Raw genomic sequence first — 119,420 nt, forward strand, 5'->3', positions numbered from 1 at the left:
TGCCAAAGTAATTTCTTAAATGTGAAAACTATGTTTTCAGATACCGGTATTTGACGATAATTTAGAACAAACGAAACCCATATCAACCAAAATGATTACTAACGTTACATTTGGAAAATAATTTCGTGTGAAACTGTAGATGGGTGAACCCGACCATAAACAAATGATTAACAAATTGATAAACAAGACAGGAAAACAGGAAATGAGGAATATTGTTATGGGATATATTTAGTCCCCTACCGGTTTTCACCGGAGAAGACTATAGCTTTCCTCTGCGTCCGTCAGTCCGTCCGTCTGCCAGTCCGTCCGTCTGTCTGTCCCACTTCAGTTTTCCACACTTTTTTTTCTTAATGCGTTTGAAAGTTCTTCAGGAAAGAGTTATCGTTCCTAAGTCCCAAGCCCCAAACACCTTGGAGACTTTTCATTTCTGAGTTGATGAAAATTTCATAAATATCATGTTGGAATCATAAATACATACATTTTTCATTATAGGCCTATATAAGTGAATATATTCGCTTTAATACTAAACTAAGTTGCATAAATAAAGGGGAAAATTCACTGATAGGATTTATGTATCCCAACCTGAGAGAAATTCAAAGCCACCTTTCCATCCCCTTAAGGTGGTAAGGAACATCTGTCGATATTAATGTGGATTAAAGTATATTATAATTGAAATACTTTCACCGGTTAAGAATTGTCTTTCACCGTATTCAACCAAAAAATACGTTTTAGAAAATTTTGGAAAGTTAAAAATTTCATTGTCCTCAACGGGATTCGAACGCATGACCTACAGGTTTGTAGTGAACCCACTAATCCACTGCGCTACGCTGTAAGATGTCGCTAATGAGAAAGAAACTTTTTTTAAAAACTGTACTTGATTTTTATTGTTTATTTTGATAAATAATAAGATACAACTTGAAGGTGTCGCATACCACATTACTTGTAAATAATGAATTTTCCACTTAAATTAAATCTATTCATTTAACAAATTTTTCAAAAGAGCGGTCTCCATACAATTCGCCTTAGTTTAAATCAGCCAGTACCGGAATTGCATGCTTCCACATTTACTATTTTGCGTACTGCGTCATCAAAAAGTGGTGTATAAAGCCATCCTAATATCATCTATATGTGAACAATCTCGAATTTGCTGATATCTTTATAGTAAAAGCACGAGAAAACTTCCATGTTTTTATTGATGTCTACTCTTTTAAAAATGTTCAGATTGAAAAACTTAAATCCTTTAATTGTAAATTTAATTACGTTGCAGAACTATTTTATGTTTGTTAAGCTGGTTCGAAATCTTCTGTCAATTCACAACACCATACAAACATTTGTACATCCTTTTTTTCCGAAAGATATTTATAATGTTTTGATCGATAAATATATTGTTTTATTTTTATATCGATTTGGACAGTATTTTCCTTAAAATTATAATTACACCTTTATTTTGTTTTTTTTAGAAAGGAAAACATTGCTTTAAACTCATGCTTTCAATACTATTGCACCGATCAAACAAGTGTTGTTTGTGCAAGTAAATTTGATTAAAGTAGCGTCATTGTGCAGAAATCAATAAATCATAGGCCACTTCATAAAAATTTTTGTGTTCCTCTTAACCATGCCTAAAATTAAATTGATAGGTAAGGTAATCATATTTGTTCTTCTATGTTCCAAATAAATTAATCAAACTTAAGATTTACAACAGATGTATTGATTTTATAAGGAAAAAAATATATTGGGTGTAATCCTTAGGGGGTTGTTGATTTAAAACAGGAATTGTCTATTGTACAGAATTAATAGATATTTAACAGAATTACTTGAAAATGAATAGTGTTTGTCCTTTAACCACGCTTATAAAGTGTACAAGTTTGATAAACTTACATGTTTTTTTGAAACATTTGAAAACATGGGCTTTCTTTGAAATTTGCTTAAAAGGCTGACACGGACACACATACATACACAAACACAGCAGAGATGCTTTATTCCATTCGTAACAAGTTGCGCCACGGGACATTTAGCTATTATACGCCCATTTACGTACATTCACGTTGCATACTATAGAGTCTGTCATGTTGGTTTTTGATAACTAGACAAACCTGTTCAACGTCCGTGCTTGCACTTCGGAAGGCCTCGGGAACCAAGGTTCAACATGGTTCAAATAGCGTACATTGCGAAATATGTAACTTGACTTACGTTAAGAATGCAAAATTAGTGTACTTTAAAATGATTCATCCAAGATAATTGAATAATTATTTTACAGTATACATGACAGAATATTCATGTGACTGAATAGAAGTCTGTATCTAAAAAAATGCTTCAAAGTATGAAATTTAAAATGTATACCTGTCATCGAAACTTAAATAATTATAGATATATTCTATAATAAATCAATTATTTAACATCTTTTGAGATTGTAAATGATCGTATTTGTTTACATAAATCCCTCAGAATATAACGATAAAATCAAGAAATATCGAATTTTTATTTTAAATTTCCCGCATTTCTGAGAGCTGCCATTGAACTATAATCTGTTGACGTTACATCGTCCATTCAGATTTGATATGTTAACATAGCATCAGCATTAGCTTATTATGACATTAAGTCTAAAAATAAGTTGTTGAAAATAAGAATCTCTATCTGCTTGACATTTTGCCTTTGGCTTTTCGCTAAATCACAAATCAATGACAAACATACGAAAGACGAATAGGGCCACTTAAAAAAATATTTTTATCTCGTAATTATGAGAAAAGATCTCGTTATTACGAGTTAATTATCTCGTTACTACGAGAAAAGATCTCGTTATTACGAAATAATTTTCTCGTTATTACGAGAAAAGATCTCGTAATTACGAGATAATTAACTCATAATAACGAGATCTTTTCTCGTAATTACGAGATAAAAATATTTTTTTATGTGGCCCTATAAGTCTTTCGTACAAACAGCATGTTTGTTCGCTTGACGAATACATTTTGCGCGATTATACTGCAGTAGTGTTAAGGTTCTGATACAGAGGAGCTCTACATCACATCAGCCTCCAGTAATAGCGATTTCTCTAACGAGCAAAAACGTTTAATAGTGTATTTTATCTTCAAAACAGTATGACCAAATGTTATTAACCAATTTAAAATTATTAATTCAAATTTAAATGTTTCATGACATTCCCTCTTCTTTAACAAATTATTTGCGAGTCTGATTTAATGCGTATATAGTGAAATTCGGTAAATGCCTGAAAATATATATATATTTAACCCTAAGTCTGATTAAATCAGACCATTAAATATTCTTTTATTTTTGATTTTTGTGACAGTCAGAATTAAAGAAGCTTGAGAAGATTTGTTTTTAATCCGACTTATAATCCCCGTTGATATGATTAACAATCATGTTAAAGATATCGACCCTTTAAAGTCTGAGGTAAAAGGGTCAAAGCTATTAGTGATACAACGTTAATCGAGGTAAAACGCAATATCCAGTTTGTTATAAAACTCCCGCAATTAGAGGTATCCCCTGCACGTGTCATAATATAATAAGTAGGGTCTTAGAGTCGCGGTTGAATCTCAAATAACCTTAAGGCGTTCACATTTCCGTTAAAAGCACATGCGTATGGACAAGTATAGATCTTTATTAAAGGATATCAACTTGAACATGTATTTATATTCGCGTCATTATTTTGTTCTTAATATCAAGTTGTTCTCTTTTCATACTTGACTAGATGTGTTCAGGAGCTGACGACTAAGACAATTATGGATAACCTTAATACAGATACTGGAGAAACTTCGGACGCTGGGTATGATAATAAATACTTCTGTGATAGATTGTATGATCATCGTTATCGTTGTTACATAAGTAGAGTGTGTGTAAAAATATGCAAACTGTATTTTCCTGATAAAACAAGTTGGAAATGTAAAACCTCTCGCAATACAAAGCTTATCTAAGCCAGGACAGGAACAGATCTGATTTAAAACTCGAATCATTGATGAATATGTGGAAACATACAATCATGATGGGAAATGAAGGCTTTGATTTGATTTAATAAAAAACTAATGGTTGAAGGTAAGGATTTGAATAAAAAAGTTAACATCCTGCCGCCAAAATGAAAAGAAAGAAACGAAACAAAGAAAAAAGGACCTGAATAGGTTTTTTTGCTTACATTAGCCATTCTGACCCAACAATCATTGCGTTATATTGAGAATCAACATGTTCGACACCTTATTTACTATATCAGATATATTCCTTTATATTGTGAAGGTCAGCAAGGGGTGTCTGCTATAATTTCTATTTCAATAACTTTGGTTTATTTTCCTCAACTACATATTGCAACACGTACATGTGGTAGGTTGTTTTGCGTATTTTTTTTAAAAGTATTGTATTTTTATACACACAAACCATTTTGAATGATTTCTTATCATAACATTTAATGAACTTATGGTATAGTCGTTCATTGAAGTACATGCTAATAAATTGTAAACTGTATGTGCCTAACGAATTTATTTTACAGAGAAGAAACTGAGAAAAGGCTCTCAAGGTATATAGAAAATGTATTCCATTTAGTCGAAGACGATAAGTTCTGGTCAAAGTTCGGATGTATCCTTGAGAAAACGTATCCTGGGATAAAAGAAATTTTAAGGGACAGGATAAAAGACCTCGAAAAACTTGACTGTGGTATAGTTGTGGCAGGTATTGTAAATGATTAAAATATGTATAATTAAAAGTGTAAAAATGTTAATAATATATATATATATATATATATATATATATATATATATATATATATATATATCTATATCTATATCTATATATATATATAGTTAAAGGTCTTATGCAAGAAAATAACCTATCTAACTGAACTTTTAACTATTATAATTTTTTCTCTTTCACTATTGATAGGCTAAAAGAATAGTTAATCAATTACCTTAATAAATGCTATATAGTAACAAAGTGGAATATATATTTTGTGCAAGACCTTGAGTGATGTTGACTCAACGAGCAGACTTGTTACACATGTTCTTTGTTTCTACACTAATTAAGGTCTTCCGTTTCCAACGGAAGACCTTTCTATTATTGTGCGGGTTAAGATTATTAGGGTCTTCCGTTTTCAACGGAAGACCCTCTTGTTATTCTTCGGTTTCTTTTTAGGGTTTTCCGTTTTTCAACGGAAAACCCTTCTGTTATTCTACTGTTTCTTATTATTATTTTTTTTTTTTTCCCGCAAATTTTGTGCACGAGATTTCTCGAACATTTTTTGTCTGATTGCTATGAAACTTTCAGGGTATGTAGATGATATTAATATCTCTAGACGTTTTTTTCAAAATTTTAAAATTTACTTCCGGTTATGAGTTATTGCCCTTTAATTGAAAATTGGGGGGTCTTTTGTCCAGAGTTGATCTCGGGAACTACAGATGATAGATTCATGAAATTTGGCGAAATTGTCGGTAACATTTTATAATTTTGCTGGCATGAAAATTTTGGTAATTTCTCTGTTAGTTTTTGAGCTATTTGTCGCCAAAGTTTAAGATTTTTTCGGGGCTGAAATTTTGTTGCTTTTTGTATTATAACCTTTAAACTAAAAATATTTTGTTTATACATATAGAACAAAAGTTGTTTAGAATAACGGGAGCTTTCATTTAAAATTAAGAAAAAAGGGCTGGCCCCTATAATTAGGGGTCAGCAGCTCATACACGTATTTTTCTGATAGCAAAAATCGTTATCATCTTATGAAAAAAAATTAATTCTGTTATTGTTAATATATTAAATAATGTCATTTGGTATCAAATTAAACAAGTTCTGTGCTATATTTTTTTTCAAATTTCATAAAACAAATATGTGAGAATCGTACATGAACGAGTTAATATGTCTACATAAACACACAAGCGAACAAATGCCACATTAAGGCCCAGGAATTTACTGCATTACGTTGTGTTGCGTCTTAGATAAATTGTTGTGATTCAATTTCATTTTTTTTCATCTATATCATTTATGAATTCAATGAACACACATTATTTAAACGTTCTATGTGCAACTATTTGTCGGGGCGCCCCTGTTTGTAACCCCCGCGCGCGCGCCGAATGTAAACAATAACGAACGGCATTGTAGAAAAGAGAGCCGTAATGCAGAAGAGAAGTTGTGTATTCTTTCGGTGTACACATGCATTTTCAATTTACTGTGAAACATATGAACGTGCACAGGGAACAATACTACATATTTGTTTAAGGAGGATATTTTTCTCGTGTGAATCGTTTACGAGGAAATTCTGACAGCCACACTTCTGTCGACGATCAGCCGTTGATAAGCTACGAGTAATAAAGGAGAAAAGATGGACATTAAAGTGTGTGATTTATGTGGATGTTACTGAAGAAGGTGAGGCTTTTTCTCCTTTTAAAGTTTCTTGTTAACTGGTTAAAGTTTAGTATATAGTATAGATGTACATGTAAGTACGTGCACACGATATTTTTGTTATGGTGTGGGTGTTTGTTTACTAACGTGTAATTTTTACATGTTTCATGGATGTTTAGACTCGCTCGAGGTTCATGGGGGACTGGAAAGGGTAACTGAATTTATCTATTTAAAAAAATAACAGATTGTGAATTTTCAACTCAAAATTCAAAGCAGGGTCTAATTAGAAACATATCATATATTCTGGTGCAGAAGACTCCAAATGTAGTCATGAATACCCTGTAGACATAACTTCAAGTAAATAAAATTGTATACTTCAGACTTCAGAGTTAAAACATGACTTTAATATCTTTATGATGCCGATCATTGTATCATTAAAGAGGTTTAGCAGACCAACGGGTACCCGGTACATGTACTTGTACATGTAGGTTACAAGTTAGAACTATGCCTACCATTCTACCAGTTCACATAATTTTTCTTGTTTAGCAGTTATGATGTGTACTTAAATTGTCCTTGTTAATGTTTTAAATGTAATTTTTTATTCTCTTTTTTTTAATCTGACTACTGGCAGTACTGGCGTGCGAGCAGTTCTCGCCGAGGACCATTTCTTGCTGGTGCCCTGTTACATCATATTTTCGTATATAATTTTATGTGTTCATAAAATGACGTAACAATGCACTGGTGAGAAATGGTACTCGGCAAGAACTGATTGCACGCCAATATTGATTAATTACAGACAAAAACTGAAGGTTGCGAGTGTTATTTTTTATTGAACAACATTGTTTAAAATAATTCTTAATATGTGACGATCAGACAGGTTTGAATACCAGTGCCAGATAGCTCAGTTGGTAGAGCACCTGACTAGAGATTCAGGGGGCCCAGGTTCAAATCCCGGTTTGGTCCTTCATTATTTCTCCCATCCTGTTACAATATTGGTGTTGTGACCAACCCCTGGAACTAACAGGTTAACTCGATCCTGCCAGGGATGATCTTCGAGGGTGAAGATCATTTAAGGGGGAGGAATGTGACGGTCAGACTGGTTTGAATACCGGTGCCAGATACATGTAGCTCAGTTGGTAGAGCACTTGACTAGAGATTCAGAGGGCCAGGTTCGAATCCCACTTTGTTCCGTCGTTATTTCTCCCATCTTTTACATATACATGTATATCAGATATATGACAGATGATTAAGAGTCATCACATGTTTTGCAAGATGCAATAAGTGTTAAAAACCTTTACTTTACAACAGAATACATTTAAGTGAATATTTATGTTCCTTGTAATTATTTGGTTTGGTTTTCTTGACAGTGTCGCATATACAATTTACCCGCTCCTAAAACACAAACTTTCTTTTTGTGGATTCAGCTTACCACTGATTGGCTGCTGTTGCAGCAGACAAATAAGATATGCATGCACAAAACACAATGAACTTTTCAGAGAATGAGTTGAGTTTATTTAAACTGTTGGAATTTGGGTATTTTTTTTTAAATGTATACTTGTGACAAAACATATATGTGGTACATACAGCTGTAGCTTTATGAAGAAAATTTTGGTTAGACCATATATACCTATCATGCAAGTAAATGATATTTACAAAAAACTTGCAATTTATGGCGTAGAAATATACACTAGTTTTATAAAGATTGACATACATGTAATGTACCACATTCTGTGAAAAATAATCTATTAAAAATTCTTCATTAAGTTTACTCATACATGTTTTATGCTTATTACACGTAGTATTGTTTTTAAAACATGTAATTTATAAGAAAATAAACAAAAACCCTCGCTAAATTTATTTGCAAAAAAAAAAAAACACACAGTAGAATTGATAAAAAATGGTATACCAGAAGCTAATACCAGTACATGTACTTTGACGCTGTTCGGTGGGTAATATTCGTTTGTAATTTACGAATTGAAATATTGACTGTTGCACTACAAGTACGGTAATAAACTCTCTCTCTCTCTCTCAAACTCTCTCTCTTTCTCAATTTGATAAGTGTTTATACCTATGAAAATTTTTTAATATTATATTATGACTTGATATGCAAATTTTTGATCTTGTACTGCCTAAATGTTATGTCATGTATTGGGATATGTCATACTTATTACACTGCATGGTCAGTGTATTTTTTACAGAAATACTATGCATATGTTAATGTAAACACAGCTATTACTAGTACATGTATGTAAACACAGCTAATTATTTTTTTTATTTATTTCAGCTCAAAACGGACTCTTGTTACCACATGGCTTTTACCGGTACCTGTTGATTCTTGTGGGTCAGCTCCTGAGATTAACCTGTCACCTCTATCCACATGCGTATTCCTTGTGTTCTACAGACTATTTACCGGTAATTCAAATTAAATCCGATAATGCATGAACAATAATGGAACTTGAAGAAAGCATCATGCCATGTTGTGGTTTGTGTTTGATAAGAAATTATGAAAACAAAATTAAGGCTGTTTAAAGAAATTCATAATTGCTGTGAAAATTTGTTTTTCAATAAAAGTATACAATTATGTTTCCTTTATTTTTTTATTTCATAAAGATATTTAGATGTGTTTACATAATTGAACCCCCCCCCCCTCTATTTAATTGTCTGCATTAAGATTACATGTAGGATATGTAAATGTACATTTGACTTTGAAATAACATCTGCTATGATAATTACTTTTGAAATGAACAAGAAACAACCTATTTCTACCTTTCTAAGGTATATATGCATAAAAAAGTAGAAAAACATGTCAAATTTGAACATTTTTCATTGAAATCAACTCTGTCTCCAGCTACCTGGGTGTGTTTGAATTTAATTCTAATTTAAGGCAGATGTCTAACTTGTAGGTTGTAACTTACTGTTTTAGCATGGTTAGAAGGAGACTAGAAATCAGAATAGATTAGATATTCACTAAATATGATTGTTAGCTTACTTTTTTCATGAAAACAAGATATCACAAGCAGGACAGCTGTCTATTTGTTAATTAAAATGGTACAAATCATACAATAAACAAATAAAGATCAAATTTTAGAATCATTGATGATTGTTTTCAAATATGTGTGAGAAATTACTCAAGGAAATTGCCACACGTTTCATAAAATTAGGTAAAACATTTCAAACCATGACATCTATGAAAATCAAAAGATTGGGGGGTGGGGGGTATACATGTAAGGGTATTTCTAAGTGATGTGAAGCTTTTATCATGATTATATCATGTAGGCATATGTTGTATTGATTAAGGTTTCTTTTTAAAGGTGGTATAACAAAAGTTGACCTCTAAAAGGTCAGGTAAAGATGTTTTACTATGGAGAACCCTGTAAATCTGTGTTTACTAAAGGAAATTGGAAATGGTGGGTTCACTTAAATGGCCATATTTTCATTAAACCTCAATGGAATTGGCAATATGTGGTATTCTTTTTCTCAGAATTGCATTAGCTTTCTTATTCTAAGACAAACCGTCTTTTCATAAAAATGTTAGTGTACTAAGTTAAAGGTACAAGGAACAGTTTCGGATAAAGTACCGTCAAAATTTTTTGTAAAATTGAGAGTGACTGTACTTGAAGGTTTATCATTGTTGCGTAGATTCATGAAATGAATTTTAATGATTATCAATAGTTAGAGGGATGTCTCTTGTTGGAATTGGTAAGCAATATTAAGGCCCCTAATTTTAAGTACATGAGAAGCAGAAATAAATTGTGAAACTTGCGGCTATGACAGATATGTTGACTTTACAGTGAAATTGAAGGTTACAAACGGGAGGTTATATAACATGAAATGTAGGTGGATGGGATATTATATGCCTATTTAGTATTTACTGGGTATGAGGACAATAGCAAGTTTATTGTCCCCCAAGACAGCAAATATTTAATGAGGCAAAGCCAAGGGAAATAGTTGCTGTGGAATGGGACAATAAACTTGCTATTGTCCGAATAGTCAGTTAATTGGTATTTCATTATACAGAAGAAAACTTTATTTGTCAGCGATGCAGAATTTCTTGATGATAAACAAATTAGAGTTAAATCAAACTTTGTATTTAATGCGGCGATCTTATTAGGTCAGAGGTGTTCTGAGTTTAAGGTGATATGGGACACTTCCATGTTGTGACATATTGTTTATCGAAATAAACAAAATAAAGTGTAATTATATAAGTACATGTAGTTTCTTTTCAAAAATGGTCACCTAACTCCTTAGCACAGTGGGTTAGAGGGTTTACTAGGAACCTGTAAGTCATGAGTTCGAATCCCGCTGGGGTTTTTACAATTTTTACCTTTTCAAATATTTTTAAAAGCTATTTTTTGGTTAAATATTGTAAAATTTGAAAATTCTAAACCGGTGAAAAGTTTTCAATTATATAGTACTTTAATCCATATTAATATCGACAGATGTCCCATACCACCTTAAAAAGGAGGGAAATCAAATTCTGCTGATGAATGGTTTTGATGACTATTCACCATGGGCAGATAGCATAGATACTATTTTGAATTAGATAAAAAGGCATGTTTATGTGGGCGCCTTCTAGTGATCAATTTGTCCGTCTGTCCATCCGAGATGGCTTGACAGGAGCATAGCTTCTCTCCCCTTGGCCCAATCTGGCTCATACCTCATCCACAGGGTTGCTTTGGTTGAAGGATGTGCAGTGACCTTGAACCATGTTTTTAGGTATAAGGTTAAGGTCATAGCAGAATTATATAATATAAAATCCTTGTCTGGGGCATATCTTTTTTCCCTTTGGTCCAATCTGGCTAATACTCGCAGAGTGTCTCTGGTTAAACGATGTGCAGTGACCTTGCATGAAATTTCTAGGTAACGGGTGAAGATCATATCGGATCGTGCAAAAATCCTTTTTTGAGAGCATATATAATTTCTACTAACCCCTATTTGGCTCTGACTTCACATAAGCAGAGCTTTTGAGTAAAGGGTAAAAGGGTGTGTAGTGACCTTGAACCTATTTTCAGTGAAAAGAAACTGTGAAGGTCATACCAGAATTATATTTTTAAAAATCCTTGTCCGGAGTATATCTTCTCTCCCTTTGCTCCATTCAGCCTCATACTTCACCCACATGATGCCTTTGTTCAAAATATATGCAATGACCTCGAATGATATTTGTAGATGAAGAGTCAAGGTCATATCAGATCACACAAAAATCCATATTATAAGAGCATAGATATACCCTCCTTTTAGCCCCTATTTGGCTAATGTTTTACCTTTACAGAGTTTATTGGTTAATGGCGTGCAGTGACCTTGAACCAAGTCTGTCAATGTGAAGGTCATAGCAGATCTTTTTAAAATTAGTTTTAGATAGTAGATTATTTTTCAAATATTCTTAATCTTGGTCAGATTGAACAAAAATGCATGTATGTTAGGGGGAATGAAATTGAATTAAAAGTTCTATGCCAGCTGGAAAAATTTCAAGTTATAGGTCAAGGTCAAAGCAGAATTCTCTGAAATAACATAAGTGGGGCCCTTTGAAATGTTCACCATTTCAATGTTGTCTGGTTCATAGTAATTTTACATAGAAAATATTCACAGAAGTACAGTAAAGTAAACTTTACATCGATAAGTTTCTGACAATTAATGACGCAACGAGCACACAGTACGAAAGGTCAACCTTTTGAAAAGCAGTGAAGAGGAAAAATTGCTCAGAATTATGTTTTAAACAAAATTGATTTTTTACATAAATTTTAATTTTGCATTCTGGGTTAAGAAAAAAGATGTTAGTTCAAGGTAAAGTAAACTTGTACTTAAAATGAAGTCAAATTTGTTAAGTCGTACTTAAACACATTGTTTTTTTGTTAAGTCGTTCTTGAAATGGTTAAGGGTTTTTGGTTAAGTCGTACTTAAAAACATTCGGATCATGTTAAGTTGTACCAAGAATCATTCGATTTTTTTTTTTTTTATCTTTTTGTACTTACGTTTCTTTGTTACTAGATTAAGAACTCTGCTTCTTAGACGTACTTCTAGCGTTGCTTTCGACATTAGCGGAAAACCCACTCGTTGCTTTGCAACGAGCTTTGCTCTAGTTATTATTATTTTTTTTCTTTTTCTTTTTTTTCTGACTCCTTTTCGGCTTCATAACTCAAAAAGTTTTCAACTTATTTAAAGGAAACTTTCAGGGATTATGTGCAATTATAATGCCTCAAAGATGTTAAAGTTTCCATAACAACGTCACATCCGTTTTGACGTTACGTCATTTTTAAACTTAAAAAAAAGTCATTTTGTCCACGACATTTATCAAAAACGCTTTAAGATAGAGTCTTGAAATTTTCTGTAGTAGTGAATTTGGCAATTTACATGTGCAATAAGGCTGGAAATAAAAATCCGTCACTTCCGGTCGAAACCGGAAGTAAAACAAATTTTTCGAAAAAATAAATTTTCTGATCAAATCAAAAATGAATATGTGTTTTATAAAGCTTATCAAGCTGAATCTAACACTGAAATCCGTTTTAAAATCGGACAATGCATTAAAGAGATATCGGGGTTTAAAAATTGATTTTTCCGGAAATTTTGTTTCCGCGTCCTTGGTTTTAAAAATAGCGTAATGTTCAAAGTGAAATTAACTCGTACCAAAAATAATTGCTCAGTCGTACTTAAACACATTCAGATTTTTTTTGTCAAGTCGTTCTTGAAATCAGAAAGGTTTTTATTAAGTCGTACATAAAATCATTCGGATTTTGTTAAGTCGTACCAGGAATAATTCGATTTTTTCATCTTTTTATTTTAGTTACTCTTGTTATTGGTTCAAGAGCTCTGCTTCTTACAGGAACTTCCAGCTTTACTTCTGACATTAACGGAAGACCCACTCGTTGCTTTGCAACGAGCTTTGCTCTAGTTCTTATTTTTCTTTTTTTTTTTTTCTTCCTAGACGCGAACTTTGAGGCTTCATATCGTGCTCATTTCTGAACGGTTTTTGCTCAAATTTTCAGGGCTAATGGACTTTACAAAACACTATCTTCATCAGTTTATAAAAGTTAGAATTCCCTTTCCGTTAACGAGTTATTCCCCTTTTAAAAAATTTTGGGGCCTTTGGTTTCCAGACAAAGGCTCCGAGACTATGAAAGCAGGGAATGGGAATCCAACGAATTTGAATAACAAAGACATTGAAGTTGTATACATCGGTTTTTGTTTTTTGATTACGTTCCTTATTTAGGAAAAGGTAGGGGGTTAAAAAACAGGATTCGGAAGAGTGCGAAAATTTAGTCATATTTTCCTTTGTATCTTTTAAACAAAAAATAATTTGTTAAAACATGTAGAATAAAAGTTGTGCAGAATATCAAGGGCTCTCATTTGACACCAATAAAAAAGGGCTGGCCCCTTAAATTAAGGACCAATGGCCCCTAAAAGTTTTTGCTTAATAACTCAAAAACGGTTAGGATTTTGATATGGCTGTCGCTGGAAAAGTTGTTTGTTGGGATCTCATAAAGGTCGTTACAATGTTATTGTGAAAGTGATTTGTGTAGTATGAGTGTAACAAGCTTTACATGTTAACATGTACCTGTTTTCATTTGACAAGTTAACGAAAGTCTTTGCGCGTACAACTGGCATAAAGTTACTGAAGAAAGTATGCTGGTTTATACAAACGGCATTAATTCATAAGAATTTTTTTTTTTTAGAATACGTGCTTTTTTCTTAGGAGTTTAAGTCATTGTTGTTAAGTTTTTATAATGCACAATCCTTAAAAACGGGATTTGGAAAACAAATCATTGTTAACTTTTTCTTTTCTAGTAAACCACAAAATATGGAATTAAAAACATCTATATATGCATTACATTTTAGTTATAAACTCCATGCATTTAAAATCTACCTTGAATCAGAGCTGTGTGTGTGTACCATTACGTAAGCTCTCCCTCGCCAGCGGCCGAGAAAATCGGTCACCATGGTCGCGGCTGGACTACCTAGCGGTCAGCGGTTATCTAATACACGAGAGTTGCGTCTCTCATATATGTGTTTATTTATCCGCAAACTCAGGAATTGTTTTCGTTTTGATTACACATATTTATGGATTAAACGATTGGGTGTCAATTAAGAAATCGTTCAGTTAATTAATAAAAGCAATGGCATTCTCAATCTAAAGCAATAATAGACATAGATCAATTGTGGGTTTTAAGTTTAAAATAAACAACTTCTATTTGATAGAGTAAGGTCATTATACTGCAATCTTTTCAAAGCTTCCTGGGTTATGAGCTGTGCGGGTCTGTGCGTTGTACCTTTACGTAATCTATCGTTCGCCCACGGCCGAGGATCTCAGCCACGGCTGCACTACATAGCGGTTATTTAATACACAAGATTCGCACACCGAGACGCACACTTCCATGCATATGAACGTGTTTGAGTAAATATAGCCGTAAATACAAGAACTGTTTTAATTTTATGTTATAAAAGTTTGTCCATTTTGTATTTAATTAAATTTGAGTGTAAATGAATATTAATGAACGATATTACTCCAAATCGGAAACATCGTCAGACATAAATTATTGGTTGGTTTGTTTATGTAAAATATTTTATAAACTGTTCAAATAATGTTTTAAATCAACAATAACAACAACAACAACAACCCCCCCCCCCACCCCCAAATATTAAACATTTAAATGATGATTATCCATCGCACATGGCTGAGGAGATCCGGCGCGAGTGGACAAGTGATCCGCGGTCGGTTCGTGATCTTCTACATGTACCTTATCACGCGTTCATGTTTCATATTTTGCACGGATTATAATGTTTTCAACTATTATATTGGTTTAAGATGAAAAGATAAATTTATTTTACTTGTACAGTTGATTAAGCATTGATGTATACGAGAGCGTACAAGGTGGTTTAAAAATCAAATCAAATTATAATCAATGTTTGCGGTATGTGCTAGCACGATAAAAGAATGTCCAGAGTTGAGGCATTCGATGAATATTTAAAAGAATATTCACATGAGTTTTAAACAACTTTGGATTAGATTCTATCGGTCACATATTAATCACTTCTGTAGTTTTTCTACATGTATACGTTTCATTGTGGAAGCGAACTCATTGCTGCCCCCCCCCCCCCGCCCTCCTCCCGGCCCGCTGACAGGAGCTCGCGCTGGTATTTTTTTTTTTTTTGATTGGCGAAACGATATCAAGATCTGTCGAAAATCATTTTTAGTGGCTTCTTCTTATGTGTAACATTTTGTTTCACTTTCCCACCCGTTTGTTCAAATGTTACCGTAACTCAATAGTCAATACCAAAAATAAAATCCGTACGATTACAAATTGAAATCGGTTTTTCAGTATTCGGCGGGATTTGATTTTTCTTCTAACATTAGTATTTTTATTGGTTTTAGAGGTAACGATGTAAAAATACAAACAGTAAATAAATCTGATATTATTAACATTCATAATGTTGAAAAATATTTAAAATTAAATTAGTCACATTCGTTAGGAAACAATGTTATACAAACAACCGATAATTTTTTTTCTATGTCGTATCATTCGCGTAAATAAATATGTCCTTTACATACTCGTGTACCTCAGAAAAAATTCAAATGATTAAACAAAAAAGAAAGTTGTAATAACTATTTCGGATTTTTTTTCAAAGTAATTTAACATTGTATTGAAAAGAACAAGAAATAAAAATGATTTAAATTTTTGACTCAATCTTCGTATTTATTACCGGCGCTCCTTACATGTATAACAGCGTACAGTGTATAGATTATCATGATCTATTTGAATTAAGTACCATACGTAAAGATTCCCATAATAATTAATTGCATGACTGTGTACATTGTAGGCAAATCCCTGTGCGTTAATTACTTTTAAGACCTCTTGTTTTCCGTCAACAGTGGTTTAAATAATCAAAATGATTACTTGTAAAAATATCTATAATCGGGATTCCAAAGAACTTACTTCCCGCAATTCATAGAAATGATCAGTATGTTAATTCCATGTTTACATTTAATTTTGTTCAAATAATTAATAAATTTACTATCATTTAAATTGTGTGCTTCATCAAATGCTGATTCCGAATACCTTGAAGTTATAAATTTTCCATTGGCTATTGACAAAAAAGAGACGCTTGACCATCCAATGAAAACAAATACACAGAGTTTGATTGACAGGTTCAGCCAGGTGCAGGTGTCACCCGATGTCCGATGTTATGTGTGCCGCTTGCGCAAAGCCGAATGGTCTCAGTAAGAGTTATCGATGTCAATAAATAAAAAAAAATACATGCTTATCAAACCATGCTCGTGTAATTTAAAGTTGATTACGGCTTGTTCCAACAGAAATCATGTTTTGCTAACCGTATTTAATATTTTTTTAATATAGCGAATTTTAATATTGTACAGTCATTTTACCGGTAACGAATCAGCATGCGGTTTCGTCGTGCATGCAACTATTATTATCGGAATTACAAATGTTTTTATTTTTTGTTTAAATCGCGTTTCTTTGTCCTTCTAAATTGTAGTATAAAACCTATTATAACTGTAGTATAAAATATAAAGGATGAATTACGGAGACAGTAATTTCAACACCCCCTCCATTTTCCTAGTTTCGAATTCGTTTCCCAGTATCGAATTAAGCGCCCTTTATCACTTCTGGCCGAATATTTTGAGGCGAATTAATTTCCAAAATATACTAGAGGTACATGTTAATGGACTGATAAATGAAGAAGGAAAACAATTGTGGGAATATGTCATTTAAACAAATAACGTGATCGTTATTTTCATCATACCGTTTTCCCGTCGAATTGAAACCGGACTTGAACAGTTTTCATTTGCGTTACTTTACAATATTGAATTTTCATAAAAACACTTTATAATAGTAATTGATGATAAGTAGTTGCCATTTTCCTTTGTTTTTCCCGTATATCTATCAATATATGCAGCCAAATAATACTTCTGTCGCAAAGAACCGAAACTATATAGGAAAACTACACGTGGTTCTATTTGAAGTCGTAATTTCATTCAAAGCTCCATTATAATTTGATATGATGCATTATCTTTTTAAATGAATTATATTTACTAATTATCCACTTAATAGGGATCAATAACAAACTTATTTTCATCGTAAGGCTTAATTGTTTTAACACTTTCGTTTTTCTTCCTTTAACCTTCCGGCAGCTCATATGTGGGTCACATTTTTAATTTGTAAACAATTCGGTAAATAATCGTACAAATGGCAAACAACTTCAAACACTGATAGAATATTTATTTCTGTTTTATAATTACCTAGCTAGGATTTTTTAAAACCTCAACTTCGTCTTCAACCAATAATTTTTCTAAAAATTATTCGATATTGGCAAATATTCGTTACCGGTAAAACGACTGTACATATACCAGTACTGAAACATCGTATAAAAACGTTATATATACATGTACTCTGTAACTAGTCGTCTTTTAATACATATACCTTTCTTTTGTTTGTTAAAAATAAATTAAATTTTGTAAAATGATAAGTATATCATTTCTTCTAGATTTTTTTTCATGAAAATACCTACAAAAGAGTTTTGCCAATCACAAACAGTTTAAAGTACATGTAATGTAAAACACGGGCGCCATTTTGAAACAAATTGTCAGAGAGTTCCGAATAAAATCTGATGAACGTTTCACATGGTTCTCGCACGCTTTGCTCGAAACGATTTACACGCTTTGACCGAAACTCTGCACGCTTTGTCCGAAACGCTAAACGGTTTACACGAAACGCTTCACGATTCACACGAAACGCTAAACGGTTAACACGAAACGTTTCTCGCACGTAAGTCGCACGCTTTTTTGGTGTAGTAGTACGTTTCAGGGTCTAAATTTTGTCAGCACGCAACAATTCTTAATTGCACATTGTCTTCATAAATTTAGAAATATTTAAATAAAGAAGTTATCTTAGAGTAAAGGTTACGTGTTTTGTAAACGGGCTCGGTTTAAAAAAAAAACCACAATTCCTGACATGACACATGAGTACATACTGTTTATAACAATGCTTGCTATTCTCTGAAAATGTAACTCACCATTAAATATCTCATTTTTTAAATAATGTTTGTTACGATTACATAAACTTTGTGCGACAAATAGTTTTCCTAAAACATTTTCTTTTTCAAAACACGTTTTATATGCAGGCTTTCAATCACAGCACGTTTTTTAACAAAAGCAGAACTGAAAGTTAAGTAATTATAATCGTTTGACACCATATCACATATATTTTCAACTCACAGCAACAACGGAAGACCTACTCGTGGCTTTGCCACGAGCTCTGCTCTAGTAATATGTATACTTCTGTGAAGTATCAATTTACAGAGAAAATGTCCTCATTGATTTTCATTCAGGCGAAAGGTTTAAAGTCAACAATTAAAGCTAGCATTGTTTATAAAGCGATATTTGCTTGCAAAATCGACCTTTCGAGAGAAGCTTTTGTTTTATTCAAGAAATGCATTTAATTCCGACGTACGTTACAGGATTTAACATAGCTTAAAGCATTTTATGCTAAGCGGTTTAAAAGAACCCAGTTATGTTATACTCGCAAACGCAGATATTAAATTAATGATTTATCATTTAATTTTCTATAACTAAATATTAAACCAACTATTTTACAAGATGACTCTTTATAACATTTAACATAATGTCAGGCAAATTCACACACGCGTCCTATTGTGGCGTAGGCAAGTAATGTTATACAATATATCAAAACGTTATTATCCAATCAATGGAGGCGTTACAAAACAAGATTGAAAGTATCAAACAATATCAACGGAAAATAACTAACATAACTAACATAACTTGTTGTGGGAAAATTAAAAAAAGGTATGCAACTCTATCAGAATCGTTGTGAGAATATTTCTTATTTTTTCTGTATCTTATAAAAAAAACCCAAAAAAACCCAGTGAAATATTCACGGCGCAGAGTATTTGCTAGTTTTGCACTTTTCAACCTTCAATTTCCCAGTTGAGTTATTGATTTACCTTACACAATCCAATTTTTAAAATTACATTAACATCAACAACTTGGTACATGTAATGTGTAAAATATATATTAAATTCAAAATTTTTAGTTTTTAGAATGCAAGAGATTGTTAAAGGGAACCATCAGAAACCTGTGTTGACCTAAAAAAAAATAAAAGGAGTAAAAAAATTATTTTTATTCAACTAGGAAAATGTAACATTAGTTTAAATTACAGGCGAAACAAGCTGTGGAAAAAGCTCTCTAATCAATAAACTTATAGGAAGTGACACTCTACCTGGGGATGTCTTAGAAACAACAACTAAAATATATAGGATAAAATACTCCGACACAATTAAAGTGCAGACATTTAAACATGGATGTACGGAAGCCATCGATCATCCTTGTAACAGTTTAGAAGAATTGCACGCAGTGCTTGAAGAGTTAGAGGACGATGACAAAAGAGATAATACAATTTGTCAAGTAGATGTTTACATGCCATTCTCAAAAATACAGGTAAAACGACAAATATGTTAAAGAAATACTCTAATCATTCATTTAGTATTCATTTTGTTATACATCGTGTGTTTAATCAATGGGATATTCTCATTTCAGAGAGGAAATGTTGTCTTTGTTGATACTCCAGGGATTGGCGATTCTGAAGACTTTAAACAAATATTGGAAGAATATATTCCCAAAGCTGTTGCCTTCATCTTTATCGTTGATGTGAATAGAGCAGGAGGTTTACAAAAGGACAGGGTATTAAATATAGATGAAAAACTGAGACGAGAAATAAACTTTACTAGGATCTAGTTTTTTAAAAAAAAATATTAATTTGAATTAAATACCGGTAGCATCAAAAACTAGTTAAAAGTCATTCTGGTTTATATTATGCCTTATTATTATCAAAAGATTAAGTGTAAGACGCGTCCTCGTACATATGCCAGTAATGTGATGCTTTCTTTTGTAATATATTTTATGTAACGAAAAAAAAAACCCTAAACAAAACAAATATTCCATCTTGGTACCAATCAATTTTCCAGAGACTATTTATTAAACTCTTATGTATATACTATATTGATTAATGCATGAATTATCATTAATGATTTAAATTAAATTCTATTTTGGTTTTTTTGTTTCATTAATGTACTCATGGATAATAAAATGGAAATATATGTCAATTAAGAATTTGTATTCATTTTTCAGTTGCTACCAATATTCTCGACAATAAAATCAATCGCTGGAGAAATGAAGTGTTTTGACTTTGAAGATACCTTATTTGTAAGAAACAAGTGGGACTCTATAGATGCTGACCACAAGAAAAAAGAAAAGATTAAAATTAAACTAAATAAACGGATCAAAGAAGAATGGCCTTGGGTGAAAGAAAACCATATCTTCGATACATGTCTAAAAAAGGTCAGAGTTCATGCAAAATTATTTGAGCAGTAATCAACCTCTAAGAGGAAGAGACAGCTTCTACATAAAATGATTCAACAATTACATTTTCTTTAGTTAGACTAGGTTATGGTTTATTTAAATCACGATCCATTCTTATCTTTGTGTTAACAAAATGTAGTTACCTAAATTGCTAATGATTCAATTGCAGTGTTATGTAGAAACGGAATATGGGTTTTATATTATTCTTGGGAATATGAATTATCTGAGTTTTAATGGGTTTTTTTTATATATATATTATTACTCTCTTTCCGTTGATGCGTAAATATTGTTAGATATTGATAACTCTAAGTTATTACATATTATATCGAATAAACAAATTATAATTAATTAGTCATAGAATTATAAATCTTTGGGAAAGGACTGTTTTAATATATAATATATATCTTATGATATCGTTATATAATTATAAAAAAAATTCACAAAAAGAAATATGCATGAAACTTGCTCTAGAAGACTATAGATTTCTTCAGAAGTTTTGTTTTTTGGGTCATAATATTTATATACAATTGAAAAACTGCATGTTTTATAACCCCCTATCAAAAAGTGTTATTTTTCTTTTTATTGCTGGTTTATGTAGGTAAAGAAAACGATGCACAACTAAAAGAATCAAAACATATGCATCTAAAACAAACTGAACTTGATCAAGATTCATGAAATAGGATCAGAATTTTCTTTTTGAGAATGCAGATAGATAATAAAAATAAACCCCTACCCTCACAAAAAATCTCAATTCATTGAATATCAGCTTACTCTTTTAACGTCATAATAATAACAATTACTAACAATTTCACATCACCCAAAGATTTTGTTTTCCACTTTTAAAATTAGTTCTCTGTTGTACACTTTTTACTGTATAATTGTGTTACTTAGTTAAAGTAAGAACAATAAGACAATTTCCTGCCTTTAAAGATTTAAAATTGGCAACTTTTGAGCGATAATAAAATATTGCGGTAAAAAAAAAACCATGTGTAATACTTCTTTTATATATATTGTGTTTATGTCAAAAATTAATTCCAAAAATAAAAAAAAACAATAGTTGAACTTACGAATTCAGTGTATACAGCGTATAAATTAAAGCAAAGCAAAAAATGTGATTTATAACAAAGGTTCGTTAATCCTTATTCATTTTTTTAAATTTCTGCAATTATATATATATATATATATATATATATATATATATATATATATATATATATATATATATATATATATATATATATATATATATATATATATCATAATTTGCACAAAACATTGTCTATCACAGGATCAATAATATGAAATCATTGAAACGTAATGAAAAAATTTATGGGTATCATTTAAACAATGTCTAATTCAAAAACCAGATCTTTAAAACATTTAATATTCTTATCGGATTTCAGGACTTAACTAATGTTGTGGACATTATTGAATACAAATCTCAGTTTCAAAAATTGGAAGATTCAATCCAGGATCTTATCAAAAGGAAGGAAAATATTCGAATTCAAACTCATGGAAAGTAAGTATCGACAATTGTATTTATTGACTAAGAAGTGTTAATAATCTAAAAAAAAATGCAATCACTAAATTTAATCGCATATACTATAAGGATGGTGTGTACAATAGGTTGTACTTGTATTGTTTTAGATTCAAAACTTGACCTGAAACATTTTAAATTAAAAATTTGAATATAACAAATCAATAATTGCAAAATATGTTACAGAAACATATGCTGGTCTATTTTAAGAAAAGCGTTTACTTAATATTTATATCAGTTATTTAAAGAGTGTGATTGAAGACATTATCACGATACTCTCCGACGGCCAGGATAACATAAAAAGGGAAAAGGAAGCAAACGATACTTCATATGCACACTTTCTTGAAAAACGCAACAGAAATAGAGAGTCAATCAACCTTGTGAGTATTAATAACTATGTCCACATAATGTAAATCAAATAAGGAAATAAACACAATAAAACGTAATTCTGTTTTTCAGAATGTTATTGAGTTTTATTGTGTTTTTTGCAGTCTAAATGCGAAGTATTTAAAATTAAACCCTTGTACTATGAAAGCGGCCAGAAAAACTATATGTCCTTGCCATTTGTACCCGATTGGCGATTTCTTATACACCGACCTCAGTTTTTGATTTAATATTGTCGTTGTCAGTTTAATTGTTTGTAAAAAGCTTACCATTAGAAAACAAAATATGATTTAAGGTTTTTAAACTGCACAGTTCTTTTTTTTTTTACAAAACGATTATCGAAAGATCATGACTTTCATTTATTTTTTCTAGTCCTTTATAAAAATTTAATATTTCTTTCCATTTTATTCAGATGGAAAATAATGAAGACAAAATAGTCATGGACATATTGACACATCTCGTCGACGATCTTTACAACTACATCAATTCCGAAGAGTTTTCAGATCAAATATTAATAGGAGAACCAAATTTAAGTACTTTTTCAAAAACCCGAATTGAAGGCGAAATTCAGAGTCGAATGGCAGACGCTGTCACAGCATGGCTTGATACAAACGTACCTCAAGTTGTTGATTCCGTATTTCATAAAATTATTCCGAGAAATGCTGATAGTCATGAGGAGATGATTAATGTATTTGAAAACCTTGCGGTGGTTTCTACATTCTGTAACGATGGAAGCATTGGATTGCAGGAAGCTGTTTTAACTGCAGCAAGCGGTTTTGCTTGGGCTGGTTACTCGGCTGCTTTCGTTGGTCCACTCTTACCTGGTGTACTAACAGGACTTGGATTGTGCAAGGCAGTATCAGTTGGAATAAAATATGTTTCTAACATCTTACCCGAAACGGATGCAATTATAAAACTTTCCTTTGAAACACGCGTGGAATCGATGGATAAAGAATCACTGAAAGCATTGTTTGTTCAACACTATGACAAACATCTGCGTAAATTTTATCGAATCATTTTTAGAGAACATATACCTGCTGTAGAAAGCAATTTGTCTTATGCTTTGGAAGAGATGAGAAAAGATGCCGATAGGCTGGATACAGAGCATAATAATATCATAGAAATGTCACTAAGCATGGCTGAATTTCACGAAGACGTAGCAAAATTGCTTGAGTCAATAGACACAAAAAAGGTTTGAGGTATGAATGGTTCGAACTACATAATAGAAAAAAAGTCATCTATAAGAACATTTATGCATTTTGTTTCCAATGGTACCACAGGTAACTTTTGATGGCCTTCCATGTTTGAAATAAGGAGGAAGTAATTGGCAATTAATTAATTTTTTTTTTAGTTTAGGAGTTGCTGTGTGATTATAAATTTGGAACGACGTCAGAGCATACAATAGATACAGCATATATACGATGCTGAAGCAACTAATCTTCAGGCCATTCAAACACTAACCGCAATACGTCTTTAACATAGAAAAATAAGCAGCACTGCTCAACGGTTTTCCATAGCTTAGAACTACAACCTATAGTTCAAGATGAATAATAATTTGTACAATGTGATATTTAGAATACTTTTGTTTGTTTTACCGGAGATAGTTATATGCAGAACTAATATGTAAATGAACGAAACTTTTATATTATGCAGTTAAGGGTGTTGTGTTTACACTGTATTGCAAATATATGTAATAGGAGTAATATTTTCATATATATTTATTTAGTCAAATACCTTAAATTGTAATTACAAACTATTTTCCAAAAGAGTTATCTCTCTTTTTTATTGAGTAGCTGTAGATCGATATCTAAAAATATAAGAATTTTCCGATCAAATGATTTAAACAATAGTATAACGTATTAACCCAGAAAGTACATCTGGTAATATTGTATTTTACACTGATTTTGATATAGTGTTTACCGCAGCGAGTGTCTTTATTTTTGTAAGTGCCTAATCTGATAGAATTTGTACATATACCATACATCCATGTGTAAGTTTTAAGTAACAAGTAACAATGTTATCTATAGTTATAAAGCATTTACATCTGTAATACAGTTTTAAAAACTAATGGTTTGAAAAGTGTCACTGCTATGTGTAAAAAAAATGAATTGAGATATTTTAATGCATATGAGAAACAAACAGTTTGGCGAAGGTGAAAAATGGATACAATCTTAGCATATTTTGCTTGAAATTGAGGTAGAAAATGTGTACTATTGTGAATTATGCTGAATGAAACCTTCCAATGTATCAGGTTTTGTGTAAACTGATCTTAAAATTTAATTATGTACCTAATTTTGAAAATTGCGCAAAATGTTTTACATCATTTCAAATAAACGGAAAATTAATATGAACCCCAACAAAAACTATCGAAGGATTTTTCAAAATGTTGTTTTATTAAATGTCATTAATCACTTGCGCCAATGCAATTTATATAGATCATGTTACAGTACGCATGTCATGTGATTAGGAAGTAAATATGATGTAACGAAAATGCATTAAATATAGTGTTGGATATCGTTGTTGATATATGCATTAAAGATTTATAGCAATTCGCCCGGTGAAAGTTTTTTTAAAAATTTAAATAGTGCTGTTTTTCGATACAATTTCAGCTTTAAATTAAACACCTGTTACGTATCTGCGTAATTTTTACTGAACCTTTTGCGCCATAAAAGATAAACTCAAGTGTACACGGTCATCTAATGCTTAATGCATCTGAAATATCGAAACCGAAAACGCTGTGTTTATTTTTTCATCATTAGAACAACATTCATTTAATTACATACTTTTGAAATGATAAATCGTATAAGACCCTAAAATGATACCTAAATGTTGTTGTTTTTTTTTATTTATATGAAATCTACGATATTCTTATATTGCCTTATTATAAAGAGCTATCTAGTAAAAATTCTAAATTGCCCAATATTATTTCAGAGGTATATAAGAAGAATAAGATATGATAAAACCGAAATACGGTAGACATTAAAATCATGCACAGTTAACTTCATTAACATATTACCATATAAAACAAATTGAACGGGTTGAAAATTCAGAACATATTCAAAGCAAAAAATCAAAATTTCTTCGGCAAACAACTTTGCTTAGGCCCCCTATTAGACTTCTGTGTAGATTAAATTAAATTGAATCTTCGTGTAGAAATAAGGAAGTTTTGTAAAGGCTCTTGATTTCAATCGTTAAAATGTGATAAGAGCACTAATTAAAATTCACTATCACATTCGATAATTTGTAGCTTGATCAATAATATCTCACACTTTTTAACGGTAACCCTGTTAGAATATGAACAATGAAACACCTTCAATACAGCTCATGACTAGCTTGTTCCGCGGATAGTTTAAATAAAAAAATGAGCAAGATAAAATATATTTGGTAATCATCAACAATTTTAATTGACCGTAAATTTATTTTACAAGTTCTTGAAAATTCCTTGATGACCAAGGTCACCTGTTCTCGTTTGTTTCAGCATAATACTATGAGGCTCTATGAGTTTAAGCGTGTTCAATAAGTAAATTATTTATCTTGTATTTATAAAAAAAATCTTTTTTAACAGATACCAATATTGTTACTAGGGAGTTTATTTTATTATTTCGTTTGTTTAAATATAAATACTTATAATAAATCATTTTAGGTTTTAAAAAGTTGCAAATTGATCAATTAATGGTTACATACGTCAACACAAAAAATATTTCTAATTGAAAAAAAAACCCAAACAGATTAGAAATCATTTAAATGTTACCAATTATCAAATTTTATTCATTGCTTGAAGCATTGAACACCTTGTAAATGAAACTCAAATTATTTATAACAATGCATTGTAACATTTTTATACATAGTATTTTTACAATAATCTTTTCATAAACCATTTATTAAACATATTTACTTGAAAACAATTAATAGGTTTGTAATTTTTCCAACGTGTTGAAAATATAAAGAAAAAAACATAGGGGGGCTCAGGAAGCAAATAAAATCTAAATTACATGTCATTTCAAGAAAAAATAAATCTAAGTTATTATATATTGCTTGTAATATTAAAGCAACATAAAGTTAATTGAACACAAATTAAACAAACACTAACCGCAATACGTCTTTAACATAGAAAAATAAGCAGCACTTCTCAACGGTTTTCAATAGCTTAGAACAACAACCTATAGTTCAAGATGAATAATAATTTGTACAATGTAATATTTAGAATACCTTTTGTTTGTTTTACCGGAGATAGTTATGTGCAGAACTAATATGTAAATGGACGAAACTTTTATATAATGCAGTTAAGGGTGTTGTGTTTACACTTTATTGCAAAAATATGTAATAGGAGTAATATTTTCATATATATTTATATAGTCAAATACCTAAAATTGTAATTACAAACTATTTTTCAAAAGAGTTATCTCTCTTTTTTATTGAGTAGCTGTAGATCGATATCTAAAAATATAAGAATTTTCCGATCACATGATTTAAACAATAGTATAACGTATTTACCCAGAAAGTACATCTGGTAATTTTGTATTTTACACTGATTTTGATATAGTGTTTACCGCAGCGAGTGTCTTTTTTTTTGTAAGTGCCTAATTTGATAGAATTTGTACATATACCATACATCCATGTGTAAGTTTTAAGAAACAAGTAACAATGTTATCTATAGTTATAAAGCATTTATATATTTTTAAGGTTTATTTTATTATTTCGTTTGTTTAAATATAAATACTTATAATAAATCATTTTAGGTTTTAAAAAGTTGCAAATTGATCAATTAATGGTTACATACGTCAACACAAAAACTATTTCTAATTGAAAAAAAACCCCAAACAGATTAGAAATCATTTTAATGTTACCAATTATCAAATCTTATTCATTGCTTGAAGCATTGAACACCTTGTAAATGAAACTCAAATTATTTATAACAATGCAGTGTAACATTTTTATACATATTATTTTTACAATAATCTTTTCATAAACCATTTATTAAAAAAACATTTACTGAAAAACAATTAATAGGTTTGTAATTTTTCCAACGTGTTGAAAAGATAAAGAAAAAAATGTAGGGGAGCTAAAGAAGCATATAAAATCTAAATTACATGTAATTCCAAGAAAAAATAAATCTTAGCTATTATCTATTGCTTGTAATATTAAAGCAACGTAAAGTTAACTGAACACAAATAAAGAAAAATACCAGGTACATAATTTTACACAATAATGACCTCCTGACTTAAAGTGCAATGTCGTGTAAATGTTATCAAAAACATTGTAAACAGATTCAAAATGTATACATACGAGTCAAGACTAAAATAGTTATACGGGATTTAAACACGCAACATTATACAAACATGTCATTTTTGCTACTTATTATTTATTAAGAAAAAACTTTGTATGATTAAAATATTGTTCTTTGTAATGTTGATAGTGCTTTTACCTTAATTCATTTGTGATCATTTATTTAATAAACATCCCAAGCCTTGGAAAATTGTTCAATCCAATCAAGTTGCATGAAAAGAATTGGCAGATATTGGAATTTGTTAGCGACAAAGATAATTTTCCCTTGGTGATTTACTTGGAATGGTGAATTCCGTGTTCAAATTAATTTTCTTGGCTCTACAAGTAGACTCTTTTAATGAATAAATTTTCAAAATCCAGTTTGAACATTTATTTGCGAATTGCTTTCAAAGTAATGACTATCTATCCATTAGTATTGACAAGTTAAAATCGAATTGTAGGCAGATATAAATGTAATGAAGATAAAAGTATGTGGACCAAATACCGATAATAATCGAACTTATCTATCATTCATCCCTTTTGACTTGATGTATTGTACGTTGTCAGTTGTTAAAGTGGCTCAGCGTTTCAGAGGTAGAATACCCTAAAACTTGTATATTTGAGTATTATAGGTAGATATATAAAAAATACTTACATTATCTTGCAAAATGGTAAGATTTGGTCTCGAGGATACCAATATCAACAAATGAAGTAATAATACTTCAAATATTTCGATCTGAAAAATTATAAACAAGATGACATTGACCTGCTGCTTTCTGTGTTTGGTATTTCTATGTTTGGGTTTTTCGCATGCTGTTGTTCACGGTGAGAGGTATCGTGGTCCCGTTGTCAAGTTGTTTGAGACCATCGGACCACAGCAGTGTGTCCGGGAATGTAGACACAGACCCAAACTATGTCGTGGGGTCAACTACCGGAATCAGGAACTGCTTTGTGAACTCGTGTCAGCCATCAACGAAACGGAACCAAATTCTGACTACGTTAGGATTGAACTCGGTCAGGTAAGGACTCATTTGTTCAATTTAACTCGTTAACCAATCAAACAACAATGATATATATTACATGTTTCTTGTTTACAAAATATACTTGAACGCAATAAAGAAAACGTCCTGAAGATGTTAGGCTACGTGTTATGACGATCTTGTGATATGATTAAAGATTACAATGTGACGGTTGTGAGATTTAAAAGCTTGTATAGTTTATCGGTGACTTGATTAAAAAGGTTATAGGAAAGTAAATAGACATTAAAATTACATTAAAGTTTTCAAAAGAATATGTCGGAACTATTTAAACTAGCAATATTGCTATACCTAGCGTAAATTTCTCAATGATAAAAATACGACCACATATTTTCATTTGAAATGATAAGTGTTCATTTCAAAATGAATTTTTAGATAAATAATGTGCATGAATATGGTGTCCTTTTTTCAAAACATTGTGATTTTAATGCATTACAGGTATAACAGGTTCGCAATCCCCAAGTTAATTATCCTATATTTAATTCTAATACTGTAAACCAACATTTATTCGCGGCGACTTTATTTCGCGATTTACTTCCAATAAACTGGTTTGCGACGACTAATGTTCGCGAGAAAGCCTTATCCAGACCCATATTTTGTTGTAACAACCATACGATAAAAACTGGTTCACGGCGAGAAATATTAAAAAAATGCGAAAATTTTTCGCACGCGAATAGAAGCTGGTTTAGAGTAATTCGCAACCCTTTTGCGTTAAACTCCGTACGTTCTGAGATTTTTTTTATTGTCTTCAGGAAATTGTTAACACTGAATGCCTGTCTTGTTCCATCGACGAGCTCTGTGTTATGTTATCCAGTAAACAATTCCATTGTATCAAAGGTTAGTGTATATTGTTTAAGATGATTTGCAATGTCGTCAGGTAACCTTACACATGAAAGGACTGCGAACGAAAGCATTGTTAAGCCGCCTAACTAAACGTTATTTTTTGAAAATTGTCTTATTAGCGTAATTTGTTTTTAAAGTAATGAGAACATTTACGTAAATTTAATTAAATATAAATGACTTGGTCAAACGAAGTAAGATATAAGTTTGTATTTGGGGTTAAAATAGCTCATTTCATAATAAAAAATCACGGAAAACGGAAATGTGAAACAAAAATTCATTTTGGTATATATGGGTTTATTGTTTCACGGGAGGGGGTTGGTGGTTGGGACATATGTCTTTAGACCGAAATAAATTCCAAAAAAAAAGAATTTTGCTTTGTAAATCTTTGAAAAATAATTAAAAATATGAATTAAAATGAAATTTAACACGTAAAGATGTGATTATTAAGTTTTTATGCACATATCGGCCGCTGAATAATATTTTCCCCACTCATAGAGACAAAATTCAATGAATTTTTGTTTAGATACCCCCGTTAGCAAAACTTTTGTTTTAAAATTATAAATTTGACTACAAATTTTATTTTGATATAAATCAATTAGGATTTGATCATACTTTTTTGTAGATAAATTTGTTTTTGAATATCTGACATGAAAAAAAGTTGGCGGGAAACGGGTATTAGCGTTCACAGTTCTTCCAGTCATATTTTTCTGTTATTTATATACTTTGACTACTTTTAGAGGGTAATGCAGCAACAGGTCCAAAAGACTGCACCTATATATATAACTCTAACACCCAATCCCCCAGTGGACATTATCAAGTATGGCTGCCAAACTTAGGTCACGTGACAGTTTACTGTGATATGGTGACAGATGGTGGGGGATGGACGGTAGTATTTTTTGTATTAAACGAACATTTATGGTTGACAATTACTCAGATTATAATTTTATATGCTAGAATTATAATTATCAAAGAGTATAGCAATATATTGAGCTAACCTACATGAAAGAAGATGTATTCCCTTACATAAAACACCTGTTTCCTACCAGGTTTTCCAAAGGCGCCACGATGGGTCCCAGGATTTTAACCGAACATGGATAGAATACAAGAACGGTTTTGGAAATATGTCATTGGAGTTTTGGCTTGGTATATGCTTTCTTGCTTTCGTCAAAAGTATCGAAGACCGTTGATTATAATTCAATTGATGATTGATTGCTTAAGGCTAAATGTATCTTAATGGAAAAATATTAAGTATTTTGTCAAATATCGGTGACAATGACTTTATGATTGAATGAATCCAATAGCAACCCGATTTATACAAACCTAAAATTGGTTGGGGCATTTAACAAAGAGCGCATTATTACTAGAATTAATGATTCATTTCATAATATTTCAGGTAACGAAAAACTCCACTACCTTCTATCTCAAGGGACGAATGAGATGCGAATGGATATGAAAGACTTCACCAACGAAAAACGTTACGTCAAGTACAGCAGTTTTAACGTTGGAAACGAATTCAGCAATTACACCGTGACCTTATCGGGGTTCTCTGGGGATGTAGGTGAGATCTACAAATTTCAAAGAATTGTTCAGAGTACCACTCTTATTATAAATGCAAATGAGTTTAACTGTATAAAATTTCTAATTTCTAATTTACTACTGATAATTTGAGCAAATGATTTTTCTAGGAGTTGTATCTTTGCAATCATATCTTTGTTTTGATTAAGAAATGTGGTCTGTAGCGTCTAGTATACAATTCATTGCACTGATAAAAACAGAAATTTACTAAATCAATTTTCATTTAAAATGTTGAATGCTTAGCGGATATTTACTTTTTTAATGTTTCTTAAACAAGTCGACATAGTAATTGTGATTTAGTACATGATGTTTATCGTTCCTTATAATTTACATTTTATTGTACTGATGTTAATACGTTTTTTTTTTGTAGATGACTGTTTCACAGGGACTGCAATGCCAATTAACAACATGATGTTCACGACGCAGGATCGGGACAATGACATGTTCGCCGAGAACTGTGCGGACCTCTCTGCGTCTGGATGGTGGCACAACAACTGCAACTGTGCCAACCCTAACGGTCTCTACCTGTCCGGGGAGACAGCTTTGCACGATAAAGGGATAATTTACGGACCGTGGCTGGGTTTCTCTTATTCATTGAAGTTCACTGAGTTAAAGGTTAGACGGTTGGTCTAGAGGTCTATATCACCCATACACACAGTAAAAAATTAATAGAGATAAAGGTTACACGTGATCCGTGGTCTCTGCGTGGGAGGGGAATCCACAATACCTTGGTTTCATTAATATTCACGGATATTAATTTTTGTAGATAAAGTGAAAATTACAGTCTCAAGGATACGTAAATACATGGCTAATGACCATATCAATACGAAATGTTAATAGAAATTGCACTTCAATGAACATAAGTTTAATGGATCAACTTTTCAATGAAATCCACTAAAACTTGTATTCCACGAATACTGATAAAACCACAGTATCTAGTGAAGGAATTAATGAGTTAAAGGTTAGCCGGGTGATCTATTGTGTCACACATTAAAACAAAGGACACTTGACATGTCATTTTTGGACGTAAAAAATGATTGTTTTTATGATTCTAATTGTGATTTATAAACTTGTTGCAGATAGATACATATACGTTGTGTAATGGAATAAGACAATGGAATTATGGTGTCTTTTACGCATATCCTCTTTGTCAGTATTTTCACTTACAACTTCATAATAAAAGTTGAATAAGCAAATAATCGGAGTTTTAAAAGTACCTACCATGAAAAGGGCACGAGTTTTAATGGTAAAAGAAAAAAATGCATTTTCATCTGAACAAACATTTGAAGATAGAGATATATGTTTTGTTAATATCATAATACAAATAAGAATTTCTACTATCATTTTCAATTTCTGTATAAGAAGGACAAGTACGATTCGAGTGCGAATCACTTTGTGTAGCTTGTCATTTTTATGAAGTCGTGGGTTCTATGTAATACTTAACTTTTGTTTTGTGATTTTATTCAAAATTGATATAAAAAGTAATGTTTTGAATTGACATTTAGTGACCATATTACATTTTTCAAGTTAAATGCTAAAATGGCGCCAATGACAACAACGATTTCTGCTATTGTTAATAATATTTGAGAAAAAAACTCCTTAAAGCGTTCATATGTAAGGTATCAATCAAATATTTTCAATTTTTAAATATATTTGATAATAAATGCAGACAAACCACAGGCTTAATAGTTTAATTAGAGTATGACTAATTCATTTAATCCATATATATACTGCTACGTATCCCCTTAGAGAAAAAAAACTTTAATGTAATATCTGGATACACAAGAAGATCACATTTCTTTAATATGTTAATAGAATTAAAGGAAACAACAATTTCTTGTGGCAGACATACAAAATTTAAAAGAAAGGTGAATATTTGGCGTATTAGCAACACACTTCCATAGTAAAGGTAAGAAATACACACTTTTCGAAACGAACCTAGTAATTCGTGATGGTAAACATATTAAATTGCATTTATGCAAATTATAACATTAATGTTCAGATGTCATTTAATTTGTTACTTGTACAGTGGTTATAATTTACTTATAAGATACTTTTGTTTTATCCGTATTGTGTTTTTGCCTTTGTATAAGTCTGAGCAATGGGAGTTATCTTTTCATCTGTAAATTTAGTAATGGCTGGCCCGGGGCACAAGGACAGTTTTTTTAACATAATATTTGTCTATTTAGAGGAATCAATTAAGGGTTTCTAACGAGTGCATTTTTTATGATTTCCATAATGATTTTGATGATAATCAAATATCAGTCAAAAGTTTCAGGCTGGACTTTGTGTTACATCAGGATCACTACTTGCCAATTACATTTGGTAAAAGCGTATATCTGATTACCATCTTAAGCGACCCCCTCCCTCTACAACGCCTATCATTTTACAATTGTGAGTGGTGAACCCTCATTTAAGAGAAAGGGACTTTTTTTTATAGTCTGTTATCTACATGCAGGGTTGCGAACTTAAGATAACCGTGATAAAGGCAGCCATGGGCGATCTCTAAAAAGTTGCATAATCCAGTGCTACAGCATGTATATAGACGGAGAGCCAGATGGCTCTTAATGCATCTTATTATGTTCATCTTATGTCATATTCTATCTTCACTGTATTTCAATGTCATGTAATAAAGTATTTCAATGAAATTGGCATGTGTACAAATTACTTTTGTATGATATTTTTCCAGTAGATTTGATCAAAAACTATTTTCTGTTTTAAACTAACTGGAAATTGATCAAGTTTTAGGTTGTTAGGATAATACGCATAATGAATAAAATGATTGCATCTATTTGAATAAACAATTAGAATTTCAATTACGTTTTACAGGCGAAACATGTAAATTAATAGAATTAAACATAAAGACGTAAGATACAACCTTGCATAACACTGCGCAAGTTAAATAGCAATGCTATACTCGTTTTGAAACAGTTCTCGAAGTAAACTGTAGGAAATCATCAACTAGCTTGAGAGAATATACAATCATAGTCGTACGTATATATAGATATATAAATGTCACGGGGTCGTTATTCCTCGTACAAAATAAATAAATAAAAAGGTGGTCCAGTTTCCAACATTACTTTATTATGGTGAATAATAATGATGATGAGAATGTGACCTGAACTGAAAACATTCATACAATTGACGCATACAATATAGGTAAGATCTGGTGCCATGGAGGAGTGAGCATCCTCTGCTGACTGGGCACAACAACGAAAAAGTCCGGAGACAATTAGGTCATTAAAAATGGTCTAACAAAGTGTGAATAACGTCAGTCAGCATGCAACCCAGTGGAAGATTTTATCTGCCGACACGGTCTGTGTAGTACCGACTATTGAACCGACCGTTGAACTAAAGAAAAGGTGACTTTAAACGAGACTGTTAATTGTCCTGATTTATCAACTTATTTGTCAAAAATTTGTCAAAATCTATCAAAACTTCTTTTGTCTTTGATCTTAACAAACTTATAAGCAAGGATCATAAAAGAGTTTCTTAAAAAATATTAATTTAAAAAAATGTCGTATTAATGTCCATTTTTTGTTTAATTATTAAATATATAATTAATAATATAAATATATCAAAAATTCGTTGGTAATTCAACATAGCTATAACGCAACGGACTTATCATTAAATCTTCTTTTAATTTGCTCACTAGCTCAAAGATAGAAATATCTGAGAATGGTTCTTTTCCTCCGGAGAATATTTCCCACATCAAAACTCCATAACTCCAAACATCGGACAACGAGGTGTAGGTGTCTATATCAAAGGGAAAAATCCCGAAGTTATTAAAGAATTGGAAGAATGTGCTTTACATGACAATACCTATAAAAAGAACACATTAAGCTTGTTCATCAAAAAGTTTTGTTCACTGAAAATCATCTCACGAACAATCAATAACAGTTAAAGCAGAATCGTGTTAATATTCATATCAGGAAATATATTTAATTGTAAACATTGATGATATTATAATACTTTTTCAAGAGTTTTATTTTGCCTGTTTCAAATGCTGTATTTCATATAATACAAACATATTGTAGATCAAAGTGTAATGAGTGTAGAAGTAATTTCATTCAGATCACGAATTAATTTGTTAACGTTAATTGGAGACTTCAAAATTAACACAAAATAAACGTATTTAGATTCTATTTCATAACACTTATTTTCGATAATTAGGTAAGTTCCAAATGTGTCAACATTCATTAAGTCGTCAAGTACAATAATATGAAATGAGTAAACCACTTTATTTGGTGTTCCTCACTTACCATTTAATAAAACTTCTGGCGCCGACCATTTCCATGGAATTGGTTTGTTTTTGTCTGACATTGTGTGAACCACTTTATCGCGAGATAATCCAAAGTCAGATACTTTAACTACTAATCCATTCCCAACCAAGCAATTTCTTGCCGCCAACTCTCTATTAAAAAGACAAATAATTTAAAGATTGACTAGTAAATCAAATGTTCAGATTATTATCTTTAAGGTAATATATTTATACATCTATGATATAATTGAACGATGAAGACTGTCCGAAACTTTCTTACACATAAAAAAGGTAAAATGTCAATTGAATTTGGACGTCAAATTTAAAGTTATGACGCATTTTGAGGTCTTTAATCGTGTTTTAAACATCATTAAACAGGTCATAAATCATCAACATAATATAATGATTGATGAATAATTAACGCTTTTGGTTTTGTGTTTTTTATTGGCATTTCATTTATATAATTTGCATGGTATGATAATGACGTTGCTGTAAATGAAAATTGACAATGACAATATGGCAACCATCTCAAAAATCCATAAAACGAAATATAAATTCAAAGCAGAGCAACACGGTTTTCTAAAAAGATGGAGGTAGGATTAGGTTCCTGGGGGGAGTGAGCATCCTCTCTTGACCGGTCACACCCGCCGTGTGCTCTTTTTCGTATTAAAAAAAGTCCGTAGACAATTAGGTGATTAATTATGGTCAATCAATTAGTATGGAAAACATTAGTCAGCATGCGACCCAGTGGAAGATTGTATTTGTTGACAAGGTCGTTGTATCGACCATAGAACGTACGAAGAGATGACTTCAAACAAGACTGTTGATAGTCTTGTTTTATCAACTTTTTTGTGAGTACCTTGCCTTGCCTTAGAAACTGTTCGTACGAAGAACATGCCCTTGTGTATCGAATTAACTTAGAGACAAAAACACCATATGCAGGTGATGAAGAAATATTGTTATAGATATAAATACGTGACTAACGCTGAGTAAAAAAAAAATATAGTCATCGCGTTGAAAATAAAGTTATATTGTTAGTTTACCATCAATGTCAATTTCCAGTAAAATATCTAAATATGAAACATATGACCCAAACTACGTGGTATCTTTTTTTCAAGTTCACTGGGGTATATCGAATCGACGTAAATATGGAAATCACAATTGTTAATTGATAATACGTCGTCGAAATACCTGAATGTTGAGTTAAAGGCCACAGCGAGTGTGTATTTTTTCACGTACAAGTTTTTGAATAACTTTTGCTTTATAAAAATACAAAACAGTCTGCTAACAATGAGGCACAATTGGTACCCATGGGAATGTCAACAGATTGTTAGAAGACCTGATTTCCAAAATCTGCATATGTGTTGTCTATCAACTCAAACATCTTTTTAATGTCAACTTCAGAGTATGAGTTTTGAGACATGATGACGCATCTTTTACTAGTAGTATCTCTGTTAATCTTATTTAATTGGCAGCTACAATTTTATATCTAATATTTTAATTTTTACATTGGTAGTCTCTCTTACTTGTGAACACAATTTTTGCTTTCAAGATAAGCCATTCCAGAAGCTATATCATCACACATTTTTATCAGCTGTTGACTTGTGAAGGGTTTTTGTTGCTTCTTGAGATGGTTTAGCAAGTCACCCCCTTAATGAAGAATGTCAGTATTCATGAATTGCATTTTGAACATTTAGCTTTCAATTTTTATAACCTTTTCCATGTGTTATGATAAAAAAAAATCAAATTTTATGATTTACTCTACTTTAAATGTAAATTAAACACAGTAAGCACTAAAAATTACTACTGTTGTTGTTGTCTTATTGACTCAGGAAAACCTTTTCCGTACCCTCCACAAATTCCATGACGATCAAAACAGGTTGCCGTTGAGCGGCGATACCGATGAGCCGTACGATGTTGGGGTGGGCGTACTGCTTAAGGATCCGCCCCTCTGTCAACAGAGTCTTCGTTTGCTCTTGTGTAAACGTTTCTTTACAAGTTTTGACAGCTACAGCATTTCCCATAGGTTTGTAAATTCCTTTGTTTACGTCACCAAAATAGCCCTAAAAAACCCAGATTCTTTTATCGAAATAAAAATTGAAACAATAGCAAACATTCTACTTAGACTACCTTAACGAAAACATATGGGCATGTTAAATACAGTACTTCATAAAATTTTAATGTGTTTTCTCGAATAGAGTTTAGTATCTCATGACCACTAAATGAATATGATTATTTGGTAATAGACACATGTCATCTTTACCTTAATCTTCTGAAATTTTGATGCAAAAGAGCTTAAGTTATAAAAGTAGCGAAGTCTGCATACGTGTACATCTTATATTGTAGCTTAAACCAAACTTACGATAAATATAAAGCTACTTATTAAAAACTATTGATATTTAAAGGATTTGTGACACAATTTTTATTAACTTTATATATCCTATAAATATCTCTGATAAATCAGTTTCTGTCTGTAATTAATGTAACACTGGTCAGGTTTTACTGCATTCACTGATAACACAGAGATAAATGCAGCCTGCTGAGTCCAGCAGCTAGCGTTAATGAGCTCTGGCCATGACGTCAGAGGTTCGCCAGCACTCTCCCCACTGTTATCAAACATCACTCTCCTCTCTGTTATCAAACACACAGCAAATCATTCAAGCAAGTTTAAAATAATGGAAACACTGGAAGATGAAATTCCAAACGTTGATCTTTCTGATGCTGAAAACATTAGACCGTATCAGTTTGAACCTTTGGCTAACACTAGTGAAACTCCAAGAAGTGCTACACCAGACAATGATAGTTCTGATGTAGAGGACTTTCAGGATAGACAAGTCAATACTAATTGGTAAGTTAATTATTCTGATTTTCATTAGTTTTAATCCAGATAGAAAATTGTAATTATGACAACAATTTATAGAAAATCACATAATATATAAAACAAGATTTTATTTTCTAATTGTAGGTGTGAATGTGGCATTTGCATTTCCATGGCAACTCAACAAGAGTGCATTTGTTGTCAGGAAATAGCAGCAATTAGTGCAGAAGTTGAGGCAGGGGCCCACCTATGCATAACAGAAAGTCCAATATTTACAGACAATTTTCTAAATCGACATGTTTTACACGTTTCAATGTATGAATATTTACAAAATGTGGGACCAATCGATGACAATCAACCATCTCACCAGTAAGTTCTGTGAATTTATAAATTTTTGAAAATATATGTACATTGACATTAAAAAATCGTGCACCAAAACACCCAGTTTCTATATGTCTTACATTCAATGTTTTTTGTTTCCAGGGTATACAGACATCTTGCCTATAGACGGTTTGTCAGGTGGATTTGGCACTTCTTAGGAAAAAGCAACAGAAAAATATTACCTGCATGTGTGGTATCCAAAATAAGAGAGACATTTCCATCAGAACAATATTGTGGTTTTAGATATGCCAGATGAAAAGCAAACAGAAAAGGCACATCTCACACAATCAGTCCTATAATTAATAAATAGTTATACATTTCATCTTGTTTGTATAATGTAGTTTTTTATAGTGTTCATAATTTATCTTCTTGCATATCTTGATGAATGCCTGCGAATTAAAGCTGCCTTCTCGAAATGTTCAAAATTCGGAGTGAGTGGCACTGGAACATCTTCATTTAGGACAGAAATATCCAGTGCAGCTGATCTATATGATGGGCACTCTGAACTTCTCCGTTCATGAACAGCTTGTTTAATTATTGTCACATAGTCTAAAAAATGAAAAAAATATGCAATAAACAAACATATAGATATTTATAATACATGTATAGTATTCTAAAAAGTACATGTAAATACTGATTTACATACTAAATGTTGGAGGTGTTTTCTTTGGTTTGACGACTGCCTCTAATCCCCTTTTTGCTTTCGGATAAGATATTCCATACTGCAATTCACCAGATTTGGAAGTTGCCTGCTGTCTTCCACTATTTTCATTAAAATGCAGAGCTGCAACACTCAATCTTAAGAGAAAAAAAAATTTGCATGATATACATTGTATTTGCAACTGTATAGAATTATCATGCAATGTTAATGTATTTTGGTGAATACCTTGCATACATGGCCGGGTAGTAGAAATGAATGCTCTTTGGTGCATAGTGATTCACCACGGAGTGGAACATTTCAAGGCTGTAGGTTTGGTGAGCAGGTGAAAGTTTGGCAATGTCCTTTACAAGGAAAGGGCTCAAAATGATTTCTTTCATCCGCTTGTAGGGGACCGAATCTGAAGTTGAAAAAAATTATGTTAAATCTTGAATGCAACAAGTATAAATTATTTGATTTTACCGAACTGATTTTGAAAACATTACCTTCTTTAATCCATAGTCTTTCATCATTGATTGGAGCATGCTCACATCTAGGGTACTTCCAGGAGTGGTTGTCATGTTTGTTGGCAATGTGGTTGACAACAGATGCCCACTTAGCTTGCTTCAGTTCACCATCATCTTCACTTGATGAAGCTGTCCAGTGGCAATGGTTAGCAATAGACTTAATCCAAGGTCGTATTTGCTTACCGCTGACCTTTTTTGATGCTGTTTCAAGTTTCTTAGATACACCTTAGTAAAGTATAAAAGTAGAAGCTGGTTATTTAAATAGAAATTTAATGAAAATCTCAATATATTTAGAAATGCATTAACCTGAATTACCTTTTGCAATGTGCCAGACATCAAAGTAATGATTTTTCTCTGCATGACAGTCTTTCATGTACTTTTTGACCATGGAATGGCGATCAGTGACTAGTGTTTTGATGTTCACATGATCTTTTAAAAATCCCATAGCTCTTTTCAAACCTGCAAGTTCCATGTGGGATGATCCTTTGACTTCATTACTCTGCAAAAAAAAACCCCATAAAGTATATGATACAAAGTATATTTAAGAAAATTGTTTCCATCTAAGAAAATGATTGTAAATGTGCATAACTTTGGTAAAATGCCATCTGAATGTTTTACCTGAACAAGCTGAAAATCTAGAATTTTGTTCCTTTCCAGATCCATGATTGTATATGTCCCATATTTAGCAGAGTATCCGGGTGAGTCGCACCTAGCATCTCCACCTACAACAACATCTTGGCTTGGTCCATCCTTTATTTCTGTTAACAACTGGGACTGTTCAAAATCCCAGGTTTTCGTCGCAGAAGGTACAACATAATATGCCTGTAGTCTGTTGTATGTTCTAGCAGTGAACATCTGCAAGTTCATGTTCTTGAATACTTGCAATACTTTGGTAGCATTGCAGCCACTAGTCAGTATGACAGTAGCTGTGAAAAGATTGGACCAAGGCAAAGTGTTGTGGCATGGTTGACTACTCCAAGTAAATTCGTGCCCATTTAAACATTTTGAAGATGTGTAAATGAATGTCCCTCTAAAAAACTTGATAACAGGTGTACATTCTGCACTACAGTAGCGACATACAGACAACAATTCAGCTAGTGCAGTTTCACTGACTAAGAACTGCTTCTCATCCATGGGTGCTGTATCCTGTCTTAACTTGTAAGTCGCCGTCTGAACTTCCCCTTCACCATCCTCGTCATCATCAACTTCAAGGTCAGAGTCATTTGGAAGATAAAGCTCGTCTGAATCTTCCTCTTCTTCCTCAGTTGAATCTTCATCATTATCTTCAAGTTCATCACTTGGAATATCTTCCATAACTTGGTGTGACAATGATGAAATCGATTGAACTTGGGTTATTGTGTCATCTGTCTGGGTACCAAATGATCTCTGCTTTACTTTCAATGAAACTATTCGCTCGTCTGTCTGATTGGACCTTGTGCGTTGAGGAGGGTGAATATCAACCTGAACTTTTTTGTTTCTAGTTTCTTTGGAGGGCTCTGTGGAAAGGTTTTCAGGGATACTTATATTTTCCAAAGAATCATCAAATGGGAGTGACAAACTTTCATTCAAAGCTTCATTTAGAACCTGTATCAGTATTTAAAACAAAGCTTCAGTTGCACATATTAACTGTCATCTATGCTTACCAAAAGCATATTGAGAGACTTGAAATATAGTAATAAAGAATATGAATAAATACTGTAATACAGAAAAACAAATTTTTCTATAGTGTAAATTTTACTTTAAAAAACTTACCTCTGCTCGCTGCCGTTTTGCATATGCTCCTCGCACTTTACTAGGTTTTTCTGAATTGCCTTGTTCTTCTTCAAACAAAAGGGGTATATCTGGCACAGCATCAGGTTTTAAACGTTTCCTAAAGCTGTACTCTAGGCCTAGAGTACTCACAATCTCAGGATCCTGATCATAACACTTGTTTGAAAAGTGTACTGAGCACAGTCTATGTCCATCTCCAGGTGTAAAATCCTTCCTTCTGCAGTAATAAATCCACTGCTTCCTCAAATTAGAATCTTTTGGAAAGTGGAAAAAACTAAGTCCACTACCCTTTCCTGCCTTGTTGTTGCAACCAAATGCAGCACAGTTGACCATTATACATTAAAAACGTGTGTAACCTCTATATCTCAATTGTAAACAAAGAACTGATGCTGATAACTGGGACGAACCTCTGACGTAGAGCCTCTTTATCAGTTCAGAATTATGCATATTCTGACCAGCTGTCTTATCAGCACTACACCGCGGGATATACAAACAGCTTAATAGAAATGCTTGGTTATCTCTTTTTTTATCAGATCCATTAGCATTTTTTACAGGAAAATAAAAGATTAACAAAATTGTGTCACAAATCCTTTAACATCCATACTTTATAGAATAGTGTGTTTTTTATCACTTCTTTAAAATTTGTTTTTCCGAATGTGTCGACATCAGACCCACTTGATATTTAAGACTGATATGTGACTTAGAAGTAGCCTATTACATAACATAATTTTAAGATGGTTTAATGAATATGCATATAGTGCTACAAAGATCTTGAGCGAAGGACGGAAGCAATGTATGGTCATTGTTTGTAAATTTCATCAGAATAAAATGTATATGTTATGCAAAGACCTCAATTCCTTTGAAAAATAATTATACATATTGTAGGGCAAATAGAATCATGCAAGTTTATCAATTTATAACCTAAAATATTAGCATGCACTAATTAAAAAGAACCCATTACTACAAAACGACAACCTTTCCAAGCTTTCTATCTAAGATAATGTCGTCATTTTGTAGAAGCCATTTTTCTCTGAAAATAGGATTCTTCAGCACCATGTCAGAGTTATCTAACCATGGCCTCCCAGAGAGACAATACTGGTTTACCATCTCAAGAAAAGAATTATCGTCGTCAATCTGAATAAAATTTTGTCACAGAAGAAATGGTGAAGGTATGTATTGTTATCATAAAAGGCTGATACATATTATTTGCATCATGTATTTTCTATTAAACACTTTTCATCAAAGAATATAAATCTCATATTATAAAACATGATTAATGATCATTTCATTATATATACCGTTTTACGAAAATGTCTCAGAATAACACGTACGTCACTGTTATTAAAAATGAAGTGAACATGACGCTTGAAGAAGGTAGACAGGACAAAACGTGGTTCATTCGTATCTGGATCCTTGCTTTTACGAACCAAGAAGTCTCCATCTTCAATCAACAAACGTTCGGCCTCCACTCGTGGTAACAAACCGTGGAACCACTCCTGCTCTTCTACTCCAAGATCCCACTTTTTTCCAACATTTTCATACGCACTACCCCTCTAACGAGAGACATTGTAACACATTAATAATATAAGGATTTGTTTATTACCAGAAACAAGTTCTGTTGAAAATTAGCATAATTTTCGAGAAATTCCATCATTATGTGCGTTTTTATGTAATCTGGAGCAATTTCAAGAAAGGATTTCTCCAATTTTTATTTGAAGTAGAAGTTTTCAATATCAAATGATACGTTTGTATTTGGTACCAAAAAAACACATACCATCATCCAAATACACAAGTATGAAGCAATCTGCGTATTTATTAAAACATATTTAAAAGTTTAATCGTATATGCATATTGTATGAATTTTTATCAGGCATCACTTTAAAAAGTTTCTTACTCTTTCACTCCGTTGTTCAGCATACAAATTATAAATGCATAATCTTACCGTTGTATAAAAGCTATCTAGAACATTATTTCATCGGAATAAATATTTTATGTTGTTAACTAACTTGTTAAAATTATTACCATTTTATTTCTATGTGAGTTACTTGTTGACAGTTTTAACGATGCCTCCTCAACAACATTTACAATTTCTGTTTCATCATAACTAATTTTCTTGATATATTCATTACTCTCTGTGTCATCGGTCGCCATATCTATGTAGCTGAAACATGTATTCTTGTATTCACTCTCTTGTTTGTCAGTCGACTGGGTACTCTTCTAATAATGCCTCTGGTATTGGACTGGTTTGAATGTAGCTCTATCATCGCCGTTAACTGACAATTTCTGTGTTCATTTCGAAAGTGGTGTAGTCTTTGAAGTAAGTTCAATTCATTTTTTTTTCGAGATGATATCTATTATGTTAAAGAATAATGCTTTATTAATGCACTGTTGAATGCTGTGCTGATCGCTATTTTGAAGGTATTTTTGATAAAATGGACGGCTCCAACATAATATGAATATGCACAAGTCGCCGTCTCCTCGCAAAGCAAACAAGAACCGGTAATATACAATGATAAAAATAATTGATTAACGATTGTTATTTTTCTTTCATGGTATAAGTAATTATATATTGCTTTCATTTAGCATATTGGATATTATAATTGATAAGTCAATGATTCAACACATAGTTTAGCAATTTATAATTACTAAACATCATCACTATGAAATAAAAAAAATACATATGAATGTACATGTATAGCTTTAAAACGTGGTCAACATGATTTTGATTTGAAGAAACTGCAAATTTGTTTTAAAAGAATAATACTCATTCATTCTTAACAATTTGCAAATATATATTATAGACCAAATCTCTAACCTAGGGGTATTACTATAAGAGCTAAGATTTTGCTGGCTTTCATATATTTGCACATAATTCTTACATGTTTGGTAGAGGCGGTCTCGTGAGACTTTGACGTAGATTTAAAGCTTGCAACAATTTCTAACTAATGGTTTGATATAAAAGAGGAATTAAAAGAGATCAATAATTACATAAAAATACCTCGTAGACATTCATTTAATGACAAACATGCATCAGGCATAGTCTTAAAACAATATTTAAAATATTTTCAAATATTAAAATGAAATGATATGTTTTTAATCACGTGTTCTTCACATGCAGAGATTTTTGTTGCTTACTACATTTTAGGAGCAATTGAATTTTCCAGATACAAATTTATGCTGGTAAGTTGAGTCGAGGAGAGTGTATTATATTGCCAAACACAAAACAGAGGTAATACAGTAGCCTATCGTAATCACATTTATTCATTTTCTCTCAGACGTTTCAAAATTCTCGATAATTTATGCACCCATGGTATCTTTATGGTTATCGAGTTGGAATTTCTTTCTATTCTTTTTTTATGCATTTGCGATTTTCAAATTTTGATTAAGCGTGGGGAAAAACAACAGAAAAAAATACACGTACGGTGGATGAAGAATTAGCATGATTTACCACCTAAATGACTCTCAATGATTATTGTACAGGATTTAAAAATAATCAATGAGCTTTAAGTGGATGAAGAATTAGCTTAATTTACCACCTTAATGACTCTTAATGGATATTGTACAATATTTAAATATAATCAATGAGCTTTGAAAACAAGGCTACATTATTTCAAGTAGTTTTGTACATGTATATGCCTGCTACACACTTATTATAGTGCATAACAAATAGGTCTATGATATTACACCTGTAAACGATTGTACAGACTTTTAAACCACTTACTCAAGGAGAAAGGTCTTGCTATAAAAGAAAACCACTGGGTGGTCTATTGTTACATTTCGGAGATATGTCAAATGCACGATGAATTTTTCAATAATGCCAACATAGCAGTGTTGGCCGACATCAAGTCTACAATGTGTTAAAATTGCTTTATCATAACAATGAACTTAGCATCCCCATATATTCTGTTTACATTGTCGACATTGTCGATATTGCAATATTGACAAAATTGAGTCAATAAAATGTTCATAACGTGTGCCTTCTTCCTTATTTAAAACACCAACATCGCAGTGTTGAAACACTTCATGTCAACAATGTGTAAACCTATGAAATTCTTTTGAATCATTGACTGAAGTAAATAAGAACCGAAATTACCGAGAACCGTTTACATTTCAGGTGGTGATCCATTTGGTGACAAATTTAAAATTCTTTTTTAAGATAGACGTCAAAATCTGGTATCTACATACAAAGAAATATGAATTTCTATATCAAATTTAAAAAAATTAAACAAATCATTTGCAGGAAATAAAAATCAAGAGATTGTTTTGTACATAACTACATAAAAAATGATTATTTTACATTTTAAGAGCTGTACTATAAAAGTCCTAAATTTGTTAAATTACTTCAACATTACAAAAACAAAAAAACAAAAGTAAACTAAAATGCAGTAAAAGTTAAAATCACGCAGAGATGAATTATTTTACTTACCAATTTAAACCAAGGGGATGTTCGTGTTGAAAATTCAAAACATATTGAGAACAAAGAAATGACAACAAATGCATATAAGCTTCACAAAGAAATAAAGATGATTCGTGAAGGGTCTGTGGATTTCAATCGTTAAAATGAGATAAGAACACTACTTAAATATTTTTACATCTTTACAATCGAACATTTATAACCTTATCAATAAATATTTCAAGATTCTTTTACTCAAGGCAATATAAAACTCGTGTATACTTGATTGCTATTTACTAGAGGTAGTTTGTCATTTATGTATCTAGGATCGCTAAGATAAAAATCACAAACGCCACACACAGGCGGTTTATCTTTCTTAACTCAGATAAAGCCCGAATAGTTTATTAAACAACTGGTAGATTTATAAAATATTTTTTTAACAGAATACATTGTATCATCTTGAAACTTAACCGACTGTCGATTTGTTCAACACATGAAAGACAACTCGGTTGCTTCGTAGGGTAGTTGCTCTTATTTTTTTTTTTCATCTATTTCATTCTTTCTATTTTCTAACTTAATTTGTTCCCAAAAAAATGCTTAAGAGAGCTCATTTGAGATTTCTAGATCCATATCATTTAATGGCTTTAATGTTTGTTTGTTTTTGTTTTTGCTTTTGTTTTTTTCGGGGTTTTTTTTTTTTGTTAAAAATATCGCTTTCTTTTCTTGCTTGTAAAATAATATTTTCATTCTTTTGTCCAGATTAGAAAACCTACAACAGCTTTTTTGGAATATAGGAACAATACGCGCGCGAAAAATGATGATCCATTTCACAATGCTTAAGGGGATCATATTGAATCCCGTTAAATCTTTGAAATTCTTTGTCCTATTATCCTAAAATTTTCCTTAAATTTTATCACATATCATATCGAAATGTCACGTGGCACAAAATATGGTTTATTGATAATGTACCTGATCTGAACATACTTTTCTGTTAATTTATCAAATAAGACTTTGTTCTAAACGAAAATCAACACTTTCAATCTAAAATGCGCTTTTACCTTTAAAAAAACTAAGTGTTTGTAGATTTGATCACATTTCATCACAATTTACATATGTACATGTATAATCAACGGATTACTTACAACGTTAGTTTATTTGGTAAATAGACAATACAACAGACTCGAATTTAGAATTCAGTAATAACATTCTATTCTACAAAAAGTATGGACTTGTGGTTTTAAGCTATGTCCATGACACGATGTTGTATCGATATTGATGATATCGACAATATTGTATCGATATCAATTCACTTATTTCGATCCTATAGAACAAAAAAACATATACGTTCTTATCATTTTATACACTGTGTTGATGTATCATCGAAATCTTTTCACCATTATAAAACACCATAATTGTGAATACTTTAGTTTGCCTATTTCATTGTTAAGACATCTTCTATTTATAGTAACAACGTTATGTCGATATCGTCTATACGCAGTACAGTTAAGGCGGCCAATAAAAATATCGGCAATTTTTTGTGTTGAAATCACGTATACTTTAGTTTAACTGGCATGTCCTTTTTAAAATCAATAACATATACTTAAATGCAACATTTTTCTAAAGTATACATATAACAGTACAATGTTTTATGTTCATAGTGGTCACGTGATATGGCAGTCGCATGGTATAAGCAAATGTATTTGTGGGTTTGAGGTCATTTAAAAAATTCAATATTGCAAGGGCATAATCATGTCAAAATTGACAAGTGAATAATAAAATAACTTGATGTTATATCGTAGATTTTGAAAAACGGTGCGAACTTTATAAGATAAGATTATTTGTTAGTAGAAACCGTAATTTATACTGCTTATGTTGAATAATTTTGAAGGTCACAGTGTTGATTTCATTAAAAAAATATTAATTTGTAAGTTTTTACAAGGATCGTAGAAGTTTTTTAGTTACATTGCATATTTGAAATTTACATGTAAAAGTTTGTCAGGATCAGGTAAGTGTATGCCCTTGCAATTAAGAGATTTACTTAGGTACTCAGCTTAAAGATATACGATATTTTATACAAAACCGAGGTTGCTTCTTAATACGATGCATACTTTTAACAAAATGAAAATAAGACTATATAGGTAGCATTCTACTAATAATAATGTTAAACAAAATATCCATTTATAATTTTCCGTTCATCTATGACATTTATTTTTCTTCGCTCTAAAACTGCATGAGAGCCTTCAACGACTTAACTTAATGCGTCATTTTGAAGCATATGACGTCATATTTTGTAGTACAGCGAGAACGACATCTCGCTTATTTTTCAGTGTGTACGATATAACGGACATCAAAATTGTAAGTAATAGCATTTGTTGTTTTCAATTAAAAGATTAGTATAAGTTAGTTTTGCTAATAAATAGATAAATAAGTACTTTCGAAGTTTGTAATATACTGTGATGTCATAATGCACATTTTCCGTACTTTTTGCCTGAACGGAGTTTATTGACAGCCTTAACTGTGCTGCGTATTAATTTACATATGTACATAAATAAAGTTTCTATATCTACCGTTAATGTCGTCAATGTTGACGATATCGAATCTAAATCAATTTTCCTATATCAATAGATGAAACTCATGATAAAGATGAAGATAAAAGTCGATATCGTCGATTTTGACCATATCAATTTGTATATATTTTCAAATAAAAAAGTCCATCACCCACTGAGAAATCGTCGATATGAACGATATTGTATCGGTATCAATTTGTAAAACAATGTAGAAAAAAAAAAAAGCTGTCCATATCTATCATCGATATTTTTCTTTGTCCACAACTAAAGTTGTCCATATTTGTTGTCGATATAGACGATTTTGTATCAATATCGATTCGCGCATGTGCACAACGTTACTTTGGAAAACTGTACCAGGCTTATCGTAAGTTTTTTTTACGATATAGACGATTGCGTCAATATCATTTTACGATCGTTAAATACTATCATTTAGACGTTCTTCTCAATGTTATTGTCTTATCGTTACGTCGATATATCATTTCAAATCACCAAAACCCACAACCTAGGGGTCATATTATATTATAAGATATATATTTTGGCAGCAGCCTGCACATTGTTTTGACATGTTAACTAGAGGCGATCGCTAACAATTTGAAGTAGATTCTTAAACTCACAGCAGTTTTTATCTAAAGGGTCCATTTGAAAGAGGTCAATACTCCATAAAAATGCATTTATCATCATTTTAAAAGGAGTGTCAACACCTAAATGTAAAAACAATAACCACGCGAAAGTAAACATTTCCTTCGAACAGGTGTTCTACACATATTATAGTGATACTTGACGCTGGCGTTTTTATATTAATATTCAAATTTGTACGGTAAAATTGTAGGCTAATAAGTTGATTCCCAGAGGCTGTGTTATATCGCTCAACACAAAAAAGGTAAAAAAGTAATATTGCAAAATCATAATTATTCATAGTCATTAAAGCGATTCAAAAATGCTCAGAAATGCATAAATGCAGGATTCACAAGACGTTTATAGCTTTTTTTGTTTTATTCTAGTTTTTAAGTGACCCTCAATAAACATTGTAGAAGTTTTTAATGTGTTCAATGAGCTTTAGATATCTAAGCTACGTGAATTTCAAGTAGTTTTGTATAAGCTAACTCTATACTTATAATGGTGTATCATAAATATGTCTAGGATCTTACGGCTGCTCCAAATTTCAATTGCACTTACTCAGGGGTTACATTTCGGATGAACGGGAATTTCCAAGATAACCTGATTCACACATGATCATTTTTCCCTCGTGAAAATTCACAGAACGAATACAGATTTCCTACGATTTTCCTAGATTTCCAATGGGAAATAATGACATTTATACCTCGCACAATTTTTCAACGTTATCATTCGAGTACCTTCATTTCTTTACCAAAGGAAAATCCCCGTATTTTTGGCCACGTATTGAAACCTGACAAGCTAAAAGGAGGCATTTCAATCCTGGGATTTTATCATACTATTAATAAGAGGTATTTATAAAAACCGCATAATTCAAGGAAATATGCGGCAAACATATCTTGTGACAGACAGTATAGTTTTGCGGTCAGAAAAAAATCGGAAGTGAGTTTCTGAATAAAAAGGCAGGTTACTTATTAGTTTCATCTTGTAAAAAATGACCAATCAACTTAACTTGTTGTTAACGTCTTCTAAATTTTTGTTTTTAAATTTTTGTCGTTGTGTCTTGTAGGCTATATTTTTGTTCCTCTATCTGACAAAATTTTATGTTTACGCGCTCTGTTTAGATACACAAGACATAGAGCTAAAAATTCTTCGTTATGTTAACAAGGCTCGTACCCTGTTTTGCTTGCATATGTTAAATTTACAAGTAAAAATCGTTAAGGCTTATTTGTCTATCTTACTTTTTATTTTAAGCAAAAAGAAACAGTTTTTAACGTTACACATTCATTGTAGGTCTAAAACTGTAATTTTTACTTTTAACGGTCAAAATACAAACAATAGTTTTGTTTACATTGTAGTCTCTGTAAGTCGCTTACATCTTAACAAGTGTCATTCCAATTTTGGTTGCCTATTGAAAATACCGCGCTGAAGCATTGCAAACATTAAAATTGGCAAAAATTGTGACCATTCTCCTTTAAGATAAACGGTAATATTAAAATTAGGAATACTAAATTCAATATTTTCAATATTGACTGTCCAACAATCAGCAGATGTAAACCTTTGTATAAGATAAATAACTGTTATCTTAAAAACTAATGGTTTAAAAAGTGTCACTGGTATATGTGAGATAATGAATTGAGATATTTTAATGCATATGCGAAACAAACAGTTTGGCGCAGGTGAAAGATGGATGCAATCCTAGTATATTTTGCTTGAAATTGAGATAGAAAATGTGTACCAATATAGATAATGCTAGTGAAACCTTCCAATGTATCCGATTTTGTGTAATCTGATTTTAAAATTTAAATATGTACCTAATTTCAAAGATTGTGCAAAATGTTTTACATTATTTCAAATAAACGGAAAATGTACATGAACCCAAACAAAAACTGCGCTGTATATGCCCTATCGAAGGATTTTTGAAAATTTTGTTTTATTAAATATCAATAATCAATTGCGCCGATGCGATTTATATAAATCATGTTACAGTCCGCATGTCATGTGATTAGGAAGTAAATATGATGTAACGAAAGTGTTGGATATCGTTGTTAATATATGCAATAAAGATTTAAAGCAATTCGCCCGGTTAAAGGTTTTTTTTATTTAAACAGTGCTGTTTTTCGATATACATGTGTAATTTCAGCTTCAAATTAAACAGTCCTTACATACCTGCGTAATATTTACTTCACTCTTTTGCACCGTAACAGGTAACTCAAGTTTACTCGCTCATCAAATGTGAAATGCACAATCTAAAATATTGACTGTGTTTATTTTTTCATCATTAAAACAAATTTCGTTTATTCACATACTTTTGCAATGATTAATCGTATCAGACCCTAAAATAATATCTAAATGTTGTTTTTTTATTCATATGAAATCTACGATATTCTTATTTTGCCTTATTATAAAGAGCTATCTCGTAAAAATTCTAAATTGCCCAATCTAATTTCACAGGACAAAACAAGAATGAAATATAAAAAAATGGAAATACGGTATACATTATAATCATGAAAAGTAAATTGAAAAGTCATGATACACGATACCCATGATATTTTGCGATCATGTTATTTATGGAGTTCCGCCAGTGTTCATCAGTACAAGCTAGACAACAGCTAACAATTAATTATCTGCCAGCATAGAATCAATATAAAAAATGTCAATGTCTATATGACAATAGCAAAAACATGTTAACCACAAAGTCCATGGATGTTGGAGAAAGGCCACACTGTCCTTGCTCTGCTATGGAAGGTCTGGGGGTCCAACGAAATACCAACACGCCAAAAGGGCATAACGGGCAAGACGGGGGCCTTGTGTTGATCACAGCGCCAGAGATGCCCCATGCTTGACAAATGACATGTGCACGGGGATGACTCGGGACATGACTGTTTAACCGGTTTTTCCGGTATTAGTAAATAAACTAATCATTATTTACTTCATTTACTATCTTACCATATAAAAAGAGTAATCGAGTTGAAAATTCGGAACAAATTCAAAGCAAAAAATCAAAAAAATTTCAGCAAGCTTCTTTGTTTAGGCCCCCTATTAGATTTTTGTATAGATTAGGTTACATAGAAACTTCATATAGAAACAAGGAAGTATTGTAAAGGCTCTGTTGATTTCAGTCGTTAAAATGTGATAAGAACACTTGTAAAAAAAGTCCACGTTCACAATCGATAGTTTATAACCTGATCAATAAATATCTCAAACTGTTAAGGGTTGCCCTGTTAAAATATGAGCATTGAATCTGACCTTCAATAAATATTTCATAATCATTAAAGTAGTCTTTTAGTTCTTGAAACACCATATGTATACCTGAATGTTATTCGATTGAGATACTGTGTCATAAATGTATCTAGACTTGCGAACACAGGGCGAAAAACATTCTTTAAGCAAGTCCTTAAAGGTGGCTTAAAGGTGGCGTAAAGGTGGCTTAAAGGATATACAATCTTTAAGCCACCTTTAAGTCACCTTTAAGCTGCGCTTATACGTCCTTAATGTCCAAACTTCTTTAAGTCACCTTTAAGCATCTTTAAGTGGCAATTACACTCCCTTTAAGTTGTCTTTAAACCATCTTTAAGTTCCCTTTAAGTCAAGTTTGATCAAGCTGAACAATAAAAACATATATTAAATGCAAAAGCTCTTTTATAGGGAAGGGAGGGGGTCATCCGAGCGATAATAGATTTTCTGAGGAAGGGGGGGGGGTGTTCCAGACGGTTTTAATTGTCGCTCCATTAAACACAAATCGCTATCATCAACACCGCTCCGATGGACCAGATTGCCGTTATAAAATTCTATATAATTTTTGGGGGGTTTCAAAATTATTGTAGGGGTGAGCGCAGTCTCTGTATCTTAATCTGTGCATAAAACTAATTAAAGTATGTTTGTTTCCTATTATAAATTAATCGGTGAAATATCTCTCTCTCTCTCTCTCTCTCTCTCTCTCTCTCTCTCTCTCTCTCTCTCTCTCTCTCTCTCTCTCTCTTTCAGTTCACCCGGTTATTAAACAAAATAAAGATGATGAACCAAAAATGCATGCTTTAATTTGATAATCGGTTTAAGATTTTTTTTTTTCAATTTTCATTATTTCTAGGTCTAACTCTAGATCTGCTAGATACATGTTAAAGATGAAAAGACTCTCAACTGCCTTTGTTATATCGGGCAGGATATTACTGCTTTGTTTGTCTAGAAATAGTTTTGTTCGTTTGTGTATATCTAATTAGAGTCTATCGTTTGTCCAACTTAAGAAAACCCCTGGAACTAACACAGAATATACAAGATATACACAACAGTTGTGTCGTGTGCCCAGGAGCACGTTTGTGTATATCTAATTAAAGTCTATTGTTTCACTTTGTCCAACTTAAGAAAACCCCTGGAACTAACACAGAATATACAAGATATATACCACAGGTGTGTCGTGTGCCCAGGTGGATGTCAGGGTTTCTAAAGGCGTTGAATCCTAGCATGTGCGAGTATACGATAAGTCTAGTGAATAAATGTTTATTTACATTTGTAATTCATTTTCAAAGTATTATTTCCTAGCTCTGGGTTTCAAAAATGTTACGTCTACAAATTAACGATACATGTATGTAAGAGTAAAATCTTGAGGCTAATTAATTAATGTACTGGTGATCATAAACAGGGGTTAATTATTTAAATATATGTATAAGGGTAAATATGTCACATACGCGGCCTGATACATCATACAATTGTATGTACAGGTATTTGTATACATCATTTGCAATTCCACATGCAGTAAATACGTCACCGGTAATTGATAATATTGTTTGTTATAGAATTGATAGTTTAAAAATCATGTAAACAAATAAATATTTAAACATACTGGAACGGCACCGCGATCATGAAAACCGGGGAATTGCGGGAAATTGAACAAATGCCCTAATAGTTTCATTGCATTTAATAAAAGAAATGATTTCATTTTCTTTCTTACATTTTTATAGCTATAAATTAGATGAACGTATATCTACTCGGTTTAAATTTATTAACTAAGAAAGCCTACTTAGTCTAATGAGCCTAACGGTTTCAATTTAGGTATAATATATTTTTGTTCACTGAAGACCAAGTTCCGTATTTCATTCTAAATACATGCATGCATGTAATTTATAAATTAGATATAATTGATTGTTACAAACTGAATGGTTTGTCAAAATCTTTTCAAGTAAACACATTCAATATATTGATTCAATATCCACTGATATATAGGATATAAAAACAGTCATAAATATGTAAGTTGCCGTGGCGCAGAGGAAGTGTAAAAGATATAGCATATGAAGTTATACCAGGTTTTTTTACCAAGTTCTTATATTGTTGATATTATTCAAGAGTATGACCCTGATGTAAATGTATTGGCTATCAAGAAAAATTACAGAACTCTTTTAGAAAGCATTCCGAGGGAATGGACAGAATATGTAAAAGAAAAGGAGTTTCACAACATGGCTTTTCTTGCAGACTTTTGTGTAAAATATGAAAATCAATCTATAGTTTTTAGTACATGTACTGTTAAAATATTTTACAAATTACTGCTACACAAATTGTTTCAACATCCTGTATCAAATAGATTTTGGAAAGAAAAATTTAATATTGATGCTTCTGATGTATTTTTCAAAAGATGGGGTACATTATTGGAGTCTTATAAACCACCTGAAATTATTGAATTAGATTTTAAGATGTATTACAATGCAATATTTACATATGAAAAATTATTTAAAATCGGCAAAACAGAATCAAATTGTTGTCCAATTTGCTCATTACAAAAGGGAGATATTATACATTTATTTATTGGCTGTAATGAACTACATGAATTTAAAGACAAATTTGTTGTGTATCATTTAGAAACATTATTCAAAGATGTAGATGTAAATATTTTCAATATTTTAAGATTTGATGAGATGTTTTTCTCATCATTGTCAACGGGTATAAAAAATGTAAATACATTTTTTGTTAATTTCTTTTTATCAATATGTAGATTAAGTATATACAAACGACGACAACTGTTTATCAAAAGTCAACAGAAGATGGATGTTACTAAATTTTGTAAATACATGTTAAGACAATTTATTTCATATAATCATTACCAATTGTGTATCAAGGAAAACAGAAGGAATATTTTCTCCAAATTATTTTTGAACAGAAATCCTCTAGTTAAAGAAACGGAGGGTGTGTTGATATTTATTTTTTAATACTTGTCCTTTTGTATAAATTTATTTGTTTATTAGACATTGCTGTTTTTAAGAATTGATATGTACAGTGTGAATTATGTTGAATATCAATAAAAGATAAAAAAAAAAAAAAAAAAAAAGAAAAAAAAAAGTGTGGTGATGCTAGTAAAAAAGGGTCCCGGTTTCAATTCTCGACGTGGGCGTTGGTTGTTTTTTTTTTTTTCATTTTATTTTCTAGAACAAAAACCGTTTTTAATACCTTTCCTTTCATAAAGTTAATACATTTTGTTGGTAAATTAAGCACAATATTGAATTAATTTTTTTTATGGCTTAAAGGCGGCTTAAAGGTGGCTTAAAGCTAGCTTAAAGGTGGCTTAAAGAAGTTTGGACAATAAGGACCTATAAGTTGTCCTTAAAGGTGGCTTAAAGATCGTCTTTAAGCTACCTTTAAACACCTTTAAGCTATCTTTAAGGAGGACTTAAAGATGGTCATTCATCCTGTGTAAGATAAAAATTCCTCAACAACCGCTCAACCAGCGAGAAACTTTTGACAGCTCATGACTAGCTTGTTCCGCAGATAGTTTACATAAATATTGCACAAGATAAAATATGTTTGGTAATCATCAACATTTTAATTGACCGTCAATTTGTTTTACAAGTTCTTGAAAATTCGTTGATGTCCAAGGTCAGCTGTTCTCATTTAATACAGCATAATACTTTTAGGCTCTATGAGTTTCAGCGTTTTCAATAAGTAAATTATGAATATTATATCTTTAAAAATATCTTTTTTAACAGATAATAAATATTGTAACTGGCAAGTTTATTGTATTATTTCGTTTGTTTAAATATAAATACTTATAAAACATCATTATAGCTTTAAAAAAGTTGCACAAAAATATTTCTAATTGATAAAAAAACCCAGATTAGAAATCATTTTAATTAATTGCTTGAAGCATTGACCTCCTTGTAAATGAAACTCAAATTATTTACATCAATGCATTGTAACATTTTCATTTATTATCTGTACAGTAATCTTTTCATAAAACATTAAAAGATATTAACTGAAAAACAATTTACTGGTTTGTAATTTTTTCCAACGTGTTGAAAAGATAAAGAAAAAAAATGAAGGGGAGCTAAGGAATCATATTAAATCTAAATTACATGTTATTCCAAGCAAAAATAAATCTTAGTTATTATGTACTGCTTGCAATATATACACAAATAAAAAAAATACCAGGTACATAAGTTTCCACAATAATAACCTCCTGACTGAAAGTGCAATGTCGTGTAAATATTATCAAAAACATTGTAAACAGATTCAAAATGTATACATACGAGTAAAGACTAAAATAGTCGTATGGGATTTAAACACGCAATATTATACAAGCGTATCATTTTTCCTACTGAACATTTATTTAGAACAACTTTGAATGATTAAAATAATGTTCTTTGTAATATTGATGATGCGCTTCTTGCTTTCTTCTTTTTTGATGATTTATTCAATAAACATCCAATTGTAAAACAAGCCTTGGAAAATTGTTCAATCCAATTACAGGTTGCATAAAAAGAATTGGTACATATTGGAAATTGTAAGCGACAAAGACAACTTACAAACTACAAACGATGGGTAATATGCATGGAATTGTAAATTTCGTGTTCTAATTAATTTGCTTGTCTCTAAAAGGAGAGTCTTTTAATAATTAAATTTTCAAAATCAAGTTTGAACATTAATTTGAAAATTGCTTTCAAAAGTAATGACTAGCTTTCCATTAATATTGACAAATTAAAATCGAATTGTAGGTAGATATCAATGTAATGAGGATGAAAGTGTATGGTCCAAATACCGATATTCATAATCGAAGTTAACTATTACTCATCCCTTCTGCCTTGATGAATAGTACGTTGTCAGTTGTGAAAGCGGTACAGCGTTTCAGGGGTAGAGTACCCTAAATACTTGTAAACATAAATATAAATAAAAAATAACTTAAATGATCTTGCAAAATAATAAAGGTTGGTCTCGAGGACATCAATATCAACAAATGAAGTAATAATACTTCAAATATTTCGATCTGAAAAGCTATAAACAAGATGACATTAAACTTCTGCTTACTGTTCTTACTATTTCTGTGTTTGAGTTTTTCGAATACGGTTGTTCACGGTGAGAGGTATCGTGGTCCCGTTGTCAAGTTGTTTGAGACTATTGGACCACAGCAGTGTCTCCGGGAATGTAAACACAGACCCAAACTATGTCAGGGAGTCAACTACAAGAAACAAGAACTGCTTTGTGAACTCGTGTCAGCCATCAACGAAACGGAACCAAATTCTGACTACGTTAGGATTGAACTCGGTCAGGTAAGGACTCATTTGTTGAATTTAACTCGTTAACCAATCAAACAACAATTATATATATTACATGTTTCTTGTTTACAAAATATACTTGAACGCAATAAAGAAAACGTCCTGAAGATGTTAGGCTACGTGTTATGACGATATTGTGATATGATTAAAGATTACAATGTGACGATTGTGAGATTTAAAAGCTTGGTTAGTTTATCGATGACTTGATAAAAAGGTTATAGGAAAGTAAATAGACATTAAAATTACATTAAAGTTTTCAAAAGAATATGTTGGTACTATTTAAACTAGCAATATTGCTATACCTAGCGTAAATTTCTCACTGATAAAAATACGACCACATATTTTTATTTGAAATGATTTCAAAATGAATGTGCATGAATATGGTGTCCTTTTTTCAAAACATGATGATTTTAATGAATTACAGGTATAACAGATTCGCAATCCCAAGTTGATTATTCTATATTAAAAATTCTAATAAATTAAAACAACATTCATTCGCGGCGACTTTATATCGCGATTTACTTCCAATAAACTGGTTTGCGACGACTAATGTTGGCGACAAAGCCTTATCCAGACCCATATTTTGTTATAACAACCATACGATAAATACTGGTTCACGAAAAGTTGGTTTAGAGTTATTCGTAATTTGCAACCATTTTGCATTAAATTTCATAAGTTATGAGATTGTTTTGTCTTCAGGAAACTGTTAACTCTGAATGCCTGTCTTGTTCCATTGACGAGCTCTGTGTTATGTTATCCAGTAGAAAATTCCATTGTATCAAAGGTAAGTTTGAGATGTTTTGCAATTTCGGCAGGTAACCTTACACATGAAAGGACTGCGAACGAAAGCATTGTTTAGCCGCCTAACTAAACGTTATTTTTTGAAAATTGTCTAATTAATGTCATTTTTTATAGTTATGAGAACATTTACGTAAATTTTCATTAAATATAAATGACTTGATCAAACGAAGAGATATACAAGTTTGTATTTTGGGTTGAAATAGTTCCTTTCATAAAAAAAAATAACGGAAAACGTAAATGTGAAACAAAAATTCCTTTTGAGGGGTTTTATTTATATATTGGTATATATGGGTTTATTGTTTCACGGGAGGGGGGTGGTGATTGGGACATATGTCTATAGACCGACATAAATTCCAAAAACAAAGAATTTTGCTTTGTAAATCTTCGAAAAATAATTAACAGATATGAATTAAAATGAAATTTTACACGTAAAGATGTGATTATTAAGTTTTAATGCACATATCGGCCGCTGAATAATATTTTCCTCACTCATAGAGACCAAATGGAATGCCGTTTTTTTAGATACCCCCGTAAGCAAAACTTTTGTTTTTAAATTATAAATTTGACTACAAATTTTATTTTGGTATAAATCAATTACGATTTGATCATACTTTTTTGGTAGATAAATTTGTTTTTGAATATCTGACAGAAATTCCTAAATATTTGGATGAAAAAAAGTTGGCGGGAAAAGCGCGTTAGCGTTCACAGGTCTTCCAGTCATATTGTTCTGTTATCTATATACTTTGACTACTTCTAGAGGGTAATGCAGCGACGGGTCCAAAAGACTGCACTGATATATACAACTCTAACACCCATTCCCCAAGTGGTCAGTATCAAGTATGGCTGCCAATCTTAGGTCACATGACAGTTTTCTGTGATATGGTGACAGATGGCGGGGGATGGACGGTAGTATTATTTTTTTGTATTATAAGAGCATTTATGGTAGACAATTTCTCAGAGTATAATTTTATATGCTAGAATTATAAATATCCAAGAGTGTAGCAATATATTGAGCTAACCTATATAAAAGAAGATGAATTCCCTTACATAAAACACCTGTTTCCTACCAGGTTTTCCAAAGGCACCACGATGGGTCCCAGGATTTCAACCGAACATAAATAGAATACAAGAACGGTTTTGGAAATATGTTATTGGAGTTTTGGCTTGGTATATGCTTTCTTGCTTTTGACAAAAGTATCTAAGACCGTTGATTATAATTTAATTTATGATTGATTGCTTAAGACTAAATGTATCTTAATCGAAAAATATTAAGTATTTTGTCAAATATCGCTGACAATGACTTTATGATTGAATTAATCCAATAGCAACCCGATTTATACAAACCTAAAATTGGTTGGGGCATTTATCAAAGAGCGCGTTATTACCAGAATTAATTATTCATTTCATAATATTTCAGGTAACGAAAAACTTCACTACCTTCTATCTCAAGGGACGAATGAGATTCGAATGGATATGAAAGACTTCACCAACGAAAAACGTTACGTCAAGTACAGCAGTTTTAACGTTGGAAACGAATTCAGCAATTACACTGTGACCTTATCGGGGTTCTCTGGGGATGTAGGTGAGATCTAAAAATTTCAAAGAATTGTTCAGAGTACCACTCTTATCATAATTGCATATAAGTTTTACTGTAGAAAACTTATTTTTATTTACTACAGATATTTTTAGCGAATGTTTATTCAAGGAGTTTTCTTTTTGCAACCATATCTTTGTTTTGATCAGTAAACGTGATCTGTAGCGTATAGTATACAATGCATTGCACTGAAAAAAACAGTGGTTTTTGAAGGTTAATTAAAAAGAAATTTACTACATCAATTTTCATTTAAAATATCGAATGCTTAGCGGATATTTAGTTTTTTTTTAATATTTTGTTTTTCTTTATGTTTTTAAAACAAGTCGACATAGTAATTGTGATTTAGTACATGATGTTTATCGCTCCTTATTTACATTTTGTTGTATTGATATAAATATGTTTATTTTGTAGAAGACTGTTTCACAGGGACTGCAATGCCAATTAACAACATGATGTTCACGACGCAGGATCGGGACGGTGACATGTTCGTTTATAACTGTGCGGACCTCTACGTGTCTGGATGGTGGCACAACAACTGCGTCTGTGCCAATCCTAACGGTCTTTACCTGCCCGGGGAGACAGCTTCGTACGGTAAAGGGATAATTTATGGACCGTGGCTGGGTTTCTCTTATTCATTGAAGTTCACTGAGTTAAAGGTTAGACGGTTGGACTAGTGGTCTATATCACCCATACACACAGTAAAAAATTAATAGAGATAAAGGTTACACGTGATCCGTGGTCTCTGCGTGGGAGGGGAATCCACAATACCTTGGTTTCATTAATATTCAAGGATATTAATTTTTGTAGATAAAGTGAAAATTACAGTCTCAAGGATACGTAAATACATGGCTAATGACCCTATCAATAAAAAATGTCAATAGAAATTACATTTCAATGAACATAAGTTTAATGGATCAACTTTGCAATGAAATCCACTAAAACTTGTATTCCACGAATACTGATAAAACCACAGTATCTAGTGAAGGAATTAATGAGTTAAAGGTTAGCCGGGTGATCTATTGTGTCACACATTAAAACAAAGGACACTTGACATGTCATTTTGGACGTAAAAATTGATTGTTTTTATTATTCTAATTGTGATTTATAAACCTTTTGCAGATAGATAAATATTCGTTGTGTAATGGAATAAGACAATGGAATTATGGTGTCTTTTACGCATATCCTCTTTGTCAGTATTTTCACTTACAACTTCATAATAAAAGTTGAATAAGCAAATAATCGGAGTTTTACAAGTAGCTACCATGAAAAGGGCACGAGTTTTAATGGTTAAAGAAAAAAAATGCATTTTCATCAGTACAAACATTTGAAGATGGAGATATATGTTTTGTTAATATCATAATACAAATAAGAATTTCTACTATCATTTTCAATTTCTGTATAAGAAGGACAAGTACGATTCGAGAGCGAATCACTTTGTGTAGCTTGTCATTTTTATGAAGTCGTGGGTTCTATGTAATTCTTAACTTTTGTTTTGTGATTTTATTCAAATTTGATATAAAAGGTCATGTTTTGAGTTGACATTTAGTGACCATATTACATTTTTCAGGTTAAATGCTAAAATGGCGCCAATGACAGCAACGGTTTCTGCTATTGTTAATAATATTTGAAAAAAAATCTCCTTAAAGCTCTCATATGTAAGGTATCAGTCAAATATTTTGAAATCTTAAATCTATTTGACATTACGTGAAGACAAACAACGGGCTAAATAGTTTAACTGTAGTAGGTTTAATTTATTTCATCCAATATATATACTGCTACGTATCACGTTAGAGAAAAATATACTTTAATGTAATATCTGGATACACAAGAGTGTCACCTTTCTTCAATATGTTAATACAATTAAAGGAAAAAACAATTTCCTGTGGCAGATATACAAAATTTAAAAGAAAGGTGAATATTTCGCGTATTAGCAACACACTTCCTCAGTAAAGGTGAAAAATACACACTTTTCGAAACGAACCAAGAAATTCAGGATGGTAAACATTTTAAATTGCATTTTTGTAAATTATAACATTAATGTTCACATGTCATTTAATTTTTTACTGGTACAGTGGTTATAATTTACGTATAAGATACTTTTTTATCAGTATTGTGTTTTTGCCTTTGTATAAGTCTGAGTAATGGGAGTTACCTTTTCATCTGTTTATATAGTAATGGCTGGCCTGAGGTAAAAGACAGTTTTTTCAATGATATTCGTCTATTTAGAAGAATCATTGGTGGTTTCTTACCAGTGCATTCTTTTTATGATTTGCACATTATAATCAAATATCAGTCAAAAGTTTCAAGCTTGACTTTGTGCTACATCTGGATCACTTACTTGCCAATTACATTTGGTAAAAGCGTATATCTGATAACCATCTTAAGCGACCCCCTCCCTCTACAACGCTTATCATCAAACAATTGCGTGTGTTGAAGCCTCATTTAAGTGGAAGGGACGTTTTGTTCGATAGTCTGTTATCTACACGCAATCATAAGATAACCGTGATGAAGGCAACCATGGGCGATCTCTAAAAAGTTGCATAATCCAGTGCTACAGCATGTATATAGACGTAGAGCCAGATGGCTCTTAATGTCATCTTATTATGTTCATCTTATGTCATGCCGTTATTTGGTAATGATGTTGTATCTATTTGAAGGATTTTGTATAACAGAGACACCGGAAGTTCAGACCGGCAACTTTTTTTAATATTCCCAATTTACTAAATATTAACACGGTTATATATGTGATGCACACACAATTGTTGCGAATGCAGAGGATAAAAACGTCTGTTTGGACTATGGAAGCTTTTGTCTGCCGCCTTTTTTGCACATTATCATTTGATATTGATTATTTTATTTGAATTTTAATATTATTCAATACACAGGGGCGATCAATGTATAATGGTTTATTGTTTCAAAAGTGATGTATAGTGTCAGAGTGATCTCCCCGATAAATTTCTTTATACAAGTTTCTTCATTAATGTCTTTGAGTGTTAGATATTAGATTAAACACGAGTGTTTTATATACGACACATTTGTAAATGGAAGGTGATATAACTGTTAAAGAAATAATTAAACGTTGCAGCAGAAATTGTTGACTGGTATAAGTCAAGTTTATGTTTTCTATTAATACCAAGATCAAATGATTCCTTTTTTGTTGATTCATCTGCATCTGCCAATATTTTAAACATTGTTTAATAAAAAATTCATAAAATGTGCGAAATATGTTTTTAAATACATATACAAATCACCTTAAAAAATGTTTTGTTTCATTTTTGTTACTTAACTTTGGTACATGCATGTAAACAACCAACTCTATATATATAGCATTATATCTTACCTTTTGGTAAATTGTAAGAAAATCATTGATGTACAGCAGTCACATGTAGACCATATATATCTCATATGTATAAATAGTCAGTACGAAATATTCCACCCCTTGAGCATTAAGACTTCATTCTTAGAGTATCGTGACGTCAGGATTCTTACTTAAATTGAAACCTGTATTGTTGTCAAAAAACTTGATTTTCATTGTATTAATTTACATTTTATCATTAAAACAAAGGCAGTAAGTAACATGTAATTGTTACATGGTTTGTAGTTGTCTTTTTATAGTTAATACATGATCAGTTAATTTCACATATTGAAATTACTGACACTGTATAAACCAATTAGGTCAACTATAAACCAAGTAACTAGTAATATCAGGTTACAATAATCAGAAATTGGTTTGCGATCAATTTGTTCTCTTTCTATCTTCAGCCGTTTATCTAATCCTAATTGAACGTTACCTTGTCAACATTTTCTAATATTTGTAATTGAAACCAATTAAAAATATATGTTTTCAAGATTATGATCTAGGTAACATTATACATGTTGGGGGTTCGGAAATAATAAAGATAACACTAATATTTAAGTTTGTAATTATATTTTTATTAATATAAAAATAAAAGTAATGAAAAACAATTTTATATTTTGTTTATGACAAAAGATAAACAAACATGTCTGTGGCCATGCAAGTTGCAGACATAAATTAAAAAAAAAAACCACTTTTAAAATCAACTTTTTAGTGTTTTTAGTTTCACTATTGTTTTAGTTCAAATACGGATGTGATGCAAATATATGTACCAAGCAATAAAAATATGACAGAGAAGAACTACTTGATGTATTGAAAGGTCTGGAAAGGAAGGGAAACAAAGGGAAGAAATTGAAATAAAACTGTGTTAGATTTACGTTTCAAGAAGTTCTTTATCTAATCTCCACTGCATTTTAATGTCATTTAATAAAGTATTTCAATGAAATGGACACGTCTACATATTACCTTTTTTATGATATCTTCCCAGTAGTTTTGATCAAAGACTATTTTCTGTTTTAAACTAATTTGAAATTGATCAAGTTTTAGGACGTTGAGATAAAACGCATAATGAACAGAATGATTGCATCTATTTCAATAAACAATTAAAATTCCAATTACGAAACATGTGAATTAATAGAATAAAACATGAAGACGTAGGTAAAACCTTGCATGACACTGCGCGTTAAATAGCAATGCTATGCTTGTATTGAAACAGTTCTCGAAGTAAACTGTAGGTAATCCTCAACTACCTTAAGAGAATATACAATCATCTTTGGATGTATATATAGATATCTAAATATAAAAGAAAAAAACATATGGATGAAATGAATCTATAGTGTGGTGTGGTTTACGCCTGCAACCTAAATACAATTGTTGATAGGTAAAACCATGGATAAAATATATTAATTGACAAACAATGTCTACTAACTCAATGAAAGAGCGAATGTTAAATGCGAACACCATCACTTGCTTACTTTACTTGGTAAGTCTGTGTTCCGGTATTTCCTATACGGTTGTTCCCGGTGAGAAGTACCTTAGTCCCGTTGTCAAGATGTTTGAGACCATAGGACAACAGCAGTGTGTCCGGGAATGTAGACACAGGCCCAAGCTATGTCGGGGAGTCAACTACCGGAAACAAGAACTGCTTTGTGAACTCGTGTCGGCCATCAACGAAACGGAACCAAAACCTGACTACGTTAGGATTGAACTCGGTCAGGTAAGGACTCGTTGAATTTAACTCGTTAACCAATCAAACAAAGATTATATATATTACAGGTTTCTTGTTTACAAAATAGCAATATTGCTATACCTAGGGTATATTTCTCAATGATAAAAATACGACTACATATTTTTTTGGAATTGATAAGAGTTCATTTCATTATGAATTCGAGATAGATAATGTGCTTGAATATGGTGTCCTTTTTTCAAAACATGATGATTTCAATGAATCACAGGTATAACAGGTTCGCAATCCCAAAGTTCATTATTCTATATTAAAAATTCTAATTCTGAAAACCAACATTTATTCGCGGTGACTTTATCTCGCGATTTACTTCCAATAAACTGGTTCGCGACGACTAATGTTCTAGACGAAGCCTTATCCAGACCCATATTTTGTTATAACAACCATACGATAAAGACTGGTTCACGGCGAGAAATATCAAAAAAATGCAAAAAACTTCTCGTACGCGAATAATAGTTGGTTTACAGTAATTTGCAACCCTTTTGCATTAAATTCCGTAAGTTGTGAGATTGTTTTGTATTCAGGAAACTGTTAACCCTGAATGCCTGTCTTGTTCCATTGATGAGCTCTGTGTTATGTTATCCAGTCAAAAATGCCATTGTATCAAAGGTTAGTGTATATTGTTTAAGATGTTTTGCAATGTTGGCAGGTAACCTTACACATGAAAGGACTGCAAACGAAAGCAATGTCTAGACGCCTAACTAAACGTTATTTTTTTAAAATTGTCGAATTAAAGTCATTTTTTATAATAATGAAAACATTTAAGTATATTTGCATTAAATATAAATGATTTGGTCAAACAAAGAGAAATTAATTTGTATTTTGGGTTAAAATAGCTCATTGCATAATAACGGAAAACGGAAATGTGGAACAAAAATTCCTTTTGAGGGAAGTTATCAGCCGCTGAATAATATTTTCGTCACTCATAGAAACCAATTTCAATGAAAATCTTTTAGACCCCCCCCCCCCCCCCCGAAAGCAAACCTTTTGTTTAAAAATTATAAATTTGATTGCACATTTTATATTGGTGTAAATCAATTAGGATTTTATCAATACCTTTTTGTAGATAAATTTGTTTTTGAATATCTGACAGAAATTCCATAAATATCAAAAATATTTGGATGAAAAAATGTTGGCGGGAAACGGGTATTAGCGTTGACAGTTCCTCCAGTCATTTTTTCTGTTATCTATATACTTTGACTACTTTTAGAGGGTAATGCAGCGACAGGTCCAAAAGACTGCACCGATATATACAACTCTAACACCCAATCCCCGAGTGGTCAGTATCAAGTATGGCTGCCAATCTTAGGCAACGTGACAGTTTTCTGTGATATGGCGACAGATGGCGGTGGATGGACGGTAGTATATGAAGCTATTGCATTAAATGTATCATTCATGGTAGACAACTTACTCAAAGTATAATTTAAAGTTGTTATGCTAGAATTATAATTATCCAAGAGTATAACGATTTATTGAGCTAACATACAAAACAGAAGATGGTTTGCTTTATATAAACACCTGTTTCCTACCAGGTTTTCCAAAGGCGACACGATGGATCCGAGGATTTCAACCGAACATGGATAGAATATAAGAATGGTTTTGGAAATGTATCATCTGAGTTTTGGCTTGGTATTTATATGTTTTCTTGCTCTTTCTTTTCAAATGCATCAGCACTTTTTGCTATTATTTGATTTAGAATTAATGTCCGACCGCTAAACGCTTGCTTTTTGGAGATAATCTTTAAGATATCATTAACGATGACTTGATAATATTGAAGGTAACGACAAAATCCACAAGCTTCTAACTCAGGGGACGTATGAAATGCGAATGGATATGAAAGACTTCTCTAACGAAGAACATCATGTCAAGTACAGCAGTTTTTACGTTGGGAACGAATTCACCAATTACACAGTGACCTTATCGGGGTTCTCGGGGGATGTTGGTGAGATTTACAAATGTCCATAGTACCACCTATCATAAATGCACATAAGTTTTACTGTATAAATTGATTTTAATTTAAGCAAATGTTATTCTATGACTTTTCTTTTTGCAGTCACGTCTTTGTTTCGATTAAGAGATATGGTCTGTACTTCTAGTATACAATTTACTGTAGTGATAAAAAAAGTGGTTGTGGTAGGTTGAAAAGAAAGTTATAACTTCCTTTTCAGATAAAATGTAGAATGTTTTGCAGATGCTTAATTTTTTCTTTTTGCTTTGTGTTTTAAACGAGTCACCATAGTAATTGTGATTTACTGCGTGATATTTAACGTTCCCTCTTTACAGCTTGTTGTACTGATGTTAAATGTTTTTTGTAGATGACTGTTTCACAGGTAATGTAATGCCAATAGACACCATGATGTTTACGACACGGGATCAGGACAATGACGTAGCCGGCGATAACTGTGCGGAACTCTACGTGTCGGGATGGTGGCACAAACACTGCAACTGTGCCAACCCTAATGGTCTCTACCTGTCCGGGGAGACAGCTATATACGGTAAAGGGATAACATATAGACCGTGGCTAGGGGCATTCTATTCATTGAGGTTTACCGAGTTAAAGGTCAGACGGGTGGTCTGATCGTCACATATTAAAAAATGACATTTGAGATGTGGGATGTCTGTTCATAAAGATGTTATGTACAAGTCTAGAAGCAGCTCTTAATGTCAGCTAATTAAGTTCATATTATGTGATGCCGTTATTTGCAAATGATTTCCTATCTATTCGAAGGTTTTGGTGTAACAGAGACACCAAAAGTTCAGAACTGCAACTTATTAATTACTAATCTTACAATTTTCCCAATTTACTAAATATTGAGACGGTAATGTATGTGATGCACACACAATTGTTGCGAACACAGTGGGTACAAACGTTCTGTTTGTAATATGAAAGCTTTTGTCTGCTACCTTTTTTGCACATTATCTTTTGATATTGACTATTTTATTTGAATATAATTATAATTTAATACATTGGGGAGATAAATATATTAATGTTTTATTGTTTCAAAAGTGATGTATTGTGTCTGAGTTATCTTCGCAGTAAATTTTTTTACACGCGTTTCTCCATTAATGTGTTTGGGTGTTAGATAATAGAATACACACGTGTGTTGTATATACGACACATTTATAAATGGAAGGTGATTAAACTGTTTAAGAAATAATTAAATGTTGCAGCAGAAAATGTTGACTGGTATAAATCACGTTTGTGTCTTCTATTAATACCAAGATCAAATGATTCGTTACTTGTTGATGCATCTGCCAATATATTTGAACAATGTTAAATCATAAATTCATAAAATGTGCGCAATATTTTTTTTAAATACATATACAAATTACCTTCAGAAAAGTTTTGTTTCATTTTCGTTATTTAACTTGGTACATGCATGTAAACAACCAACTCTAATAGCATTTTGTTTTACCTTGGACTGAAATGTCACATTTTCATTGCCTCATATATCTCTATATTTGTTCTGTGAGAAATAATATTAGGCAATATGGCCGTCATTGGTCGACGCTTCGCTTACTCATTTCGACATTTCATAGTATTTTATACATAAACTGCATGCCGTAAGTTCTTAAACTATTTGGAGTAGTCGCCCTTTGAAGTTCTTTAAAATTAGAGTAGACCTTAAAATATTGACGTCACATTGTTTTGTCGGGAGCAGAACAAAATGGCAGCGTCGAAATTTGCTCAAATCTCTGCAGAGGAAAGGGAGAAAATATTTTGAAATTGAATAGCAACAAAACATTGTAAGTAAACATGAGTGAAGCAAAGATTTTGAAAGAGTATTTGTAAGGTCAGATTGAAAATTTTGAAGAGTTTAAATGAGTTAAATTGGACGAGATGTAAGGCATCTTGTACATGGCTTTGCGTAGATCATCGCTATTGGTGAATAAATATGTCGCTTGAGAGTCCTCGAGATAACAAAACACTTATTAGGTTAGTTACTGACTCACTACGGAAATATATTGGGTTGATCAATCTCATAGAAGGTTCGGCTTCGCCTCGCCATCTATGAGATTGATCAACCCAATATATTTCCGTATTCAGTCAGTAACTAACCTAATAAGTAATAATTACTTACCTCTTGGTAAATTGTAAGAAAATCATTGGCGTACAGCAGTCACGTGGAGACCTTATATATCTCATAAATAGTCAGTACGAAATATTACACATCTTGAGCATGATGACGTCATTCTTAGAGTATCATGACGTCATGGTTCTTACTTAAATTGAAACCTGTCATGTAGTCAAAAATCTTGATTTTCATTGTTTTAATTTACATTTTATCATTAAAACAAATGCATTCAGCAAGATGTAAGTGTTACATGGTTTGTAGTTGACTTTTTATAGTTTGTACATAATCAGTTAGTTTGACATATTAGAATTACTGACACTGTATAAACCAATTAGGTCAACTATAAATCAAGTAACTAGTAATATCAGATTACAATAATCAGAAATTGGTTTGCGATCAATTTGTTTTCTTTCTATCTTCAGCCGTTTATCTAATCCTAATTGAACGTTACCTTGTCAACATTTTCTAATATTTGTTATTGAAACCAATGAAAAATATATGTTTTCAAGATTATGCTGTAGGTAACGTTTTACATGTAGGGGATTGTTCGGAAATTATTGAGACAACACTTATATCTAATTTTGTAAGTGACGAATTTGTGTGAAAATTAGTACAAACATTGAGGAAACTATCCTATAATTAATTATATAATTATTAATATGAAAAATTAAAATAATGAAAAATAATTTTATATTTTGTTTACTACGAAAGATAAACAAACATGTCTGTGGTCGGGTAAGTTGCAGGCATAAACTCAGTGATTAAAAAAAATCTTGTTAATCTACTTTTTAGTGTTTTTAGTTTTATTAATGCTTTAGTTCAAATACAGATGTGATTCAAATATATGTACTAAGCAATATAAATCTGACAGAATAGTACCACCTGATGTATTGAAAGGTCTGGAAAGGAAGGGAAAGAAAGGACAGAAATTGAAATCAAACTGTTTAAGATTCACGTTTGAAGAAGCTCTTTTTCTATCTCCACTGCATTTCAATGTCGTATTATAAAGTAATTCAATGAAATTGACACGTCTACAAATTACTTTTGCATGATATCTTCCCAGAAGTTTGATCAAAGACTATTTTCTGTTTTAAACTAATTGGAAATTGATCAAGTTTTAGGACGTTGAGATAAAACGCATAATGAACAGAATGATTGCATCTATTTCAATAAACAATTAAAATTCCAATTACGAAACATGTGAATTAATAGAATAAAACATGAAGACGTAAGTAAAACCTTGCATGACACTGCGCGTTAAATAGCAATGCTATGCTTGTATTGAAACAGTTCTCGAAGTAAACTGTATGTAATCCTCAACTAGCTTAAGAGAATATACAATCATCTTTGGATGTATATATAGATATCTAAATATAAAAGAAAAAAAAATATGGATGAAATGAATCTATAGTGTGGTGTGGTTTACGCCTGCAACCTAAATACAATTGTTGATAGGTAAAACCATGGATAAAATATATTAATTGACAAACAATGTCTACTAACTCAATGAAAGAGCGAATGTTAAATGCGAACACCATCACTTGTTTGCTTTACTTGGTAAGTCTGTGTTCCGGTATTTCCTATACGGTTGTTCCCGGTGAGAAGTACCTTAGTCCCGTTGTCAAGATGTTTGAGACCATAGGACAACAGCAGTGTGTCCGGGAATGTAGACACAGGCCCAAGCTATGTCGGGGAGTCAACTACCGGAAACAAGAACTGCTTTGTGAACTTGTGTCAGCCATCAACGAAACAGAACCAAAATCTGACTACGTTAGGATTGAACTCGGTCAGGTAAGGACTCGTTGAATTTAACTCGTTAACCAATCAAACAAAGATTATATATATTACAGGTTTCTTGTTTACAAAATAGCAATATTGCTATACCTAGGGTATATTTCTCAATGATAAAAATACGACTACATATTTTTTTTGGAATTGATAAGTGTTCATTTCAGAATGAATTTTGAGATAGATAATGTGCTTGAATATGGTGTCCTTTTTTCAAAACATGATGATTTCAATGAATCACAGGTATAACAGGTTCGCAATCCCCAAGTTCATTATTCTATATTAAAAATTCTAATTCTGAAAACCAACATTTATTCGCGGTGACTTTATCTCGCGATTTACTTCCAATAAACTGGTTCGCGACGACTAATGTTCGAGACCAAGCCTTATCCAGACCCATATTTTGTTATAACAACCATACGATAAAGACTGGTTCACGGCGAGAAATATAAAAAAAAATGCAAAAAACTTCTTTTACGCGAATAATAGTTGGTTTACAGTAATTTGCAACCCTTTTGCATTAAATTCCGTAAGTTGTGAGATTGTTTTGTATTCAGGAAACTGTTAACCCTGAATGCCTGTCTTGTTCCATTGATGAGCTCTGTGTTATGTTATCCAGTCAAAAATGCCATTGTATCAAAGGTTAGTGTATATTGTTTAAGATGTTTTGCAATGTTGGCAGGTAACCTTACACATGAAAGGACTGCAAACGAAAGCAATGTCTAGACGCCTAACTAAACGTTATTTTTTAAAAATTGTCGAATTAAAGTCATTTTTTATAATAATGAAAACATTTAAGTATATTTGCATTAAATATAAATGATTTGGTCAAACAAAGAGAAATAACTTTGTATTTTGGGTTAAAATAGCTCATTGCATAATAACGGAAAACGGAAATGTGGAACAAACATTCCTTTTGAGGGAAGTTATCAGCCGCTGAATAATATTTTTGTCACTCATAGAAACCTATTTCAATGAAAATCTTTTAACCCCCCCCCCCCCCCCGAAAGCAAAACTTTTGTTTAAAAATTATAAATTTGATTGCACATTTTATTTTGGTGTAAATCAATTAGGCTTTTATCAATACTTTTTAGTAGATAAATTTGTTTTTGAATATCTGTCAGAAATTCCATAAATATCAAAAATATTTGGATGAAAAAATGTTGGCGGGAAACGGGTATTAGCGTTGACAGTTCCTCCAGTCATTTTTTCTGTTATCTATATACTTTGACTACTTTTAGAGGGTAATGCAGCGACAGGTCCAAAAGACTGCACCGATATATACAACTCTAACACCCAATCCCCGAGTGGTCAGTATCAAGTATGGCTGCCAATCTTAGGCAACGTGACAGTTTTCTGTGATATGGCGACAGATGGCGGTGGATGGACGGTAGTATATGAAGCTATTGCATTAAATGTATCATTCATGGTAGACAACTTACTCAAAGTATAATTTAAAGTTGTTATGCTAGAATTATAATTATCCAAGAGTATAACAATTTATTGAGCTAACCTCGAAACAGAAGATGGTTTGCCTTATATAAACACCTGTTTCCTACCAGGTTTTCCAAAGGCGACACGATGGATCCGAGGATTTCAACCGAACATGGATAGAATATAAGAATGGTTTTGGAAATGTATTATCTGAGTTTTGGCTTGGTATTTATATGTTTTCTTGCTCTTTCTTTTCAAATGCATCAGCACATTTTGCTATTATTTGATTTAGAATTAATGTCCGACCGCTAAACGCTTGCTTTTCGGAGATAATCTTTAAGATATCATCAATGATGACTTGATAATATTGCAGGTAACGACAAAATCCACAAGCTTCTAACTCAGGGGACGTATGAAATGCGAATGGATATGAAAGACTTCTCTAACGAAGAACATCATGTCAAGTACAGCAGTTTTTACGTTGGGAACGAATTCACCAATTACACAGTGACCTTATCGGGGTTCTCGGGGGATGTTGGTGAGATTTACAAATGTCCATAGTACCACCTATCATAAATGCACATAAGTTTTACTGTATAAATTGATTTTAATTTAAGCAAATGTTATTCTATGACTTTTCTTTTTGCAGTCACGTCTTTGTTTCGATTAAGAGATATGGTCTGTAACTTCTAGTATACAATTTACTGTACTGATAAAAAAAAGTGGTTGTGGTAGGTTGAAAAGAAAGTTTTAACTTCCTTTTCAGATAAAATGTAGAATGTTTTGCAGATGCTTAATTTTTTCTTTTCGCTTTGTGTTTTAAACGAGTCACCATAGTAATTGTGATTTACTGCGTGATATTTAACGTTCCCTCTTTACAGCTTGTTGCACTGATGTTAAATGTTTTTTGTAGATGACTGTTTCACAGGTAATGTAATGCCAATAGACACCATGATGTTTACGACACGGGATCAGGACAATGACGTAGCCGGCGATAACTGTGCGGAACTATACGTGTCGGGATGGTGGCACAAACACTGCAACTGTGCCAACCCAAATGGTCTCTACCTGTCCGGGGAGACAGCTATATACGGTAAAGGGATAACATATAGACCGTGGCTAGGGGCATTCTATTCATTGAGGTTTACCGAGTTAAAGGTCAGACGGGTGGTCTGATCGTCACATATTAAAAAATGACATTTGAGATGTGCGATGTCTGTTCATAAAGATGTTATGTACAAGTCTAGAAGCAGCTCTTAATGTCAGCTAATTAAGTTCATATTATGTGATGCCGTTATTTGCAAATGATTTCCTATCTATTCGAAGGTTTTGGTGTAACAGAGACACCAAAAGTTCGGAACTGCAACTTATTAATTACTAATCTTACAATTTTCCCTATTTACTAAATATTGAGACGGTAATGTATGTGATGCACACACAAGTGTTGCGAACGCAGTGGGTACAAACGTTCTGTTTGCAATATGAAAGCTTTGGTCTGCTACCTTGTTTGCACATTATCTTTTGATATTGACTATTTTATTTGAATATAAATATAATTTAATACATTGGGAAGATAAATATATTAATGTTTTATTGTTTCAAAAGTGATGTATTGTGTCTGAGTTATCTCCGCGATAAATTTCTTTACACGCGTTTCTCCATTAATGTGTTTGGGTGTTAGATAATAGAATACACACGAGTGTTGTATATATACGACACATTTGTAAATGGAAGGTGATTAAACTGTTTAAGAAATAATTAAATGTTGCAGCAGAAAATGTTGACTGGTATAAATCACGTTTGTGTCTTCTATTAATACCAAGATCAAATGATTCGTTACTTGTTGATGCATCTGCCAATATATTTGAACAATGTTAAATCATAAATTCATGAAATGTGCGCAATATTTTTTTTAAATACATATACAAATTACCTTCAGAAAAGTTTTGTTTCATTTTCGTTATTTAACTTGGTACATGCATGTAAACAACCAACTCTAATAGCATTTTGTTTTACCTTGGACTGAAATGTCACATTTTCATTGCCTCATATATCTCTATATTTGTTCTGTGAGAAATAATATTAGGCAATATGGCCGTCATTGGTCGACGCTTCGCTCACTCATTTCGACATTTCATAGTATTTTATACATAAACTGCATGCCGTAAGTTCTTAAAGTATTTGGAGTAGTCGCCCTTTGAAGTTCTTTAAAATTAGAGTAGACCTTAAAATATTGACGTCACATTGTTTTGTCGGAAGCAAAACAAAATGGCAGCGTCGAAATTTGCTCAAATCTCTGCAGAGGAAAGGGAGAAAATATTTTGAAATTGAATAGCAACAAAACATTGTAAGTAAACTTGAGTGAAGCAAAGATTTTGAAAGAGTATTTGTAAGGTCAGATTGAAAATTTTGAAGAGTTTAAATGAGTTAAATTGGACGAGATGTAAGGCATCTTGTACATGGCTTTGCGTAGATCATCGCTATTTGTGAATAAATATGTCGCTTGAAAGTCCTCGAGAAAACAAAACACTTATTAGGTTAGTTACTGACTCACTACGGAAATATATTGGGTTGATCAATCTCATAGAAGGTTCGGCTTCGCCTCGCCATCTATGAGATTGATCAACCCAATATATTTCCGTATTCAGTCAGTAACTAACCTAATAAGTAATAATATCTTACCTCTTGGTAAATTGTAAGAAAATCATTGGCGTACAGCAGTCACGTGGAGACCTTATATATCTCATAAATAGTCAGTACGAAATATTTCACATCTTGAGCATGATGACGTCATTCTTAGAGTATCATGACGTCATGGTTGTTACTTAAATTGAAACCTGTCATGTAGTCAAAAATCTTGATTTTCATTGTTTTAATTTACATTTTATCATTAAAACAAATGCATTCAGCAAGATGTAATTGTTACATGGTTTGTAGTTGACTTTTTATAGTTTAAACATAATCAGTTAGTTTGACATATTGGAATTACTGACACTGTATAAACCAATTAGGTCAACTATAAATCAAGTAACTAGTAATATCAGATTACAATAATCAGAAATTGGTTTGCGATCAATTTGTTCTCTTTCTATCTTCAGCCGTTTATCTAATCCTAATTGAACGTTACCTTGTCAACATTTTCTAATATTTGTTATTGAAACCAATGAAAAATATATGTTTTCAAGATTATGCTGTAGGTAACGTTTTACATGTAGGGGATTGTTCGGAAATTATTGAGACAACACTTATATCTAATTTTGTAAGTGACGAATTTGTGTGAAAATTAGTACAAACATTGAGGAAACTATCCTATAATTAATTATATAATTATTAATATGAAAAATTAAGATAATGAAAAATAATTTTATATTTTGTTTACTACGAAAGATAAACAAACATGTCTGTGGTCGGGTAAGTTGCAGGCATAAACTCAGTGATTAAAAAAATCTTGTTAATCTACTTTTTAGTGTTTTTAGTTTTATTAATGCTTTAGTTCAAATACAGATGTGATTCAAATATATGAACTAAGCAATATAAATCTGACAGAGAAGTACCACCTGATGTATTGAAAGGTCTGGAAAGGAAGGGAAAGAAAAGACAGAAATTGAAATCAAACTGTTTAAGATTCACGTTTGAAGAAGCTCTTTATCTATCTCCACTGCATTTCAATGTCGTATTATAAAGTAATTCAATGAAATTGACACGTCTACAAATTACTTTTGCATGATATCTTCCCAGAAGTTTGATCAAAGACTAATTTCTGTTTTAAACTAATTAAAAATTGATCAAGTTTTAAGACGTTGAGATAAAACGCATAATGAAAAAAATGATTGCATCTATTTCAATAAACAATTAAAATTCCAATTACGAAACATGTGAATTAATAGAATAAAACATGAAGACGAAGGTAAAACCTTGCATAACACTGCGCGTTAAATAGCAATGCTATGCTTGTATTGAAACCGTTCTCGAAGTAAACTGTAGGTAATCCTCAACTACCTTAAGAGAATATACAATCATCTTTGGATGTATATATAGATATCTAAATATAAAAGAAAAAAACATATGGATGAAATGAATCTATAGTGTGGTGTGGTTTGCGCCTACAACCTAAATACAATTGTTGATAGGTAAAACCATGGATAAAATATATTAATTGACAAACAATGTTTCCTAACTCAATGAAAGAGCGAATGTTAAATGCGAACCCCAATACTTGCTTGCTTTACTTGGTAAGTCTGTGTTCCGGTATTTCCTATACGGTTGTTCCCGGTGAGAAGTACTTTAGTCCCGTTGTCAAGATGTTTGAGACCATAGGACAACAGCAGTGTGTCCGGAAATGTAGACACAGACCCAAGCTATGTCGGGGAGTTAACTACCGGAAACACAGAACTGCTTTGTGAAGTCGTGTCAGCCTTCAACGAAACAGAACTAAATACTGACTACGTTAGGATTGAACTCGGTCAGGTAAGGACTCATTTGTTGAATTTAACTCGTTAACCAATCAAGCAAAAATTATATATATTACAGGTTTCTTGTTTACAAAATAGCAATATTGCTATACCTAGCGTATATTTCTCAATGATAAAAATACGGCTACATATTTTTTGAATTGATAACTGTTCATTTCAGAATGAATTTTGAGATAGATAATGTGCTTGAATATGGTGTTCTTTTTTCAAAACATGATGATTTTAATGAATCGCAGGTATAACAGGTTCGCAATCCCCAAGTTCATTATTCTATATTAAAAATTCTAATTCTGAAAACCAACATTTATTGGCGGCGACTTTATTTCGCGATTTACTTCCAATAAACTGGTTCGCGACGACTAATGGTCAAGATATGAAGCCTTATCCAGACCCATATTTTGTTATAACAACCATACGATAAAGACTGGTTTACGGCGAGAAATATCAAAAAAAGCAAAACAATTCTCTTACGCGAATAATAGTTGGTTTACAGTAATTTGCAACCCTTTTGCATTAAATTCCGTAAGTTGTGAGATTGTTTTGTCTTCAGGAAACTGTTAACTCTGAATGCCTGTCTTGTTCCATTGATGAGCTTTGTGTAATGTTATATTGTTCAAGATGTTTTGCAATGTTGGCAGGTAACCTTACACATGAAAGGACTGCAAACGAAAGGAATGTCTAGACGCCTAACTAAACGTTATTTTTTTTTAAATTGTCTAATTAATGTCATTTTTTATAATAATGAACAAATTTAAGTATATTTTCATTAAATATAAATGATTTGGTCAAACAAAGAGAAATAACTTTGTATTTTGGGTTAAAATAGCTCATTGTACAAAAACGGAAAACGGAAATGTGGAACAAAAATTCCTTTTGAGGGATTTTATCAGCCGCTGAATAATATTTTCGTCACTCATAGAAACCAATTTCAATGAAAATCTTTTAGACCCCCCGAAAGCAAAACTTTTGTTTTTAGAGGGTAATGCAGTGACAGGTCCGAAAGACTGCACCGATATATACAGATGGCGGTGGATGGACGGTAGTATATGAAGTTATTGCATTAAATGTATCATTCATGATAGACAACTTACTCAAAGTATAATTTTAAAGTTGTTATGCTAGAATTATAATTATCCAAAAGTACAACGATAAATAGAGATAACCAACATAACAGAAGATGGTTTGCCTTATATTAACACCTATTTCCTATCAGGTTTTCCAAAGGCGACACGATGGATCCGAGGATTTCAACCGAACATGGATAGAATATAAGAATGGTTTTGGAAATGTATCATCTGAGTTTTGGCTTGGTATTTATATGTTTTCTTGCTCTTTCTTTTCAAATGCATCAGCACTTTTTGCTATTATTTGATTTAGAATTAATGCCCGACAGCTTGCTATTCGGAGATTGTATAAAGATATCATCGACGATGACTTGATAATATTGAAGGTAACGACAAAATCCACCATCTTCTAACTCAGGGGACGTATGAAATGCGAATGGATATGAAAGACTTCTCTAAGGGAGAACATCATGTCAAGTACAGCAGTTTTTACGTTGGGAACGAATTCACCAATTACACTGTGACCTTATCGGGGTTCTCAGGGGATGTTGGTGAGATTTACAAATGTCCGTAGTACCACTCTTATCATAAATGCACATAAGTTTTACTGTATAAATTGATTCTAATTTAAGCAAATGTTATTCAATGACTTTTCTTTTTGCAATCACGTCTTTGTTTCGATTAAGAGATATGGTATACAGCTTCTAGTATTCAATTTACTGTACTGATAAAAACAGTGGTTTTGGTAGGTTGAAAAGAAATTTATAACTTCCATTTCATATAAAATATAGAATGTTTTGCAGATGCTTAATTTTTTCTTTTTTGGCTTTGTGTTTTAAACGAGTCAACATAGTAATTGTGATTTACTGCGTGATGTTTATCGTTCCTTCTTTATAGTTTGTTGTACTGATGTTAAATGTTTTTTGTAGATGACTGTTTCACAGGTAATGTAATGCCAATAGACACCATGATTTTTTCAACATTGGATCAGGACAATGACGTAGCCGGCGATAACTGTGCGGAACTCTACGTGTCGGGATGGTGGCACAAACACTGCAACTGTGCCAACCCTAATGGTCTCTACCTGTCCGGGGAGACAGCTATATACGGTAAAGGGAAAATATATAAACCGTGGCTGGGGGCATTCTATTCATTGAGGTTTACCGAGTTAAAGGTCAGACGGGTGGTCTGGTCGTCACATATTTAAGAATGACATTTGAAATGTGGGATGTCTGTTTATACCAGATGTAATGTACAAGTCTAGAAGCAACTCTTAATGAAATAATTATAATAAAGAATGTATAAAAAAAATAATAAAGAAATATTTAAATGTTGCAGCAGCAAATGTTGACCGGTATGAGTCAAGTTTATGTTTTCTATTAACACCAAGATTAAATGATTCGTTATTTGTTGATTCATCTGCCGATATATTTAAACATTGTTAAATTAAAAATTCATAAAATGTGCGTAATAGTTTTTTAAATACATATACAAATCACCTTTAAAAAAGTTTTTGTTTCATTTTTGTGATTTAACTTAGGTACATGCATTTAAACAACCAGCTTAAATAAAGCATTATATTTTACCTCTCGCTAAATTGTAAGAAAATCATTGGCGCATGCAGTCACGTGGAGACCATATATATCTCATACATAGTCAGTACGAAATATTTCACCCCTTGAGCATCATGACGTCATTCTTAGAATATTACGATGTCAGGATTCGTATTCAAATTGAAACCTGCAATGTTGTCCAAAAAATCATGATTTTCATTGTTTTAATTTACTTTTTGTCATTAAAACAAAGGTAGTAATTAAGATGAAATTGATACATGGCTTGAAATTTTATAGTTAATAAATGATCAGTTAATCTCACATATTGAAATAATTTAATTCCGATTGTAAAGCCTCATTTGATTGGCTAAACAAATTAATATATATCGTATAACATAACTTGCCTACGTCACAATAAGACGTGCGAGCGAAACGAATTAATCCGCTTGACGTTACGTTTAAATTTTGAACAAATTAACATAATTTGACTAATTAATGGGCCTTATTATCTAATTTAAATTGTAGAAAATTAAATTCTAAGGAATGAATTTAATTTCTACCTATGTTTCAGGAGTATAACATAACTTGGAGCAGTTTACGCTTTTTTTTATAAACTGCTTCGCGGTTTATAAAGCGTAAACTGCCCCAAGTTATGTTATATCGTATAACATAGGTAGAAATTGAATTCATTCCTTAATTAACTGACACTTTATAAACCAATTAAGTCAACTATAAACCATGTAACTATTACTATCGGGTTACAATAATTAGAAATTGGTTTGCGATCAATTTTTTCTCTTTCTATCTTTAGCCGTTTATCTAATCCTAATTGAACGTTATCTTGTCAACATTTTCTAATATTTGTAATTGAAACCAATTAAAAATATACTTTTTAGTGTTTTTAGTTTCACTAATGTTTAGTTCAAATACGGGTGTGATGCAAATATATTTACCAAGCAATAGAAATCTGACAGAAAGGTTCTACCTGATGTATTGAAAGATCTGGAAAGGAAGGGATAGAAAGGGAAGACACTGAAATAAAACTGTTTAAGATCTATGTTTCAAGAAGTTCTTTATTCTATCTCCACTGCATTTCAATGTCATTTAATAAAGTATTTCAATTAAATTGACACGTCTACAAATTACTTCTTCCTAGTAATTTTGATCAAAGACTATTTTTTGTTTTAAACTAATTGATCAAGTTGTGGGACGTTAAGATAATACGCAGAAAGATTGCATCTTATTCAATAAACAATTAAACTTTCAATTACGTTTTAAATTAAGAGAATAAAACATAAAGCTGTAAGATAAAACCCTGCATGACACTGCGCAAGTTAAATAGCAGTGTTATGCTCGTTTTGAAACAGTTCTCAAAGTGAACTGTAAGAAATTCTCAACAATCTTAAAAGAATATACAATCATCTTTGTACGTTTATATAGATATCTAAATATAAAGAAAAACACGAGTGGATGAAATTAATTTATAGTGTGTTTACACCTGCGATCTAAAAACAATTGTTGATAGATAAAACCAGGGATAAAACATATTGATTGACAAACAATGTCTCCTAACTCAATGAAAGAGCGACTGTTCATTGCAAACACCATCACTTGCTTGCTTTACTTGGCAAGTCTGTGTTCCTGTTTTTCCTATACGGTTGTTCCCGGTGAGAGGTATGGTGGTCCCGTTGCCAAAGTGTTTGAGACCATTGGACAACAGCAGTGTGTCCGGGAATGTAAACACAGACCAAAACTATGTCAGGGAGTCAACTATCGGAAACAGGAACTGTTGTGTGAAATCATGTCAGCCATCAACGAAACAGAACAAAAACCTGATTATGTTAGAATCAAGCTGAATCAGGTAATCCTTTTTTCTTTCTAAAAAAAAATTCATATTCTTCTCCCTTTAAATCACTTTCTTTTTTTTCTTTTTTTCTGTCTACGTATACTTTTTTGTGTCTCATTTAAAAGATTAATTGATTTTTGTTGCAAGTCATACTATTAACTTTTAATTTTTTTATGTCCATCGATCAGTTTCATATTTACTAGGAACAACCATTAAACCTCCGCTTACATGTTATTTAAGATATTGTATAAATGGATCAGCAATTTAAGTATAGATTTGAAACACAATATACTCAAAGTTTTATTGAAACAGAAAAAATATATATTGTAAAAGCACGTAAAACCGACATAAACAAAATTTTGATATGTGTATTTACTTGTATGGCGCATACAAATGGCATAACATTAGAAAAAAAAATAACTTGGTCTTTTCTTTTTAAACTAGTACCATATTGTTAGTTGTTTTAAATAAAAAAAAAAAATACAAGTCACACAAGCTGTATTCCTATCTGTTTGGATAGGACAGCACATATTTTTCAGAATAACACTTCACTTTTTAACCAAAGAAATATATTTACTCAAATCGTATAGGATGGTTTTCTGACAGACATTTCTTTAATCAACCACATGTAACTATTTCTTAGACTGGCAATACTTCAACTGACTGTATGTCATGCTCCAATGAAGATCTTTGTGTGACTCTTACCAGTCAAAAAGTCCGTTGTATCCGAGGTTGGTAATTTTTGGCAAGCGAAAAAAATATTCTATCTATTCTTGACAAGTTTGAATTGAATTGTTCTTTAACATTTTTAATCATCAACCATTATAAACGTTATTATTTGACATGTTTATGAATTTGGTGTTTAAAAATGTGACCTTAAAATAATAATTGGGCTACTTTTTTATTTGATTATAAGACATTTAGTTTCTATCATTTAACATCCAACGAGTATATTTCTTGACAGGGAAATATATTTGAAATACATAAATGTTAAATCTTTGAAATTTGAAATCAATAACGTTCCTTAGCTTAAAATTGAAGCTGCATTCATTGCCCCAATTTGTTAAACATGTATGTGATGTATTCATTGAATCTGCATTCACTTCCGAAATTTATTAAACTTTAATGTGATGTATTCGTATTTTAAAGAAATACTTTGGCGAATAAAATAAGTCTACATTACTAATGTACATAGATAACTAATTATTTTTCTCAATAGAAAAAGTTGATCCTACCGACTGCACTTCACTACATGAACAAGATAATAATTCCCCGAGTGGAATACACAGAGTGAGGATACCAATCCTAGGTTTTGTGGATGTGTTCTGTGATATGGAGGGGGATGGACGGTATCTATTAAAGTCAAACGCTGTAATAAACCTCTCTCTCTCTCTTCTTTTTTCTCCTATCTGTATCTCTTTATCTTTTTCTCCCTCTCCATTTCTCACTCCATTGTCTCAAATTTTCAATTTTTAAACACAACCGTACCTACCCGAATTTAGGACGGACAGAACTCTCTGCAACTCTAGACAGTTGAAAATTACGCCAGACGAAAATAACTCTGTATAAAGTGCAAGAAGTCGTTGTTTTAAGGTTTTTCAAAGGCGACATGATGGTACTGAGGACTTCGTGAGGACTTGGATGGAGTACAAGAACGGATTTGGAGATTTAACCTTAGAGTTTTGGTTTGGTACTTGTCTTATATGTCATTTTTTGTGTCAAGATTTCTGAACTTTTCACGGTGGTTTTAATTAATTGCTTTATGATGGTCGAAAAGTGAGCTTAATTATGTATTGTATTCGTGGATATTTATTATATATAATTGTACGTACAATATGGTTGAATAAGTGCAATAGTTTTATTTGTCAGGTAATGACAAACTACACTATCTGCTGAGTCAGGGGACGTATGAGTTGAGGATGGACATGGAGGACTTTGACGACCAGACACGTTACGTCAAGGACAGCAATTTTAACGTGGGAAACGAATCAACTAAATACATCGCCATTGTTTCGGGGTACTCTGGGAACGTTGGTAGGATTCTGATTTTTGAACCCAAATTCATCTCAAAAATTTTTGATTATTGTTTAATATTTTTTTTACTATCATCTGATGGTATGTATATTAATCTTGATTGTTATTTTTCGTGGATAATTTTTATATGAATTATCGTAAAAATTTTGTTTTTCACAAACTCCTTAATTTAAACTTAGCTGTGCTTTTAGTGTTAAACTTGTTTAACTGGGTAATAATGAACTTTGTAGATGACTGCTTCACGGGGGAACTAAAACCAATCAACAACATGATGTTTTCCACTTGGGATTACGACAATGATGTCGCTTTAAGTCACTGTGCAGAACTGTACAAATCTGGCTGGTGGCATGGCAACTTCCACTGTGCCAACCCAAATGGCCTTTACCTGAGGGGAGAAAACACAGCGACAGCTCAAGGGATAACATATGAATCCTGGCGGTCTCAGGATTATTCACTGAAGTACGTCCATCTTATGGTTAGAAGGACTGATTAGCAAACAACGATACATTACTGTTGAAATTGCACTAGTTTTTGCACTCCTATTATTGATATTTTACAGATGCTTTTGCATGACTTAGATTGTAAGTTATTGAATTATGCCTTTACGTGTATTTTATTTGCATACAGATAAATACGATTATATAATCATTATTATTATATATTATTATTTACACTTATAGTTCTATCCCTATTAAATGTCATTTTCATATGCAATATAAGACAAATGAATAATACAATGTGGAATAGTATGTCTGTGGAGGAGCGATGCTCGTAGCTTTAGAAGAAAGCTTTTCCTGCGAATTTACATCCTCACGAACGTATTTACCAGCATTTGTTTAATGTTTATTAAAATTATCGTAATCTTGCTACCAACAAAACTAAGTCTCAACGAAAAAGGACAAATTTTGCTACCCACGAACATTGACCCCAACGAATAAAAAATTATTTCACAGTATTAAGGTTTCCAGGCCCCGCCGTCACCAACTTTTCTCAAGTCAATACCCAGCCTCAAATCTGAGGTTTGACCTCAAATTTATGCACTTTTCTTTAAAGAGTTTGAGTTGATGAATGAGTTGAGGGATTTGAAAATTTTGGTGACGGTGGAGCCAGATACAAAGTAGTCTATCTATATATGATAGACATTAACAACAAAAAGTTTGTCGCACTTTGTTCTCTCACTAAGATACGTTTGTTATGGCATAGTATTTTTTAAACCGCCATTGTAAATTTCAAACCTTGGTAGTGTTTATAAGGAAAGATATGTCTTTCCTGTTCTTTAAATTAAGCCTCTTTCTACTGATTTATACAAATAAGTATAAATCAAAATCTATTATTATATTATATTACGGCATGTGGTGATAACGAACTGTGTTCAAAATCAAAAGTATAAAGGAAAAAAAATACAAATCAGGACCAGGGGAAACACGGACTTCTAAAAAAAAGGGGGGAGGGGTAGGATCAGTTGTCATGAAGGAGTAAGCATCCTCTGCTGACAGGCCATACCCACCGTGTGCTCTTTGTCGTAATCAAGGGAAAAATGGAAAAGTCCATAAACAATTAGGTCATTAAAAATGGTCCAACAAAATATGAATAATGTTAGTCAGCATGCAGCCAAGTGGAAGATTGCATTTGTTGTATCAACCATAGGACTAACAAAACGACTTTAATCGGAACTGCTAAAGCTTGCCTTACCTTATACAAAATTTTCAATAAAAAATCTCTAAATTATATTTCATTGTGTTTCTGTTTGGTGCTATTGCTGCACTTTGAGACTTATCATTTATCTTACCATGAAATATATAATTGGCTACAGATACAATTATAACATTAGCTAAAGAAAAAGAATATTTCTCACAAGGTCGATAAAATGCATTAACAAAAATAAAAATGATTGAATAATTGATTCAGAAAACGTTTGAATGCTGTATAGATCGCACATTGTCATACAGATAAAATATCTATACAAACTCAAAACCCCTAAGAAAAAAAAGTTCAAAAACATGGACTGCTTCTCTTTTTTACTTTAAGGAACAAAATAAACAATAAGCATTGCTAATTTGAAAACAATGTCATAAAAAGATAGTTTTATGACCATTTTCGTTGATTTATACTAATAAATTAAACATGTGTCATGTGTAAAATGATGTACTTTGTTATTTTTTATTGTCAACAGAAAAGCCCACTCTGCTATTTTTAGGTAACTCAACTTAATTTTTGAATCTTAAAAAATCTGCGGATTATTTCCATTTTATTTATACCAGAATAACAAAATTTAAAATTCATAAACACTTTGTTGTTGAAAACAACACCTTTAACTTTTTTTTGTCAAACATAAAGCAAGGTACATATTTCTGGTAATCAAAACAATACAAATAAATTTGATACATGACATCACTAATTATCTCATCTTTTCATTTTAGCAATCATGTAGCATTTCCTTACTTGTGATCATTTTAAATAGCAAACTGATGTTCTTTGCTATTAGATGGTTTTGATAACGAAAAGGAAGACTCTAAAATGGTAATATGTGTACATCATTTCGCAAAGGATACGCGAAAACGCCTAAATATAAACGGTTCTCTTATACCAGCATAATTTCATTTTCATTAACATTAAATATTCAGCTTAAAAGCAAGATCAAGTAGAATATCTGCTTTTTATTCATTTTCATAAGGGATTTAATCCTTAAAGTAACTATAGTAATACCTTAAAAGAGTTTTATTTGAACATGTCATAAACACAAAACATTATCTTAGAAGCTTGTAATCAAGTCTTGGAAATTCTTCAAATGAAATATTAGTGATTAAAATATTTAATTCGTTATTGACGAAAAACTACAACGCTAACCAATACATTTCTATGGAGGATTGCACTCTCTCTTGCTCTAATGAAGATATGTGTGTGACTCTAACCAGTAATAAAGTTCGTTGTATCAAAGGTGAGTAGCCTTTTTTTTTTACAAAAACGTTAAGACAATCCAAACTTCAATCAGGAACTTGTAATAAAATATTGATATTACTCTCATGGGCAAAAATCCCAAACTTTCATTTTCTTTTAAAATTCTTAGATTTAATAGAAATGCGTATAATGAATGCACAATTTCAGTTGTTAATTTTGTAATCTTAAAATAGTCATCATTTATGCAACCGAGGATTAACTACACGTTTAGAAATTGCATCTATCCGTGTCTGACTGTAAGAAACGAATAAACAGTCTTTGTTCAAATAATCTATATGTAAATAATCATTTGAGATGTTAGAAAGATCAATCATGGAAACTTGCTTAAGCTAAGCTCATCTTTATCAAAAATTAAACTAACAGCGGTTACCCCAGTCTCTTTAACATTCATGATATCTTTTTCTTATTTTAATGGATGCCACGGAAGAAAGTTAAAAGAATAGTTGATTAATATGAATAAATAATGGTTTACACTCGTTATCAAGAGATAACGGTGATCCAACCGACTGCACCTCACTGCTCTACAAGGACGACGGGTCACCAAGTAGAATATACCGAGTAAAGATCTAAGTCCTAGAATATGTGGTAGTGTCCTGTGATATGTAGACAGCTGGTTGGGGATGGACGGTATTTTAAAAAAATGAAATATATATGATAGCAGACAAGATATCTGTATGTCTGTCAATCTGTCTGTATCTCTGCCTCTTTGTCTCTCCGTCCGTCTCTCTCTCTCTCTCTCTCTCTCATTCTTTCTCTGTAGATAATGATGACATTAAAGAGTGTTTCTAAGGTTTTTCAAAGACGAAAGGTGAAAGCTCAAAGCTGAAAGCTCAAGTAAGCTCTTCTAATCGCTGGTTGTTGTTTTTTGTTTTTTTTGGCGTCCGTCTGTCAATTCGTCTGTCCGTCTGTCTGTACTTTTGTTACATTTGTTACTTCTTCGCAAGAACCACTGGGCCGGTTTTAGACAATCTTTGCACAAAATATCCGTAGGAAAAGGGGATTCAAGTTTTGTTCGAATAAAAGGCCATGCATTCTTTCATAGGGAGATAACGATATTAAAAAAATTGTTGTTATCTATAAAATATCTTCTTTTAAAACTGGCCAGAAAAACTGTCACTTGTGTGGATATTTCTGCAGTGAGTGTAGATTTAAATCTGTCCAAATTATGTTCCCCGGGGGTAGAGTTGAGCCACAATGTAGGGATCGTCGATTTTGTACATAGGAATATATAGAGAACAATGTTTAAAAACTTCTTCTAAAAAATAAATGACCTGAAAAGGTGTTACTAATGACAAAGCATCATCAGGTAGTGTAGGATCCAGTTTGATCAAATATGGGGGTCAAGTTTTACATAGGAATATGTAGAGAAATGTCTTTTTTCGAAAATCAATTAACCACAAAAGCTGTAATTTGTATGGAAGCATTTATAGATAATGTCGAATATATATAGAAATTAAGAATATAAGGAAGAAACCATAATCTGGGGATGGGACGTTTGAGTTTTTCCATAGGAAATAAACTTGATCATTTTTAAAAATAGCAATTATATGCAAGCACATTTTTTGATTCTGAATTTTATAGACGTGGCCCTGGATAATTAGTTGGCCACACAAAGGAATCAAAGTTTGATGTAGGTTTGTATCTTTATAAACAGTTGTTATCTTTATAAACAGTTGTTGAAGATCGTTTCGAGAATGGCATATGTGATATAACTATGAAATCATCAAGTTGTAAAAGGGGTTCAACATAGAAACATCTTCAGAAAACTTTGAAAATATCTTAATACACTAAATCATTATCTCGATATTTTTTAAATGACTTCATAAAGCTGATTTTATTTCGACGTTTGAACGACGAAGATCCTGGGTCTCTTGATAAAATCCTAGTTATCGAAAATCGTTATGATGCACATTTTTTACACATTTTTTTATGTCTAAAAGTTGGTTTACAGAAGTTTCAATTAAAAATGAAATGTGTAAACGAACAGTGTTCAAACTAAAAAAAACCCTTAGGAAAATCATAAATCAGAAGCAGAGCAAACATGCACATACCTCTACAGAAAGTAGAGATAGGATCAGGTGCCTTGAAGGAGTGAGTGTTAAAGTTAAATAAACGTGTTAAGTTAATTTCACCATATCCTTATTCCGTAAAAATGTTACAAGTATAAATGCACTTTGTAGATGACTGTTCACGTCTGCTAGTGAACATGTATCAATTAACAACACGATGTTCTCTTCTTGGGGTCAGGACAACGATATTGCTTCATTTCATTGTGATCTTCTTTACAATTCTGGCTGTTGGCATAGGCGCTATTTTTGTGCCAACCCTAATGGTCTATACTTGTGGGGGAAAACACATTAAGAGCTAAAAGAATAATGTACGGCTACTGGCGATCTCAGACTTATTCACTGAAGTACGTCCATTTTATGGTCAGAAGGACTGGCTAGCCAACAAGTATTAATTTAAATGTTGAATGTTCATATTGGATATCGCTTGTTCTATAAAACCACGCTGTGCAGACAGATTGATACCGCACGTTATCCAAATTTAGGCTTTCGGTGCTTTGAGTATATTCATTTGATGTTAACTAGTATGAATTATTTTGTAAAATCGCTTTAAAGTTATTATGCATTCGCCATTTGTCGGGGATATGAAAGATAGATGGAACAGCCATAAATATATTATTAAGTGCTCTTTCATGGCTACAAAGACAGCTACAAAAGCACTACTGGGAAAAGTGTTTAAACGGTGGGGATAATTTGATGTCTGCAATAGTAGCTCGACATTTAATTATATTTACTTTCAGTGTATATTCCCCCTTGCATTTTTATTGGAAATTCAGTTTTCTGGGAATACACTTGCTAGCCTATTCATTTTTTTCGACAAAGTTTCTGGCACTTGTTTAGTTGTGGAAGCAAATTAAATAACGTGTTTTAAATATAGCTGTTCCATGTATGTTTCATATCCCTGACTAAGAGCGAATATAATGACTTTAAAGCGACGATACAAATATATTTCATACAAACAGACTTTACTATGAATATAAATATAAGCATTAAATGCTTATTTTTTTTAATATTATTTTTGAATAAGTTTTCTCGTTATGTCACAAGTGAGATAATTTAGTACTATGCCCTAAAAATTTCTGAATCACACCAGAATGAGTTATATTGTCCTCCCGGAAAAAGTTATATTTCACAGGAAATGGTTAAAGGGACATGGTCACGATTCTGGTCAAATTGTATTTTCCTGTTTTTATTATTTACAATGCCTTATGAATGCAATTCTAATGATCAAGTGAAATTTGGGTGGCCATCGATGAGTTTTAAGCGAGATACAGGGCTCACAATTTTTAGTCACGTAAACAATGCTCGTGCCCTGTTTTTGTTTACATAGGTTCAATATACCAGTAAAAAATCCTTTTCAAGATGATCTGTCAAAATTCATATTCATTTTAAGTACAAATAAACAGTTACTAACGATTAACACATTCATTTTGGGTCTAAATCTGGAATTTTGACTTCAACATTCAAAATGTAAACAAAAGCTTTGTTTACATAGCGAGGAATTTTATGCTCTGTAACTCGCTTATAACTCAACAAATGTCACTCAAATTTTGATTGCCTATTGAAAATGTCTTACTGAAGCATTATAAACATTAAAATCGAAAAAAATATTTTTTTAACCAAAATCGTGACCATGCCCCTTTAAATTGTTCTCCCGAAATTATTATATCGCCCTCGCGTGCAATCATTCAGCCTATTTATTACGTAGGGTTCGAAATTCAGCTAAGCAAACGTAAACAGTTCCTCGGAAATAAAAATGTCATGACAGTGTCTGCTATTCAGAAAAACTAACTTTAATTGTTTAATTTGAATAATTTTATTCTTTTTGAATCATCGATCGCCATTTTAAAAGAGAATTGATTTGGTATCGGGCTACGTAACACTCCAGGGCTTTCCTGTCAACTCGAGGCAAATATTCTGGTATGTCCCTCTCGAAGCCATGTATATACATGTATGATGTCGTCCTACAACATACCAAGCGGTGCAGACAAATTTTCATACTGCTCTAACGCCAAAAATAAGCATTCAATGCTTAAATAATTATATATATGAAATCGAGTTTCAAAGAATTTTTTTTATCACATTTCCCTTTATATGGTGGCATTCAGTATCTTCATATATAATGGAAATCACGTGACTTATTGTATTCAATTTTCAAAAAATGGAACTCTTAATAAATCAACTAAAGCAAAAATCTTTTTTATAAACCGTACTATCAGACATCAAGTCAATAATTCATATGCCGGTATTTTTTATTCATATAACAAAAAAATATTGTTTGTTTAGGGATAAAGCAATTTTAAATATCAAGATTTTAATGCAAGTAAAGAAAGCAAATCAGACTCTATATATAAAATATTTTACACAACTACAAGTCATTAAAAGTTATATATTCTTATGTACAAAACTGGGTTTTAAACAGAGGAAAGCCAATTATACTTAAATAACCATAATATCTAAATGTAAACATAACCACTAAAACAAAACTTTAAATCTGCTAATTTTTTTCGAAAAGTCATATTACTTTAAGAAAAACTGAACCGATTCCCACAATGTGGACACACGTTGCGCATGCTTGGAATGTTTACTTCCGGTATTCTCAGTCTGATGTTTGGGTTCTTGCGTTGAGACATAGATTGTGTTTGGCCGTTAGGAGTTCTGTCGACCCTTCTTTGTCCAGTTTCGGTTTGTGTACTCCCTTCATTGTACGATACATCATCCTGACATTTCATTGGACAGTTTTCGTCTTCCGTATCATCGATTGGACGTTCCTCTTCGGCTTCGAACACGTCATCCATCTGCATTCCATTCATACGAGTTTCTAAATACGCTGAACTGTTTACGATCTCGTCAAGTTTTGAATCAAGCGACCCTTGATGTTTGTAGGAGTTGCTTAGGCAACGATCGGCCATTGTTGTCTGATCAAAACTTTGATGTTTTGATTGGTCTCTTAGTTTGCGTTTCCTAGGTGACATAGGAATAAGGTGTTCCGCGTTTTCTGCTGAAATCTGCTTGGCTACCTCTTCCATAGCCTCGCTATCATCAAATAATGCGGCAAAACTCCCGTTAATTAACTTTGGTGACATTGGGACGTTGCTTAAAAGAAGACTCATTCCATATTCTTTCTTCTTAATGGAAGGAACTCTATAAAATAAAGATGGCGATATAAACATATCCTGTGTTTATTTTTTCACTAAAACAACCTTTACATAGATATTGTTTTACAAAGAAGATAGGGATGCATTAAATCTTAACTACTCTAAAATCAAAGCATGCCAAGCCACATTTACATTGAATTTGCTTATAGATCTTTTTGTTCATCTGTTATTAAAGCAAGTGTTGAATTCTATTTAAAAAAAATTGTTAATTGACATTTTGTGCAATAAATTAAAGTACCAAACCATTATGTGAAAATATATTTTTATTAATGAATTGACATTTATTAAAAAGAAACTTTGGAGCATTCTTTAGGAATGGTCTATAAATACCTACTTTTCATTTAAAAACAGTTAAATGGATTTTTTCGCGCACATTAGGAATACGAGGTTGACCTTATGACCTGCATTGTATCAAAAGCAGCCGGGAGAGTGAGTGAGGCGAGCAAGGATGATTTTGTAGAGAGGTTACGAGTACAACATCGACAAGGGTTATCAAAATCTTCTCTATAACATGAAAAACAAAAAAACAAAATTATAAGACACTCAAAGCACAAATTAGCTTAATGGGTATATTTATGAGCAAATGCTGGATATGTTTACCTCACAAACTGTTTCTCTTCCTCTACTTCTGGACTTGATACCTCCTCATCGCTGTATGCCTCATCCTCCTCAGACTCTGTATCGTGTAATACCTTAAGAGGATAGAGGGTTTACAATACGGAGGATTAGTAGGAGTTATCTACCGTTGCTTGAAGCATTTTTGGGAGTTTATCTGTGAAGTTAGTCATATACGTACATGCATAAATTTCGACGTAAAACTTAATATAAATAACAATGTTAGCTTTTTAAAAAGCTAAGAAAGTCAGCCATCGGAATTTTAAGTTTAAAGCAAAAGTGAATACACACTCTATTAAAATACCAGATAAATAGTTTCCCGAACAATAATGATATGCGGGTGCACATTTAGTTTTTGGGAGTGGATTTAAATTAACTCTTCTATGCAGTTACTCTTGCAAACCGAAAGTGAAACAGTGTTTGGACCTAAGCACAAATCATCACCGCTGACATGTCTTAGTTCTTGAATATAATAAAAAAAATTCGATGTAATGTATGTTGAATTGTTTTTCAAGGAAACTTATCTATAAACACTTTGAAAATAGTCAGATTTTATATAATACGAACAATTTAGATATTAATGTAGTCTCATGTATTCCTACGCCAGAGTTTAATATAGTCTCGTTCAACCAAACGCTTGGCTGTCTCCGTTCATCTCCGACAAACAGAGAGGCTCTCTTGCTTAACGGAGATTAACGGAGACAGCTGAGCGTCTGGTTGAACGAGACTGGAGTTCAATAATCAATAGTGCTTGGATCCATACAATTTTGAGAATTGTTTCGATTTCTTATATACATGTATGTACATAGTTTAAAATCTATCTTTAAGTAATACACAACATGATTCATATGAAGTTTCTCTTAATTCCTTGCGAAAAAGTCGAATTAAAAATCATAATATAAAATTGTGCGTAATTTAAATACAGTAAGAAACTAATTGCCACGCAAGATAAGTTGATTTTAAAATAAATGATAATCGATAAAATCAACTCCCGTCAGTACTTCAGTACTTTGATTATTCAACCAATTGCAAATTCTCATTGAGTAAAGATGAATGATAGTACTTTTTTGACAAATGCACATTTGTTACTTAAAGCATTCTTTTATATGTAATATTGTATGATAACCCCAACACACACATTCGTGCATTTCTTAAAAACTCGTCTGGAATTGATTGAGGAAAGAGGAAGATTTGCTACCTTGATTTCAAACAATTTGTTATCGGAACAAATGACAATTTTAAAGTCTGTTTACATGCAGTCAATCTTAGAACAAATTTTAGTTACAGGGTTCAAACTCACCTTTGTTGCAGTATCTGAAATAATTTTCCAGTCGCGCTCAATGTCTTGATCCGTAGTATATTGTGACGTCACGGTAAATCTTATGACGTATTTGCCCTTTAAAGACGCTGGTACCATGTGAACTTTTCCAGATTTATTTAATCTCTTCAAAAGTGTTTCTGTCATTTCATTTTCTCCCTGAACAAAAAATAAGTTGATGTACTATCTAAAAATCATAAAAATATTGTTCGATATGTTTTGGATTACCATTTGTACTAAAGCGATCGTTTTCTTACCCACAGCCGAAACACCACCATTCCTAAAACTCTGGAAGCGGGGATTTCAAACCTTTGATCTTTTCTAAGGAGGTCTTCAAATTTGCTTGCTAAACGAACTCCCTGCAATGGTAACATTCTATTAGTGATAAGTCGAAATATTTGCTTCATACATGTATACAATACCCAGTGAGGCAAATTTTTCCAATTATTCTGACATCATGTGATCAAATTATTTTGACGTAAAGTTGCATTGAAAATTTCTCTGACTTACCTCTCTAACATGCTTTTGTAATCCTTCAATACCAAAGGAGCGGATCACAAACCAAAGTTTCAGGGCGCGGAAACGTCTACTCAAGGGAATTTGCCAGTGCTAAACATAGAAGATATATACATCGATTTGTTTTATTTTTTTTCAGTATAAATATAATTTAAAGAAATTTTACATGTTATTGTATGCAATGATAAAAAATAATATGATGAAAGTTCATACATAATATTGTTTTACAAAATGTCGCTTAACAATAAAAAGTTTATCAAACAATAACAGGATGTGAACTGTCAATCAAGTGAGTGTGTTTCTCTAAATATTTACAGTCTTTTACACAAAATGTCTTTGAATGCTTACAAAATGTCTTTATAGTTTGTTGGCTTTAAGATCCCTTAAAATTTGGGAACAACATTTATTTAAAAACGTAATTAAATACACAATAAAAGGTGATGAATCTAATGCAGAGTAAAAAAAATAGATCGCTATCTTACCATATAATCTATTGCAGCTCCTGAAAGAAAACAATAATAACTGTTTAAATTCCATATAATCAATTAATTTTAATCAGATATGACATGATGTTAGCTATACTTTTTTCAATGTTTGCTATAAATAGATCAATCCTGACATATTGAATAACAATCTATATCGATACTAATTTCAGTTTTAGCATTAGAACTTTGCTATTTTAAAAATTGTGTTTAATTTGTGTTATTCACTGTAAAATCATTAATTTTTCTTTGAATAATTGTGTTTTATTAATTATGATTTATTTAAAAAAATTTTAAAAAATTAATTAGTTTTGGACTTATTCTAAACAACAAAGAAAAAGTCGTAAAATATGTTACTCTTACTTTTGTCCTAAATAGTTTAAACCTTCATATTAAAGTCTCTATCACTAAGAACATAAAAACCGGTCCCTTTTTTATTTGACGTGAAATAAAATCCGATCCTCAAATATCGAATTAATTGTCCACTCTTCGCGGGAATAGATTAAGTGCGGGACGGTGATCTGTTGACAGTGATAACGAGGCTGAGAGCACTGATAAAGCGATACCAGTGACAGATTCCATCCATCACGCTGTAAACACTAGCGGCCTGATGAGCGAGACACATTAGCCCTGGCGTTCAACCGACAAATCGCTCCTGAGTTCTTGCTCTTGTAACCAAATCCGCTTACTACTTTACTATCTAAACTGCAACACCTTAACAAATACAAGCCCTTTATTGTGCTAATTTGATATCGGATACTTTGTGTTTTCCCATAAGAATGATTAATTGAATTGTGTTTATATTTGTATCTTTCAAAGTCCTTGTAAAGTTCATCAGCTTATAATTTATTTACTCGGACGACTGTGTGAAACAAACTTATAGTTGGAAAACTGAAAAATTCTTCTCCATTTAGGAGGCTGGTTAATCAACAACTTAACCATCATATCTGCCTAAAATTTTAAGATATGATTTGTTTCGCAATAAACTATAATTAAGTAAAGAAGACACCATTTATTTCACCTTTTAACTTTTGGTATTTTCCAAAACTTTATATAGAACTCTCCTTTTAAGGAGACCAATACAGTCTAAAAATGTCCACGACTACTGAAACATTTTAATATTAATCATTTTTCTGTTTCAATAAATTGAGACGAATCATTGACATTTCTTTATTTCATGTTTGTACGCTTTACATATTAGAGTACATGCAGGTGAATTCGACTTTATTTGATCCATTGATACAAATTTGTCCCATCTTTGGTTTACATTGCTTAGTAAGGTTGACGTGATAAATAAATAGTTCAAACCTGAATTTTCGTGTTTTAGATAGAGTGGATCCACATTGAATGTTCTGTGCAAAGTTCGACAGTCCTTCACCCTGTTCGCGAAACAAATAAGCATGACTTAGTAATAGTATCAATATTTTGCAAGTGTTCAACACGATGTTTTCAGCCTTGAAAGAAGCCTTATACATTACTAGTGATCAAAATTAAATTTGGTACTTTGCTAACAATCTAGGGTCTTTTAATTCTCATTTTCTTTTTTGTCAAGTTGTTAACTTAGATTAATGTATACTGAACAGATTTACTTACGATTTGTAAGAAAAAATTGAGGAGTTCAACTTTTCAAAGTTATAACATTCCTTTTATTTAAATTAAAACAAAACTTGATTTGACTTTGACTCTGTTTTTTGGTAAGAAAAATATTGATTGCTATTACCACATGGCGGAGCAATCGAAATGCACCATCATCCACTTGGATGGGTTGAAGGCAAACGAGTTGGCGTGTTCGATTCCTTCAATATAGGATCGATATTCAGGACAAATGAAGGCTGTTCCTGCGTAGGCGGCGTCGATGTGCATCCAAAGTCCCTCTTTCTCACCTGTAAAAACAAATTCACTACAATAACTCGACCTTTCTTAGCAAAGTAAAATCTAAACTTTTAAAGTCCGCTAAGAGCAGCGATGAAGTGTTGCGTTCTAATACCACCTTTTTTACATTAAGCATAAGATAGTAAAAAACAATGTAGAGTACAAGAAAAATTGTCATGAAACCAAATAAAGATGCTTTGTCGTGTTGCATTTAAATATTGCTATTTTTTACGAATAGTCAAGTAAAACAAAGAGGACCAAAAAATTACATAATTAAAACGAAACTTGCATATTAGTCCGAGCTCTTTAATATTGTCAAATGCGCATGCCCCTGTAGTTCCTAAAGTTGCACAAACCTATAAAACAAAATTCAAAAATAATCTTTGAAACAAGCCACAGTTAAGGACTACCTTAAAAACTACCATAATTCTTTCAGTTAAATGATTTAGATTCGATCGTTTTGGTGTTTTTTTAATCAGGATAAATGTCTTAAATGTAAATATCTGATAACAACTAAAGTTAGTTATTATTCGTAAAGCAGGTTGAGATGGTGAATATTTCCAGAGAAGTAAACAGAGTTATATGTTAAAGACAAAACCAAACAATAGTAATATATACTACTTTTAACAAGAGGAAACTGTTACAGTGCCAGAAAAGTTATGCATCTTTTTATAGTATATTTATTAAATGCAGCTTTAAATAGATTAGAAATGTTATCGATAATAAGTTTTCATATATACAATAAATATGAGGTTAGTTAAAATGTGGTAAATTATAATTATGCATTAATCTAAATTATAGCATGTTATTCGATAAAGGTTCATTTTTAAAAATCCACTGTTTAACTTCCCAAAAAAAACCCCAAACACTTTTAGTTATTAATGCTTACATAAAATGGAATCAGGCCATCTTCCTTATCACGCGAGATGGCTTCTTGGAGGGTGTGTCCGCGCATACTCAGATCATCATCCGTAGTCAGGTAACGCATTTTGACCAATGATATAAGACCTGCCTTCTCGACAGATGAGTGCGCCTGCGTTAATACATATGAATATTAATAACTCATTAAACTGTCAGCTTTTGTCAGTTTGGGATATGAAATAGAAATATATCTTTCATTTTGGCGATAAATATGTCTAGAAAAATTGGAGGAAACCTTATGAAGTGTAATATATGAGCGAGGTTTTTCTTTAATTTGATGATTTTTTTTTTTTTAAGAAACTAGATTGTGAAAGAATAACAATATATGAACACGGTACCCATATGAACACGTTGTAAACTAATTTTTGCTGGAGCGAAGCAAAATCAGTCATTATTTATCAAATGATAAAAATGACAAGAGTTTTAAATGATTATAACAATGAAAGATGGAAAACATTTGATATATAAAAGATGCTGCATGTTTCCGTTGTTATATGATTGCGATATCTATGTCAATAAATATTTATCAATTTCAGTTGAAAATGGACTTTGAAACATGGTTTTGTTTTCAACACCCTTTTCAGATATTTACTTTGGTTTTGATCTATATAAATATCATCATATTTAATGATCTTGTATTGTATTTCTTATCACGTATTGCTATTGCATAAAGAAAACGATTTTAGGACTCGGTAGTATAAATTTTGGTAATACCTGGAAAAAAAACCCAGAATAAAATTGTTTTACTAGAGTAGCTATACAATTATTGTTCTTTCAAATTAAAGTCCAACAATAACAACAAAAGTAAATTTTAGTACCTCTTAGAAGACATTTAATGAAAGTGCTTACCTGATCCGAACAGTAAGCCACAAGTCTGGCGTTGATATGGGCTTCATCCACGTCCGGATCTAACTTCCGGTGTTTCTGAAACACTTCTGTTCTTGCTGCTAACATCGTGATAAAAGTACAGTCCGAGGCCGTCAGCTACAATATTATAGAGTATACAATCTACATCAATAGGTGTATTAGTATGGTTTTTGCAATAAGACCAAAGGTATTTGTTAGAAATCTACAATGGTAATTGCACTTTATGATATCAAAGAATATCTGCATCGGTCTTATGGTTAAATATTTATCGGTGGGAATTCTTAAAACTTTTGAATGATACATTTTTATGAAACCGCAAGATTGTTTAACATTTGATATTCAAAACAGATAGCAGTTGTTGGGTTAACAAACATATGGGCGGGTCTAGTGATTAGGGGTCCTAACCCCTTGAAAAACCATTTTTTTTTTCATTTAGTAAAGATACTGAAAATAGCCCCTCCACCAAAAAATTATCCCTCGAACCTATCTCCCCTCCCATGATAGAAACGTTTGATCCGCGCAGGAAACTACATCCTTACATATACAGAAACAGCGGACAGACAGTAACAGACCTGAATGACACCTCCTCCTTTTGTTTCTTTATTACTGTGCAGAAATTCACTCGGTAAGCCAATCATCTTCCCCAACCAGTCCATGACTATTGTCTCCAGTTCTGTACACGCTGGGCTAGAAGCCTAGAGCGGATAATAGAAGATAATATATAATATTAGATACCAGTTCTCATACGATAGAAACATCGAAAATATTTATAGATGTTCGAAAACTAATTTGTAAGATTATTTTGCTTTGTTTTATTTTGAAAGTGAAATTTCTTAAGATGCTAACAGGCTGATGGGTAAAACACGGATAACAAGTACTAGAAAGAATCTGTTAAGGCCTATTCACAAAATCAGCAATGCAGACATGCAAACAGAGTCTTTTCTAAGAGAAAAGGCGGCGCATATATCGCAAAAGTACTAGTATTATATTATTATTTATGTTATAATTTACTCACCCAAGTGAATCCAAGACATCCGATAGCATCAGCCAACATGTCTCCAAGCAGAGAAGGAAACGAATTCAGAGCGGGAAAGTAGGCGTGCATATACGGACTCTGCCAATGGGTAACCTAGGAAATTAATGAAATTCACATAAAACTACATCCAGCGCCTTTTTGTCTATATATTGTATTATATTTACAAAAATTTGCAACTTACATAGATAACAAAAACCGAAATCAATGAAAGCACATTGATTTTATCGTGTGTCTCTTTGTGTTTTTTAACACTTTGCTTTAAATCAATTATTTTAAATTACTTGAAATATGATTCAGACTATCTTACTCCAGGCATAATAACACGCTCAATATCTCTGAAAATGTCGTCCCATTTCTCTCCTTCCTGTGGTGCAGCTTCCGGTACAAGTGTGCGCATGTATCCAGGAGAAACATCTGGGAATACTCTTCTAGTCCGAATAGACTTCAGATATTCCGCGATAAAATCAACCATTTCTTTTCCTTCAAAGAAGTGTAAAATACATATAAAATATTTTTTTATATTTTCATTAAAAATACTATGACAAGTATTGCCCAACAATCTGTTATAATTTCTTATACCATGTTTGAAATAAAATATCACTATAATACTATAATTTACCAAAAGTTGATGATGTCATAGAAAATTATCGAAGGGTTTACCTATTTTTAAGCAGACACCTGTGTATTTTTTGGCAAAGAAAAAAAAGTGGAAATCACGTTGTCAATAAAATTAGTATCTTTAACTGTTCAAAAGATTGTCGAAAATAAAGCTAATCTCATTGAGAAGTGTCTGTATTGATTAAAGCAATCATCCGTATTGAATATTGACAAGTTTTCCTGAAAATAGAATCTCGGGTTGCAAGGTTCAAACCAATTCCGGCAATTAATGTTCCCATTGAAAATTCATTTGACATTGAGAAATGACTGTCTTTCATTGGAATGAAATGTTCATCGGAACGTATTAGATAATATTTATTAAGACTCTATGCAAAATTAATGAAGTAAAACAATGGTTTTAGCAAATAACCTCATGTTAAGAGCAGCTGCAAAATACACGACAAACATATAGATATTTTATTTTTGGCTCAATATAGAAATATAAAATCACAGGTCTGATTAGAATTCCTAGACTACGATAAATAAAAGTAGAAATATTAGGATAGCAGAAGGAAATTAAATCTTTATTATCAATATCCGACCCGTATCCGGAAGGGCAACAATAAAAAAACGGCATAAAAACCAATGAAAAAAAAACATTCATGCTATAATTGGTCCCCCTCTATGGGGATTCTATGCAAAATTACACATTGAAACCAGTAGAAACGGCGATCTAAGAATTGTAACAAGCTTTATCAGCTCTTATCTCTAAATTACATTCAATTTAGTGTGTCCCTTTGATAGGGTATTCTTAAGCATTTGATAGTTTTACCTTTACGGGATGCCTATATAAAATGTTGGAATGCCGAAATTAAGTCTCAAAAAGGAAGTGGTCTCGGTGATTGCACGAGCTTTTTCCGAGAAAAAATGCAATCGATAAGCAGGTAGAATGGAAACAGTGTGAGTAAATGGTTGTGTGAATGAAATATTGGATTTTTATACACAGTCTTCTTAACGTAGTTTCTTCTTCTCAATTGAATATAAAATTGATGTAAACGATGAACAGTGTTCTACATGACAAGAACATAAAGAAGATGTATTAAAAAAGCGTATTTTTTATTTTCATGACAATGGGCATTTTATGATCTCATTATATCTCAAAACAACAAACTTATTATAGGTTTAATAGTTTTACATGTTAAAATAGTTATAAAGATCTGAATATCTTTAGAATGAATGAAAAGCATTCATTTTCTATTAATAGTAACGATAAACTAAATTTGACACATACTTTAAAGCGCATGATCTTTGTCATGATTTATTAAACTTATACGTAAAAAAACAGACTATAAGGTAAAGAAGGTTATGTAATTTACCATATTAAACCAGTTGCCAAATGAATATTTAGACAAAACTGGTCGATCTAAAATGGTACGAGAAATAAAGTCCTGCATAAAAAGTCCTCCCTTTGAAGGAAGACCCTTGTAACAGTTACTTGTACCATGCATTCATCAGACTGATTGAATATTAAGATTGCTCACTACACTTTGAAATAGTTTGTCAAATTAGCAAATAATAACTTTATTATGATAAACAGCAAGTTGAATAAGAAGTATTTAAGTCAAATAGGCAAAGAACTTGCAATTGAGCGAAAATTTCTCTCTATAAAAGATATATTCAGTAATAATGAACAAAAGCCTCAGGCAGATTCGAACTCATGATCAGGGGTTCATATGTTTGATATCTTAACCATTCAGCCATGATAATATGCAACAATATTGATAGATAAAAACAGTTTAATAAAATATTCAAATCGATATCTTGTGATGTGGTGCTTTTAAAATTATAAGGCAAGGTGAGTGAAGTACTTTAAAGTAAATTAGCTTTTATAAGTATAAAAATAAATTTCAAATTTCAAAAAGTTGGTTTGTAAAAAAAATTACCTCTGAGCCTGTATTCTTCAAAGTCCATTGCGTTATGTCGAGCTATTTCCTACAAGTGTTAAATAAAATACAATGTGTTAACTACGTTTGTGTGAATCAATCACGTGATAATCTGAAAATGAAATAACACTCTTGGATGAGCCTCTAAAACATAACATCCAATCATGTTGATATATGAGGAACGCCTCTGTGTGCATTATTAATCTCAGATAGTCGGTAGATACCAAAATCTAAACATCAGAATTTAGTGAACAGAATCAGGTTAAGAAAGCATCTCTAGGTTCAATGAGATTTTTATGAATATTCAACAAAAGTGACGTATTTTCAAAAGAAATTAATTTCTTTGGATTTTTTTTTCTCTTTTGTTAAATTTTGTTTTTTAAATATCATTTAACCTATAGACGCTGTTGTCACCAGAGTAACCTGATCACCTTTGTAAAATTTCAATGATTTTTTTTTTTGGTCCTGAAAAAGAGAAATAACGCAGTAATCGTGAACGGGTCTTCACCATATACGAAACAAGACTATGTGATGAACACTCTTTTTAATGTGTGAGACATGAGATAACATGAACTTACTTTTACAGCTTAAAAAGATCATAACAACTAATGTTAGAAACAATTGAACATATTTTTTACTGTCATTCATTTTATAAATTATATTTTATCATTAGGGTATTTAAATAATTAATTCAAAAATATTATTTGAGATAAGCCAAGTAGTTATTTAACATGAGTTGCACTTTTTTCTATGCCAATTTAACAATGTTTCACAATACTTTGTGAAAGTCTTGTTGTTCATATGGTATTATATTCATTGTAATGTTCAGGGAATACATATTTTATCAACTATTAAATGATTGCCGAATATACAAAATAAGATTATTTTAACCCCCCCCCCCCCTCCCTTAATTACTTTAACAGCAGTTTTCTCGAATATAAATGAATATTCAAAACAAATTAAAAATTCATCGTTCACAATAAAATTATATATTTTTTTCAAATATGCAGCTAATGCATAAAGTCTAAACACATTTTTCAAAATATATGACTATGACAAACGGAATTACTTTGAGTATATATATATATATAATACTATCTTGTCCATCACATTTTCAAGATGTCAATAGCAAAGTACACATTAGTAACATTAACGCACTTCTGTTTTCGAAATTGAAAAATTTGGCAAAAAGCATTATTTGCCTTAATATGCGCATCGCTCAAGAAGAACGGCCTTTACATAATTGACTATTCTAGTCGATATAGTAATTACCTTTTAACGTATTTATGATATATGATTTATATACACATTTTTAAACGGTAAACACAATTTACAAGAAATCACGGTGACTTAAACCACTGCTTACATAATAGATATAAACTACCATTATGATTTAATGTGATTGTGCAGTTTTTACTGACAGATCTTAATGAAATACTCCCCAACGACATTCCTAAAGATAAATTTTAAATATCGTAACAATTTCTGGAAAATATTAAAGTCTACTCTACGTCAATACGAAGTGTAACGATTTTTGTCTACGAACATTACATAATAAGAAAGAAAGAAAGAATAAACAAAATGATATATAAGTAAAAGTAATTTTATATAAAAAGTGTACATTACTTGTGACATTATACAACTTCGTAGACCTAGATTTTCGGAATGCGTTTGTTAATTGCAATATATAAACAGATTTTTGAAAATATGAACATTTTATTTTATCAAAAGAAGGAACTATGATCTGAAAAATAGATGAGTATAATTTTGATAATCTTGTTTGGAAAGTGAAATATTTCTGAGATAAAAAAGCGCAAGTTGTACTTAAATTAAATGGAATTCAATTTAATATTTTTTTTTATAAATATAACATAATATTTTGGATTTAATATCATAACTTTTATATCTTATACATTGCTATGAGATGTGAAATATCTATATCAAAAGGTCCTCTTAAAATTTCCAGAATAGCGAAAACGTTTACCTTTGCAAAAAAATTCAATTTCATATAAAGGATCATTTGAAACAAAATATATCAAAATTTCAAACAAATGTGTGATTAATTAAAAGAGAAAATACATACTTGTTAAAGAACCGTATTTCCGAAGGGAAAAGCAAAATAATTTTTTAAAATTTTGTAAACGAAGCGTATATAATTTTCTATTATTCAAAAATGAATTTAATGTGAAAGTAAACTCAGATGAAGTGAAAACTTAAATAAGTTCGATAAACGGTGAAATTTATTTTCAAAAACTTTTATTGTATTAGATTGAATTCAAAAAATCTTTCAAAAAGTGATCTGTTCGAAACATAATCGTTATAATCAGATGAAGTGAGAAACTTAAAAATGGTTCATAAACATTAAAGTGTATTTCAAAACTTTAAATATATCAGATTAAATAAGAAATCTTTCGAAATAAATTGACTGTGTTATTATGTTTCTCAGTTAAACCACAATAGATAAATGTAAAGTAAGAAAGTATTACCTCTTAATCCCTCGAAGAATCCCAAATCAATTATTTAATGCGAACTCGATGCTCAAAGAACTCTGTCCACAACTGTAGCGATTGCACACTCGTTGGCTGTAGTTGCAAAGATATTTTTGAAACTTAGAATACGGTCGTAGAAGGCACGTTTTATATACGAATATTTCTTCTTGAACAAAAAAAAGAAAGTAATTTGTCATATGGAGCATTTCCGTTACCATTGACACACTTCCCGTTAATGTAGAAATTACAATTATATGAAAAATCTATTTTAAAGGTCATAGGTTTTTATTCTTACAAGGAAGGTGTTAAAAGGTCGCATTTGGCGGAAATGAGCTTTCGATTATGTAAAATATACATGAAACTATAAGACTTTTAATTAAGTCATGAAATAAAGTCTGTTACTAAGATGACAATTCGGATAGTGTGTGTTTTGTTTAAGTTTTGAAATATATAAAAATTGTGATCTTAGAGATTTCTTTTCCCTTTCAAATTAAGGCAGGTTTTTTTTAATTGAACTTTGATGAAAACTGGACGTGAAATTCAATATATTAAATTTCTTTAAAAAATATTGTCTTATTTGATGGCACTTGTTCTTCTAAAAAACAAATGGGTATTTATAAATACGACTGGTGTATGCCAAGTGTTAGAGCCTTTCCTTTGGTGAAAATGATTTATGTAACTTTAAGAACAGTTAGACTTTCATCAAAGGGATTAATGTTTTGTTTGTGAAATCTCAATAACAATAAACGATTCATCGTGGTAATGATATTTAAACCCACATCAAATGAAAATTTAGAATTTGATTTAGAATTTAATTTTTTTTTCAATTTGATTATTTCTGAGAAGTGATTTTTATAATAAAACTGAAAAACTTAGATATGCCCATTGGGATGGTTGAAGAAATAAATATTGCTCACTTCTAATTCCTCGAACATTTAGAAAGGACTCTCAAATGACTAAAGGAACTTTGAATTTAGATTGATATATCAAAATCCGTTAGTTATAATAAATATTTATTGCATTTCGGTGCATTTAACTTCAATTAGAAAGTTTTCAGATATGACTTCCTTTTATCCAAAAATATTTCTGTTTTATTAACCCTTGTATACAAAAATGAAGGAACTGAACGGTATTCGTGTGATAGATATGCTCCTTGTGCCAATCAGTCAATCACATTTGAATCTGATCAAGGCATTCAAAACTGTCGTAACCCAAGAGGTTAATTGTTTACTTGACAAATATCTGGTCGGGCGATAGTTCGAAATAACATAACTTTCTACGAGAGATACCTATGACAAATTTTAGACATTGGTATGAAGGCAAGTTTTCAATTAACGAATAAGTAAAATTATTGAAGATTATATAAATCCTTATTTTCTGTTACCGTGTATTTTATGCCTTTTTTCGAGTGTTTAACATTCATTTTGGAAATGCAAGTAAAAACTCAACAAAGCTTAAAATTTATAAAATAAATTTTAAAACATTATGTAATAATTGAAAAATTGTTTAAGTAAAAATTAAAGATGTTTACCTGAAGTGTGTTGCGATTACTCTCAGTTACAAACGCTGACTTGGCGGGAAACTGATGAAGTGAAGAAGACGAAGTCGTGAAGACAGTTAAGTATCGGCCTATGAATCAATAGTCTTCTCGTCTCTGAATATTTAAACAAAGAATCTTTACACTAATCATTTAAAAGAGCATCAACACAACACGTCGATTTTGACAAACGTTTTGCTCACGCAGACTCCTCACGCAATATTTACATCCAAAACTATACAAAACACACGATGTAATTTGAAGCACCGGAAGTGTGATGTCGTTAACCCAGAAGATTAAGGGACGTAAGTAAGATCATGCGGTGGGTTAGGATTAGGATTCATGAATGGGCGTAGTAATTCATTGAAGTTGTCGTCATCCGTACTATCGTTACCCTTTTCTCAACATTTTGATATTACTACGCCACCTACCTTAATAGATGGGTTCATCAAAACTTTGCGTACCTCGGCATTACTTAAATTTAGTGCATCATCCTATTTAAATTCTTAAACTACATCTAGCACTAAAAACAAAACACTAATAGCACTAGTTGAACTTTTCAAGGCTGGTATCTTCATTGAATGATACAATCTAATGTACGTTTAATCAAAAGATTTAAGGTTCCATTTTATTTAGAATTTATTTCTTTCGTGCATCCAACAAGTGGTTTCTTACATCATTATGTTGTTTCAACGGTTATACGGTTTCATATGTCCTGCATATGAATAATATCAAGAACGACTGAAATGCATCTTTAATTTAAAAAAAAAAGAATCAGTTAATCAAAAATTATTTGCGCTGGGGATGGATAAACACAAGTCGGAAAGACAAAAGGTATATTTTACAATTTTTTTGGTTTTAAGTTATTAAAGTTTTGATTTATAAATTGAGTATAACGCTATCAAGGTTCTGTTGCAACATTTAAACTTCCCCCTTTTGCCAATCCTCTTCATTTAAATCATTTAAATTGAATTTATATTTCACTTTATGGATTTTAGATGGTTGACAGTTTGTTATTGTCATTTATCATTTATTAATTTATATTATATTTCGGTTATGTTCTTCTTAGGTAATGAATCATATCTAAAACCTTTGAACTTTTGAACAAAACTTTTGAAGAGGACATCTTCTAGATATGCATTGTGGTTTATATAGTTGATAAACGTTGCGCCTTCGTGTTGTAATTTTGATGATTTCGTTGAGTTATTCATATCTGCAATCAATTTCATTTGTTTAATAAGAATGAATTTATTTAGTATTGATTAAAGCTAAATGTTCAAATTCTGTAGCTTGAACGCTCAGAGCCAATATTTGAATAACATAATTGTTTAAAGTTAAATATTACCAAATATTTATACGTATTGAGATAACATAACTTCATAATTTAGAAGGGGAAAAAATATAAAAATTCTATCATATCGATTCATTTTGCCCTTTTAATTTTGTTTCTTATATCAATAAGCATATTAATTTTAAAAACTAAATGATGTATTTTTTAAAATATTTCATCGATAATTGTGCATTTACACTAATTAAAAACAAATAAAAATGAATGATAATACAATGTTCAGATCTAGTTTTGTTTCTTTTATTCGAATTAAAGTTAGAGACACGGGAGTGAATTAAAGTCTTCATACATTAAATCTTCTGATATATATAATTTTAGGAATTGTGTTTTAAATGATGCCTTCCCGTATGATTTTTACAGTAGTAAAGATATGGATTTGATAATCCATGAAATGATATATGAACATTTATTAATAAGTTATTAATGCATTTCAATCCCTATTTAATTATGTCTTTGTCAATCGATATGAATATTAATGCATATCAATTCTACCTTCTGTATAATAAAGAATTCTTATGTTTTGATCTTTGGTAAAAATAAAAAAAAGAGGGGGGGGGGGGGTCGCAATGCTTATAGTTTTGGTAAATATTAAGCAACAATAATATTTTTATCAAAATTGAAATAATTTGATGTTTCATTTAATGCAACATTAGATTTCGAATGCATAACATAACGGGGAAAATTGAAAATAAACTGTTTGATATTAAAGCGGATCATTGTCAGAGTTATATTTAAATTTCCAAATCTTTGTATAATTCATAGACATTTCATGATTATACGTAGGTCAAACGTTTAATTAAAGAAACTCATCTTGAAAAGTACAAATTTATTTTTGGGAAAGCTGATTTATGTATGTTTAATAAACCATCGAATCGGTTATTTACAATATAAGATCTATTTACGCCCAGATATTTGAATTACAACATCTATTTACTATATAATAATACATTCAATTTATCGCAATTATGGAATACGTACATGCATAGTTTAGGTATGCAAGATGCAAAGTAAAAATATAAAGTTCTAAATAATTACGTAAATCAGATCGCTTATAAGATACTAGTGGATATAACAAAAAGAACTGAATTGAACATATTAAACATTGAATATGAGTAATACACTTGGGTTGTCCAAATAATCGTAGTCGGCATCCGGTATTAATCAAATTGAAACTGAACTGCTCTTTCTTTTAAACTGTCCATTATAGAACAATGTACGAAGCTATTCCTAAATTTTATAGATAACAATTTATTTAAAAACACATCTTTGTAATTTTCCAAACAGTGTGCTCAATTCTTATTTAAAGCTTTTAAAAAAATTAAACATTCACCATGAGATATGTGTTTATATTCAATTACTGACAAATCAGTTAGATGGGCCTTCGTGAAAATAATAATCAGTTTGTTATATTCATATTGAAATTTGTGTACAATGTACATTGAAACACATGTCACTTTAATAAATGATTTACTAACTGGTTCCTTACTACTCTACAATGAACAGTGTTGACACATTACCGATTTTAATTCTAATTGGTTAATTTCTCACTTGTACTGAAATGTGTTTCTTTTGTGATGGTGAACACTTTTCCCCAAAAATATAAATCAAAATTCTAACAATTGTTTCCTGAACCAACTTGTGGAATTGCTCTTTTAGTCAAAGAAATGTTTTTAGTTTCACAAATTCTTCGATGATTCAATCTGATTTTGACGATTTTTTCCTGATTGGTGAATCACAACCAATCAAAGTTTATCAAAGTCGATCAGCATTGTATTTTGATTTGAAAGACGTAAAATATTTAATTAACAGAAGCATGCTTTTGTGACAGTTGACATAATTAAAACAGATTTTCAACAAAAAAATTTAAGACAGACGAGTAAAAGATTGTAAAACTTATCGTCGAAGGATGAGGAAAAATGGAATTATTTTTTCTCGATTAGACCTTATTTGTTAACATTTTTGAAGGTGCGAAGTGTTGCTCTTTCTGTAAAAAAAAATTGTTGAAACATTTCCTTCCGATTTCCCTTTGTGCATTCTTATCAGTTGTTCATACTATCATCCTAAATGGTTGTTTTTCATTTGTTTTCTTTTTTACATTTCTGTTTAGTTGATGTTCATGCATAGAATTGCATATTCTACATGTTATTTTGTTTAAAACCAGAATAAACGTTAAATACAGAATTAATGGGATTTGAAAAATTGTTTGCTTAAACTGCTATTTAACAAACATCTTAATAAATTGACTTGGTAAAAATGTCTAGATAATGAACTCAAAATGTGAGCTATCAATGAAGGATATGTATTTTGTGTGGTCTTTTCACTTAAAACTAAATAACTTAATGACCTTTACTGAACACGTTATTTATTTCAAACACTTGTCATATCTCGTTCTTTATTTGTGTGATTTGATAGTTCAGCAATAGATAGATTTTGCTTTTACTTCACCTGTCAGACAGGTAAGGCAGACTAAAATTGCATTGACATTCGATAACGATGATCATATTTTCAAAAGTTCCCTACCTGTTGTGCCATTTATAAATCTAAATCACCAAAAATATAAATATCCTTTTTTTCGTAAATCCTCTAGTATCATTTTCCTTCGACAGATGGCATTTATTTGAATTCAGTTTCAGTCAAAATATATCAAATTTGATTTGTATGAAAATAGTATTGTGGACCATAATGAAGCTTTATATTTCATGAAACATGCTGTCATAAAATTATGTGAATGTCTGTTTTTTAGCGTATTGGCCATCGGTTATATTAGTACATGTACTAGTATTTATTTACTTCAAAACTAATGTATTTGATTCTACATTGTACCCGCTATCTAGTGGGGCTTTTTTTTTACATAGAATATTCTGTGTAAATAAACTTTGATTCTAAAATTAGTCTCTAGGAATTAGACACCTTAAATAAGTTGGATTTATTTTATTCATGTTCAATATTTGTCGCGATCTTATATAGAAGATCAATAATGACTTTTTTCACCATTTTCAATTTATTGTTTTTTTTTTATTTCAAAAATTCTATCATCGACTATCATAAGGGACGAACAGTAAAACATATTTTGAGAGCAAGGTTCGATTAAAATAGTATTACGAGGGGTTTTTAGTGTGATAAACATAAGAATATTCTCTGATTGATTTGGAATTTTACACGCACATATTTTGATTTCATACGTGCATTAAATCCTGACATGAGAAAGGTCTTTTTTACCTGATTATATTTAGTCAGTCAATTCTTAGAATGACGTTCATTACTCTCATTGATTTTTATTTATGTTTTAAATATTTCGAAAAAAAAAAAAGCTTAAACGTATTATGCTTTTCCTGAATTAAAAAATGCATTAGAAATGCATTATTAGAATTTAAAAATAAAACTTTTTTTTTTTATTCTATGCTTAATTTTTCTTCCTTTAAATCACATTTTAGTTGTTTAATATATTCTCATAAAATGTGTCGTGCCGTGCCGTACCGTATTCTGAGCATGCAATAAAAATATTTGTTTTAAATGAGGTTTTCAAATATTGCATAATATTTACTAACATAATATTGAACTTATTTATGCAAGATTTTTCTTTAATCCAATTGAATGGTATTTGAAGTACACATTATAGCACTTTCTATAAGTATTATTTTTATGAAAAACAAATACAAAAAACCTTTATCATGCAAAGTACTCGTGCCTACCAAAAAAGTTATTTTATTCATATTTGCAATTGAACTATTAATTAAATAGCATAAAAAAATATATTTTCTCAAAAAATCACAAGAAGCGTGGTTTTTTTTTATGATTCTAAAAACCAACTTACCTTTGTCCAAAAGGGAATAACTGATTTTATGTTCTTGACAAAATGACACTTTAAACGATCTAACCTGGATATTCATATTTGTTGATATTGGAAATCCGATATCTACACTATCCTATTTTTATACATGAGACATTTGTACATGCATGGGCCATAAGGGCATCAACCTTGATTATGGACGTAACAATTTTAAAAAATGACTATTTTAAACGACATTACATCTTTGTTCATATTCGTTGATGGTGCGTGTGTTGGAGATCCTATATGGAGAATATTCTATACATATATAAAGGCGGTACATGTAACATAAGGTAACAACCTAAATACAACAACTGTGTCCTAAATTCTGGACCAAAGTATCGAGTTTTATTTAGGAAAGATGTTGAACAGGTTTGGTTTATACTCTTTTTTGCAGAGCTATACTGGAAGTTGTAATTCCGCGTCAAATTCTAACGATATTTTTACAGAGTTGGTTAGTTCTTAAATTATATTTTTGTATATAAAGTCTATTTTAATACTGAAAATTGTGTGCTTATACCATATAATAGAAAATGAATTTCTCTCAGTATGCAAGCTTGTTAGTTTATATGATGCCTATTTCAGAAGAGAATATACAGCATTTTCAAGAACAATCAGTGAATCTTTAGTAATCTCAAATTCATTTTGCACTTTCTGTGGTGATTTTTCCCCTTTATAATGCATATATGTGTAATAACGTTTTAAATATAGTGTCATTAAGGAAGGCGTAGTAATACACAGTGTGTGAGACGGAAAGATATTACAAACATTGTTGTCTTTGACCAGCTCTAGAGTGGGAGAGGGGTTCTCCGAACCCACCCCCTTACCGCCGGAAATTTTAAATTGTTTTGATTCACAGTGTAAATTTACCTAAAAAAGACATACCCCCCCCCCAGGGCAAACACAATTAATCCTTAGACTTCCTCCCCCTGGAAATATTATGTCTGCCTTTAGCTATTTTTTTTTCGGTGCCGATCGATTTTATCTTTCTTTTTGGTGCAAATAATTGCCGAAGGTTTGTTTATATATTTATGATATATAGAAATTCTTTCAACACAAATTTGAAAATCCCAACGACAGAAATATTAACGCTGACAAATATTAGACATAATAATTTACCATACATAAATCATGATACTTTGAATTGAATATTTACCTTTTATGACTTGTGTATTTATGTAGCAATGCGCTTCGTTATTATTCAGATATTCATAGCTTTTTCTTGCGCCCCCTTTTGTTGCGTAATTTTCCGCTTTAGGGAAAATGTTGTCTTGAGTAAATTAAGACATACCGCTGAGTAACAGGTGCTTGTACCAGAGGAAATAGGGGAAGTGGTATTTTGCAAAATGAAATGAATTCTACACGAGACCAAATATGAAGGACTTTTATCGTATTGTTTATGCTAAAATGATAAAAACGACACTGTTCGAATTTCGCAATAGCAAAGCCCTTTTGAACTCAATGAAGACAATGAATTTGTTCTCTGTTAAATTACCTTGGCTATTGAACGAAAAAAATTATTACATATTAATCTATTAGCATAAACTTACAGATTTATCTGTTGCATGAAGTCTAGGAAACATTTAATTTCAATATGGAAAGCATAAATTACGGAAGAAGATCGCTTTTAGCATGCTGTTGGAAAATACAGTACCGATCAGACTCAACGTAACACCAGACTAAACCACAACTAAACCCCGGGTTTACTTTTGGGGTTTACTTGGGGTTGACTCTGGGTCTGCTTTTTGAATTCTCCCGTCCTCTTTGGGTTTACTTTGGGTTTACTCAAGATTTGCTTTTGGGGTCAACTGTATGCAGTGAAGTGGAAGCAGACCAGTCTTTTATCTTACCATCTTACTGCATGTAATTCCTGTCCCTTGTATATTCCGAATATACGTGTAGCATTTGCTTTCAGGGGTATACTTCTGATCGGGGTTTACTCTCTTTGTCCACTCTGGGTTTACTTGGGGTTTACTCTGTGTCCACTCTAGTAAACCCGGAGTAAACACCGACGGCAAACCCAGGGTTAAGTTGGAGTTTACTTTCTGTTAGGTTGTGCCTGATCGGTACCTTACCTTTTTTATCACCGGTGAACTTAAAATTCATTTTGCTATTTTTTATATCTTAAGAAAAGATCAAAATGCATTATTCATTTCACTTCTTTTTATTTAAGAGGCAATGCTTCTGTGGTAAATTATAATTTTTTAATAATTTATCATAGTTTTAAAAATGCAACTACATAAGTACATGTATATATGTAAGATATTTCCGATAGATAATTTTTGCAAAAAAAGAGAAAGGCTGCAGTTTAGTCATGAGTCATGATTAGACGAATATCTGATTAACAAAATCCTACATGTAAATGTTTTACACTACTCGTCTTTGTTATCATTTATATCCATTTATGCGTTCAAGTTGTTAAGGAAATATTATTGAATGTATATATCTAGGCCTATTCAGTCATTGTTTTCTTTAATAAGATTCCCCTTGATAATATATATGCGTCATGTAAAGCTACTCAGTTTATCTATGTCATGTTTATGCATACAAAAATGATAATGACGACAAGTTAAAAAGTCTATAAATATAACATCCTTGACTGTCCAGACAATTTGAATATCGCTTGTTTGACGTATGTTATTGGATGTTTTACGTCGAATTATTAAAGGGGAATATGCGTGTGCGAAAAATGTAAAATTTTAAAAAATATATATTATTTAGATATAATATATAACTTGTTATTCAATTCATCTATATTACGATTTGTGACACCTATTGAGAAATTTAGTATATGTTTTTTTTTCCATTTATACGACAATGTTAAACACAATCTGCCTAAAACTGTTCTAAAATATCTTGTAATTAATGGTGCATATAATATTGATATACTTTTTTATATTTCAGGGTGTTGAACGATCATGATTAGAACAGCCCCGTGAATACACAGACCAATCAGACAGTCAGACATGGGTCATGTTGTAAATTCTGAATTTACTGGGTGGATGTATATATATATTTACAAGTTGTCATGTTGTATTTTTTTTATTTACATTGTACATGTACATCCGCTCTGTAAATTTAGAATTTACAACATGACACGTGTATACATTTCTATTTACTTCATACATGTATTTAAGAATGTAACAAATGTTTAGCAATTCGTGAATTAATAAACTGCATTATTTCTTTGTTTGTTTGTTTGTATTTTTTTTTTTGGGGGGGGGATACATTTTCATTTCTTTTTAGTTCTTTTAAGCATTTTTAAAGCGATGTGGGATTTTAACACCACATTACTGCATGATACTAGAAATTATATTCCTTAAATATTTTCACTTTCAGATATTATATCTAAAGTACTCTCGAATTGTAAAAAAAAAATGAATTGAAAATGAAACTTTATGGCCTATTTCTGAAATGATCATATCAAGATAAATGCATTAAGATAACGACTCAGCTTCGATTTTGTTTACTTGTTTACATTTGTTTTTCATGTAATATTGTGTTCAAACATCAGTTTGGTGACTCAGTCAGGCAAAGTAATTGTTCTGCGTTTCGCTAGTTTTGATCATAGCGAGCGTTGAGGCTCATTGTAGCTTTTTACTGGTCTCATATCGCGATAATATTAGATCGCATTTCCTCCATGTTCAAAGTACACAATAAAAAGTCCATGGCCAAACACTGTATGTGCTAGCACTACAAAGATTACTGTGAGGATCTGGAATGATTATAGACAAGATTGTAATTTGTTTAAGTAAATCGAAATGTGTTATTTTATTCAGCCTTCTTTTATGAAGATCTAATTAATTTTATTTAAGACAAAATTAAAGTGTGTTCAAACTGAATTTCCACACATTTTAAAAAATAAACATTTGATTATGCCTGTTGTAATATCACTGAAATTGAAACCGCCATTAATATGCCCAATAATAGAGTAATGTTTGATTTTCATGTTATCTTTAACACAATAGCTTAATGCTAATTATGACACATTATTCATTTTCAGGGTTACTTAGGCAGTAAATGGTCCACTGAAAACACTTCTTGGGATGTTGATAAAAAGTAGGTACTACAAATGTATATAAATATTTCTTTTACTCACTAACTTCAACTTCATGCATAGTTTGTTGTTTTTTAATATCATATTGATAATGACACTAATGTAACCTATTATAATAATTTGCATTGATATCTATTGAAATGAAATTTGAAATTGATATATATTCATAATTTCAGGTATTGGTTTTCTTATCAACTGGACTACCTCCTAATATCAAAAAGACAGAAGAGAAGAACATGTAGTGTGCAAAAAGAATTGTCAATTTCCATAAATTACACATTATGACTGAAAAATACTAAAAATCAGAAAACACTAGTCTTGTTGAACAGTTTGTCACAGAAAATCAATCTCTATAGTATTTGTAAAGTGGATTATCAAAATAAATTCTTGATAATATTGATATATTGTTTCTTCTTGCTTTCTTTAATTAGTACTAAAATATCAATTATGATTACAAGTAAACCTGATTATACATTAAAAGAACTTATTCACCAGCATAGTAACATAAATTATTATGAAACATAAATGTGTAAATTACAAACTCAACACTTACACCCCCCCCCCCCAATAAAGGCAACTGATGAAGTTATGTTTTTCCAATTTCAACAATTTTATAATGATGATTGGTGTGAACAGAAACAACATTTTAACATTATTTTAGTGAAATTCACAGCGTTAAATTATTTTAAGAATGAAAATTAAAATCATGATCTTAGTCAGTGTTGCGTTTGAATTTCACGCAAATGACGCTGAAAGTGAAGTGGGTCAGATAAAATGCAGTAGTGCAAGGGCATACACTTGATCAAATATATTGAAAATTTCCATGTCTTACCATTGTATCCCCATTATACCAAAAAGTGCTGGGAGCTGTATGAAATCGCCACGCATTTGATATAAATAAGTGTTAATTGCGGGAAATCCCTGTAAATTGCTGTTCATACACTGTTTACATTGAATTTAATAATTGTTCTTACTTGAATATTTTAAGCTCCCAGCACTTTTCGAAATTTTGAAGGTTCATTTTACAAGTTAGAAACAGAAATAACTATATTTGTTTATGTTATCAATATGCCCTTGCACTTTGCATTTTTTCGTATTATCCCTGGTTCATCTATTTTTAGCAGTATCACGTGACAGGGTATTCCCAAGAGACTCAAAAATTGCTCATCCGATAACAAATTATTTAATTTGTATAATCGATAAAATATCACTTTGTTTAACAAATGCTTGGAGTAGAATACCAAGATTGTTCAAAGGCTAACATTTTATGTGATAAATATCGCTATTTTTGTATGGACGCCCTTAACATAGCTGAGGATTCTTTATACTAAATATCTTAACAGTAGTTTTGAAAAAATTACATGAAGCTGCCATCGCAAACTAGTACATGTCTAGTAAAAAGAGACACAACTCGATCTGAATGACATGAACATATAAGGCGAAAAAACTCTACCTGGATCCGCCGCATGAGTTAATTATCAAAATCAAAAAATCTACAAAACTGTGCAAAACGGAATGAAATTTAGAAGCTGGGACATATGTTGGCCCCTATTCAATACTGATGGGAAAACGAAAATTAGGACCTACATGTACTTAAAAGTTGGTCCCCTCCTTATATTAGGAGGATATGTTGGTGTCTCTCTGTTTAATGATCATATAGATTCAACAGCATTTTAATCAGACAAACGTTCACGTCTGCTGTAAATATCACAATAAGTCGTGATAATAAAACTTGTACTCATATTAACAGAACTTGTATTAAATGCACTAGCTCGATCCGAAATTACGAAACAGTCATTATCAAAACGAAATTAAAAGTTGTTGCAATCATTTAGTATCAATTTCAAGCAACCCCTTGGCAATTCATTTTTCAATTCACATGATAAATTGGTCTTTCAATCTCCCCGCGCGGGGGTGTTAAGGAAGCATATGGGCAATATGCCGTCTTATTTTGACTGTTTTATTCAAAATCGTGAAATTAAATAATTATTTTGAATAAGATCAAAAACTTAGTATTATCCTTTAAAATAGATGTCAGTGCAATAAAATCGGGTAGTACATCACTGCCACATTGGTGCATTATCACGTGACAACTATAAATAGCTTACGTATATTCCTTAACATAAAAGGAGATAGAACAACACCACCCCGCGGTTTCCTAAATAAAATAAACATACCAAGTGAAGGCAAAACATCTCAGTTTAATCAAAACCGCTGCTAGAATCCTATGTTTTTCCTTATTAAAAAGTTATTCACCCGGTTCTCGTAAAACCTTCCCAACTTTTATAAAGTTTGCACGGAAAACGGCAAATTGCATTAAACAACACACAACATGGGATTCTAGCAGCACTTTTCAATTTAAGCATTGATCAGACTAACGATACGTATAAAATTCCAAGTTCAATATACGCGGGGTAGTGTTGTTCTAGTCGGATTTTTACATCGTAAACAACGACAGAGGAAAGCCTGGCCGAGAAATAAAAGCAAATTTACATACCTTTTAGCGAATGATTGATAAAAGTAACATCTCCCCCAGTATTCTTATGTTCAATTCTCAATAAATCACACCACAATACTTTATTAGAGTTCTTAGATTAGTTATATTTTGAATATGTTTACAATGTTTTCCGATCAAATTCACACGACATTCAACTTTTAGTCATGACGTCATCAATGTGTAAATCTACGTAATACAAACTAATTTCTGGCAAAAATTGTCTTCAGTATTTTTTATATGTTTTTGGTCTACGTTTCGTTGCTTATTTATTTGAATATGTACATAATAACTAAGATTTGTGATTTCACGGAATTACATGTAACTCAGATTCCATATGCTTCCTTAACACCCCCGCGCGGCCACTCTCCCCTCCCCCCTTCCCGGGCAAGCAAAAAATATACTTCACCTCACACCCATTGAGAAAATTTTGTGGGCTCGCACATTTATATACTGTGTGCTCTATTCAGGCACGTAGCATCGTTTTTGTGGGGGTGGGGTTGGGGTGGGATGGGGTGGGATGAGGTGGGGCAAGTATACCTTTTACTTCAATTTCACTGTATATAGTTCCCTATTTTCAATTCAATTTTTAACATGGTCCCATAAAAGTGTGTGTGTTTGGGGATGGGGGGGGGGGGGGGGGGGGGAGAACTCCATGTTAATTCAATTTTTTGTGTGTAAATTTAAGAAAAATCTTTGCTGCGCAAAAAAGTGTGTGTGTGGGGGGGGGGGGGGGGGGGGACCCCCCACTCCTTGATGCTACGTGCCTGCTATTTTGATAATTTGATATATAACAGTAACGTACAGCATCGGTATTGACAGCATGCTTGGCCGGTGTAGGCTGGGGGGGGGGGGGGTATCATTATAACAAGAAAATACAACACAACAACATGATGAAGCAATTAAACCATGATAAATTTATCAAGATCCGTTCCGGACCCACGCCCCCTCCCCCGGATATTCAAGTCTATTAAACTCTACTTCTGCAAAATTACCATAAAATAATAATAAAAAAAAATACTCTTCGGAATCCGGCAAAAAAAGAATCCCTCGTCAACTCCCGGGAAAACACATGGATTTTCCTTCTTCTTCCTATCCGATGTGCTGACCTCGGTATCGAGTGATAGGCATTGTTAGGTAGCACGCCTGTCTCAAAAAAAAAAAAATAATAAAAAAAAATAACACGGTCCTAAAGAAGTTTATCTGGTTAAATTATATTTTTGATTAGTTTCGTTTTCTTCAACAAATTAAATTATTTTTTTTTAAAGTACATGCACGTGGATTTTTACACATTTTGGTTTAATTTTGGGGGTATTGATGCGGCGATCACAACCTTTATGGTAAAATACATAGAAATCCCAATTTAGTGGTACATTTTCAATTATTTCCAACAATTTTCATACACTAAAGAACTACACTTTGCACATTTGCAAACTTGAAAAGTGGCGGGAATCCAGAAGTCTGCATAGATGGCGCTTCCAGTCAATGTGTTGAAAACGTTTGAGGGATAGTGATTTCTCCTTCGATAAAACGTTTAGATGATCAACCAAAGGTGAAAGACGGACGGACGCGGAGATATTATCCGCCATTTGCATTTTAATTTGGCGGCCTATATTTCAAATTCCGTCAAACAAGGACGAAGAGTCGCCGAGGAATATTGGTAACTATATTTACTAATGAAACAAAGTTTGGTTAAATATTT

The 119,420-nt window shown here is 31.7% G+C and overlaps 6 protein-coding genes, 1 long non-coding RNA gene and 3 pseudogenes across 10 annotated transcripts in view; 6 read left to right on the plus strand and 4 right to left on the minus strand.

The window, feature by feature from the left end:
• The first annotated feature begins 3,689 nt into the window (after positions 1–3,689).
• LOC128172340 (uncharacterized) lies at positions 3,690–24,048 on the plus strand. Of its 3 annotated transcripts, none has more exons than XM_052838139.1 (9): positions 3,690–3,781; positions 4,493–4,671; positions 19,512–19,789; positions 19,889–20,032; positions 20,480–20,689; positions 22,114–22,229; positions 22,486–22,627; positions 23,044–23,830; positions 23,983–24,048. In XM_052838139.1, exons 1-8 carry the CDS (start codon positions 3,738–3,740, stop codon positions 23,827–23,829), a joined length of 1,899 nt encoding a protein of 632 aa, XP_052694099.1. In that variant the 5' UTR covers positions 3,690–3,737; the 3' UTR covers position 23,830; positions 23,983–24,048. The 3 variants fall into 3 exon arrangements, with proteins under 3 accessions (XP_052694099.1, XP_052694100.1, XP_052694101.1); XM_052838140.1 differs by having other exon boundaries at positions 23,988–24,045; XM_052838141.1 differs by lacking the exon at positions 4,493–4,671 and having other exon boundaries at positions 3,748–3,781.
• A 4,603-nt stretch (positions 24,049–28,651) lies between these two features.
• On the plus strand, positions 28,652–60,923 carry LOC128174840 (uncharacterized; annotated as a pseudogene).
• Positions 34,414–46,243, minus strand: LOC128172345 (tyrosine-protein kinase Fer-like; annotated as a pseudogene).
• On the plus strand, positions 37,656–39,205 carry LOC128172351 (P2X purinoceptor 7-like). The gene is made up of 3 exons (XM_052838151.1): positions 37,656–38,460; positions 38,578–38,799; positions 38,914–39,205. Exons 1-3 carry the CDS (start codon positions 38,174–38,176, stop codon positions 39,065–39,067), a joined length of 663 nt encoding a protein of 220 aa, XP_052694111.1. The 5' UTR covers positions 37,656–38,173; the 3' UTR covers positions 39,068–39,205.
• On the minus strand, positions 39,173–42,333 carry LOC128172337 (uncharacterized). The gene is made up of 7 exons (XM_052838135.1): positions 41,728–42,333; positions 40,594–41,559; positions 40,291–40,474; positions 39,955–40,200; positions 39,698–39,869; positions 39,458–39,609; positions 39,173–39,360 (listed from the first exon to the last, which is right to left on the minus strand). The coding sequence occupies exons 1-7, from the start codon at positions 42,076–42,078 to the stop codon at positions 39,173–39,175; spliced, it is 2,259 nt and encodes a 752-aa protein (XP_052694095.1). The 5' UTR covers positions 42,079–42,333.
• A 4,098-nt stretch (positions 60,924–65,021) lies between the features above and the next one.
• Positions 65,022–73,822, plus strand: LOC128172344 (uncharacterized). Its single transcript, XM_052838146.1, has 10 exons — positions 65,022–65,321; positions 66,881–66,977; positions 67,126–67,290; positions 67,664–67,843; positions 71,067–71,215; positions 71,770–71,854; positions 72,454–72,605; positions 72,775–72,871; positions 73,020–73,184; positions 73,575–73,822. The coding sequence occupies exons 1-10, from the start codon at positions 65,022–65,024 to the stop codon at positions 73,820–73,822; spliced, it is 1,638 nt and encodes a 545-aa protein (XP_052694106.1).
• Positions 73,823–76,812: 2,990 nt separating this feature from the next.
• Positions 76,813–84,108, plus strand: LOC128174841 (angiopoietin-2-like; annotated as a pseudogene).
• Positions 84,109–90,925: 6,817 nt separating this feature from the next.
• Positions 90,926–99,900, minus strand: LOC128172339 (histidine decarboxylase-like). Of its 2 annotated transcripts, XM_052838138.1 has the most exons (15): positions 99,732–99,900; positions 99,404–99,517; positions 98,961–99,083; positions 98,371–98,505; positions 97,490–97,633; positions 96,890–96,956; positions 96,449–96,611; positions 96,037–96,107; positions 94,729–94,748; positions 94,241–94,339; positions 93,988–94,089; positions 93,713–93,889; positions 92,398–92,489; positions 92,132–92,301; positions 91,704–91,783 (listed from the first exon to the last, which is right to left on the minus strand). In XM_052838138.1, exons 1-14 carry the CDS (start codon positions 99,894–99,896, stop codon positions 92,172–92,174), a joined length of 1,602 nt encoding a protein of 533 aa, XP_052694098.1. In that variant the 5' UTR covers positions 99,897–99,900; the 3' UTR covers positions 91,704–91,783; positions 92,132–92,171. The 2 variants fall into 2 exon arrangements, with proteins under 2 accessions (XP_052694097.1, XP_052694098.1); XM_052838137.1 differs by lacking the exon at positions 92,132–92,301 and having other exon boundaries at positions 90,926–91,783.
• A 2,060-nt stretch (positions 99,901–101,960) lies between these two features.
• On the minus strand, positions 101,961–106,111 carry LOC128172373 (uncharacterized). Its single transcript, XR_008242255.1, has 3 exons — positions 105,985–106,111; positions 104,451–104,546; positions 101,961–102,013 (listed from the first exon to the last, which is right to left on the minus strand). It is a non-coding gene; the product is annotated as an uncharacterized LOC128172373 (long non-coding RNA).
• A 13,139-nt stretch (positions 106,112–119,250) lies between these two features.
• The window catches only part of LOC128172331 (uncharacterized), a 19,363-nt gene continuing 19,193 nt past the window's right edge, over positions 119,251–119,420 (plus strand). The window contains exon 1 of the mRNA XM_052838121.1: positions 119,251–119,378. The gene's annotated coding sequence lies outside the window, so the exon portion shown is untranslated. The remainder of the gene's footprint in view (positions 119,379–119,420) is intronic.

The sequence above is a fragment of the Crassostrea angulata genome, chromosome 2 (assembly GCF_025612915.1).
Source record: "Crassostrea angulata isolate pt1a10 chromosome 2, ASM2561291v2, whole genome shotgun sequence".
Taxonomy (NCBI): Eukaryota; Metazoa; Mollusca; class Bivalvia; order Ostreida; family Ostreidae; genus Magallana; species Magallana angulata.

Excerpts from the sequence above, each read along its gene's own strand:
- LOC128172339 (XM_052838137.1), bottom strand. The coding sequence starts at position 99,896 with ATGGTTGATTTTATCGCGGAATATCTGAAGTCTATTCGGACTAGAAGA. Across the intron at positions 99,518-99,731 it reads AGCGTGTTATTATGCCTGGA|GTTACCCATTGGCAGAGTCC; the intron begins GTAAGATAGTCT and ends TTAATTTCCTAG. Across the intron at positions 94,749-96,036 it reads TCTAAAACACGAAAATTCAG|GAGCTGCAATAGATTATATG; the intron begins GTTTGAACTATT and ends GTTTTCTTTCAG.
- LOC128172337 (XM_052838135.1), bottom strand. The coding sequence starts at position 42,078 with ATGGTCAACTGTGCTGCATTTGGTTGCAACAACAAGGCAGGAAAGGGT. Across the intron at positions 39,870-39,954 it reads AAGACTATGGATTAAAGAAG|ATTCGGTCCCCTACAAGCGG; the intron begins GTAATGTTTTCA and ends TTTCAACTTCAG. Across the intron at positions 39,610-39,697 it reads TACCCGGCCATGTATGCAAG|ATTGAGTGTTGCAGCTCTGC; the intron begins GTATTCACCAAA and ends TTTTCTCTTAAG.
- LOC128172340 (XM_052838139.1), top strand. The coding sequence starts at position 3,738 with ATGGATAACCTTAATACAGATACTGGAGAAACTTCGGACGCTGG. Across the intron at positions 3,782-4,492 it reads GGAGAAACTTCGGACGCTGG|AGAAGAAACTGAGAAAAGGC; the intron begins GTATGATAATAA and ends TTTATTTTACAG. Across the intron at positions 22,628-23,043 it reads ATAGAGAGTCAATCAACCTT|ATGGAAAATAATGAAGACAA; the intron begins GTGAGTATTAAT and ends CATTTTATTCAG.
- LOC128172344 (XM_052838146.1), top strand. The coding sequence starts at position 65,022 with ATGTCTACTAACTCAATGAAAGAGCGAATGTTAAATGCGAACACCATC. Across the intron at positions 67,291-67,663 it reads GGGGTTCTCGGGGGATGTTG|ATGACTGTTTCACAGGTAAT; the intron begins GTGAGATTTACA and ends TGTTTTTTGTAG. Across the intron at positions 72,606-72,774 it reads ATGGCGGTGGATGGACGGTA|GTTTTCCAAAGGCGACACGA; the intron begins GTATATGAAGCT and ends GTTTCCTACCAG.
- LOC128172351 (XM_052838151.1), top strand. The coding sequence starts at position 38,174 with ATGAGCTCTGGCCATGACGTCAGAGGTTCGCCAGCACTCTCCCCACTG. Across the intron at positions 38,461-38,577 it reads AGACAAGTCAATACTAATTG|GTGTGAATGTGGCATTTGCA; the intron begins GTAAGTTAATTA and ends TTCTAATTGTAG. Across the intron at positions 38,800-38,913 it reads GACAATCAACCATCTCACCA|GGTATACAGACATCTTGCCT; the intron begins GTAAGTTCTGTG and ends TTTTGTTTCCAG.